This window comes from Aquarana catesbeiana, linkage group LG08, assembly GCF_042186555.1.
Source record: "Aquarana catesbeiana isolate 2022-GZ linkage group LG08, ASM4218655v1, whole genome shotgun sequence".
In the NCBI taxonomy this organism is placed as follows: domain Eukaryota; kingdom Metazoa; phylum Chordata; class Amphibia; order Anura; family Ranidae; genus Aquarana; species Aquarana catesbeiana.
In genome coordinates this window covers 144072136-144206366 of record NC_133331.1, presented here as the reverse complement: position 1 = coordinate 144206366, position 134231 = coordinate 144072136, and the positions used below count along the sequence as shown (strand labels likewise).

General features: G+C 42.8%; 1 protein-coding gene across 1 annotated transcript; it reads right to left on the bottom strand.

Annotated features, from left to right (window-relative positions):
* Positions 1 to 25619: 25619 nt before the first annotated feature.
* ALOX5 (arachidonate 5-lipoxygenase) lies at positions 25620 to 123437 on the bottom strand. The gene is made up of 14 exons (XM_073596518.1): positions 123203 to 123437; positions 106662 to 106860; positions 101357 to 101438; positions 96145 to 96267; positions 93648 to 93754; positions 91769 to 91941; positions 91506 to 91652; positions 88169 to 88372; positions 85212 to 85298; positions 73522 to 73700; positions 47640 to 47761; positions 43416 to 43516; positions 39761 to 39931; positions 25620 to 28226 (listed from the first exon to the last, which is right to left on the bottom strand). Exons 1-14 carry the CDS (start codon positions 123350 to 123352, stop codon positions 28047 to 28049), a joined length of 2025 nt encoding a protein of 674 aa, XP_073452619.1. The 5' UTR covers positions 123353 to 123437; the 3' UTR covers positions 25620 to 28046.
* Between the last annotated feature and the right edge of the window lie 10794 nt (positions 123438 to 134231).

Genomic DNA, 134231 nt, shown 5'->3' with positions numbered 1-134231 from the left:
ACATGTATTATAAATATGCCAGCATCCATCTCTTACCTGAGGCTGTGGTCGCAGACACTCACCTGTTGTGGTGACTAGTTCCACCACGTCTTCTTCCTCCTGCCCTTCTTGTGTTGGGGGTATTTCCCCTTCTTCCCGAGGTGGGGGGTCTCTGGTCTCCTTGGATGAGGGGTGTCCTCCGAGTCTTTTATCCCCTATGTGAAACAAAAAAGGTATACTTAGCACAAAGATATTTGATGGCAGAACTATAAATATGAAACATTGCTTGGAAGTGGGGTACAATTACTATTTGGGCAGAGTTCCAAGATGTATAATTTGTATTGTCCTTTGTCAAGCTTCAATACTTTACCTGTCTTGTACAAGCTTCACAGATGGAGACCCCCCTATAGTATACACTGGAGCACCTGTGTGGGCCCCCTAATAAAAAGGGTGTTCTTGTATCCCACACTAGTGCTCCAGCGTCCAGATGTGAAAACAGCTGCTGAGTGTCCTCTCCTTACACAGAATCTAGTTTGCATTTTATTCTAGTAACAAACACATCTACACAACCAAATTAGTTTCATACAAGTAGCCCCTAAAAAATGTGGTCAAATGCATATGGCAAAAACAATGGTGTTTTATAGTCCGAAAGAAAAATGTTTAAACCGAACGAATAATGTGCCCATGAACATGAAAGTTGCCATTTTAAACTGTACAACAGTTCAGAAAAGCACATGGAGCAGCACGAACGTAATAAACACAAAAAGAATAGGAACACTGGACAACTACTTACTTTTTTGCAGCACTCTCCGGATCTTTCTGTACTGCTCGTGTTCTCTTAATTTCAGGTCGGACCACCGCTTCCTGAGCTGATCTTTCAATCGTCGTACCCCGAAATTCCGGTGCAGACTCCTGACCACTTTCGCCATTATCTTGGCCTTTCTGATATTGGGGTTGGGGTAAGGTCCATACTTTCCATCATAGTCGGCCTTCTTCAGGATATTGACCATCCCCAACATCTCCCCAAAGGACATATTTGAGGCCTTAAATCTTCTCCTTCTTGATCCAGACGTTTCCGGCTCCGGGCTTTCCTCCCCCTCCTCCTCATTGCTATAGCTATTAGCACGCACCTGCTGTGTCTCCGCCATGTGCTCTTCCCCCACTGCGCCGAACAAAAAGGGGTGGGGAATAGACTAGAAAGAACGTCAGGGGCGGGCGGAGTTACACGCATGCGCAGTGTGTATAAAGAGTAACACACGTGCGTTGTATGTACGATCTGTGAGCGGAGGAAGGAGTATCAGAGGCGCCGATCGTGATAACGAAGGTAAGAGCCAAACTTGGGCCTATACTGCTTCTAGATTGAGGCCTATATTGTAACAAGATTGGGAGAGTTTGGCCTGACATTAGGGTTTGTCTTGTGTTGTGTCTTGCAGTGAAAATGGATATCTTGAAAGATAATGACTTTATGGCAATCTTCATTGATATGTTCAGGGAGCTGCCTTGTCTGTGGCAGACAAAACCACCCACATTATAAGAACCAAACAAAGAGGAAGGCAGCACTGTATCAATTGCTGGAATTTGTGAAGACGGTGAACCCCACGGCAGACATGACCTATTTGAAGATCCTAATTGGTGGCCTAAGGAGCACTTATCTAAGGGAGCACAACAAGGTCCAGGTTTCCCAGAGATCCGAAGCAGCAGATGACATCTATGTCCCCAGACTGTGGTACTATTACAGGCTGCATTTTCTGGCAGGTCAGACTGAATCCAGGTCATCACTCTCCAGTCTTCCTTCCACGCTTCCTTCCCCCCCCAGGTGAGGCTTCTGACGCCCAACCTGGGACTTCCAGCCAGCAACATGTGGAGGAGCCCAGCTTGAGCCAGGTATAGCATTCCTCTAAATATTTCTGGTTGTCCAATCAATGATGTTAACTAGATGTTAGTTTGGAGTACTAATTTATGATTGTGATTGATGATGCAAAAACTAAAACCATGTCCCTTTTTCATACACAAGGAAGTCTCAGCCAGAAGGTGGCCGGGCCAAGCATGCTGCCTGATATGCAGGTCCCTCCCCTACATCCGCAAAGACAGAGTGGCAGGAAGAAGAGGAGTACCCTGGAGGAGGCTGCCATAGGCCTCTTTTGGAAGGCTACAGAGGCCCTGAGAACCCCCCACACTGTGGAGGAGGACTTTGCTTGCATAACTGCCTGCAAAATGAGGCAGATGGAGGAGGGCCAACAACTCCTGTGTGAGTCCTTAATGTTGGAAGCTCTCAATAAGGGGTTGAGGGGCCAAATAACATCTGCTACCCACATTTGTGACCTCACACATGGTCCTCCTCCTCCTCCAGGTCCTACTAGTCCTCCTCCTCCTCCTACAGGTCCTACTAGTCCTCCTCCTCCTCCAGGTCCTACACCTCCTTCTGCCACATCTCCAACACCTGAGCCACAGCCAGGAAAGAAGCGTGGAAAGAAGACCAGAAAGTGATGACCCTGGGTCCAGTCTGGTCTGGCAAAAGATGCAGGCTCTTGTAGTACCCCAGCCTGGGGACACAGATGTCATCTGCTGCTTTCCGGATCTCTGGGACTTCTGGACCAGACTGCACTCCCTTAGATAAGGACTCCTCAGGCCACCAATTTTGATGTTAAAGAATTGATGTCTGCCCTGGGGGTCCAAGGCTTCGCTAATTTCAGCTGTTTCTCCAGTGTTGCCTCCCTCTTTGTTTGGTTCTGAGCCCTTAATAAAGGATTTTTTGTTTCAATTATACTCTCCTATGTGTTTTTTCCTTCAAAAAGGACAGTTTGTTTGTGAGGATTCAGGTACATTTCTAAAGTACAATGTGAAATTAACAAGAGACACCAATACCAAACAATCTCCTTGAGATTAAATAATATAAGATATCAATGGTGTTGTGGTAACTTGACACACAAAAAACACACAAAAATATTATGGAGTAAAACTAAAAATAAAATAGAACAAAGATCAGACTTGAAAAAAATCCAAACCTAAAAAAACAACCAAAAACAACCTTTAAAACAAAACAAAAAAAAAAAACAACCCAAAAATAATTTTATCAGATGTGACAAATCCAAATATATTGAGGGAGTCCCAATAGATAATAAAGAAAGAAGTTTGTGAGAAGTCTGTGTGAATATGAGCAGCAAAACTACTTAATTCTTCTCACATTATAAAGAAGAAGAGATTGTGCTGTATTAAACCATTTTTGACATTGCACCGTGACGAAAATGCTGTATCCATTGCGAACGCTAATTTTACCAGACCGAGCTGTTCCGTCTCGGAATTTCTTCTGAGCATGCGTGGCACTTTGTGCGTCGGAACTGGCCACACACGGTCGGAACTGACGTGATCGGATTTTGTTGTCGGAAAATTTTATAGCCTGCTCTCAAACTTTGTGTGTCGGAAAATCCGATGGAAAATGTCCGATGGAGCCCACACACGGTTGGAATGTCCGACAACACGCTCCGATCGGACATTTTCCATTGGAAAATCCGACCGTGTGTACGGGGCATATGTGTAAAATTAAAACATCTGGAGCCGGTCAACTCTGATACAACCTGCCTAGTTCTAAGAATAAGTCTGACAATAACATTCCACGCTTCCCATTACACAATACCTTAAACAATACCTTAAACTTATTGTGCTTTATCCTCAAGGTCTTAAAGTAAACTTGTTGAGCTGCTCTCTGGTTGGCCCAATGGATGAATAAGTGTCTGACAATCCACACTACTTTCTGTAAACCCGAAATCATTTAAATAAATTAGTTAGGGCGAATATATAATTGAAAGCTATCTGATTTCCATCTACCGATATTCTTGATCAAACCCTCAGTTAAACCTACTCTGGCTGCCTCTGTGGCTGCCCCTAAAAATGTGATGTAAGGTGCAAATCTCCCAAATCTAACAGCTTTTTGCACATTTTGAAAACACTGATGACATGGAATATGCTCAAAGGTGTGCCATCAAACTGTACAAAAAAATGCCCTTTAAAATCTGGTCTCACCTTGAAATAAGATTTAAAAAATGACAAAGGGGCATATGTTCAGATTCCTACACGCATTTAACGCAATCCACGTCCTTTTCCCCAACTGATCAGTTTTGGACTGTGTGATACAAGTCTTCCATCTTGAGACCACCTTGTTTGTGTTTAATGAGCGGAACCAATTCAGAGATCCTAAGGGCAGCAAAGAAAGCCAGAGAAAAGGCTGATTTGAATAATGCTGCTTCGAAGGCCAACCAACAGACCGATTCTGTAGCTTTACAAAGACCCCCAAAAAGAGATTGGCTCTCTAGCATCTATAACGATTTTAACCTTTCTATAACCCTTTAGCTTGCTTCACTGTGAAGAAACTGAATAAAGATGGAAGAAAAAAGAGATACCCAAGATAATTTAATAATTTGTGACCATGAATAGAGAGTCTAAAAATTAAAGGATCAAACCTTCAGAAACAAATTTACTTTCAACACCATATGCATTCAAAAATGAAATCCTTAACCACCAGGCTGACTGATATCGTGCCATGGTGGAGGGAGCAATAAAATTCTGCACATTGACCAAAACCTGAGCCTTCAAAAAAATTTGGGCAGGCTAACCCCCTCTAGATCCACGTTTGGCAACAGGAATGTGAAACGCTCCATCTGAAAACGAGATAATGTGTCCGCCAAGTCATTTGTTTTGCCGGGTATATACTTTGCCTTGATCCAAATGTTTAGACTCAAACATTTAAAAATTAAATACCTCAGCAAAACAATGACTGGCGGAGACTGTTAGACAGTTTATATTAATAAACAGAATACACTTGTTTGTAAAACTATCTCCCCAAATTTCAATTGTGACAACTATTGGGAATAGTTTGAAAAGAACAATGTTTCCTAAATAGCCTTTATAATTTCATGCAGGGTCCCAGTGCTCCGCACACCAATGTGTCCTGCAAATGGCCACGAAGCCCAGCGACCCAGCTGCATCAGTATGAAGGCAGAAATCCTTATCTGAAATAAAATATTGCTGCTAAACCGCCCTTCCATTGAAATACTCCAAGAATCTTAACCACACCATTAAGTTTTCCCTTATATCGCGTGAAATGCGTACATGTGCGGAAAGGGACTTAAGTCCAGAAATTGCCAATAAAGCCTACGTGAAAAATTCTTCCGATAGGCATTATCCTTGTGGCCAATGCCAACTGACCTATCACTGACTGTACCTCCTTAAGCATGACTTTCTTCTTTCTAATTTGACTAATAAGACAACCTTTAAGCTTATTTATTTTATCCATGGGTAACCTACAGTATCTCACAAAAGTAAGTACGCCCCTCACATTTTTGTAAATATTTTATTATATCTTTTCATGTGACAACACTGAAGAAATGACACTTTGCTTCAATGTAAAGTTTTGAATGTACAGCTTGTATAACAGTGTAAATTGGCTGTCCCCTCAAAATAACTCAACACACAGCCATTAATGTCTAAACCGCTGGCAACAAAAGTGAGTACGCCCCTAAGTGAAAATGTGCAAAGTGTGAATGGGGAGCAGGTGTGTTAAATTTGGTGTTATTGCTCTCACTCTCTCATACTGGTCACTGGAAGTTCAACATGGCACCTCATGGCAAAGAACTATCTGAGGATCTGAAAAAAAGAATTGTTGCTCTACATGAAGATGGCCTAGGCTATAAGAAGATTGCCAAGACCCTGAAACTGAGCTGTAGCACGGTGGCCAAGACCGTACAGCGGTTTAACAGGACAGGTTCCACTCAGAACAGGCTTCGCCATGGTCGACCAAAGAGGTTGAGTGCACGTCCTCAGCCTCAGATCCTGAGGTTGTCTTTGGGAAATAGACATATGAGTGCTGCCAGCATTGCTGCAGAGGTTGAAGGAGTGGGGGTACAGTCTGTCGGTGCTCAGACCATATGCCGCACGTTGCATCAAATTGGTCTGCATGACTGTTGTCCCAGAAGGAAGCCTCTTCTAAAGATGATGCACAAGAGAGCTCGCAAACAGTTTGCTGAAGACAAGTAGACTTTAAGGTAAAAAAATACCTGGCAGTGACCGGCCCCTCAGCCCCCCCGCTTTACTTACCTGAGCCCTGGAATTTCACCCGGCGGAGACACGCTCTTCCTCTGCCCAGGGTTCTTGGCTCTTGTTTGGATAGATTGATAGTCAATCAAATCCAATGACGCGGGCGCTGGGGGGTAGGACCAAGTCTGGCATTCGTGTCTATGGACGTCGAATGCTGGACTCGGGAGCGCACCCGCAAGGAAACCCCCCCGGGAGAGAGCTTCTCCTAGGGGGTTATACGATGTGGGGAGGAGCCGTGAGAGCTGACGAGGGACCCCAGAAGACGGTGTTCGGGGCCACTCTGTGCAAAACGAACTCTTCAGTGCAGGTAAGTATGATATGTTTGTTATTTAAAAAAAATAAAATTCGAACCTTTACAATTACTTTAAAGATGAAACCTAATGAATTAAAAGACTTAGAATTAATTGGTAGCAGCCTGAATGCAGCTTTTATGTCATCTTTAGCTAGTAAAGCTCCAGGACCCAAACCTTTTAAAATAACCAACACATGTTCAAAAGATGCGTATGTCATGGATGATAACTCCTCCTGGATCTGGTCATTTAGGGAGCCACCTGATGGATAGGAGAAATGATGAATAAGCCGGTATGTATTCGGATCTTTTTTAGGAACAATTCCCAATAGGGAAATCCTAAAAACTTGGACCATTGGCGAAGCCTTACTGGAGACTTCGCATTTAGGAAGGAAATCCCTACCTGCTTGCTGGTTTGCAGCTGACAGCTTTATAAAGCATTTTGAGATAGGGTGTGTTCCTGCGCAAAAGGCACCTGTATTTGCATGTGTTTGGCCAGTTACATTGTGTGTCATTAAAGTTAAAACACACCCCTTTCCTATATCCTGATGTGTGTGTTGATTGACTTGAGGGTGCCACTTGTCTGGCATATTGTTGTTGCTGGGGAAGAAAAAGATTCAGCAATAGGCCGATGTTTTTTGTTCCCCAGTGCAAGGAAGGGTGGATCACCATCTTCTGACGAAATGATTCGTCGTATGCAAACCAAGCTGCTCCCCCAAAATTTTTGTACGCTTCCAACACTATGTCAAAGTGTTGAAACAGACCCGGATTCTTCTCCGGCTGTTTTTCACATATTACACTTGCAAATATGCAGAAGGCCTGTAACCAATTGTTTAAAGATTTGGTCACAGGCCTTCTTCTATCTTCCTCTGACTTATCATCCTTTCCGCTAGACTTATGAATTAATTCCTTGGCTGAGGGAAGCAAAGACAGTAAATCTAAAAATTCACCTCACCAAATCTTTTCCTTAATTCCAGTGAAAAGATGAAAACCTAGAGGAGATAAGATACACAGTAAAGATTCCTTCCTACATGTTACATGTTTCTGAAATGTTTTGGTGTTTTGACCAGTTTACATCTGCTCCTGAAGATGGCTGTGAAGTTACCACAGTGAAATCTTGACTGTTAGCGTATCCAGCACTAGATGGCACCCCCACACTGTGGCCACAGTATCTTCAATAGCAAATGTAACAGATAGAGTTCTATTACTAACAGGAACTGAAACATTCGCAACAGGATATAATAGCTGGGAATCTAAACTATCCCTGGCTCAGGGACGTGCGGTGAGGTCAATGGCTGGTGAAGCACTGGCTAGTATCAGAGCCAGATACACATAGGTTACATACACTGCGATCATTAGAGCGAGTGTAATAATTCTAGCAACAGACCTCCTCTGTAACTCTGTAAACATACAATCTGTAAAAAAAGTAAAGCCTCGCATATGGAGATTTTTAAGTACTGAAGTTTAGTGCCATTCCATGAGTGTGCGCAATTTTAAAGCATGACATGTTATGTATCTATTTACTTGGCGTAACATCATCTTTCACATCATACAAAAAAAAAATAAAAATCAGGTTATCTTTAGTGTTTTTTTTTTTAATATTCATGAAACAGTTTTTTCAAATGCGTTTGAAAAATTGCTGCGCAAATACCATGTAATATAAAAAGTTGCAACGGCCACCATTTTATTCCCTAGGGTGTCTGCTAAAACAATATATATATAAATTGTTTGGGGGTTCTGAGTCATTTTCTAGCAATAAAATGATGATTATTACATGTAGGAGAGAAGTGTCAGATTTGGCCTGGGTGGCAAGGGGTTAATTATCATAAGTAATATACAAATGATTATTATATATTGTTTTTAAGGTAATTTACTATATTTTCAAAAACTGTACTCAAGCAGGTGGCTTAACGGACAAATTACTGTTGTTTGAAGTTATAGCTTCAAACCAGTAATTTCCCAGTAAATAGATAAATAATAAATTATTATCTTATAATATATAGCATAATAATATATGATTTAGCTTGATTATAACAGTACCTTTTCAACAGCTACAGATTCTCACTCTCCCTCTTAACTGTGTGAGAAAAAATTGGGATTGTGGGTGAATCTTTTACCCATAAACCCATGTTTTTTTTCTTGTAGTTAAGAGGGCTGGGCTGGAAGGGAGCATTTGTCTTTTAGACACATGCCCCTTCTATGACACTGCAGTGAGAGGCATGCCTCCACTGCAGCATTTTTATTGGACAGATGGGGCCAATGGTACTTTACCTTTGGTCCAAGACTCCAAGCTGTCCATTGAGCTCAGTGCCTCTGACAAGAAGTGAGGAGAGGCACTGTAAGCTCAACCTCTCAGTCTGCTGCAAACAGAGTGTGCCAGCTTGTATTTAAGCTGGCTGCTCTGTATGCAGCTTCTGACAGGCTACGCAAGGAGCCCCGTATCTCTGGAACCATAAGACGTAGGAGCCTCTGCCTCACCTGCCTCCCCTGACTGCACGTCCCTGCCCTGGCTGTATGTAATTCTCTAACAGTCCTAAATAGAACAGAGGAAAATAATTCAATTAATTGTGGAGAAAAAGCACCAGCACTAAAGTCTGAAGGACCATAAATGAGCACTTTGTTTAGAAAGTTTTGAGATCCCTAGTTTACGCTACCTTGGTAGTCAGGCCATGCGTTTTTCTTCTCGGACTGCAAAGGCTTAGGTTTTCATAGGGTGGTGGAGCGGGGGCACTGACTCAATACCAGCCCAGCAACACTCATAACTTTATTGATCTTGAAATTATTATTTTTTTCTCAGCAGGGAGCTCTACTCTGTCACTAACATAACCCCTTTATCTTTTTCCTCCTGTCCCCATCATGACAGCCTATGCCCTATGTAATATAAGGGACTCTGAAGTTTCAGTAAGACAGCCAAGGAACTAACATGCTAAACCTCAGCAATGACAGGTGCAAATTAATTAAATTAATTAAATTAGAAGTCTCTATAACTTCTACCTTTTGAATACTTCTGACCCCCTCCCCATTACACTATACTATTAAGCTCAAATTGCACTTTAAACTTCCCCTTTTATCCAATCAGGGTTTTCTACATTCTAATGGTTAAAAGAAAAAAAAAATTCAAGTAGGGTAGAGAAGAAATTAATCAGAGGCTGAAGTTTACATGGGGGATAACGAAGAACTACACTCTTCCACTTTCTGTGAGCCAATGGCATAAAGGATATGCCCCCTGGGAGAGCATCATTAAGCTGCCCTGGGCTCATAGGAGAATAAGGCTACTTTCACACTGGGGCGGGGTGGGGGGTTAGAGGTAAAGCGCCGCTAATTTTAGAGGCACTTTACTGCTGTAATAGCAACAGTTTTTGGGCCGCTAGTGGGGCACTTTTAACCCCCGCTAACGGCTGAATAAAGGGTTAATAGTGCCCTCAAAGCGCTGCTGCCGAAGTGCTTTGCAGGCACTTCGGCTACGGTGCCCATTGATTCCAATTGCAGGGGCAGGGGAGGAGCGGTGTGTACACCACTCCCGCACCGCCCGAAATATGCTGCTTTCAGGACTTTTCCTAACGTCCTGCAAGCGCACCGCCCCAGTGTGAAAGCACTCGAGCTCTCACACTGGGGCTGCAGGGGAGGCGTTTTTCAGGCTCTTTACATGTGCTATTTTTAGCCCAAAAGTGCCTGAAAAAACGCCCCACTGTGAAAGGAGTCTAATACAGAAAAATGTGCCCCTTCAGTGAGCTCCTTTCTCTGTATCATTGAGAAGTGAAAACCGTAAAAATTAAATCACCGGCGCCAAAAACCAATTGAACCATAAAATTTATATAGAAGCAGCTGCCGTTTAAAAATGAATGAATGAAAGAATGTGCACACTGTCTACTGTGCAAACAGCGTTTGCCATAATCCCATTAGGTGGAAATAAATAATATATGCTAGAATACAAATATAACCCGTGTGCAAAAATAAATAATGACAAAAAGTGCATGAATTGAAGGGAATATGTGCTAAACCGTGACAAACTAATAATTGAATATATGGGTGAAAGAATAAATAAATAAATAATATTGAATAGAATTGAAAATGTGTGTAAGAAAGTCCAAATATTGGAAAAAAGTCCCAAAGCAAAATTCTGGATGGTCCAGATGAAACTTCATATATGGATCATACAAATTAATAATGTATAGATGTCCACTCACCAGATGGTATGGATCCAGGCTTGTGGGGTCTTCCCGACCTCCTGGGGTCTTTGAGCGAGTCCTCCAAGGCCCTCCTCCTCAGGATGAGATGTGGTTCCAGACAGGATATCACCAGCTGATGACGTCACGATAGATGACGGAACGTGTAAGCCTGGAATGCGTGCAGCGCTACGTTACGTTTGGGTGGAACGCACGCTAACTCTGTCGTGGGTCTTGTGTCTTCCATCCCCTCCGTCTGTGTAATGCGGTTGTATAGAAGGATACATTGTTTTTAATTTTTGGTTTTACTCGTATTGATTTTGTAGCCACTAAGGATTTTAAATAAATTACCAACGGTATCACACTACGAGGAGTCTGTCCTCTCTTATATATTTTTTCCTGCACCACTGGTGATATCCTGTCTGGAACCACGTCTCATCCTGGGGAGGAGGGCATTGGAGGGTTCGCCCAAAGACCCCAGGAGGTCAGGAAGACCCCACAAGCCTTTATGATCCTTCTTGCCATAGGGTAGGAGGATCCATACCATCTGGTGAGTGGACATCTATACTTTATTCATTTGTATGATCCATATAAGAAGTTTCATCTGGACCATCCAGGATTTCACTCTGGGACTTTTTCCTGATATTTGGACTTTCTTACACACATTTTTCAATTGTATTATTTATTTATTTATTTATTTATTCTTTCACCCATGTATTCAATTATTAGTTTGTCATGGTTTACCACATATTTCCTTCAATTCATGCACTTTTAGTCATTATTTATCATTGAGAAGTGCCCACCACTGCCCCAGGAGAAAGAGGACCCCAGGATGTCATATGTGACTGCTGCAAAGACGGCTTAAAAAAAAATGTAAAAAAAAAAGAAAATGTCTTTTAAAAACAGAAAAATTGAGTTACTTACACTGCATTACATGCTGAACATTTATTCCATATTCTTTTAACTTTGTGTCAATTGATCCATTAAATATTTATTATAACATTTCCCTCTGGGTGATCTGTGTACATTGCATGGATTTTAATGAGCTTTATAGCAGATTCCTACTTTTTGTTATTCTGAAGAAATAGCTTTTTGTTTGTTTGTGTCCATGTGCAGAGTGAATGCGAAAGGGAGTCAGTTTATAGTTATCATCAGCTGCAGCCCTTGAAGTTCTAATGAGGAAAGTGGCAGTCTCTGCGTCCCTTTAGACGTGATTGACTATGGGAGTATCTCCCCAAAAAGGACATTATCTTAGTGCAGACTTCTGGGAAAATCAGTGAGCCAATCACACAAGCAGGAAATAAATTACATTTTCTGGGGGGTTGGTCTGTACACAATATGTGCACAGAACACCTCCAGGTCGCCATACTGCATTGCATTTTAGAGAAAATGACAGCGCGGTAGATTAAAAAGGAAAGGTCATAACCTTCAATTAAAATATGACTTGTGTAGCAATTGTATATGCTATATTATTTTTTTATTTGCTATTTTTTGCCCAGTGAGAAGGGAGAGAGCCGCTGCTGCTCTTGTGCACATCGTTGGAACGAAAAGCGGGCTCAGGTAAGTATAAGGGGGCTGGGGGGATCCTCTGCACAGAAGGTTTTTTTACCTTAATGCATAGAATTTATTAAGGTAAAAAAAACTTCAGCCTTTACAATCACTTTAAAGTCCTGTTAAAGACAGACTCCAGACAAAAACACAAACAGACTTTACTATAGCCTTATATCAGTGCCTACAAATAACTGTCTTTATTCATTATCGTTAACCAGTGTGCAATATACAAAATAAATTATAACATCAAGAATTGTGTGTGCGTGATCTGTCCCTGATTGGGTACCCTGGGCCTAAGCCCCGCCTACAAGTGCAATGCAGTTCTGTTATATATAATACCTCTAATGTGAGGGGTTAAAGAGAACCGATACATGACGTAAAGCTTAACCTCCGGAAGATTTACCCCCCCCCCTTCATGGCCAGGCAATTTCTTGTAATACGGCTCTGAGTTACTTTAATTGACAATTGCGCGTTCTTGCAACTCTGCACCCACATTAAATGTATTTCTTTTTTCCCACAAATAGAACTTTCTCCTGGTGGTATTTGATCACCACTGCGTTTTTTATTTTCTGCGCTACAAACGAAGACTGACATATCCAATAAATACATTTAAAAAATCAAACTGCTTAATAAATTTAGGCCAATATGTATTGAGCTAGATATTTTTGGTAAAAAAAATCCCAATAAGTGTATATTGATTAGTTTTCGCAAAAGTTATATTGTCTACAAACTATGGGATATTTTTATTTTTTTATATATATATATATATATATATATTTTTTTTTACTAGTAACGGCAGTGATCAGTGACTTATTGAGAGGCTGTGATATTATGGCAGACAATGGACACTGATACTTTTGACACTTTTTGGGGACCAGTGACAATACAGTGATCAGTGCTAAAAAAATATGCACTGTCACTGTACTGATGACACTGGCTGGGAAGGGGTAACATCAGGGGCGATCAAGGGTTAAATGTGTGCCTAGCCAGTGTTTGTGCACTGTGTGGGGGTAGGGGAAGGCATGGATCCCCCCTGTGGCATGGATTCCCTTTGCAGGAACACAGCTAAAAACAGTATACTATTTTTTACGCAAGTAGTTTAGCAATCTTTGTAAGGAGAAATACAGCCTCTTTTCAGTCGACACTCGGCTAGTCTGCTGTCGGCTGATGTCCTCAGCCCTTCCAGCCACGGGAATGGTCAGGATCCACCCAGATGCCTGGACCTGCACCTGGCTCAGCCTCTCAATGATCCCCTGAGAGCCAGCCCCTCCCGCCCCTCCACAGCTCAGCACCCTATTGAGCACTTGAGGAGCAGAGCAGAGAGCCGGTGACTGACAGTCACTGTCTCTCTGCTCACAGAGGAGGAGAACTGAGCAATCAGCGGTGTTAGATCACTCAGTTCTCACTTCAGAGCTGGCAGGGGACAGATGCAGCATCAGATCAATGCTGCATCCACCTACGTGAATAGAAATGTTTTTTTTTTAAGTTTATACTTCTCTTTTAAATTCCTACCTACTTTTGTGTTATAGATCTTATGTACAGTATACCCCTTTCTTGCTGACTCTCAGCATTATGCAAAATGAGACATTCTGCTGGGTGGATTAGGTCAGTGGAATAAACCAACCACATCTTCCTTTTCCTCAATGAGGGCTCATTTGCTTGGTATAGGCTTGGGCAGAGAAATATTTTCTGATGACTGATGCTACAATACTTTTTCTTTTTAACAGATAGGTCTTGAAGGAAACCTGTACTAAGAGCAATATAGAAGCTGTCACTACTGCCTTCCTTTGGAAGCTGCTATTTTTCTGGCTAGATTTGGCTTTAGTACTTGAGTCGTTGGAAAAAGCATGATAGGTACGTTAGTTCAGAGTGAAATCAGAATGCCTGATCTGCATACTTTTGATAGTTTTGATAGTGACTCAGAAAGTACTGAAGCCATTAGATCACCCTGACAGCCACACTGTTAGCATTTTTATTCCAATGGCAGCCTCTATAACATCTCAGTACCGATTTCCTTTAAGTGCAAAGATAAGCACTTTTTAAAGCTACCACTTCTGTCAAAACGAGAAGTGACTTAATTCGGCACAAAAAAGCTTCAGAAAAAAGTTCATACATATACCCAATGATTTTTTTACATGCCTATTGTATTTATGTTTTGCCCACCAGTTACAGTTGTATCTATTCAGAAGTTAGGATTACTTGTGCAACAACCATCATCACCACCAGATGGCAGCAAAACCATATCTTAATGCATTTAGCAGGCTACTATCAAAGGCAGCCTGAGTATTTTCTTTATCTTTGGATTTCCAGCCCAACACAAATTTATATGATTTATAATTCTAAATAATATTTTTTTTACATTGTTTGTATTCTCAGAATGTATCTAATGCAACTTATATAAAATATAAATATTTTAAAGACTTTTGTAGTATCTATCTTAACAGATTAGTAGGTCTAAAATGCATGGCATCAAGGAACATGTAATAGTCATATCAAAAAATAAAAGCTATGATATTTGGCATTGTGTTGTGAGATTATAATCCAAACAACAATGATTTTCCCTGATAACTCCATGTCAGCACAGCTGGTATGACCACCCCACCCCCTCCCCTTCCAGGACCTAACTCATAAATTTAAGCTCACCTGCAGCCTCAGTGTTTATCTTTTTTTATCCTATGTGAAGGATCTAGGCGTGCTTCTCTACCTGGCTGGTCTAAAGGTATGACTACTGTAGCCAGCTTTTGCCCATTGGAGTATAGGACATCCTTCTATATTTTTTGTGCTCTCCAGTTTTTCAGCCAAAAAGGAAAAAAAAGAAGAATGCTTTTATGGTGTCTATTATTACCTTGGGTGGTTTGTGTGCATTGCAGAATATATTAATTCTTCTGAACAAAAGCTTTTCCTCATGTCCTGCTCCCTGGCAGGGTAAGGTAGGTTGGACTTGATGGACTTGTGTCTTTTTTCAACCTCACCTACTATGTAACTATGTAAGGTTTGATTCATTAACCATCCCTGAAATCTTAGGGCTGTGGAGGAAAGCTGCAGTATTAGCCTCCCTCTAGCAGTAGTTAACCCTTTAGGGATTGTTACTAAGCAAGCTATTTTCTACTGCATTGAATTATGTTTTTGAGCTTCTTTGTTAAGTGGCAGGCAAAACCTTGTGAAAGGTTTCTCTATTCTGGCAATGAGCAGTCTCATAGCTTTCCCAAGCAAAATAGCCCTTTTCAGGCTCGTCAAAAAGGAAGATGGAAGATGCGGATGAACATGACTGTATGACTCTTGCTTTGTTCAAGCAACCAGAGATAAGAATGATGACACCTATCAGGTTGTCACTTTCATTAAACAGGTGGCCAATACACTCTAAAGGACCTCACCCTGTGAAGGGGTTACATATTCTAGTAACGAGCAGCCTCGTAGTATTCCCAGGCAAAACAGCTTCTTCAGACTGTCCAAAGGGGAAGATGCAGATAAACATGACTGTATGAATCTTGCTTAGTTCAAGCAACCAAAGATAAAGATGGCGACACCTAACCGGTTGTTACATGAGGCTAATACACTCTAAAGGAGTGTTTCCACTCACCCTGTGAAAGAGTTATCTATTCTATCAGTGAGCAGTCTTCTAGCCTTCCAGGCAAACAATCCTCTTTAGACTCTTCTAAAAAGAAGATACAGATAAGCATGACTATAAGCTCTGGTAGTTCAAGCAGCCAGGGATAAAGCTGACAATACCTAGCAGGCTGTCATATTCATTGAACACGCCAATCAATCCTCTCAGACTCTTCTGAACAAGAAGATGAGGATGACCTTTGTCCAGGTTTTTGATTCCTCCTTTTGTAAGGTCGGTGAAATGCCTTTAATTAGAAGCAAGGCTGTGGAAGTATTTCAAATGCCTCCAGAGGATGCTAGACAATTCCTTTTATGGTGAATGAATCAAGTACTTGTTCTACAAGATTGGAGCATGTTGTCACAGCAGGCTGTAAAAATGATGCCCTTTTGAACAGAAAGTGTCCAGTGTTTGGAATCGCCCCTTTGGTCGGTGTGTTCCTTATGGGATTAGCCAGATACATGACCATTAGAATATGCTGTGGTCTTTAAGGATGTACTCAGCCATTGTATTGTTGCATGTGAAGCCTAAATTAATAGCAGTCAGTTTGGCCTCAAGATGAATGTCTGTTGAGTTAAAGGAGACAGAAGTTCAAGAGGCAGTTTCCACGCTCACTCCAGGGAGGTTAGCTTCTGCATTTCTGGCTGGGAGTCCAGGAAAAACTTGTAAGCCAGCACATATTCCAGGAAGTCAGTGAAGAGCTCCATGTCAGGATGCTTTCTGGTATTTTGAGGATTGTGCAACCCATACATGTCTTATGGGCACTTGGTGGCTCCTCCTTGGACATAGCTTTGGTGATGGATGCGTGGTCCCTCAAGGCAAGCATTTCAGGCCATTTTTGGGAGATCTTTTATCCTCCACGTCTCATACTGGGCTACAGAAATCTCCTCACTCCAGCAGGTCAGGTGGGCTCAGTTGAACTCTTGCCCCCTGTCAAGTTGGGTTTCTGGAGCAGTGGTAGTTAGAGGACCTAGGTCAGAAGATAAGGATTACGCGCTGTAAAAAAATTAACCTAAACTTGTGGTTGGAGAATCGGAATCTTCTGCGATGTCATTCCAATCTGGAGACCTAGTGGCTGGTGATGCAGTCAGACACCAGCAAAGTAGTTGGGGAGCCCTATTTTAGGAGCAACAATCTCAGGGCCAATGGCCTTTTTCAAGGGTTAAAGATGGTGTCCAACATCCTGGAGTTGAGAGCGGCATTTCAGGCTCTCCTAGCTTCTGGAAACAAGGGGCACTCAGTCTCTCCCTTCTGAAAGAGGTTTCCTTCGATTCTAGAGTTGGTCCAAGTCAATCTTTTGCAACTATCTGTGGCCTATGTGCCTGGTCAGAAGAATCTTCAGGCAAACTATTTGTCCAGGACAATCCTGGACGATAATGGTCCAGACTGTTGCAAGTCTTTCAAGAACTAACAAAGCTTGGTAATTTCTTCCAGAGGTAGACCTGTTCACATCCCCAGTCAAAACCAAGTTGTTGAAGTTTTATTCCAGGGTCCAACATGTGTAGGTAATCAGGGTGGAGGTGCTGATTGCAAAATGGATCTCCAAAACAGCTTATGCCACCCTCTGATTCTCAGCTTCCTGCTGAGGCTGTGGCAAGAGAAGGTGATAGTTCTGGTGATGATCACAGACTGGCCGAAGGAGCCCTCTGCACCTCCTAATGAGTGTGAGGACCCACTCTACTCTGTCTGTAGATCAAATCTTCTCCAAAGTGTTATTCATCCAGCACCCAACAGGCTCAAGCTGATGACTTGGGTCTTGAGAGGCAGAAGCTAATAGATCTCAGGTGCTCTGTAAAGTTTGTGAATACTCTTATAAAAGCAAAGAGGGACAGCACTAGTAGAATATCAAAAAAATGTGAGGATCTTGCGAGCTACCTATTAAAAATAAAATTATAAAAAGTCAGCTGCTGGCACTAATCATGTCCCATATAGTCGTCTGATAGCATAAAAAATAAAGAATTTTGTGCTGCGCTATCTACCTAATATTCTGCTATAACAGCAGTAAAATTAAAGTGTCAAAATTAAAGGGATAGCCCTGAGGAAGATATGTCATTTCCCTTGTATTGACACGTGTAGGGGAGGGGACAAGATGATGCAGGAGGCAGCTGGTCTGTCTCATAGTGAACAAGCCTATGACCTCAACAAATTCCCAGTGTTTTAAGGCTTTGAATAGAGCGGTGCACTGACGCACCAGATCCATGTGAGTACCCTGGACTGGGGTTTTTTTTGTATAATAAATTGTGTAAAAAAACAATATCACACTATGGCGTTTTTTTCTACTGTTTATATATGAGGAGACAGTGTTATTGAGCAGTTCAGGATCCCACAGCTAACTTAGAATCCAGAGGTGATTCACATGCGTGATTGGATCAAACTTAAATGTGAGGTCACACACTCAGAGGTGAGCGGCTATTACCTAAGGTTGGGGAGCACCTGAGTGTGGACACTGCAACACGGTTTTTTGATTACTTCCATCAATGAACTCATAAATATATGTTTGAGCAGGACTTTTATGCTACATATGTTGAACTGATCCTGTGACATATGATCAGGTCATAAAATTTGTATGCACTACAACACTTTATTTTTAACTTCTGTGTGACTATATATTTTTTAGAATTAGGATTTATTATAAGTAACCTGCTGTTATTAATTATATGAGTTTGAGGTGTGAGATCTTGTAGGGTTGCATATGTCACAAGGATATGCCACTACTGTATCTTTAATGTATGCTTCACTTTAGTTATGTTATGAATTTGATTTTTCACAGCAGAGCATCATATTGCACTATTGACAAATTTTAATTTTACTGCTGTTATAGCAGAATATTAGGTAGATAGTGCGGCACAAAATTCTTTATTATTCTTTTTTTTGTATAGTAGAATATGACAGAGATTGACAGGATTACCTCTAATCCAGGTTTTACACTGGACTCTTCACAAGTCTGTCACGTTCCTAAGTTTCTGCAGGCGGGGCTTGATTTAGGTCTATGCGTAATTACGCCATAGGCCCACATTCACCGGCATACAGTGGGTTCCCAACACTTAATTATACTGTTCTTCAAGCTGCAGTTTGGTTGGAACCTCCCTAAGCAATGGTTGTTTCCGAAGTGGTATCTCCCATTGGTGTTGGACTTTTTTGCATCAGATGCCTTCAATCAAAGTGGCCCCCTGTGGTACCTCTCACTGAAAACTGCATTCCTGGTGGCAATTACATCAGCCAGAAGAGTGTTGGTATTAGTAGCCTTGGGGTTTAGAGTACCCTGTCTCATGTTCTTCCCGGACTGGGTGGTACTCATGCCGATACTCAAATTTGTGCCTAAAGTGGTCTTCAGAGTCCATATCACACAATAATTTGTCCTTCCTATGTCCCCCTTTTTTCATGAGTACCCAAGAAGTTCGCCCATCGGATGTGGGTCAAGCTTTAAAGTGGTACATCAAGGCGATTTCTGGCATCGGGAAGTCGGGAGCACCCATTTGTCATTGTAGGTGGAGCACATAATGATTTCTTGATTTCCAACAAGATTATTGTCTATTGGTTGGTGAAGCTTGTCTCCTTGGCATACAGGTTGAAAGTGTTGGCTGTGCCAGGAAAATTATAAAGGTGTTGACCTTGTGAGTAACAGCAGGCCGAGTGTTCCCAGAGACTGAACGGCAGCTACGTGGGCGTCAATATATACATTCATGGCTCATTACTGTATAGAAGAAGCCTTAATGACAGTTGAGTTTGGAAGAGGCACCCTGGCTTCTACTTTTAGCCAGAATTAAGGAGTGTGTAGCATTATCCCTTGCCTGTGTGGCTAGTTAGTTCCCAGCTGTGCTGACGTGGAGCCGTGAGGGAAAACGGAAAATTGAATGACAGATACTTATCGTAATATTCCTTTCCTAACAAGGTCCATGTCAGCACAACTCCAACCCAGCTTGGTAGAACTAGTTAAAGAACACTAAGACTGCAGGTGGGCTAAAATTTATGAGTTAGGTCCTTGAAGCATGGGGGGACGAGGCCCCTACCAGCTGTGCTGACATGGAGCTCGTCAGGAAAGGAAAAGTATGGTATCTGTCATTCAATTTTCCATTTTTTCACATTACCCCTAAAGTGAGCCCTTAGCTTAGCTCTCCTTAACATTTACCCTTAACCTTGATCTTTAAGGGAATCTTTGACCCTAATGCATAGAGCAGGCAGCTCCAATTACACATTTACATTCTATTATCCTTACAGCATCGTGGGCACTCCACAGTAACTCCAGTATGTCGCGGTTCCTGCAGCTGCCGTCCGCTCGCAATAAATGTACTGTGGGCAGGCGTCAACTGGTTAAACTTCACAAAAGCTTTCTTTATTTGTTATGAGGATACTTCCACATGGCTAAAGACAAATGTAAAATAGTTATGTACATTGCATAGTTGCATTTCAGTTGATACTATTTAAATGGTATATTTACATCAAGGTTGCTAAATCCAAGATCTAAGGGCATGATTGTGTTATTTTATTAAGATCAGCTAATATGTATAAGTAAAAACAAAGTGCAGAGCATAGAAATTATTAACCATTGGTCATGTTAAGGTCATCACACAACCTCTCTTTGAAAAACAAAGAATATATGTATATACTTGTATAATTTAATATGTGTTTTAGAATATCTAAAATGCATAATATCTTTTTTTTAATTGTGTTTATTAAAGGTGTTAAATAGAGATACAAAATGGAGCCTCTGGGCATTCCCTGGCTCAAGGTAAAGCAAACAACAACTAAAAACACAACAGTAGCTCAGACATACCTCTTGATAAACAAGGAACATAAAGCAGTCGCAGAATACACTTACATACAGTTGAAGCAGACATAAAACAGACATGGCATTAATGTCTACTCAAATACGTGAGCACCAGGATCAAAGGAGCTCGAAATTAGTAGGTACAAGTAAAGTGCAAGGCTAAACCATGAAGAGGGGAGGGAAGGGGGAGGTTGGTTGTGCAAATGAAAAAAAGGAGGGCAAACTCAGGGTGTTATGCTACCATCAGTGTCAGATCTAGCTACAGTAGTGAAGGGAGACTTGAGCCAGAGATCCCACACCTTAACAAATAGATAAAGCAGGCAACTTGAGTCCAGAATTCCTGGATATGGGGGCAGGACCAAAACACATAAACAAAGTCAGCAGGCGCTCCATCGCAGGGTATGTTCCATGGAGACGTTGCGGTGTGAGGTAGGCCATATGCAGGATTGTAGCAGCCAATTGTACAAATGTGTAATCCCAAACATCCTCCTAATCATCACTGTCCAGATCTGGCACCTCTGTCCACCATTTCGATTGCAAAAGGTCAAGACCCACATGAACCAACAGCAATAAAGCTTTATAGATTACTGATAAAGGTTTCACAAAACCCTCATCATGCAACACAGATTCCAAATCATCCTGGAGCAGATAAAGTGTTCTGGTACCAAAGGCATGTCAGAGCTACAGTAACCAGAAGAATAAAGAGTTTGGAAGATCGTATTGCTTTATATGTATAATATTGTATAATCCTTCAAGTGTCTTCCATTCCAGTCGCCGTGCATCAAAACAGGTAATGTACTCCCATGAGTTCACTTCAGTAGTGCTCCACCACCGTGAGGGCAAAAATTCTCACTCACCAGCTCCAAATGGCCATGAAAGGCCTCTCTCGCTTTTTTAACAAAATGTGAACTTTATTCAAAATCAGTATTCACATGTCAGTTTACAGTACAGTGCAAATGAAAATTAGAGTATTGATATGGTTACAAAATGTTATTCCCAAAGAATTGTAATATCAATAGCCGACAAGTATGTAACATAATTGGAAAAAGTGAGTTAGTAGATCTTCACCAGGAGAACCCTCTCACCCGAACTAGTGAGTCCTGAATAATTGTGGTAGAAAAAAGGGTGGGGGGAGAACAGGATGAGATGGAGAGGAGAAGCATGGGGGAGGGGGGGGGGGAGGGGAGAGGAGAAGGGAGGGAAAGCATGTGCAAACGGTTCCTGGTTCGTGATCCGCTCTGCCAGGCTAGGAGTCTGCATCTGGGCTGGGTGGAGATATCTCCAGTGGCAGGGATCCCCAGGAGTCTATCCAGGAGGACCATATATTGTCGAACGTACTCGGACAGTTTCTATTGATATATGTTATTTTATATAGAGGCAATACAGTATTCAGGGTATTCCTCCAGGTGGTGATGGTGGGTGGTGCCTCAGATTTCCATCTCAAGAAAATCTCCCTACGGGCATAGTAGGTGGCATATGCTATGAACAGTTTCTTGTATTTTCCCACACTAGGATTCTTAGTTACATTCAACAACATAGTTTCCTGGCGCAGTGGGATAGAGGTTCCTGCTGCCTGATTAACATCTGCCAGGACCTGTTCCCAGAACCCCTGTAATAGGGGACATGACCATGTCATATGTATAAAGAAGGCCTCTGGGTCTCCACATCTAGGGCTGGCTGCGGACCTGTCCGGGTAAATAACAGCCAACCTCTGAGGTGTGTAATAGGCCTGGCGTAAGAACTGTAATTGTAAGAAGCGGTCTCTAGCTGAAATCATGATCGAGACATAGGCGGAGACACAGTTCTCCCAGTCCTCCTCCTCAAGGGATGGCAAATCCCTTTTCCATCTCGCATATACTTTAGTTAATTTAGTGGGTATGGAAGCTGATATGTGGAAATATATTGCTGACAGGGGGGCCGTTAGGACCTTGGTGGTCAGCAACTGCTCCACTGGGTCAGACTCGAGAGTAACACAACCAGGAAACTGGTGCTGGAAGGCATGCCTCACCTGCAGAAAATGGAAAAACATCCAATTTGGTAGGTTGTACTTCGTTTTAAGTTCTGAGAATGTACTCAACCTGCCCTCTGTCACCAGATGCTTTAAGCCCACTACACCCCTATTGGCTCACACCTGTGGGTCTGGCACGCTGCGGAAATGGGGGAGATTAGGATTGCCCCATAGGGGCGCATAGGCAAAGATAGTACCCAGGGAGCGATAAATTGCCCTGGCTCGATGCCAAACTGTAATAGTTGTGCGCATTAGGGTTGTTAGGTTGGGGTGGGCCTTAACTCCACGGAACACTAGGTTACTGAGTGCAGCATACAATAACAGGATCGCTGCCTCCAAGGTCACTGCCGTATTATCCCTCTCTCACTTTTATTATATACTCCAGAGATGTCTCCTTTCCTCACTCTCGCACAACTACTTGGCTAGTTGGATCTCACATCTACCAGCAGTTCTTCTACTCCATATGTAGTAAGTAAATGGCAGAGATATATATAATGTAATATAGTGTAGTATTTATTTAAAATGGTATAAACCAATCCAAAGTACTGCACTTACATTTTGGTGCTTTAGGTAAGCACCAACACAGACAGCCTTTCAATGGTATAAATCCCCGCTCAGCCGAGCCGGCGTGTGTTCCACTGACCAGAAATGATGTGATGTCACATCAATCTTAGCGACTGCGCAGCCTCAATGCATTTTGCAGGAAGCTTGCGGTCGCCATTTTCTTGAAGCTTTAAATATCCCCCTGGGTTAATTCTATTGGTTGTCTCCCCTAATGCTGATAAGTACATCCATGGTATATGTACTAGAACTAACGCTCGCTTAACAAATCCTTCATGGACAAAAAACTAGGTTGTGTATGTTGGAGGCGTCCTATCACATCCATATCAACAGGTATATATATGTAGTACAAAAATAGTGCAGCGCTAATTAAAGTTCATGAAGAAAAAAGTTCATACAGAAAAGCACACAGAATTCCATATAAAGTGACAATGTGCCTTGAGAAACAATGGACTCCGTGCCAGAAGTTTATAGCCTACACCTTAGACACTCTATGCCGCTCACCTCAACTCCCCATAAAGGGCAAATATCCTAGAGCGTAGTCACAGTAGTCTTCCTGGTGTGGATCATATGGAAATGCCAGGTAAGCTTATGCACGGAAATCTCATCAGATTGGTTTGAATGCAGATGATCACAAAAAAGGCACTTCCAGTAAGAGCCAGCATACGACTTCCTGTACATAAAAACACGTAGGAGATGGCCGCGGGTGATGTCACATAGCTCCTTTCCGTGCGCGTTACGTCCCAGGGGGGCGGGACTTCATCAGCGGATCCAGAGGCAAGTTGTACACCTGGATGTAGGAATTTAATCTCTGAGACAACGAGGGGTGTCCCGCCCCTCTGTTGAATATGTATGAGTATTTAAGGTGGGTGTACAACATGCCTCCTTAACCGCTGATGAAGCCCCGCCCCCTGGGACGCATAGGGAAAGGAGATACGTGACATCACCCACGACCTTCTCCTATGTGTTTTTATGTACGAGCGCTCGTATGCTGGCACTTACTGGAAATGCCTTTTTTGTGATCATCTGCATTCAAACCAATCTGATGGGATTTCTGTGTATGAGCTTACCTGGCATTTCCATATGATGCACACTAGGAAGACTACTGTGACTACGCTCTTGGATATTTGCCCTTTATGGGAAAGCCTATGTGACCATAGGGGTCCTGGTGTTGAGGTGAGCGGCATAGAGTGTCTAAGGTGTAGGCTATACACTTCTGGCATGTAGTCCATTGTTTCTCAAGGCACATTATTGTCACCACATGTGGAAGGAACGGAGTGTGAAGGGACAGAGCAGATATCTACCTTATAGTGGGGAGGGAGGACAGATGGATAGCCTTCTTTGGAATTTTTTTTTTTTGTTTTTTTTTTTAATTTTATTTATTTATTTATTTATTTATTTTGATTATAAAAAAAAAAAATACGCCACCTGAAGTGTATTAGAAACAGTACACCGTCTCTCCGCTCTGCCCCTCCAGCGCTCACTGGCGTGGCTGTGGAGGGGGCGGGAGTGGCTGGCTCATTCTACCAGCAGCTTGCTGCGAGGCTCAACCAGCTTCCAGTCAAGGCTTCTGGGTGGATCCCGACTATAAAGTAGGGATTGATCTGGTGCCTGGACCGGCTGTGTGCAGTGAGCTGACAGGGGACTTTAGCCTGCTGTAAGCTGAAAACGGGTCACAGGAGTGCAGATCTAAGTGAACCTCTGTGATCCATAGGAGAAGTAATTATCCTATAAGGACTGATTTTGAACACTTGTTTAAAGCATTTGTTACCTTAACACTTCATATTCCTGATATGTGCCTGCTGTAGCGTGTACTTGTATGAGAAAATATCCTGTTCTCTTTGCATTGCTGCATTTGTGTGAAATCCCTGGTGTTCCTGCCAGTCCATCTGCTTCCCTATTAAAAACTGAACACACTAAGCAGGAGAGCACACTGTGTGGTCACTTCTCTAGCTATGCTGGGAACTCAGTGTACCCTCCTCCAATGATCAGATGTGTCCTGACACGCCCCCCACTGCACAGCCGTTTACTGGGAAGCTCAGTGTCCTGCCGCTTCTCCTCCCTCCATCTCTTATGCTGTTGAAAACAGAGGGAATGTGATCACTTCCATTTCTATTTTGAACTGAGTGGGTTGTTTTACAAGGTTATCATTTACAATCACTTTAAAGTGGAGTTCCAGCCGTTTCTGTGTTTATTAAAAGTCAGCAGCTACAAAAAGTATAGCTGCTGACTTTTAATAAACACACTCACCTGTCCCACGATCCAGGGATGCAGCTGCCCGAACCCTCGGTTCTCTTCCCCGCCTTTCCCCGGACCGGCATCATTAGTGTGGGCACTGTGACGTGTCCCAGAAGTTTCCAGAGAGGGAGGGTGAGAGGAGAACTTCCGCTCGAGTCACCTAGGCAGCACAAGCAGAAGTGGAAGCTGGGTACCTGTCAAAACTAGGTACCCCCCCCCCCCCCCCCAAAAAAAAATGATATGCCAAATATGGCATGTCAGGGGGTTAGGAGTCCTTAAAGCGGAAGTTCCACTTTAAGCATAGAGACACTTTTTGGTATATGGTGTAATCAAGCATGTACAGTATATTAAAAATAAGCACACTCTTTTTTATTGACAAAATTGTAATTTATTTATAAACATTTTGTGAGCACTTTATTATTTTATGAATCATGGAATAATTATTTCACTATGCAATACATTTTATTAGAAGAGCTACACTGTTATTTCTTGAATGTTTTTTATGCTGTGATTGCTGATTGCACAGGGGTGTTTAGCAGCTTCTAACACAGTAATATAAAGGTTTGGTTCATTTTGAGTAGCGCATGGGCGTTTATTTACATATAATACAGACAAAAAGAAGAAAGGGTAAGAAATTACTATGTCTGAAGACACACAATTATACAATAATGAATTGGCGTATTAAAGTACTGAAGCCTATATATTAGCAGGTCTACTGGTACAATTGGAGTTCTTCAGCGGTACAAAATGTATAAGTATTGTTGTTTCTGATCCCATCGCCAAAACCAGCTTGGTGAATCCATACTCTAGGGCAGTCTTTCTCAACCTTTTCAACACAGAGGAACCTTTGAAATAGTTCTCCAATCTCGGGGAACCCCTGCTAAAAATTAGAAATCTACAATTCATGATACATTAGTGTGATGGTCAGTGGAAACAATGGTCCTTACACTTGTGGTCATTGGGAAGAATTACCTCCTTAAAGATAGCTAAAAAGATCAATGGTATCTTGGGAACAGTGGGAACTTATCTGAGAAGCAGAAATTGCCCAATGCTGAAGGAACCCCTAGCAACCTCTGGAGGATCCCTAATTGAGAATCACTGCTCAAGGGCTATAGACTCAGGAGTGTACACATCATGAACCACCAGCTTGGTTTTCAACCCCAGATGCACCACTGTGCCACCTTGCCAATATAAGGGAAAATATCTGCAGTACACCACCCTGTTCATATGTGATTTTTTTTCATATGCATGTAGGCAGGCGAAGTATACTTTCTCCACTGCAGGTGGCACTCTTCCGCAGAAACACTGCAGTTGTAGAGGTAGTCAAGAGAAACATGATTCCTCTATGGTTTCCTGGGACACTGGGAAAGCTACCCCATTGGATGCTGCCACCACATGTGACTCTAGCAGCCATCTTGGGTCAGGCAGAGCTTTTTTAAGGCCCTGGCTCCCAGGTTTGACACGCATTTTGTGAGTGGGTAGACTAGGGACAGGTTCCTGATGAGAAGGGAAATCAGAGGGCTTGCAGCTCCTCTGGACATCTTCCTGCTTGGGCACAAGATGGCCAGTCCGCATGCTGCCTCTCTCAACAGACGCCCTCAGTTTGGCAGAATCCTGCTCTCTACATGCTGTTGGACCTGTGAGTGTTCTTGGCTGAGTGGCCTTCCCACTGGGTTATTTGTGAACTGTGTTTGCATTATTTCAATACAAGCTCTTTCATCGCACTGACACTGGGTGTGTTACGCTACACCACACCGACACTCAGGAAGCTTATTTAATTCTGTGACCCATTCCCTTTGCATAGGGTCATCATTGGGGAGTTGACATACCTTAGTACCACCATTCTGTCACTGCTAGTGTCATATGCAAGTCCAGGTTAGAGGAGTCAAATTTGCACAGGGTGCGCATGAGGGTAGAATTACTTTTTATCCTGCCAACAACACTATTGATTTTAGCAATTACATTGTTGTTGGTTGCTTTAATAATATATTATAATAGAACTGATATATTTCAAATGCGTGATAAATGCACTATGGGACACAAACACTAAGAAAGCTTAAACTGGTAATCCAGAAATTTGACAGAAACACTAATACATTATATTTACATTATACTTATGTATTGTGATCTTCTGTTTGCTTTCCAGCACCAACAATTCCAGGTATAATAAAACAGCAAAGCTTATTGTACACCTCTATTCCCAATACATTAATATTATTGTAGAAGTATTATTGTGAATATTTTGATTCCAACAGATTGTGATCTGATGCTTCAGGGCTGTTTGTTACTTCCAGTCCATTCTTGACATTAATGAGTAAGACAAGTCAAACAGGTTTATTCAAGACTATTATGAGCCTATACATTTACCCTTAAACTTAAAGGGGAACTCCAGGCACAGTACAAAGTCAGTAATACATTTGTGAAGTGAGAATATATTTACCAGTTTATTGTTTTTTTTTTTTGCTTGTTTTTTTTTGCCGATTGAAACTTAAAATAATGTTCCAGTAATGGTTCAGCCTCTAACAGGAAGTAGGGGCTGTGTAACACAGTACACTGTCTCTGCATGCTTAAGACAATGTAACAGTCGTGTATAACATTGCTTCATTTCCCCGCTCACTTCTTTGTTTAAAAGGTGATGATCTCAGCTGACACAAAGGGATTTTCAAAATTCTCCACAACACCCAACAACCAAAAAAAGAGAAGTCATGTTCATGGAGCCTGATATGATGTAACTTTACTGGTAATTGTTAACTGATTGGAGTTCTCCTTTAATGCGTAAAAGCGAAATTAATTTAAACAGCAACACTATTAGGGATCCTGTCTGGAGACAGATAATAATATGGCAATTTCTTGTTCTTGTTTCGGTCTTGAATGAAACTAGTGATGTCTTCAAGGTTCTTCCTGAATTTGGCCATTGCTTTTTTTACCGGTTTCTCAATAAAATGCTCATCAGGGTAGAATCCTAGAAATAACTGGAAACACAACATGCAATTAGATTTTCAGCCATAATAGGTTTGTCTACATAGTACTTTATTGGTATAATCCTCATCTGTACATCTGAGTATATGACATGTTCCAGAAAACTCCTGAGGCCTTAGCTTAGTGCAGCGTTTCTCAACCTTTTTTCAGTCAAGGCACCCTTTAAAATGATGGACAATCTCAAGGCACCCTCCAAAATTTTGGACAGTCTTGAGGCACTCCATTCTAAAATGTAAATATTGTTGAAAATAGTTTTACATAATGCAGCAACATCAATACACTTAGGATCCCCATCGTTAGAGGTGATTTATTCTTCCAAAGCAAATACTAGTACTGACTAGCAGGGGCAGACTGACAACTCATGGGGCCCACGGGCAATAGGAGATCATGGGGCCCCCAGGTTTCAAGATGACCACCACGTGGCAGCTATCTTTATGATGCAACATAAATGTGGCAGGCCGTGTGGAGGGTCACCAAGCCTGGATGAAGTATCAGGAGTCTAAATAGATCCCTGAAGTCTCATTTTTGGGACAAAGAAAGGGACTGAGGACACATCTCCAGTCCCTTTCTCTGTAGCCTTAGCTGCACTGCAGATGAATAAGCAGGAGATAGAGGCTCTTGCTCATTCATGAACTGAAGCATAGGAAACACAAATACCTGCAGCTGCTGCTGCCAGGAGAGGAAAGGAGGGGGCACTCTGGGGGTTATAACCTACAGATAGTGGGCAGTATACAGTGGTGGGGAGCAGTGGGCAGTATACAGGGGGTAGTTGGGCAGTATACAGGGGGGAGGGGGGAGGGGGGCAGTATACGAGGGGGGCAGTATACAGGGGGGAGCACTATACAGGGAGAGTGGGCAGTTTACAGGGGGGACAGTATACAGGGGGGGAGCAGGGCAGTATACAGGGGTGGGGAGCAGGGAGCAGTATACAGGGGGGGGCAGTATACAGGGTAGAGAGGGCAGTGTACAGTGGCGGGAGCAGTATACAGGGGGAGGGGACAGTATACAGTGATGGGGAGCAGTATACAGGGGAGGGAGCAGTATACCGGGGGAGCAGTATACAGGGGAGGGGGCACTGAGCAGTATACAGGGGGAGGGAGCAGTATACAGGGGGAGGGGTGCAGTATACATGAGGAGGTGGTCAGTGAGCAGTATACAGGAGGAGGGGGTCAGTGAGCAGTATACAGGAGGAGGGGGTCAGTGAGCAGTATACAGGGGAGCAGTATACAGGAGGAGGGGGCATTATACAAAAGGAGGGGGCAGTTTGCAGGAGGAGGGGAGGGAATACAGGAGGAGGGGAGCAGTATACAGGAGGGGGGAGCAGTATACAGGGGAGGGGAGCAGTATACAGGAGGAGAGGGGTAGTGAGCAGTATACAGGAGGGGTGAGCAGAATACAGGAGAGGGGAGCAGTATACAGGAGGGGGGCAGTATACAGGAGGAGGGGGGCAGTGAGCAGTATACAGGAGGAGGGGAGCAGTATACACGAGGGGGGGAGCAGTATACAGGAGAAGGGGGCAGTGAGCAGTATACAGGGGGAGGGGAGCAGTACACAGGAGGGGGAGAAGTATACAGAGGGAGGGATATATATAAAGTGTACTAACCACAGTAGGGAGCTGAAGCATTACAGCTAAAGGGAACAGCTGTAGCAGTCACTTACCACATGGATGGAGGGGAAGCCTTCCGTGGTCCCCATCTATGCTCCTCCTCCCAGTTATCTATCACTTTAAGCAGCTACCTGTGCATGTAAATGAAGATGGCCACACCGCCACCCCGCCCACCATCTTGGTCAGCTAGTGTAGAAGCTGCTGGCTGGGAGAGAGATCATTGGGTCTGCCGGCCACAAAGGCTGCACTGCACCCAGGGAGAAACCAGAGGTAGCCTGTAGCTCCCTGGTTGCATAGATAGACGTGCTCGCACGGGCCCCCTGCAATATGGCCGAGGCTGCCTGGGTAGGAGGGGTTAGCTAGGCAGCACATAGAGGAACCGAACCATCCATTTATCTCCTGCCACTGCTGAATGCCTGCAGGAGGAGAAGTGAGCATTCAGAGGTGGCAGGAGATAAATTGATGGTTCGATTTCTCTATGTGCTGCCTAGCTGTCCCTCCTACCCAGGCGGCCCCACGTGTCTGCTCAGGATGTTTGGCATCAGTCAGTTGCGGGCCCCCTACTGGCCCCGGGTCATCGGGCAGTGCCCGATATGCCTGAATGGTCAGTCCGCCCCTGCTGACTAGTATTCCAATGTTTCTCTTCTCCCTCATTTTTCTCCATCACTTAGCTAATGAGAACCCAAAGCTGATGGATAGAGGCAGGAGAGGGTGAAACAAGGATTATATGCAGGCAACTGACATCCTCCTTATCAACTGATGATGCCATTGGTTGTTAGGAGTTTGGCAGCTAGAAGGTTGTAATAGTGTACAATGAAAACCTGTGGCTTTGTGTAACTAAAAGGCAGGTTTCATCCACCCATCGGCTTAAAATTTATAACATTTATAAAATTATAAAATTTTGGGGAAATTTTTAGGCATTTTCCCAATGCACCCCTTAAGAAACCTCAAGGCACCTTGCCTTGAGGCTTGGGTCTTAAACGGAAGAAGGAGAACAAGAATTTATAGTGCAGCTAGTTAAAATCCAATAAAATGTATTAAGCTATTGCACTCACATGAGAGATGGGTAGGATCGCAGTATTCAGAGAAAAAGATAGCACTGCCAGAACTTCTGCCAGCATGCGCAATGATGTCACAGGCCGTAAACTCCACCCAATGCATTTCCTCTAAACAGTCATCATCAGGGACTGAGAACTGGTTTCCAAATCCCTGACGATGACTGTTCTTCTTAAAGTGACAGCACAGACATGTGGCATAGACACTTAAGAGCACCTGTCAGCTTGTACTATCTTTACAGTTTGTGATCATTTATATTGGAATTGAATTTTGCATGGACATTTTTGCACTTGCTGGACTTTATATTACAGTTTGTGCAGGGCCGTTTTTTCCACTGGGCACGCTGGGCAGTTGCCCGGGGGCCCCATCCAGGGCCGATCCTCAGTGCTGCAATCTGCTGCTTAAAGCGGAGTTCCACACAAAAATGGAACTTCCGCTTTTCGGAACCCTCCCCCCCTCCGGTGTCACATTTGGCACCTTTCAGGGGGGAGGGGGGTGCAGATACCTGTCTAAGACAGGTATTTGCACCCACTTCCGGCATAGACTCCCATGGGAGTCTACGCCACTTCCCGTCCCCACCGCGCTGTCTGCTGGGAACACACAGCTCCCAGGAGAGAGCGGGGACCACTTAGGACGCGCAGCGTGACTCGCGCATGCGCATGCGCAGCGGGGAACCGGGAAGTGAAGCCGCAATGCCACGTGGGGCCGCCTGGGTAGGAGGGACAGCTAGGCAGCACATAGAGAAATCGAACCGTCAATTTATCTCCTGCCACCTCTGAATGCTCACTTCTCCTCCTGCAGGCATTCAGCAGTGGCAGGAGATAAATGGATGGTTCGGTTCCTCTATGTGCTGCCTAGCCACCCCTCCTACCCAGGCAGCCTCGGCCATATTGCAGGGGGCCCGTGCGAGCACGTCTCTCTATGCAACCAGGGAGCTACAGGCTACCTCTGGTTTCTCCCTGGGTGCAGTGCAGCCTTTGTGGCCGGCAGACCCAATGATCTCTCTCCCAGCCAGCAGCTTCTACACAAGCTGACCAAGATGGTGGGCGGGGTGGCGGTGTGGCCATCTTCATTTACATGCACAGGTAGCTGCTTAAAGTGATAGATAACTGGGAGGAGGAGCATAGATGGGGACCACGGAAGGCTTCCCCTCCATCCATGTGGTAAGTGACTGCTACAGCTGTTCCCTTTAGCTGTAATGCTTCAGCTCCCTACTGTGGTTAGTACACTTTATATATATCCCTCCCTCTGTATACTTCTCTGTATACCCCTCCTGTGTACTGCTCCCCTCCCCCTGTATACTGCTCACTGCCCCCTTCTCCTGTATACTGCTCCCCCCCTCGTGTATACTGCTCCCCTCCTCCTGTATACTGCTCACTGCCCCCCTCCTCCTGTATACTGCCCCCCTCCTGTATACTGCTCCCCTCTCCTGTATTCTGCTCACTGTCCCCCTCCTCCTGTATACTGCTCACCCCTCCTGTATACTGCTCACTACCCCTCTCCTCCTGTATACTGCTCCCCTCCCCTGTATACTGCTCACTGCTCCCCCCTCCGGTATACTGCTCCCCTCCCCCTGTATACTGCTCCCCTCCTCCTGTATTCCCTCCCCTCCTCCTGCAAACTGCCCCCTCCTCCTGTATACTGGTCCCCTCCCCCTGTATAATGCCCCCTCCTCCTGTATACTGCTCCCCTGTATACTGCTCACTGACCCCCTCCTCCTGTATACTGCTCACTGACCCCCTCCTCCTGTATACTGCTCACTGACCACCTCCTCATGTATACTGCACCCCTCCCCCTGTATACTGCTCCCTCCCCCTGTATACTGCTCAGTGCCCCCTCCCCTGTATACTGCTCCCCCGGTATACTGCTCCCTCCCCTGTATACTGCTCCCCATCACTGTATACTGTCCCCTCCCCCTGTATACTGCTCCCTGCTCCCGCCACTGTACACTACCCTCTCTACCCTGTATACTGCCCCCCCTGTATACTGCTCCCTGCTCCCCACCCCTGTATACTGCCCTGCGCCCCTCCTGTATACTGTCCCCCCTGTAAACTGCCCACTCTCCCTGTATAGTGCTCCCCCCTGTATACTGCCCCCCTCCCCCCCGTATACTGCCCCCCTCCCCCCTGTATACTGCCCAACTCCCCCCTGTATACTGCCCATTGCTCCCCACCACTGTATACTGCCCACTATCTGTAGGTTATAACCCCCAGAGTACCGTAGGTTATAACCCCCAGAGAACCGAGCGGGTTCTCGACGTCCCCTGCCGACATCGCTGGACGCTGGAACAGGTAAGTGGCCATGTATTAAAAGTCAGCAGCTGCAGTATTTGTAGCTGCTGGCTTTTAATATTTTTTTTTTTTTGGCGGTGTGGGTGAACCCACGCTTTTAGTTGACTGACTGCACTGGTTGCTCACTTGCTAGAATCGCAGGCCGCCTGGCGTTTAGCTAGCAACCAGTGACTTCAGTCAGAGGCCGCGGCTGCCCCAGCATTCATAGCGCAGCGTGGCCGCCCCAGCTACTATGGAACAAGCTCCGCCTACCTCTGCCATGTTCTTCAGACAGCGTGGAGAGGGAGCGGAGCGGAAAGACGGCCCTTGATAGCTGGCGCTGCCTTGCTGCTGTGAGTGACACACTGTACTGCACCAGGCCGGCGGCCTCAAGTAAGTCTAACACTGTCTACTTAAGTAAGTTCAAGTTGTGCATCAAACACAGCCACTGTCTGTGCCCCTCAAAAGCTGCCACTGTGCCCATCAAACACAGCCACTGTGCCCATCAAAGCTGCCACTGTGTCCATCAATGCTGCCACTGTGCCCATCTAAGCTGCCACTGTGCCCATCAAAGCTGCCACTGTGCCCATCAAAGCTGTCACTGTGCCCAAACACAGCCACTGTGCCCATTAAACGCAGCCACTGTGCCCATCAAACGCAGCCACTGTGCCCATCAAACGCAGCCACTGTGCCCATCAAACGCAGCCACTGTGCCCATCAAAGCTGCCACTGTGCCCATCAAAAGCAGCCACTGTGCCCATCAAAAGCAGCCACTGTGCCCATCAAAGCTGCCACTGTGCCCATCAAACGCTGCCACTGTGCCTATCAAACGCTGCCACTGTGCCTATCAAACGCTGCCACTGTGCCTATCAAACGCTGCCACTGTGCCCATGAAATGCTGCCACTGTGCCCATCAAACGCAGCCACTGTGCCCATCAAACTCGTGTTATATTGTCCAAACGTTGTGTTAATGTTTAAACACTGATTTTGTTGGAAGTACCAATAAATATAGCTTTATTGATAATTAGCATTTTATTCTCGTGCATGATTGTGTAGACAGGGCCCCAGTGCATTGTATTGCCCGGGGGCCTATAATGCTCTTAAGATGGCCCTGAGTTTGTGTGTTCTACTGTTATATTACTGCACATTATTTACACCAATTTTGTGTTTTCATGACAGTGTACCTATTTTTTACACTGATTTTGTTTTTCATGATATTCCTAAAGTGACAGTGTGCCTATTTTTAAGAAATCAGTCCATTAGCTCAGAATTCTTATATTGAGGTTTATTTACTCAAAAAAATACAACATGTTTACTTTGTAAAATATATGATCATTTTGCAAAGCAAATGCTCACTTAGCTGAGTGAATAAGGTGAAACTCTGTTGCCTTTAATCATCCAATGTTCAAGTAAAAATTTTTTTTTATTTTCTAATTTTCTTTTCATATGATTGGATATTTAAAGAGAAACACAGCTTCCTCCTTTTTACTAAGCTAAGAGAACACACACTTCTCACACACAGTGAAGAGCCTCTTCCTAAATTAACCCCAGTATCAGAGATCTGACATCTGAGATAAAATCTCTCAATTCTGATAATATCTTACAACTACGACATCTCAAAACTCTGACCTTATATTTATGTCATAAGATTTTCCTTTTACTTGTCTAGCTTCTTCTGTAGCATTTGAGTGCATCTTTGTTTTATCTGCAATGTTATCAATTCAGCACAATAATGTTACCCAATGATGCAATATTTACTCCAACACTAAAAAGCTCAGTGTCACCTAACCAACCTATTACTGGCCATCTTTTTTAAAAATGAAAGGCAAAGTCTGACTAGCTGGTATTATTATTACAGCTAATTTAGACAGGAGCCCAGCATGTCTTTGGAGTGTGGGAGGAAACCCACTCAGGCACAGGGAGAACATGCAAACCCTGTGCAAGTAGTGTCATGGTTGGGAATTGAACAGACAACCCTAGTGTTACCAGGTGGAAGCACTAACCACTTAGCCACCATGCTGTGTTGTACAATTCCAGGTGTCTCCAGATTTTTTGGTCCATGTTGAGGAACATAGTATTAGCACAGACTAAAGTGCCAAGGGAAAGCAGAACTGGAAATTCAAAACAGAATGGTGCAACTTTAACGTTCAGATGTGCAAGAAATCCAAAAACCAGGAGATGGCCAGGCACTTGCTGGGCTAGATGTGAACCATTCAACATATTATTGCTAACATTTCAAAAAAGTCCAGCCAGAAAGTCATAGTGTCATAAAACCTATAAAAACATTTTTCTTTTAGCATCAGCCAGGTGAAATCAGGAGGTGGGAAGCATGGAGCCAACAACTGTAGATCTTTAGACCAGGACAAAACAATCCAGCCAGATTTTGTGAACTGTGATCAATAACATTTTGGATATTTCACTGCTAGCCCAGCAGGTGTCTGGCTTTGTCTTTTTGTTTGGCACGTTAAGAAGGCATGCTGCGTTTGTTAGCATTGCCAAAATAAACACTAAACATTTTAGGGTTATATAACATTGATATCTATCATATTATGTACTGAAAGCTCTGAGCCAAAGACACCCGGAGGTCTGCCTAAGAACTGTTTTGTAGAGTATCATTGCAAGGCTATTATATAATAGAAGATCTACAAGCCACAGTGTAGACATGCTATCACTTTCCATTAATCCAAGTAGATTTGTGGCATATTTAAACTTTTCTTCTCTTGCCTTTGGGGAAACTAATTACTAAAGATCAGCAAACTGATCCACACAGATTAATGACTGGATAAAGCTGTTTTTTTTTAATGACATGAATCCACCTATATTGGCTAATCTACTGGACTCTTACTAATATTTCTTCATTTTTATTAACTTAAAGTGGCTCTAAAGCCTAAACATTTTTTTTACCATAATGCATTTCTTGCATTAAGATAAAAAATGTTTAGGAATTAATTTTGCCCCTCTCCATCCAGGGGGCACTGGATAAGGAGCAGCCAGCAGCGCAGATGGGGCAGTGTTTGCCAACCTACCAGATTGAAATTTACTGACATGCCACCCACAATTTACCGGCACAACAGAGTTTTTACTGGCATTTCCAAACGTTATTTTACAGTTTTAAGTGAAAATTTCAGTATTTGGGCTACAAAAAAGTATTATATGCATTTAGCAATGTGATTTAAGGTAGCTATTCAGACAAAAAGCATATTTCTTACTTATTATATTATAATATTATATTGATTAATTAATAAGTGGCTCAGGGACAGAAAATTAGAATGGGCAGCACACACATGATATTGACTCTCATAGTGACACTGACAGCAGTGTGCAGCAGCACAGATCACCGACACAACGTGTCCCCTCTTGAGTCACAGTGAGTCTCTCTCCATGCCAGGTGGCCCCTTCAGTCCCCTCCAGTCCAAACATCACTGACAGTCCCTCTCCCGGCTTGCCTTGCTCCCGTCCCGCAGACCCGCACACAAGGCTCTGGCCGCTTGGCTCCCTTACACCATCACACAAAACGCTCAGGCACAGCCTCCGTGAGACCAGCCCCCCACTGGTACTGCCAGAACACACTATAGCAGACACTTTGATGGTCTCAGCCGGCTCAGGACCCGAGCTGCGCATACCCAGTTCCGAGCCAAGCGTCACAGTCATATTCTTTACTGGCAAACTTTTCTTCTTACTGGCATTTACTGGCAGGAGAAAAGTGCCCGATTTTTACTGGCTGCCAGTAAAAATACTGACGGTTGGCAACACTGCAATGGGGGACCTGATAAAAGAAGGTTTGGGTCCGCTCTGTGCACAGAGCAGGTAATTACAATATAGAGTTATATATTTTTTTCTATATGAATGGCCATTTACCCTATGGGAAGTTCTTTTTGCATGTTTGTTCATGTTAAAATATTTTCTTAGATTATCGCTCTTCCTTTGTTCTCTTCCTCAGGATTTATGTTTATTCCTAAATTATTATTAAATAAATGTATTTTTAACACTGATAAATTCCCATATTGGCAAGTGATATTTCTTTCCAGTTTCCAATATGGCGCTTTTAGGTCCACTTGGGTTTCAGATCGAGGCGTGGTTCTGTCTGTTCAGTATATAGTGCGATATGTCAGTGCGTCGCCCGTGCCCCAGGACAGCGTCAGAGTGTGACGAAACATGCATTGGGAGAAGTGGCGTGCTGACGTCATCGCGCTGTGTTGCCGGCCTGCTTTTTTTATCTTTGCAATTTTACTTATTACTACGTGTAAGTGCAATCTTTTATCTTTAATAAATGCTTTTAATGCGATTTACACTATGGTGAGTTCCTCTTCATTTTGGGTTACCCTCTGGTCCACAATCGAGACCACTGAATGACCGAGTTCCCGTGGCCGTTTGCTGTGTGTTCCTGTTACATCAAGCATTTGAGAGCTGTCATTGCCATTCCTTTGGAACAAGGCCCTGGCGGGGTTAATAGCTTGCCTCTGGTAAGCACACAATCTATGTGGTGGAGGAGCACGAGTTTGTGGTGTTGTCACAAGTTATATGAAGATTACATATGTTTACGATTATGGACTAATCTATAACCTCTTGTGGTGTTGGGAGCAATTTCAACATATATGCACACTATTTATATGCACACTATTTGCACTTTTTGTGTGTTTTCTCATTTTGTGGTTAATATTTTTCAGCGCAGCTCCATTTCTATCTTTATCTGTTATTATATGTGTATCCCATATTGAGCTGCTGCTGTTTTTGTTTTTATTTGTATTGCTTACTTATCGCGGTAATTATTTCTATTTTTTACAGTATAGAGATGTTTATTTTTTTTTTTAAAAAAACAAACTTTATAATCACTTTAAGTGACCCTCCCTCCAAAGATACCAGTCTGGCACACTTCGCATATAGACTGGCATCCTAATAGCAAAATGGAAGACTTGCATGGGGTCTGCTGCTTTATTGCAAGCATTTATATAGCACAGCAAATTTACGCAGTGCTTTACACACTATATAGTGGAAGGAGCTTACAATCTAAGTCCTGAATATCACATACTAAGGCCAATTAACCTACTAGCAGATCTTTGAAGTGTGGGAGGAAACAGGAGTACCTAAAGGAAACACACATAAGCACAGGGAGAACATGCAAGCTCCATGAAGATAGTGTTCTGGCCAGGGTTCAAACCAGGGGCCCCTGTGTTGCAAGGAAGCAGTGCAAACCACAAAACCAAACCAAAGCTACTGTGCAGCTACTTTACTGACAAATGCCCATATAATCCCTACTAAAGGTCAAGATTTGAGTTCCACTACCATTATGTGATCAATGCCTGGACATTGGGTCACATGGCTGTCCTGAAATCCTACAGCAACACATTTTAAAGCCAGAAAAGAAATCTTTATAACTTTTTTATTAAACATCGTAACACTGTAAAAATGAGAGTAAAAAAAAAAAAAAAACAGAATAGCAGAGCATATCAAGTAAACCAGTGGTGAAACAGATCTTAAAGGAAACCTGTACTTGGAGACATACAGAAGCAACCAGTGGCAGCCCATCCATAGAGGGTGCATGGGCGCCGCCCCCCCCATGTTTCCAGCCCCTAATCTACATGCAGGGCACCAGACGCATGGATTTTAATAGGGTTTTTTTTTAAGCACGTGATTAGAGCCTGAGGCTCTAATTGGCTTCAAAAAAGGGTGGGCTCGGGTGAGTCCACCCACTTGTGTGACAATAACGAATGAATATTCCCAATTGTCTCTGTGATTCTCCTCCCAGCCAATCAGGAAGCAGACCCGATTAGCCATGGAGTCTCAGTATCCACTTCCTGTTTGGCCGGGAGGAGAAGCCCCGGTCACTTCTTGTTCCCCCTGGAGGAGAAGCCCTGGCTCTTCCCTGGCTTTTCCCTCGCTGCATCTCGGCTCCCGGCTCAGTTCCCATCTGCCTTCTCATGGTAAGGCCTCCTATAGCAGCCTCCCGACTATCTCCCACGGGGGGGTTTGGGGGGGATCGCTCCCTCCTGACTGTCTCCCACTTGGGATCATGGCCTCCCGACTGTCTCCTGTGGGGGGGGGGGTGTATTGTGGTCTCCCAACTGTCTTCCGCAGGGGCGGAGGGGGGTTCGAGGTGGTGATGGATTGCGGAATCCTAAACGTCTCCTGTGGGGGGTGGTGGTGATGGTGGTGGCGCTGGGGGGGATGCAGGGGGGATGTTCGTTTGCTGCGCACCAAAAATATTGTGCACCAGCCGCCACTGGAAGCAACCAAGCAATACTAGTAGTTTGTTTTTTACTGACAATGAAATTTTCTGATACACTGACCCAGAACAACCATATAGATCAGGGAAGTCAAAATGAAGTCAGACCTGGTAATCTTCATTCTTGTTTCAGGTCAGCGAGTCAGAAAATACTGAAGCCACGGGACCAGACTGCAAGGCATGCAAAGTATTTTCAGCAGGGTAGCTCAGCAGTATGGCTTCCATAATTCCTTAGTACAGCTTGCCTTGTTTCTATTGTCTACAATTCTAACCATTAAAGCTGCCTGACTTTCCGTAAGTGGGTAAATAGAAAGGCACTATACGTGCATCTTCTTGTGTACATTTTTTAAAGGTAGATAAAAATGTTCTCACCTCATTATCCTGGAACTGACTCAGTGCCCATACAGCTCCAAGATGCCAGCATGACCGTCCTCTGTCTGGTAAGCTTTCAATAATATACTCTATTGTAACCTCTCCTTTTTGAGTAGGTGGGGGGCAGCGCATTGTGGGAGGAGAATTTGGAATCCAAGAGCACCAGTCATACTGCAGAAAGCAAAGTGGTAAATACTGATGATCTAAAACAACATCCTATTTTATGTCACATTTCAGGCATTAGTTCACCACTAACCTTTTGGGTTGCTATTTGTACATTTTATTAACTTCTACCATTGCTCACATTAAGAGGGTTTACTCTGTTCACCTACTCTAGCCTGATGACTCATTTTCTTTTGAATAGACAGCTATCCATTGGAAATAAGGATTAGTTACAAGATATGGAGATTTGATAGTCACCCACTAGAGACCTGTGCACTACATAATATCTATCCTAGTTAGTGATACGCAAATCTGCATGGGTTGGATTTGCCAAGGGTCAGGGGAATCTTGTTCAAAGTTCGGTGATCTTGAGGTGAATCCAGAGGTGAATCCAACTGAAGTCTATAGGGGAAACTATTCTTGTTGTTAAATTTTCGCTAATTTTAGGACTAATAGGCAGACTACTGTAAAAAAAAAAAAAAAAAAAAAGAGAGAGACATAGAAAGAAAAAAGCTGGGAGAGCGTTGTTTCATACAGCTTTGAGGGCAGTAATGAAAGTACACAGCTTCTTTTAAAAAAGTTTGAATTATACTAGTCAGCAGGTTGGTTGAAAAAAATTAAATAAATAAATAAATAATCACAGACAGTATTCAATTTTCACTAGTTAGCAGCAAAGGTCAGAACTCCTCTTTGTTCTTCACAATCCCCCTCTCCCCCTTCATAAGATTCTCTATAGCTGCATCCCCTGCAACATCTGCAGCCTCTGGTGAGAAAGAGGGACATGAGGCCATGCTGAGTAAGTTCACCAGAAGTCTCCTATCTCCACCCCACCTTTTCCTGAAGCATCCTTCATAAGCCAAATGTATTTTCTGCAGATGGATCAGAAGAAAAAATGGTCTTTAAATCACTTCAATATCCAGTGTCTGAATACCAGCTTGGCAATACTGCTGGCTTTGTAGCTGCTTCCATTCCAGTTCATGAAGTCAGCCTTCTTACATAAATGTATCGCATGTGCTACATCACAGTGGCAAGATATGCAGCTACCATTAGTTGTCCAAAAGGATATTCCTGTCCTATACCAGCATGTGTAAGAGAATGTGTCTGTGTCGTTGCACCATGCTGTCAGCGGCAAAGTCTTCATGACCATGGATACGTTATTCAGCAAGCATGGGCAGGGATGATACATATCCTTCATGGCACACTGGTTCAAATTGCTAACAGCTGGGAAGGATTGCAGGATGGGGCAAGCACTGAAGCTGGTGGTGCCACCCTGTCTCTTGTATGTTGGGGATAGCACAGTCACCAATACCCCCTACTCCTCACTGGCCTCATCCCAGACTCCTTAGAACCACCAGTTCCATCAAGTGCCCCAGTGCCTATGCAGCAGTCCAGGTGAAACGCTGCCATGCCGTTTTGCAGCTTCTATGGCTGGGTGATTTGAGCCACACTAGGCCAGAGATTCTGTCAGCTCTCCAAGACAAGGCCAGCAGGTGGCTAATCACACACCCCACACTGTTATCCTCAGCAACACTGAGAACTCTGGGTTTTTTGCTGCAGGCAATTTCTAAAAAATATGATATCTTATGCTGAAATAACTGCAAAGGAACTCCAGGATTTGGGGTGTAAATGAGAGAAACCCTTATTGGATCCTTGATAAAAGGGAAAAATTGCAGATTTACCATGCCACCATCTCAGAGGGAGCTCAAAAAGAGCCACTTGCTGCAAAAGAACCTCTTGGATACCTTTCCTGATGGTTGCAGGATCCCCTCTTATGACAAATGTGCCTCCAATCCTTGAATTTCTGAAAGGAGGAGCAACAAGCACAGTGGCTGCCTCAGTGCCATCTGCCACCTTCACTGGGGTGCAACCATTGCCAAGTCCTGCCACCTTTCCTGGTCTGCCACCAATAATAGTCCTTTCCACCTCTCCTGGCCTAATGCAGTAATCACTATTAAGGTGATACATATAATACGTTTCCACAGCTTTACCTCAGCTGCAAAATCGGTATTGTTTCCTGCAGGGTAAATCATGCATTGCACCTCAACGTATGCTCCCTATTCCTGTAAAGGTGTTACACATAAGGTTTCCTCAGCAAAACATAAGCTGTAAAATTTGTAAAGTTTACTGCAGGGTAAATCCAGCATTGCACCTCACATTTTGGGGCCTATTTCAGTGTTCTGGCACTGTAAAGGTGCACACATATATTTATACTGCTTAACATCAGCTTCAACATTTCTAATGTTTGCTTCAGGGTAAATTCCCTATTCCATATTCCCATCGCACACGTCAATCTGTCTTGTCTTTCCCTCTTACATTTACAAAGTTGCTTCAATACTGTCCAGCCACTTTGCAATTGTTCTGGTTATTATCTCTCTATTTATTTAGACATCTCAAGATGTGTGGTACTGTGAAAAAAAACAGCTCACAAACTGTAATGTGAAACTGTTTGCAAACTATCAGTTTTGTATGAGTTGAGAGATTTAGCTTTATTTCGTTTAAGAGTAAACTTTCTTATAACTTTTTGATCTGTGGTTGCTACTTCCACTGGTCAATTTAGGCCTATTACTGCTGAATAATAATAAGAAAAATAAGTGTTACACAAACAATAGTTGGAACAAGGCATATGTATTCCCCATTCTTTTCTGCTTCATCCAGTGGCTATAATGCAGTTTTTTACTATTGCACATAATTAAAGTATAACTAAAGTCAAAACTTGTGTTTTACTTTTGGATAGAGTGGAGAGGTTTTAGAATATTTGTCAGTTTTTATTGATGTCTGTGTCCCTGTTAGGGAGATCCTCTCTATTTGTCCTGTTTACCATTATCACTGAAAGTGAAAGTAAAGGAAAATCACAAATTTTGGTTTGTCCCCAGAAAAGTAATGGATGGGAAATCTTCCAATGGGGGCACTAGTTCTGGTGACCTGGGGGTCCCCAAAATGATTTTCAGGTATTTCCTCTCACTTCCTGTTTGGCTATAGCACAGAAAATGAAGGTAAATCTCCGCAATGGGACATGAAAAAAAAATTGAACAGAGGTTATAACCCTCCCTTAGTCTATTCAAAATGGATAAAAAGTTGTGCCTGTAGTTCTACTTTAAGAAACAGTGAGTGTTTTGTTGATGAAATAGTGTAAAGTAGTGGTCATCAAGTCCTCAGGGCCCACCAAGCCAGGTTTGCAAGAGAACCGAAATACGTCACAGGTGATATCATTTGCTGCTCAGTGATTGCAGTATTCTAGTCTGCATCTCCCAAAGGTAATGCATAAAACCTGGCCTGTTAGTGGGTCCTGAGGACAGGGTTGATGACCACTGGTGTAAAGAACATTTATTTTTGCCCATGTGGCCCATCATTATTAATCTATTAGTTCAGCATTCTCTGGCATTTTTTACTGAAATATAAATGCAAAGAATTTTACATACAAATGTGTGGCAAACACAGATCTAAATATGGGTGTAACATGTAACAAAAAAGTTATCCTTTTATTACCACGTACCTGGCCAAAATTAACTGCAGCATGCTGTCCAGATGCAATGAAGATGACAAGTGTAAGATACTCAACCATCTGTTCTTTAGTCTTGAGCATTTTTGGAAAACCTACAAACATAATAAACAATTCTATTTATGCATACATAAACATATTTTATTGGAACAATATATTGCAAATTTCTAATGGTATTTTAAGTTTAAACATGCCATAAAGATCTTAATGATCTAAGATTTTAAATAAAATCTATCCTTGTAAAATTGCATCAATAATTTTTCCATACTGTCAAAACAATATCATATAGGGCACGCCATAAAAATATCAAGCAAGATAAAACTTACAGGCTGATTTATTAAGGAAGCTGATAATCTTCTTCGCTCATTAAATTAGTTCAATATTCTTTCCAGATATCCAATCATGTGAAAAGACAATATATCTACAGTTGTGCTCAAAAGTTTGCATACCCTGGCAGAAATTGTGAAATTTTGGCATCAATATTGAAAATATGACTGATCATGCCAAAAAACTGTCTTTTATTTAAGGATAGTGACTTTATGAAGTCATTTATTATCACATAGTTTTTTGGATCCATTTTCAATCATAATGATAACAGAAATCACCTAAATGGCCCTGATAAAAAGTTTACATACCCTGGAATGTTTGGCCTTGGTACAGACACAGAAGGTGGCACACACAGGTTAAAATTGTAATTCAAGGTTAATTTCTTACATTTGAAATCTTTCTTGATTTACCTGACCTTGGCTTGGTATCAAGAGATCCACAAATGTCCCACTTCTTATTAAATGATTGAACAGTACTGACTGGCATGTTCAAGGCTTTGGATATCTTTGTATAGCCTTTTCCATCTTTGTAAAGTTTCATTACCTTGTTATGCAGGTCAGCTGTTTTAAACTGTTCTGCTCCCCATGTCTTAGTATCTAGCCTGCTTAGTGTATCCATGTGAGAGCTAACAAATTCATTGACTATTTATACGGAGAGACTAATTGCGATTTAAAAAGCCACAAATGTGGGAAATTAACCTTTAATAGCCATTTTAACCTGTGTGTGCCACCTTCTGTATCTGTACCAAGGCCAAACATTCCAGGGTATGTAAACTTTTCATCAGGGCCATTTGGGTGATTTCTGTTATCATCATGATTTTAAAATGAGCCAAAAAACTATGTGATAATAAATGGCTTCATGTGATCACTATCCTTGAATAAAAGACAGTTTTTTGGCATGATTAGTTATATTTTCAATATAAATGGCAAAATTTCACAATTTCTGCCAGGGTATGCAAACTTTTGAGCACAACTGTATATAATCTGCACATATTGATTTCAAGTGAACGGAAATTAAATTTTGTAATCCACACAATAAATTAGGAACTTTTTTCATTTTGGATGCTATAGGGCAGTGATGGCGGACCTTGACACCCCAGATGTTCTGAAACTACATTTCCCATAATGCTCATGCACCCAGCGGTGTAGTTGAGCATCAATGAAAATGTAGTTCCAAAAGATCTGGGGTGCCAAAGTTCACCATTACTGCTACAGGGAATGGTTAAAATTATTCTTTTTTTGGCATCTGTATTCCATTTTGGAGATTTCCCAGCACTTCTTGTTGACACATCAGGAAGTAAAGGCAATCTCTCCAAAGTAAGGTACAGTAAATCCCCACCTGTCACAGGAACAAGTGCTCCCAATGAAAAAATGTCAATCTACTATTGTTTGATTTTCTCTCACTTTCAGGGCCCATTCAAACCTTTGCATTGAGGTAGTGTTACTTAACCGCTTGCCGACTGCCTCACGCAGATATACTGTGGCAGAAGGGTTCGTACAGGCAAAATCACGTACCTGTACGTTGCCCTTTAAGAGGCAGCTGGCGGTGCGCCCGCGGCAAGCTTCGTGAGTCGGGTCACGGGTCCCGCGGACTCGATCGCCGCGGGGATACCCGTGATCGCCTCGCGGGGAGGAAGAACGGGGAGATGCTGATGTAAACAGCATCTCCCCTTTCTGCCTAGTGACAGTGTCACTCCCTGTCATCGGAGCAGAGATCAGTGACATCACACACAGCCCATCCCCTTGACAGTTATAAAACACTCCCTAGTACTGATTTAACCCCTCCCCACCCCCTAGTGGTTAACCCCTTCGCTGCCAGTGTCATTTACGCAGGAATCAGTGCATTTTTATAGCACTGATTGCTGTATAAATGACAATGGTCCCAAAAATGTGTCAAAAATGTCCGGTGTGTCCGCCATAATGTCGCAGTCATGATAAAAATCGCTGATCGCCGCCATTTAAAGAAAAAAAAATTATTAATAAAAATGCCATAGAACTATCCCCTATTTTGTAAACGCTATAACTTTTGCGCAAACCGATCAATAATCGCTTATTGCAATTTTTTTACCAAAAATATGTAGAAGAATACGTATCGGCCTAAACTGAGGAAAAAAAATCGTTTTTTTATATATTTTTGGGGGATATTTATTATAGCAAAAAGTAAAAAATAATGCATTTTTTTCAAAATTGTCGCTCTATTTTTGTTTATAGCGCAAAAAATAAAAACTGCAGAGGCGATCAAATACCACCAAATGAAAGCTCTATTTGTGGGAAAAAAAGGACGTCAATTTTGTTTGGGAGTCACGTCGCACGGCTGCGCAATTGTCAGTTAAAGCGACGCAGTGCCGAATCGCAAAAAGTGCTCTGGTCAGGAAGGGGGTAAATTCTTCCAGTGCTAAAGTGGTTAAGATGCAGTGCAGTGCCATCCATTGTCAATGGCACTACAACGAAAAGTTCAGTAGCTGACAATGCACCATGTGCATATTATGCATTGTGCTGCTCTACAGTGCCACGAATTGACAAATATTCTTCATGTTTATTAATTGGTCAGTTGGGGTAAGTGGCATCTCTATTCAGATACTGCATAATAATGCATGTGCGTTAATGCATCATAATAGATCATATACAGTAGATGATAATGGGCCCTTAGTCTCAGTGGTCACCAGAACAAATAGTGAGATTTGTCTTTAGATAAACTCTGAAAAGTGTTTGTCTGGGCAAAATATATAAAGGTATGTAGTACATCTATGCAATACATACTAATTTCCCCCTGTTTTGTCTCTTCAAAAGCACTGCAAGTACAAAAGAATGCCTCATGATCCAGCTAGCAATCCCGTGTACTCCTAACTTCCTGTAGTGAGCTGAAAACATTGCTTGTTCTGCACTGAAATCCATGCAGTGTTATCAATTCCCCTCTGATGGACCAGAGAACACTTCCATCTTGAAGTCCAATTTAAGGCAAATGCCGTGTACACACGAGCGAATTTCTCATCGGAAAAAGATATGACGGCTTTTCCGACGGGATTCCGCTCAGGTTTGCCTTGCATACACATGGTCACGCAAAAGTTAACTGAAATTACGGCCGCCAAGAACGCGGTGACGTATAACACTATGACGAGCTGAGAAAATGAAGTTTAATGCTTCCGAGCATGCGTCGAATTGTTCTGAGCATGCGCAGGGATTTTGCGCATCAGAATTGCCACAGACGATCACATTTTCGGATAGGAACTTTTCCTGACCGAAAAATTGACAACATGCTCTCAATCTTTTGCTGGCTGGAATTCGGCCAGCAAAAGTCCAATGGAGCATACACACGGTCGCATTTTCCGACGAAAATCTCTCATCGGTCTTTTGCGGGCCGAAATTCCGATCGTGTGTACGTGGCATTAATTTTTTAAAAAAGTCCTCCAGCAGGGCTGAAAAAACAAAAAGCAGCTTTGGCTGCAACACCCATCTTCTCTCCAGCACTGTTCCACACAGGAATTCCTTTCGGCCAGTAGGTGTCCTTGGTCATTCAACCCAGAAGACAGACAACATCTTGTGAGTACAGGGGATCATGGATTTGCCCCTTAAGGGGACATGACCACAACAACTCTGCAATGAATGAGTAATGATGCATAAAGCAATGCTGACATCATAAAATCAGCACAATTGATATAGGACTGTCCCCACTGGGGACATCCAGAAATGGTAAGTAAAAAAAAGAAAAAAGCAAATAATGCTTAAGGGATTGATTGAGGGAAGAGGGGGTGAAGGGCTGGGGGAAGCCCAAAGTTATGTAGATGAGGAGAGGGGGGGGGGGGGGGGTTCTTAAACTAAACCTTGACATAGTATATGACCTTTCAAGCATAGTTATATCAGATGCACACAAGCTCTTATAGTGGAAATTTACCAGAAGCCTCATTGTCCCGCAGTCCATAAACGTAAACATCCTTCACAAATGCTTGTAGTTCACTGTCTTCACATACAGTCTTATCGCTGTCATAGTAAATATCCACCACATCTTTTGCAAAGCTGTATGAAAATAGCAAGTCAAGTTTTCTTATTAAATTACATATTTTTCAACTCATAACCCTAGTAGAAAATATAGTTTTAATATACATTGTATGTATACAGTTAAGTTTTATATGTACTAATTCTGATGTCTTCTTCCCAAGAACAAAACAGTAAGCTGTATAATAGATTGCGGCAATGATGTAAAATAGGCAGAATCCACTTTTTTCCAGTTAATTTGTGCGTGTACATATTCCCAGGGGTTAGACACAAGTTACTACAGTAGAACTAAACTCAGTCAATTAACAACAACAATTTTTAATCCTCATGCTGCTAGCATTAGTAACCATAGAAAGTAAATTATCTTTACTTGTTTTAAAATTGTTTTTTTTTACATTTGTTCAGTTGCTTTCTGGTTTCTGGCCTAGACTAAAAGGATGTCATACATCCCAGGAGTCATAATACACATTGTTTTTTTCTTTCATCCGGAGGAGGGAAGGAGGGTCTTTCTAAGCTAAGCACACCCTCTTACCTGCATGCCTGAGCTAAGGGCAGACAGTTTTCAGGAAGTAAATTTTACATGAATCATCTGCCCTTACTCAAGATGGCTGTGGCTAGACAACAAAATAAGGCATGGAGAGATGGATGGATGGGTGAGTTTGCTTTGACCATTAAAAAGGTAAATAAAAAAAAATAAATAAACATGTCATACTTACCTGCTCTGTGCAATGGTATTGCACAGAGCGACCCTGGTTCTCCTTTTTTGGGTTCCCTGCCAGAGCTCCTGGCTCCTCCCTCATTCTGAGCCCCCACCCCCCCATAGCAAGCCACTAGCTAAGGAGGCAATTTTGCAGGATTGCTATTTGTGCGTCTATTGACACACAGAGTGAGTCTTGCCCCCACTGCCCGCTCTATTCTCACAGGCTGTGGTTGACAGCAGCAGGAGCCAATAGCTCCCACTGCCACCTCCATGGTCAGTGAGGAGAGAGAGCGGAGAGAGCCAGGCTCAGGCATGTATGGGGAGGGAGGGGCTGGGGGAAAGGGGGAGGTGCTGCACACAGAGGGATTTTTACCCTAACGTAAAGAATGCATCAACAAAAAAAACCTTCTACCTTTAGAAACACTTAAATAGCATTTTTCATTTGTGGTGCTCAGATACAGTTTAGTTTTGCTTTAATACCTGCAGAACAGGAAACCCTGGAAATTAATCCAGTTTTTGGCTGTTTCAGAATTAGCTACAGTAATGTGCAAAAGTTTTAGGCAGGTGTAAAGAAATGCTGAAAAGTAAGAATGCTTTCAAAAATATATATTTTAAGTGTTTATTTTTACTGATTTTACAAAAAGCAAAGTGAGGAACCAGGAAAAAAAAAATTAAATCCAATCAATATTTGGTGTGACTGCCCTTTGGCTTCAAACCAGCATCATTTCTTACACTTGCACACTTTGTACACTTGCACAAAGTCAGGGATTTTGTAATATTAGTCAGGCGTATGATTAAAGTGATTATAAAGTCTAATTTTTTTGCAATAAAAATAGCAAACATGTTATACTTGCCTGCACTGTTGCTGTGGATTTGCACAGAGCAGCCTGGATCTTCCTCTTCTCGGGTGCCTCTCCTGCGCTCCTGGCCCCTCCCTCCAGTTGAGTGCCCCCACAGCAAGCAGCTTGCTATGAGGGCACCCAAGCCGAGTTACAGCTCCGTGTGTCCATTCAGATATGGAGCTGCAGTTCAGCTTTGCCCCCTCTCTCTCCTGATTGACTAGCTGTCTTTGATTGACAGCAACGGGATCCAATGGCATCACTGTTTCTTAGCCAATCAGGAGGGAGAGTTCCAGATGGTCAAGACACTCATGGACATTGCTGGACAAAGCTGGGGCTCTGGTAAGTATTGGGGGCGGGGGGGGGGGGTTGGCTGAGGGGGTCTGCTACACACAGAAGGCTTTTGTTTTGCATAGAATGCATTATGATAAAAAAAACCTTCTGCCTTTACAACCCCTTTAACCAAGTAGGTGCAGATGATCATCAACTTCATATGTAGGCTAAAACTCAGTCATTAACTAAATGAAAAATATTCACTAGGTGGAAAACAGCTGGGAGAATCAAGGATGGAGAAGGATCTAGGGGTGCTAATAGATGACAGATTGAGCAACAGCATGCAGTGCCAAGCTGCAGCTACCAAAGCAGGCAGAATATTAGCATGCATAAAAAAGGGATATACTCCAGGGATAAAGCTATAATTCTGCCACTTTATAAAACTCTGGTTAGGCCTCATCTGGAGTTTTCTGTCCAGTTCTGGTCACCAGTCCTCCGAAGGCATGTGCTGGAGCTGGAGAGAGTTCAAAGAAGGGCAACAAAACTAATAAGGGGACAGGAGGACCTCAATTATGAGTAATGGCTGCAAACACAATTTATTCTCGCTGGAGATGAGACACTTGAGAGGGGACATGATAGCGATCTACAAATATCTCAATGGGGTCCCAGCATAGGAAATAAACTATTCAGTCCTAGGGAGTGTAAAAGGACAAGGGGGCACACGAGACTGGAGGAGAAGTGGTTTAACCTTAAACTGCGTAGGGGGTTCTTCACTGTTAGGGCAATAAGGATGTGGAACTCCCAACTGTCGGTGGCTGAAGGGAGTATGGATATTTTTTAAAGACTCTTATGCCACGTACACACGATCGTAATTTCGGCCCGCAAAAGAGCGATGAGAGTTTTTCGTCAGAAAATGCGACCGTGTGTATGCTCCATTGGACTTTTGCTGGCCGAATTCCAGCCAGCAAAAGATTGAGAGCATGTAATTATCTCGGCTCGTCGTAGTGTTGTACGTCACCGTGTTCTTGACGGTCGTAAGTTCAGCAAACTTTTGTGTGACCGTGTGTATGCAAGGGAAACTTGAGCGGAATCCCGTCGGAAAAGCCATCATATCTTTTTCCGACGAGAAGTCCGATCGTGTGTACATGGTATTAGATGTACATCTTAAAGGACACGACATACAGGAATATGGGAAATAATTATAGACACTGATACACATGCACCTACACAGATTGAATTGGATGGACTATTGTCTTTTTCCGGCCTTACCGACTATGTAAAAACAGACAGCTGTGTAGGAGGCTTAAAACTGGGTGAGGAACAGTCAAATTCTGCTACTAATGCGAGGTTGTGGAGGACAGTTTCATCACAGGTCATACACCATGGCAAGACTGAGCACAGCAACAAGACACACGGTAGTTATACTTCATTAGCAAGGTCTCTCCCAGGTAAAGTTTTCAAAGCAGACTGGGGTTTCAAGATGTGCTGTTTAAGCTCTTTGAAGAAACACAAAGAAACGGGCAAAGTTGAGGACCGCAGACACAGTGGTTGGCCATGGAAACTTAAAGGAGAAGTATGGCCAAAGCTATTTTGGCTATACTTCTTCTGTAGGTCACAGGAGTGCAATTTGTTCTGCCCTCCTTTGACCCATTTCCAGCTGACAGCGGGATAAAGCCTGCTGTCATCTGATATCACTCAGTCGGTCCAGACTTGGGAAAGATCACAACTTTACTGTCTGTCCCCTGCACACTTCTGCCGTTCACTTCTGTCCCCTGCACAGCCTTGCGTTCCAGTAAGCACCGGAGGGGCGGAGCAGAGAGCCAGCGACTGACAGTCACTGGTTCTCTGCTCACACAAGGCTGAGAACTGAGTGATCAGTGGTCTTTGATTGCTAAGTTTTAAAAGCGGTGGAGAACAGATGCACCATCGGATCAGACCTAGGTCAGTGTATTTTTTTTTTCTTCTCTTTTAATGCAGAAGATGAAAGACACATCGTGCCTACTTCTCTTTGACATCAGAAGTAGTCCAGCAGTGCCATCAGCATAGAACTGGCAGAAACCAGTGAAACCCAGGTATACCCATCTATTGTCTGGAGAAGTCTTGCCAAAAGCGGTCTTCCTGAAAGAATTGTGGACAAAAAAAAAGCCATACCTCCGACATGGAAACAAGGCTAAGCAACTCAACTATGCATGTAAACATAATATAGAAAAAAGGAGAACCCAAGGCAAACGCTGCGCTAGAAAATGTGTGAAATTGATATAAAATGTACAATATACAGCTGCGAGCACTTTAAAGTCTAATACAAAAAAACTACAAACAGGTATGGTATACAGAACAAATGCAGCGCTGATAAACTTAGTGATCAATTAAACATGTGATGTAAAAACTAAAACAAAATTTCATTGAAGAAAACCAAAGTGAAAAAAGAAAACTAAAACAAGGTCCCATTAGGATTAAAGTCCATATATTGAACAATGAACACCCATCCAAATAATGCCCCGTACACATGATCAGATTTTCTTACAACAAATGTTGGATGTGAGCTTGTTGGCAGAAAGTCCAACCGTGTGTATGCTCCATCGAACATTTGTTGTCGGATTTTCCGCCAACAAATGTTGGCTAGCAGATTCTCAAATTTTCTATCAACAAATTTTTGTTGTCTGACTTTCTGAATGTGTGTACGCAAGTCTGTCGGACAAGAGTCCACACATGCTTGTTATCAAGTACGAGCCGGAATCGCTCGGTCTTGTAAAGCTAGCATTCGTAATGGAGACATCACGTACGTCTTGTACGTCACTACGTACGTAATTGTTGGCCAACATTAGTGTGACCGTGTGTATGACAAGTTGGAGCCAACATCCTTCGAACAAAAATTCACGTTTTGTTGTCGGAAAGTTCGATCGTGTGTACAGGGCATAAGAGTGATTAGTTTGCAGTGAAAAAATCCGTGAAGAAATCCTTCATATAAGTGCTTCCAGCTCCACACCCAGGTGAAAAAGTAATCTGCTTACCAGAACACCGTGATCACTAATCAGTGATCTCACCAAACATAGGGAATGATTAGGTCTCCCCAAGACCATTAAAAGGTTGCCTGGAACTGTAGCTGGTGCCGATGGTACTCAAAAAAACATAAAGAGAAAGGCTCCCATAGCGTGATACTTAGCAAGGTCGTAGTCTATTACTGGCATACTCCAAGGCTTCACAGTCTTCTGATCTTCCAGTGTTCCGAAGGACTACTGGGTGCAGCAATCCCTTCTTAGTATCACGTCTGTTGTGACCAAGAGCAGGAATGGGACGGCCCATTCCTGCTCTTGGTCACAACAGACATGCGATATTAAGTAGTATCATTTGCAACGTGCGGCGTCTATCTGGTGATGTCGTGCCCATGCAGCTGGTCTCCACACTCGCGGGCAACATGGGAGTTATCTTGGAGCCTTATGGCCGGAGACTAAGTTCTCCGGTTGGTGGCACCACTCCTTCCATCCTGCCATGCGGCGTGACGTTGGTGGGTGTTCCTGTGGTGACGCATATAGGGGCGTCTCCCTGGGCTGGTTTGGCACTTGAGGCTTTCTGCACACTGGATCACATGCAGTTTTTTGCGGCTCTCCTTCTCACTCCTTGATTTGCTTACTTCATCCACCACAAGTAATCGTGCACTCCTCATTCCTGCCCCAGGGGACTTTCACCTTCATTCCCAGATGCCAATTACGGGCTATCACTCTTTTCTTAATTCACATTCACTCAGGTTCTCTAGGTCCAATTCCTCTGGTCTTCAACCCTGCACCATTTTTCCTTTCACCAGCATGGGCCCCTTGCCCACCCCTTCACTTCACGCATCTTCCTAGGTTCACCTTCCACTTTCACTTCCTCCACGGGAGTGCCTCTTGTTTTCCATGCCTGCCCTGGTTGCTGCCCCTGTGGGTCTTCTCCGCCGAATTGTCCACCACAACTCCCAGTTGGGGGTGCCCTCGGTTGGCCAGCAGCACCCGGCCAAGCATATCACCAATATATGTACCCGAGTAAGTAAGCATGTACCTGGTGTGGGGTTCTCCTTACCCTACCCCTGTTCATGTTTTCCACGAATCTAATTTTTATTACCCATATATCATTTTAGATTCATCACGTGCTTTGCTCCTGACGAGTGGTTCCAAAGCCACGAAATGCGTAGAGCTACTACACTGCTGTGCTTCTACCAATATCTACTCATATATTCAAGCTACTATGCACTACTTATATATACAGGTCCAGTGAGGCCATAGGTCCTGCAGGCATTCATTTGGAAATGCTTTTTATGAATTTTCTTGGTGAACCTTGGAATATTATTGTGGTTTTACCTTGAGATACAAATGTTTTTACCTTGCTCATTGTTATTACTTTATCATTGATACTATTACTATTTGTATGTAGTATTGTAATAATCAATAAAATTCCTACATGTTCACCATTTACTCTTTTGCTACCACGTGCTTCATGTAAAGTCCCGTCCCCTTGCTCTCCTCCTTTTGAATTCAGTAGGGATGAAAACACATGACATTACCAGGCCATGGTTTCACTTAAAGTCCTCAGGGATGGAAATACAGGGCCTTACCAGGCCTTGGCTTCATCCCAAATAAAACTCTCCCCATTTATTTTAGTAATACTATATTTTGCCACCTAACATCTCAAAGCTTGCCTTTAAAAACCCTTCTTCTACATTCCTATGTTCAAGAATAGCATTTTCCTGGTGCCTCCATTGCAGCATACATATGACAGTGGCCCCGCCTACTTCCATCCACAGTACTAGTGCATAGCTTTAAAGTGTTGGCACCCACACAACAGCACATTTCCTTTTTTGTCCTCATGGACCTCACAGCCAGTGTGAAGAGAAGAAACCCTTACCTGCCATTAGGGCTGGGAGATTTTCTTAAAAAAAAAAAATCTTCGATTCTCTTAAAAAAAACTCGATTCACGATTCGAATCGAGTTTTTTTTTTTTTCACCGCGCCGGTCCCGAGGCGCTGCGGGCATGAGTTTTTAGGCGAGGCCGTGGCTTCGGCCTAGTCCGCGGCGTCCGGCCGTAGCCGCGGACTAGGCCGAAGCCGCGGCCTCGCCTAAAAACTCATGCCCGCAGCGCCTCGGGACCGGCGCGGTGAAAAAAAAAAAAATCTAAAAAAATCGATTTGCTTAAATTTTGAATCGATTTGACCTCTCAACTCGATTCAAGATTTAAATCGATTTTTTTCCCAGCCCTACCTGCCATCTTTGGTGGTTTTCCGCACAGGTTCAGCCTCCCCGTAGCGCATTCCCTGTCCTTGGAATGCAAAATGCATTGATAAGCCCCTTCTGTGGATCTTTTGGGGTGAAAATTGGGTGCTAATTAGCCCCACATACAGCAGTGCAGCCAAGGCCATGATCCTCAGAAGAGCTGTCTGTGTCTGGAGCCTACTTCTCAGAAGTGAGTGGATCCATGGAAATGCTGGTGCGGATGGGGAGGGTATTGCGGACAGTACTCAATTTCTTTTCTACCAAGCGGACATTCACTTTTATCTGAAGCCAGCTTCTGGTATAGGAATTATTGGGGTGGCTCTTTGAGCTGCAGGAAGTTCACAGCCTTGCTGATGTCATGGCATCAAGAGCCTGTGGGCATTTGTTTGCCTATCCCATAGTGAGATTGCTTTGTCCGGCTTAGGTGAAGTACTCCAATACATTCAAATCAATGATGGCACACTTGCAAACAGTCATTAGCTATCCATAGTAGCTATACCTAGCTCCTTACAATGGTAGAAGGCTCCAGCGCACAATCACCATGCGGTTCCTAAAGTTAATTCCAATGTCCCCCTTTTTTGGCTGGGCTGCAACCACGGAAAGTAATTGCTATATGTTCCTTCAGCAAAATCTGAACATTGTGGGCACCTAATGCAGAGATGTCAGCCAACATGACAGGCAGGAGAGCCAATCCAGTTCTATTATGGCACATTCTTTCATCACTACTGATGGGCTTAGTAGTCCTCACTACACCTGTCTTTGGCAGGAAGTCAATAGCTTACTCACTTTCTTATGATAGGATTTGCTGAAGCTTCCCACCCTGGTAACTAGTTGGTTTATCACATGTATGCTGCCAAAGAGGCACCAGGAAAACAGAAAATTGTATCATACTTACTGTAATTTTCTGTTCCTGATGCCTATTCATGGCAGCATACTGAGTCCACCCAGTTTGTTCCTAGCGATGTGCAGGGAATGGGCTGTTGTGTGGGTGTTAACTTTGTATAGCCATTTACTTGTCTTGTGGGCAGAAGTAGGCAGAGCTACTATCCTATGTATGCTGCCATGGAAAAGCACTAGGAAAAGAAAATTACGATAAGTAGGATACAATTTTCTGTTTTTGTGCACTGAATGGTGTCAGTCCTGGCCACTGTCTTCTGCTAAACTAAACAATTTAAACGTGTGGAGGGGCAAAGTAATGAGCAGCTGAGTTACCTCCCATTAACACGCAACGCAGAATCCAAGCCCTGAGATTATTAACTCGTTGTTAAGACAGGCAGTGTTCAAATCTAGTTCACAAGTTCACAACAAATAAAAAAGAACATATAAGAAATATAAAGTAAATATTATCCCAATCTGGCTGCAAAAGTGGAAATACAAACTGTTGTAAGCCAAAGTGTTATGGCTAGCAGGTCTTGACATTGCATTAAGAAATCCTGACCCCCTGACATGCCACATTTGGCATGTCATTTTTGGGGGGGGGGGGGGGGCTGAGCGGGTAACTACCCAGGTACCCAGCTCCCACTTCTGCTCTGGGCCGCCTCTCCCCTCCCTCCCAGCAATCTTCTCGGACACGTCACAGATCCAGAAGATTGCCCAGCCACTCAGGACATGCAGTACGCACCCGGCTGTGAAGCCGCAAACTGTCACAGCTGGGTGCCCACAGTAGTGATGTCGGCGCTGCGGAGAGGCGAGGGAGAGGAGCGAGGGTTCAGGCGGCCGCATCGGTGGACCATGGCAAAGGTAAGTGTGTGTTTATTAAAAGTCAGCAGCTGCACTTTTTGTAGCTGCTGACTTTTAACTGTAGCAAGGTCTCCAGCCTCCTTCAGTCTAATGAGAACCTCCAGGGCTAGAGATATCTGACATCCTTCTGTATGTGGTAGGTTGTGAGGCATAGTGGGTGCAAGGTGAAAGTTATTGGGCGTTAGACACTTTTTGAATGCAAAAGAGATGTTTATTTCTCTTACAAACTGGTATGGGGGGTAGAGGGTTAGGGCCAGGACACCCTTGAGTAGTTGCAAGTAGTTGCAGACTCCAAGATTTCAATAGTAGGACAGCCATGCAGGAAAAGGCCCCAGCAAGGCGCCACATCTGCACATGCAGGAACGCTGTCCCCTATGGCAACAGTCTTAAACAGTTTCAAACACAAACGTAACAGTTCTTTCAGCTTCACTACAATATCTCCTTTTAGTTCTTCAGCCCACTGACCTCCTTCACTAGGCCCACTGATACACTGCCACTGAATCCCTTGAGCTCCTCCAATCTTCACGGTGGTTTCTTCCTCAAGCGTCACCCCCACCTCTCTGCTGGGCCTCTAACCTGGAACTCCCGATACTTCTCTACTGCTTTCGGTGAGCATACTGCTTTGGTACTTACAGTGCCAATCCTGACCTTCCTGGGGCCCTAAGCAAAATTCTGCTAAGGGGCCCTCTACCTGACCCGTGATGCTGTGAGCTATGTAAACCATTTGCCATTGCCACACAGTCACACCTGACACTTCAGTGCTCCCAGTACAATCCTCCCTCCTTTAAACAAAACAGTCAAAGAATAAGTACAACAATATAGAACAGAATGAGGTTCAAACAAACAATATTTATTGAATAGAGGCAGACAGTGGGCGGAGGTCCTCCTGGATCAGTCTGTTCCGCTGACCAGATAGGGGGGTCAGGGTGGCTATGTGCGTCTGTGCGCAGGGGGGTGTGTGTTGCTTGATGAGTTCGCTGGCGGGGGGGTTGCTGAATGAGCCCGCTGGCGGGGCTGTTGCTAGATGAGGGGGGGCTGCTGGATGAGTCCGCTGGCAGGGGGTTGCTGGCTGAGTCCGGTGGTGGGGGGATTGCTGTCTGAGTCCGCTGGCTGGGGGGGTTGCTGGCTGAGTCCGCTGGCGGGGGGGTTGCTGGATGATTTAGCTGGCGGGAGGGTTGCTGGCTGAATCCGCTAGATGGGGGTGTGCTGGATGAGTCCGCTGCCGGGGGGGGTGGTGGCTGAATCCGCTAGCGGGGGGGTTGCTGGATGAGTCCGCTGGCGGGGGGTGCTGGCAGAGTCTGCTGGCAGGGGGGGGTTGCTGGCTGAATCCGCTGGTCGGAGGGGTTGGTTGATTGCCCTTGAGCCGCCACTGCCAAACTTTAAAATTGTTGCTATGCATAATTTCTTAAATTTACTACTGAAGGGGATACAGTAAATAAGTTTTATCACAACAGAGGTCATCACACCTTACTTCAGGCTGGGGAGGGCTGTGTGTTTCAGTGAAGAGCCAGGTCCTTGCACCTCTTGGGGGGGGGTGATGATTTCTATTCTGTCTCTTCTCTTCTCTTCTCTTCTCGCTGCTCGTACCCTCCCCTGACGTGCCACGTGACCTGCCTCTGAGACTCCTGGGAGGTGGGAGTTGTAGTTTGCTGCACTGATAAGGTCCTTACCTTTAGTGCGGCCGGAGCCAGCTTGCTAATTGGCGGCCGCCGCGGCCGACATCTAGCGAAAAAAAAAATTTAACAGACAGCCAGTCCCGCGGCCGACATCTAGCAAAAAGATAAAATAAATAACTGACAGGTTTTAAAGATAATGTAGGCGGCCTGGGGGGAAATTTCCACCCTGCCCCCCGGCCCAGCCCGCCCCTGCAGGGGGGATGCTGGGTCTTGGGCCCCCCCCCACAACGGTGGGGCCCTACACAGCTTGCGTAGTGAGCGTATAGGGTGGATTGGCTCTGGGTACTTGCCTCAGTTACTCACTGTGGTCTGTGGTAATAAGGTGGTTGGTCCCTTAGTGGCGACAGCTTCCCCTCTACCTCCTACCACGACAGGTTCTCTGGCTGGCAGAACCGTCACTTCTGGTTGGACTGCAAGCCGCAATCCCAACCCTGTGCTGCTCTCTCTTGCTTCTGGATAGGCCCTCAGACAGCCTAGCAGCCAGATGCCCCCGGGATAGGCCAAATCTCTGGCCTAGCAGCCTGGGGCAACATGACACACGTCCACCCAGACAGCCGTCCACGTGGCACAGAAAATAGATCACCTGACTCCACCCAAATAAATAGGTGTTCCCAGCAGACCAAGGGATTCAAGAAAACCCCTACCCATAGGCTGAGGTACCCCCATATACCCATAAGCTGACCTTGAGTTGCCCTTCTCATATCTAGTACCACCAAGTACCCGGCCACCTAGTGGTAGAAGAAGAAAAGTGCAACAAGGCCAAGCTTAGGAAGAAATCAATAGATCTCTAACAATTGACCAGGATAACTATTCCTGGCAAGTAAATTTGTGAGGAGCTCCCTGCCTAAATTCCAGGTTGCTACATAACAAACACAAAAACGGAAGGAACTCCTCTTTAACAACTTGTAATCTTCTAAAACCCAGTTGTTACAATAGCTACATGATGCAAAAAGCTGTGGAAAATAACAGCATCTGCTGTGAATGTGTTACAAATAAGGTTGCGTGCACTTGCTTCAGGGCAGTAGAGATTAGATGTAATAGAAACAGGAAGAACTGCAATAGCATTGCTAAAATGCAGAAGTTCAAATAAATTAACAGTGATCAGCTGAAAACCTTTTAATCCTACATACCTACTGTACATACTCATACTAAATTTAATAGTGTTAGCAAACATTGGTTAACCTGCCAATAACTCTATGAGTTTAATTTCAATGAAGCCTCCAGCTTGCGTATAGCCACTAAGTCATAGCTGGCATAGTGGCCCCATGATCAGGAGCCACTTTGACTGAAGGAGATGGAGGAGCTCAGCTTTGAGTAAAAATTAGAGGAACTGATTTTATTCTCTCTTGAGAAGGAGATTAAGGGGGGATATGATCAACATGTATAAATACATAAGTGGTCCATATAGTGAACTTGGTGTTGAGTTATTCACTTTAAGGTCATCACAGAGCACAAGGGGGCACTTTTTACGTCTGGCAGAAAAGAGATTTAATCTCCAATTATGGAAAGGTTTCTTCACAGTAAGAGCTGTGAAAATGTGGAATAGACTGCCTCAAGAGCTGGTTCTGGTCAGCTCAGTAGATTGCTTTAGGCCTGGATTATTTCCTAAATGTACAGAATATAACTGGATACTGACATTTATAGATAAAGTTGATCCAGGGAATATCGGATTGCCTCTCAGGATAGGAAGGAATTTTTTCCCCTGCTGGAGCAAATTGGATCATGCTTTGCTGGAGTTTTTTGCCTTCCTCTGGATCAACTGTGGGTATAGGATTGTGTATATGGGATTGTATGATTTTTCTCTTTTTTTTTTTCTTTTCCATTTCATTGGTTGAACTAGATGGACTTGTGTATTTTTTCAACCAGACTAACCATGTAACTATGTAATAACAGGTGCGATTGAGAGCTGGCAGTGGCTTTCAAAGTGGAGGCCTTTATAAATGTATCTCCAGCATGGGTATCATGCTGCCAGATGGTTATTTTCAGATTGTGGTGGTAAGGTTTTAAAGGAGCCCTTCTATTATATTATTATTATAGTATTTAATGTTAGGAAAACTATAAAATGTAGTTATAAATAAATTACAATAAAAATGGTGTGGATGGACACATAGTGCACCAAATCCCAAATAAATATGATTACAAAAATGAAAAAGAGCAGAATATGGGACTTTAAAGATGTTACACATTTTTGTGGAAAAAGAATCAACAAATAATGTAAAAAACTATGTCATCATACAAAAGTTACATTAAAATGCGCTCAATAGTATTATTAAGTATCATACTATAGAATAGTATACTATCATTAGTGAGTGCATTTTAATATTTTTGTATCATAAATAGTTTGTTTTTTAAATATTTTGTGGATTCTTCTTCCACAAAAATGTGTAGCACCTTTAGGCTGCATTCACCTGAGCGTCACATTTTTTTTAGAGTTTTTTGGGCATTTTTTCAGGTGATTGTATGGGCGTTTTTGTACGGTGTTTTTAAAGCATTTTTGAGTTTTGGAGTTTTTTTTATTAGCCAATAGAAAAAAATATCATCTATTTCATCATTTGTTGCTATGTTTTTTAGCTTTTCATCCACATTTTTTTTTTTGCACTTTAAGCAGAGTTTCACCCATATTTTACACACCTCACAATCCAGCACTAATGTGTACCCTTAAAACGAATTGGCATTTGGAAAAAAAAATTTGGGGATCACTTACTTTATTACAGCTTTTTTATCTTTTCACTTCCTCCTTAGGGGCCCCACACGTAATTTCCGGCTTTGCAATGTCTCCTGGGAGATGTGTGTCATCAATCCCAGGAGACAGTAGGTTTCCATAGCAAAAGGGCGGTGCCGCTCTAACACCGCTGTTGCTATGGAAAATGGCCTACAAGCTCTTATGCTGCTCGCACTGCACTGTGCATTCGCGAGATCGGCAGGTGCATGCTGGGTAGCCAGCATGCACAGAATCCAGGAAGTAATACACTGCGTTTTCACATGCCCACTCAGGAGATGGCCACGGCACACTGGGACCAGTGGCGTACCAAGTGGGGGGCAGGCTGCCCCGGGTGTCACCCACTGGGGGGTGTCAGGGGACACATTTGTGTGTTCCTATGCTTTGGGCTCCTGCGCCGTTTTTTGTGTTTTTCAGGCCTTCCGCCTGGTTGGCTGGTGGAACTGTCTGTCTCCCTCGATGTGGGGGTGGGCGGGGTATATGACTTTTTTTTCCTAGGCCGGTGTTCTGCCATATAGTGTCCTCCTATCGGATAGTGTCCGCTCTGTACTGCGCAGGCGCAGCGCTTGCGCAGTACGGAGCAGAAGGAGATGCCGAAAATGTCCGAAGTTGATCAGCTGACCATCAGCTGTACACGGCGCTTCGGCAGTTCTTAGCGATGGCAGTGTAAGAGGGCCCCTCGCGGGCTCGCTTCGCTCGCCACGCTTCGGGCACGGCCTCGCTGCGCTCGGCAACTATATATTCTCACTCTATGTCCACTTGGATAGTAGGGAATGATCCTAGACATAGGGTGAGAATAAAAGCGCAGGCGTCGTGTACAGCTGATGATCAGCTGTTAAACTTCGGAGACTTTCGGCGTCTCGTTTGTCCTCCGTACTGCGCCTGCGCAGTACAGGGAGGACACTATATGATAGGGGACTGTATTTGACAAGACACCGGCTTGTGCGCGATTGGCAGGTGGCGGAGTGGGAGGCGCTGTGCCTCTGTGGTGCGCTGATTGGCCTATGGGATATGATGCCCATGACGCGTGTGCATTGCTTTGTTTACAGCGCGAAGTTTGGTTTTCTCCATCTGGGGCATCCAGCAGGGTAAGGAAAACACTTTCTCTCCTGTACCGCAGGGGAGAGAGAGACAGTGAGCAGCGCTGAGTAGGGAGCTGCTGAAGCTAACTTAAGTAAATCAGCAGGTGATTGCCCTCTGTTCAGCGCTGCTCACTGTCTCTCCATCTTCATGTTTAATGTAGGAAGGGACAGAGCTGGGGGGTGTCTGTGTAAATCTAAAGGGGTCCAGGGGTGCAGAGTGCTGCTGTGTAATGTAAAAGTGGTCCAGAGGTGTGGTGCTGTGTAATATAAAAGGGGTGCAGAGTGCTGTGTAATGTAAAAAGGGGTCCAGAGGTGCAGAGTGCTGTGTAATGTAAAGGGGTCCAGGGCTGCAGAGTGCTGTATAATGTAAAAAGGGGTCCAGAGGTGCAGTGCTGTGTAATGTAAAAGGGGTCCAGAGGTGCGGTGCTGTGTAATGTAAAAGGGGTCCAGAGGTATGGTGCTGTGTAATGTAAAAGGTGTCCAGGGCAGAGGTGCGGTGCTGTGTAATGTAAAGGGGTCCAGGGGTGCGGTGCTGTGTAATGTAAAAAGGGGTCCAGAGGTGCAGAGTGCTGTGTAATGTAAAGGGGTCCAGGGCTGCAGAGTGCTGTATAATGTAAAAAGGGGTCCAGAGGTGCAGTGCTGTGTAATGTAAAAGGGGTCCAGAGGTGCGGTGCTGTGTAATGTAAAAGGAGTCCAGAGCTGCAGGGTGCTGTCTAATGTAAAGGGGTCCAGAGGTGCGGTTCTGTGTAATGTAAAAGGGGTCCAGAGGTGCGGTTCTGTGTAATGTAAAAGGGGTCCAGATGTGCGGTGCTGTGTAATGTAAAAGGGGTCCAGAGGTGCAGGGTGCTGTCTAATGTAAAGGGGTCTAGGGGTACAGAGTGCTGTGTAATGTAAAAAGGGGTCCAGAGCAGAGGTGTGGTGCTGTGTAATGTAAAGGGGTCCAGGGGTGCGACGCTGTGTAATATAAAGGAGTCCAGGGGTGCGGTGCTGTGTAATGTAAAAGGAGTCCAGAGATGTGGTGCTGTGTAACGTAAAGGAGTCCAGGGGTGCGGTGCTGTGTAGTGTAAAAGGTGTCCAGAGCAGAGGTGTGGTGCTGTGTAATGTAAAGGGGTCCAGGGGTGCGATGCTGTGTAATGTAAAGGAGTCCAGGGGTGCAGTGCTGTGTAATGTAAAAGTGGTCCAGAGGTGCGGTGCTGTGTAATGTAAAGGAGTCCAGGGGTGCGGTGCTGTGCAATGTAAAAGGGGTCCAGAGGTGTGGTGCTGTGTAATGTAAAGGAGTCCAGGGGTACTGTGCTGTGTAATGTAAAAGGGGTCCAGAGGTGCGGTGCTGTGTAATCTAAAGGAGTCCAGAGGTGCAGTTGTGGAGAGGGGGTACACAGTAGTGACAAAGAGATATTGGGGGATGCAAAGGTATGCAGGGGGCACAGTGGAGTGTTTTTGTATTTTAACGTGGGGGGGGTGCTAGATATAGGATCCGCCCCTGGTGCCAAATGCTCTAGGTATGCCCCTGGCTGGGACTTCCTAAGGTAAGAAAACAACGCTACACATATACAAAACGGGCCTTAGTTTACACAATACCTTTAGTAGACTACACTAAGCATGAGTATTATAGGGTTATTGTTATCTAAAAAGTAAAATTTCGTCTGGAACACCGCTTTAATTGGTGAACATTATTATTAGCGCGGCAAAAAATTACGTTTTTATATTTGATTGTACGGTGTATCTGACTGTATCTTTGCCAGTGGCTCTCTTTGTATTTACCAGCACATTTTCTACTACAAATTCATTAGTAGAGATAAGCCTGTCTGTTTTTCAGGCGGACCCGATCTGACCCTCCATTCTCCTCTATGGAGCGGCGGGTGTAAACAGACTAGTGTCCGTTTACACCCGCTTACATCCAATCTGAACCACTAAAAGCAGACGGATAGGGATCTGCCCATTACCCTCCGTCTGCCCAGATCAAATCGGATGGCAAATGGGTGTACATGGACAGGCGGTCTGTTTATATCCTACCGCTCACAGAGAAGAACAGGCTGTGTCTACCCTTAATAAGCGGACCAGTCATCTTCCTGCTCAGCAGGGTTCAGCAGACAGATCCTCGGTTGAGCAAGCAGATTCTTGGCAGAGCCTGCTCCGTGTTGAAAGATCCTAATACTACCACAACTAATAGTCAGCAACCTAACATTCATGAATCACCTCCTCTCGGCTTCTTGAGGTCTGGTATGAATTTAAAGGGGGGCCCCACATCGTGCCCCACCTGGAAAGGCCACATGTGGCCTTGTATGGTTCATGATGTGAGGGTCAAATACTCATCTCCCCCCTTTTCTGGCTTGCCAGGCTGCATGCTCAGATAAGGATTTGGTTTGAATTTTTAGGGGGGAGCCAATGCTTTATTTGTTTTTTGCATGAATTATTAGGGGGAATCGCACATAGATTTTTTTTTGTAGGTGTCCCCATTGACATGTATATCAGACCCTCATCTAGGATAAGGGTCTGATATAGGTGAAGGAAGACATCAGCCGTTTGCTTGCAAACAGAAGTAATGTGGCTGAAGCTGCCATTTGCTAGAAATTTAAACTGCCTTTTTTCTTTGTATAGGACAGTTTTGTTGCAGCAGGTAGTATGTATCCTACAGATGTGCCACTTCACAGGCAGGTTAATTCCCTAGGCATGTTGGAATGATTTATTTCCAAATGTACCATGCTATAAAGGGTAGAATATCTAAAGTCATGTAGTGTTCTGCAAGCATTTTACCTTAGAAGCATGCTTACAAACAACACAAATAAATTAGAAATAGCATTTTCCCTAAGTTCCCAAAATAAATGATGATTATTATACAATGTGTTAGGCATACCAGTACAAGAAAATAGTGAATACTTCCAAGTACATATTTTTTAAAGAAATCTATGGGGGTTATTTACTAAAGGAAAATCCTTGCAGTGCAAAGTGGATTTGCCTTTCGTAAATAACCCCCTATATGTATATTTCACCAGCCATTCCAAACCCTTCTCTGCTCATAATAAGAGCTTGATAGCCACAATACACAAGAAATAGTTTGCTACCCAAGATCAGTTGGGACTAGCAAGACATCTCAGTCTGTCTCCAGCTGTTTCCTAGGCTAGCTATAGATATAAGATATTATTCTTAAACTTTCAGTTTAAATAAGTAAAATAATAATCATATAAAATAAATACATTCCAGGCGGCTCAAAACTAAATGTGTGCAAAGTCCAATAGTTAATTTTTGTTCATTTTCATTAGAAAGTAGCTGCAGCCTGAATAGAAAAGCCTATCCCCTGCCAGCAGGAACCCTTGCTCTCTGTGTGACAGTAGCAGTCCCTCTGTAGAAGTTCAATTCACACACTTCTAAAGCCTGGTACACACTAGTAGGGCTGAATGAAAAAAAACTGACAGCCGCTGTCCTAACCATGCAATGTTAGTACAGTGATCTCCCCTGCTGTGCTATTGTGGGATGCCCACTCCCACCCACCGCCAGAACACTCCGTTCAGCGTTCGATCAGGATCCAATTAGCAGACCTTTTTCGCTCATGCCCCATCGACAGCCGGCTGCAGTACACACGGGATGAATGTCAGCCGGTTTCTATTGAAATGGCTGATGCCGCCCAACATTCGGCCTGCTTGTACTAGGCTTAAGTTTAACCTACATCTCACTAATCGGCAGGAGGTAGAATCTGTGCTAATTGCAGAGCAATAGATCTGACTGATGGAATGGATATTATTGGATTAATGGATATTATTTGAGTGGATTGTTTAGCATTTTTTGGATAATCTGCATTGTTGGTAAATTAAGTTGTGCTAATAGAACACATCCGAAACAGAGTCTGATGGTAGAGGTCAACTTGTAATTTGTGTTTTGCTTTCATTACACATTTGTTTCAAGTAAAAGCATTTTTAAAGCTATAGATTCTAGCAGTAGGGATGAGCTTCGCGTTCGAGTCGAACCCATGTTTGACTGGAACATCGTCTGTTCGACTGTTCGCCGAATTGCGAATGATATGGGCCGTTCGCGCCAAATTCGTGTGGCGCGTCACGGCCCATAATTCACTGTGGCATCGCAGTGCATTGCTGGCTGATGATTGGCCAAGCATGCACTATGACCCGCATGCTTGGCCAATCACAGCGCCGTCAGTAGAGAGAGCTGTAATTGGCCAGAGCCAGGGTGGCTTTGGCCAATTATGGCTCAGAGGGTTTAGAACACGCCCCACACTATATAAGGCCGCCTGCACGGCGGCCCTTTGTAGTGTGTTCCAGTGTGCTTAGAGAGAGAGAGAGAGACAGTGTCATTTCATTTGAGTTAGCTAGATTAGGCAGGACAGTCAGTGAGTTAGCTGCACTTACAGTGTATTGTGAATATATATGCATTCCAGGTGTTGTGTGTATATATATATATATATATATATATATATATATATATATATATATATATATATACACACTGTATTCAGTTTAGCTAGATCCGTTCCTGTTATCTTCCTACTGACAGGCAGGCTTGTCTTGTTACAGTATTTACAGCTACCTGAAGAAAATTGCTGGTGTTCTTTTATCCTATTAGTACCACAGTCAGGCAGCTAGACTATTTAGAGTTAGTGTAGTGCGTCCTCCTCACAGTGTTCAGCTAAAGCTACAAGTTAGTGTAGTGTGACCTCTGCACAGTGTTCAGCTAAACCTACAAGTTAGGGTAGTGTGTTCTCCTCACAGTGTTCAGCTAAAGCTACAAGTTGGTGTAGTGCGTCCTCCTCACAGTGTTCAGCTAAAACTACAAGTTAGTGTAGTGCGACCTCTGCACAGTGTTCAGCTAAAGCTACAAGTTAGTGTAGTGCGTCCTCTGAACAGTGTTCAGCTAAAATTACAAGTTAGTGTAGTGCGACCTCTGCACAGTGTTCAGCTAAAGCTACAAGTTAGTGTAGTGCGTCCTCTGAACAGTGTTCAGCTAAAACTACAAGTTAGTGTAGTGCGTCCTCTGAACAGTGTTCAGCTAAAGCTACAAGTTAGTGTAGTGTGACCTCTGCACAGTGTTCAGCTAAACCTACAAGTTAGGGTAGTGTGTTCTCCTCACAGTGTTCAGCTAAAGCTACAAGTTGGTGTAGTGCGTCCTCCTCACAGTGTTCAGCTAAAACTACAAGTTAGTGTAGTGCGACCTCTGCACAGTGTTCAGCTAAAGCTACAAGTTAGTGTAGTGCGTCCTCTGAACAGTGTTCAGCTAAAATTACAAGTTAGTGTAGTGCGACCTCTGCACAGTGTTCAGCTAAAGCTACAAGTTAGTGTAGTGCGTCCTCTGAACAGTGTTCAGCTAAAACTACAAGTTAGTGTAGTGTGAGCTCTGCACGGTGTTCAGCTAAAGCTACAAGTTAGTGTAGTGCGTCCTCTGAACAGTGTTCAGCTAAAGCTACAAGTTAGTGTAGTGCGTCCTCTGAACAGTGTTCAGCTAAAGCTACAAGTTAGTTTAGTGTGACCTCTGAACAGTGTTCAGCTAAAGCTACAAGTTAGTGTAGTGCTTCCTCTGAACAGTGTTCAGCTAAAGCTACAAGTTAGTGTAGTGCGTCCTCTGAACAGTGTTCAGCTAAAGCTACAAGTTAGTGTAGTGCGTCCTCCTCACAGTGTTCAGCTAAAGCTACAAGTTAGTTTAGTGTGACCTCTGCCCAGTGTTCAGCTAAAGCTACAAGTTGGTGTAGTGCGTCCTCCTCACAGTGTTCAGCTAAAACTACAAGTTAGTGTAGTGCGACCTCTGCACAGTTTTCAGCTAAAGCTACAAGTTAGTGTAGTGCGTCCTCTGAACAGTGTTCAGCTAAAATTACAAGTTAGTGTAGTGCGAGCTCTGCACGGTGTTCAGCTAAAGCTACAAGTTAGTGTAGTGCGTCCTCTGAACAGTGTTCAGCTAAAGCTACAAGTTAGTGTAGTGCGTCCTCTGAACAGTGTTCAGCTAAAGCTACAAGTTAGTTTATTGTGACCTCTGAACAGTGTTCAGCTAAAGCTACAAGTTAGTGTAGTGCTTCCTCTGAACAGTGTTCAGCTAAAGCTACAAGTTAGTGTAGTGCGTCCTTCTCACAGTGTTCAGCTAAAGCTACAAGTTAGTTTAGTGCGACCTCTGCACAGTGTTCAGCTAAAGCTACAAGTTAGTGTAGTGCGTCCTCCTCACAGTGTTCAGCTAAAACTACAAGTTAGTGTAGTGCGAGCTCTGCACAGTGTTCAGCTAAAGCTACCTGTAGAAGGTTGGTGGTGTTTTCCTGATCCTATCACTACTGCAGGCAGCTAAATAAGCTAAAAGTTAGTTTTTTGCGAGCTTTCCACAGTGTTCACCTAAAGCTACCTGTAGAAGGTTGGTGGTGTTTTCCTGATCCTATCACTACCGCAGGCAGCTAAATAAGGTACAAGTTAGTTTTTTGCGAGCTCTGCACAGTGTTCAGCTAAAACTACAAGTTAGTGTAGTGCGAGCTCTGCACAGTGTTCAGCTAAAGCTACCTGTAGAAGGTTGGTGGTGTTCTCATACTACAGGCAGGCAGTTGATTTTGCTAGCTGCAGTATCAGTATATATATATATATATCTATCCAAGCTTAGTGTAGCTACAGGCCATTAGTATGTCTGGAAGGCCAACAAGGAGAGGCAGAGAGTCACAAGCCAATAAAAGAGGGCAAGCAGGCTCTGTGTCTAGAGGCAACAGTGCTGGTCGTGGAGACGGTGCATCCTCATCAGCACGTGGCCGTGGGACACACTTGGCCTTTTTTTCGGCAGCTGGCCATGTTGAGCCGCAACATGCGGAAGACTTGGTCGAGTGGATGACCAAGCCGTCCTCATCCTCCTCATCCTCATCCTCTCTCACCCATGCTCAGGGTACTTTGTCTGGCAAAGAAGCTGCCAACGCAGCCTTTTCCCTCGGCTCAATGGCATCAGTGACTGCTTCCCTAGCCCCACCATGTCCTCCTGAGGAGTCCCTCAAACTGTTTGACCACAGTGTTGGGTACATACTCCAGCAGGATGCCCAGCATTTAGAAGGCTCTGATGATGATACTGAGCTAGATGAAAGCAGTAACGTGAGCACGGACAGAGGGGGTGCCCAAGAAGGACAGTAATCTGGCAGTCATGCTCCCCCTGCTGCAGCATATTGCCAGGCTTGCTCCAGTAATGAGGAGGGAGGGGATGATGAGGTCACTGACTCAACATGGGTGCCTGATAGGAGAGAGGAGGAGGAGGCACATCACCAAGGAGGCAGGACGCCCTCCAGGGGCCAGCCTAAGGGCAGCACACTGACTGTATCACACCCCAAAGCTCCGCATGTGCAGGGCGCTGCTGTCTCTGCGCATTATTCCAAAAGTTCTTTGGTGTGGGCCTTTTTTGAGACGAGTGCATCAGATCGCACCGCTGCTATTTGCAACATATGTCTCAAGCGTATCTCGCGTGGCCAAAACATCTCCCGCTTGGGCACCACATGCTTGACCAGACATATGTTGACCTGCCATGCAGTTCATTGGCAAGTGTATCTAAAAGACCCACACCAAAGAACAAAGAGGACCTCTCCTTGCTCCTCATCAGCTGAGATCTCCAACCCCACTATACCTTCAGTCTTCTCTGAGACCTGCACTGAGAGGAATGAAGGTGTAGAATTAGGTGTGTCACAGCCAAGTACTTGTGGGCAATCTGCTTTCAGTACACCAACGTCAGATTGTACCAGGCAAATTTCCCTGCCCCAGCTGCTGCACCGCCGAAAAAAGTTCACTCCCAGCCATCCACATGCCCAGCGGTTGAATGCTAGCTTGGCAAAATTGCTAGCACTTCAACTGCTGCCTTTTCAGTTGGTAGACTCTGCCCCCCTCCGTGAGTTTGTGGAATGTGCGGTTCCTCCGTGGCAGGTACCCAAATGCCACTTTTTCTCACGGAAGGCGATTCCGGCTCTCTACCAGCATGTGGAAGGCAATGTGCATGCCTCGCTGGACAGGGCGGTCAGCGGTAAGGTGCATATTACAGCTGACTCATGGTCCAGCAGGCATGGACAGGGACGTTACCTAAGTTTCACCGTGCATTGGGTGACTCTGCTGGCAGCTGGGAAGGATGTAAGACAAGGTGCAGTAGTGCTGGAGGTTGTTCCGCCACCACACCTCCAAAATGCCAAAATGATTGTGACACACCTCTCTCCTCCACCCCCTCCTCTTCTTCTTCCTCCATGGCCTCTTCCTGTGCTTTGTCCCGCAGTGCTTCATAGCCGTTCAAGGAGCTACGCAAGTATGCAGGCCAAAAGATGCCATGCGGTGCTTGACCTGGTGTGCTTGGGGGACAGGAGCCACACTGGGGCAGAGGTTCTGTCAGCTCTGCAGGGGCAGGTTCAGAGGTGGTTGATGCCATGCCAACTTAAGGCAGGAATGGTGGTTTGCGTCAATGGCACCAACCTCCTCTCTGCCCTCCGACAGGGACAAATGACCCATGTGCCCTGTTTTGCTCACGTCCTTAACTTGGTGGTGCAGCGGTTCTTGGGCAGGTACCCGGGCTTACAGGATGTCCTGAGACAGGTCAGGAAAGTCTGTGTGCATTTCCGCCGGTCATATAATGCCAGTGCTCAGCTAGCAGACCTCCAAAAGGAGTTTAACCTGCCCAAGAACCGACTAATCTGTGACATGCCCACCAGGTGGAACGCAACGTTGGCCATGCTGCAGCGGCTGCACACGCAGCAGAGGGCCACCTGTGCGACTATGGCACAAGGACAGGGTCAGGGGAGCTTGTTTTTTTTTCCCACGCCAGTGGGCCATGATCAGGGATGCATGCACTGTCCTGTCACCATTTGAGGAGGCCACGGGGATGGTGAGCAGTGACAGCGCATGCATCAGTGACACTGTCCCCCTTGTCCACCTGTTGGAGCACATGCTGCATGGAATAATGGACAGGGCACTTGAGCCAGAACAGAGGCAGGAAGAGGAGGACTTCCTTAGCTCTCAAGGCACCCTTTATCCAGACAGTATTCCTGCGTGCCCGCCGATCACACAGGAAGAAGACGATGAGGAGGAGGATTGTGTCAGTATGGAGGTGGAGCCTGGCACTCAGCATCAGTCTTTAAGGGATCAGTCCCAAGAAACACATGGACTTGTATGTGGTTGGAAGAGGTGGCTGCGGACCATGTCGTCCTTAGTGACCCAGAGGACTCCGGACCGAATGCCTCAGCAAACCTACGCTGCATGGCCTCCCTGATCCTGCAAAACCTGCGTAAGGATCCTCGTATTCGTGGTATCAAGGAGAAGGACCAATACTGGCTGGCAACCCACCATGATCCACGTTACAAGGGTAAGGTTGCAAACCTTATCTTGCCATCGCAGAGGGAGCAGAGGATAAAACATCTTCGGGAGGCCTTGCAGAAAGGTCTGTGCAACGTGTTCCCAGAGACTGGGAGGTAACAAACTCCTGTTTCTGGACAACGTGTTGCTGAGGCTTCGGTCAGTCAAAGAAGGAGCGGTGGAGAAGGTGGCCGTCTGACCGATGTGTTCAGACAATTTTTAGGTCCGCAGCCCCAAGGTATGATCGGTTCCAGCAACCATCGCCAGCGTCCGTTTTACATGGTGCAGGAATACCTAGGGGCAAGATCTGACTTGGACACCTTTCCCACAGAAAATCCTCTGGGTTACTGGGTCTTGAGGATGGATCACTGGCCAGAGCTTGCACAGTATGCAATTGAGCTACTGGCCTGTCCTGCATCCAGCGTTCTTTCAGAACGCACATTCAGTGCTGCTGGAGGCTTTGTAACCGATCACAGGGTGCATCTGTCCACCGACTCGGTCGATCAACTGACCTTCATAAAAATGAATCAGTCTTGGATCACCATCAGCTACCAAGCACCTGATGCTGATGTAACCGAATAATTTTTTTTGAAATCTCAGATCCCTTCAAAGATTGCCTATGCTGATGCTGAGTGACTAACCTGAGTAATTATCCTCTTCCTCCTCAATGATCATGCTGATAGCTTGTAAGAACATTTTTGGTTCTGGGCGCCACCACCAGTGACTAAGGCCCAATTTTTCAGCCCCTGTTTAACAGAGGCGTGTAATTACAATTTTTGATGCAATACTTTGCAGCAGGGCTCCTTTCTGCGTTCCAACTAGAGTATCTGTGAGGGGTTGCAGTGTTGTGGCACCAGCACCAGTGCCTAAGGCCTAATTTTTCAGCCCCTGTTCAACAGGGGCATGTAATTACAATTCTTGATCTAATATTTCACAGCAGGGCCCGTTTCTGCGCCCATCAAGAGCGAGTGAGGACTTACAGTGTTGTGGCACTAGCACCACCACCACCACCACCAAAGGCCCAATTTTTCTGCCCCTGTTCAACAGGGGCATGTAATTACAATTCTTGATCTAATATTTCACAGCAGGGCCCTGTGAGGGCTTACAGTGTTGTGGCCACAACAACACCTAAGGCCCACATTTCTGCTGAGTATATAGGGCAGGCCCCTACTTTCAAACATCCAACTTACAAATGACTCCTACTTGCAAACGGAAGGAGACAACAGGAAGTGAGATGAAATCTACCCCTAGGAAGGGAAATTCTCTCCTGAAAGAGTTAATATGGGAAAAACATTTCTCCTTTCCACTGATACTTTATCACCAATCCTTGTTTCACAAAAAAAAACAAATTTTCAAAAAACATTTGTCATTGGGACAAAAAGTGAGGTGAAATCTTCTGAAGAGAAGCACAGACAGCAAAACAAATGTCACAGGGGTGATAACCCTTCCCTATGTTTTCCAAAAAGCTTAAAATAGATTTTTTGGCTGGAGCTAAACATGTTAAAAATGTACCAGTTCAAAATTACAAACAGATTCTACTTAACAACAAACCTACAGTCCCTGTCTTGTTTGCACCGCCTGTATACTGCTGTTCAGAGTACAGAGCCTGTATACTGCTGTTTCCTTTTTTAATTTGGGTGCGGGGTTCCCCTTAATAACCATGCAAGACCCAAAGGGCCTGGTAATGGACTGGGGGGTACCCATGCAGTTTGTCTCACTGATTTTCATCCATATTGCCAGGACCCGACATTACATTAAAGCCGCAAGCAGTTTTAAATGACTTTTTTTCCTTTAAAAATGACATTTTGTGCAGGGACTGTTCTAAGCACGGGACACACGCGCCACTTTACAGGCATACTATAGACACCCCCCAGGTACGATATTTAAAGGAATATTTCACTTTTTTTTTTTTTTTACTTTAAGCATCATTAAAATCACTGCTCCCGAAAAAAACGTCCGTTTTTAAAAGTTTTTTTTGCATTGATACATGTCCCCTGGGGCAGGACCCGGGTCCCTAAACCCTTTTTAGGACAATACCATGCAAATTAGCCTTTAAAATGAGCACTTTTGATTCTGAACGTTTGAGTCCCATAGACGTCAATGGGGTTCTAACGTTCATGCAAATTTTCGGTCCGTTCGCAGGTTCTGGTGCGAACCGAGCTGGGGGGCTCATCCCTATCTAGCAGTTAAAAAAGAACCTGCTAAAAAGTGATAGGAGGTTTAAGTTTTCTTACTTTGATGTGGCCTCCCAGACCTTCATTCCATCATCTCTGTAGAAATAATATGGGATTTCTTCCCTGTTTTCCATTCCTCTCATCTTTATTGCATGTGGAAAACAAAGAGAATCATACGTGAATTCCTCCATGGCTCGCAGTAACAGCTCGACATGTCCACCACCTCCTGTAGCATTGGCCTGTGATAAAGGGAAATATAAGAAGGCAAGGGGCCATTGTGAGAAGCCATGGAATTCAAAGAAAGAGCAATTTTTCTCCAACCTGTCAGCATGGACCCTAAAAGGAGGTTCTTTGTATCTTTCTGATTGTATTTTGACTATTTACCTCATGATTTGTAATGCCTAAATTCCAACATTTTCTTTTTTTTTTTTTTTTTTTAGTTTTGAATAATTATATTTATTCCCTTTTCTAGGACAGGGAAATTTCCCTAATAGAACAATACAAAGTGGTCCCCAGGCACTTTTAAGCTAACATGTAAAAAACCCTAATCAATCTCTTTCAACTACTTAAAAACATAGGTTTTTGTTACATACGTTTGCAAATACATGTGGAAGCCATGCTGCCACATCAAGGTACCTCTAATGAGTGTGGTCCCTAACTCTAGCCTATCTGAGTTTCCCAACTGTGGGATGTGGAGCATATAGCAATGAACAGAGAGTAGGCTCCTCTGGAGGCATTCCTTTCCTCTTTAAAGATATACCAACACACCAGAGGCCCAGTCATCACCTTCTGAAGTCATCACCTGAAGATTTCCAGGATGTGTCTGCTTTAAGTGGTAGTAAAGTCTTGTTCATTATTTTAAAAAATGGTCTCCCATGCAGGTTTAGATCATAATGAACTAGTATGCACTGCATACTAGTCCATTATGACAGACTTACCTGCAGACAGAGCCCTGCAGTGCTGCGCTGTCAAGACACTTGCTGGCCTCCAGTGGCTACCATCTTCGCCCAGTCTTTCTTCCAGGTTGCCTATCTTTAGCTGCTTGAATGGCCAGGCCACAGGTGACGTCACTCCCACACATGCGCATGGGAGTCACATAGCCGCGGTACAGAGAATGGCCACAAATGTGGTCTGAGCCGTCCATGTTCGGCTCAGATCACATTACCTGCTGACAGGCAGGGGGGACATTTATGATGGAGGAGACCTCAGTATGAAATGACCTTCTGATCTTGGTCTGAGTAAACATTAGATCACTTACCAATACATATTGTGTATGAAACGTGCTGCGCTAAAAGATTGAAATTAACTTATAAATGTGTCAAATTTCATGTGTCACCAAACAAATAAACTCTAATAAGGTGCAAATTGACCAAAAATACAAACAATGTGTAAAAATAGCAATCAATACACACGCAAAGTACAATAAAAAAAAAAAAATCAATGTGATCAATATGCACGGCCGATCACTAAACAACAATAAACATAAATAAAGAACATCACATTCAGATAAATTCATATTCACTCATGTCAATCAAGTGTGTAATGGGTGGCATGGATTTTAACCCCATGGCGCCGGCTGCCGCCAGACCTTTAGTGGTTTACTGTCAGGGATACCCTGTGACAGGACAGACACTCAGGCGTGCGCCCATGCGCATACATGTTCCTATGGGAGCGCGCTGTACCAGGCAGTGGTGCGTGAGCGCGCGCAGAGTCACGAGGCGGGTGCGCGTGTGCGAGAGCACGCAGCAGGCGTGCATGCGTGTGCGCTAACTCAGCTTTGCGCCAGTTCCCCTTTAAAAAGCCAGCAGCTGCTCTGGTACAGTGCTGTCTGATCTGCAGTCTAAACCTGAGTCTGATCCTGAACCTGCTGTGTTACCTGACCTTGCTTCGTTGACTACTGCTGCCTTCTCCTCCCCTGACCCGGCCTGCTTGACCTTGCTACTTCTGAAGCTATTGATCTCCTGTTGCCGAACCTCTGCCTGCCTGCCGACTATTCTTCCCCAGCATTCCATCCCCAAACTAATGGGCAAACTGAGAGGACTAATCAAATTCTCGAACAGTACATCCGGTGTTTCACATCCTTTGCTCAGGACGATTGGGTATCCTTACTGCCACTAGCAGAATTTGCTTACAACAATGCCAATCACTCAGCTACAGGTCAATCCCCTTTCTTTTCTAATTATGGTTTCCATTTATCATTTTTACCTGATTTCATTCCAGAGTCTACAGTTCCAGCAGTACAGAATACCATGGATTTCCTCAACCACAATAATAAGATCTTGCAGGAAGCAATGGCCAAAGCACAAGCTGACAACAAGAAGGCTTTTGATAGGTAAAGGAGAGGAGAACTAAACCTACAGCCGGGCGATCAGGTATGGGTTTCCACAACCAATCTTAAGTTGAAATGTCCATCGAAAAAGTTGGCACTCAAATTTACTGGTCCCTTTCCGGTGAAGAGGAGGTTGAATGAAGTATCATATGAACTGTCCCTACTTGACTCATTTAAGATACACCCTATATTTCATGTCTCGCTACTGAAGCCTGCAGTACCTGATCCTTTCCCCGACAGAGGACCTAAACCACCGGAACCTGTTTTGATTGATGGAAATGAAGAATATGAAATGGAGGCTATCTTGGATTGCAGGAGAAGGCAGAATCAGGTACAATTCCTGGTTAAATGGAAGGGTTACGGCCTGGAGGACAATTCCTGGGAGCCCGCATGCAATATCCATGCAAGAAGGTTAGTTTGTACCTTTTTTCTTGCTCACCATGATAACGAGAACCTGTTGGGCACCCGGAGGTTGCCCCTTGGGGGGGCAATGTCAGGGATACCCTGTGGCAGGACAGACAAAGAGGCATGCACGCATGCGCACACATGCTCTTATGGGAGCGCGCTGTACCAGGCAGCGCCGCGTGAGCGTGCGCAGAGTCACGAGGCGGGTGCGCATATGCGAGAGCACGCGACAGGCGCGCGTGCGTGTGCGCTAACTCGGCTTGGCGCCAGTTCCCCTTTAAAAAGCCAGCAGCTGCTCTGGTACAGTGCTGTCTGATCTGCAGTCTAAACCTGAGTCTGATCCTGAACCTGCTGTGTTACCTGACCTTGCTTCATTGACTACTGCTGCCTTCTCCTCTCCTGACCCGGCCTGCTTGACCTTGCTACTTCTGAAACTATTGATCTCCTGTTGCCGAACCTCTGCCTGCCGACTATCCTTTGCCTGCTGATTGTACTACCTGTTGCCCGTTCTGACCCAGGGGTCGCTGACCCACACCTACTCCACTGCTTCCTACTGCTTCCGCTACCAGTCCATCCGGTGAATCACCTCTACCCCCTGCATCAGCTTCCACGGATCATACAGGCACTCCTACCTCACTGCGCTCCTGTACCACTGTTGCAACCCCAGTGGTCCCTGATCCAGGGCTGTAAGAGAGGTCTCCTTCTACAGTTGGGCTGTGATACCAGGTACGTGACAGTATCAGACAGCCATGACTGAGCCTACAGAAGGAGTCTCGCAGATGGAGGAGGTGGGCCGCCACCTTGCAACCCTCACACAAGCTATACAGTCCCTACATGAAGGGTAATTCAGATTGAACGGCGGCTCCGTGAGCGCCAATCAGAGAGATGCACCCAGCAGACCCACTTTGCATGGATGACACCAAAGGCTCCTGTTCAGCCCCTTGCCGGCTCAAGCTCCATCAAACCCGCACCTGCTGCTCCAAGGCCCATGCAACTCGGAGTGATACGCCACACGCTATCTCCAGAGGAGCGATCACGCCGCCAGCAGAAGAATTTTTGCCTGTATTGTGGAGAGGCTGGCCATTATGTTCATGGGTGTCCTGCAAAGATGAGGAAGCTTCCTCCTACTAACCTCACAATGCTACCTGCCCAGTCAGCCCATCTTATCCTTCCTCTGTTAGTCCAGCTTCCAGAAAAGACTATTCCCGTTAACGCTATTGTGGACTCCGGAGCATGCAATTGCTTCATTAACTTAAACTTTGCCGCCCAGCAACATATTCTCTTGCGGCCAAAGACGCATGGACTGTCTGCCTTTTTAGCTGACAGATCACGCATCAGTTCTGGACCCGTAACTCAGGAGACACCTCCTTTACCGTTACTTCTTCCTATCAACATAAGGAACTTTTGAGCCTTGACGCTATCAATTCCCCCATGTTTCCTGTCATCCTCGGTTTACCTTGGCTCCAGGCCCATAACCCTCAGATTAACTGGTTGTCTGGGGAGATCAAGTTTTCATCACCGTATTATCTGAAGCATTGTCTACCAGGATCTATGAGTACGTCGGCAAACCTATTCTGTATGGACTTTGATCAAAATGTTCTTCAATCTGTACCCAAACCCTACCACCAGTACCTTGACGTCTTCAGCAAACAAGGAGCTAATACATTGCTGTGCCACCGCCCATGTGACTGTCCAATTGATCTCTTGCCTGGAGCTGCGATTCCATTTGGTCGTGTGTTCCCATTATCAGAGCGAGAACAAGAGGCATTGAAAGAGTATGTTGATGAGAACCTCAAGAAGGGGTTTATCCGCCCTTGGACCTCCCCAGCAGGAGCAGGGATATCCCCTGCCTCTAATGACTGACTTGTTCCAGAAACTGAGATCTGCAACCATTTTTACTAAACTGGACTTGAGAGGTACCTATAACCTGATACGTATCCGAAAAGGGGATGAGTGGAAGACGGCTTTCCGCACCAGATTCGGGCACTTCGAGTATCGGAAAAAGTTGGCACTCAAATTTACTGGTCCCTTCCCGGTGAAGAGGAGGTTGAATGAAGTATCATATGAACTGTCCCTACTTGACTCATTTAAGATACACCCTATATTTCATGTCTCGCTACTGAAGCCTGCAGTACCTGATCCTTTCCCCGACAGAGGACCTAAACCACCGGAACCTGTTTTGATTGATGGAAATGAAGAATATGAAATGGAGGCTATCTTGGATTGCAGGAGAAGGCGGAATCAGGTACAATTCCTGGTTAAATTGAAGGGATACGGCCTGGAGGACAATTCCTGGGAGCCCGCATGCAATATCCATGCAAGAAGGTTAGTTCGTGCCTTTTTTCTTGCTCACCGTGATAAAGAGAACCTGTTGGGCACCCGGAGGTTGCCCCTTGGGGGGGCAATGTCAGGGATACCCTGTGGCAGGACAGACACTCAGGCGTGCGCGCATGCGCACACATGTTGCTATGGGAGCACGCTGTACCAGGCAGTGGTGCGTGAGCGCGCGCAGAGTCAGGAGGCGGGCGCTCGTGTGAGAGAGCTTGGCTTCCCTTTAAAAAGCCAGCAGCTGCTCTGGTACAGTGCTGTCTGATCTGCAGTATAAACCTGAGTCTGATCCTGAACCTGCTGTGTTACCTGACCTTGCTTCGTTGACTACTGCTGCCTTCTCCTCTCCTGACCCGGCCTGCTTGACCTTGCTACTTCTGAAACTATTGATCTCCTGTTGCCGAACCTCTGCCTGCCTGCCGACTATCCTTTGCCTGCTGATTGTACTACCTTTTGCCCATTCTGACCCGGCTTGTCTCACTCTGCTTAGTCCGTTCCTGATCCAGCTCCGCCTAGATCCAGGGGTCGCTGACCCACACCTACTCCACTGCTTCCTACTGCTTCCGCTACCAGTCCGTCCGGTGAATTACCTCTACCACCTGCATCAGCTTCCACAGATCATACAGGCACTCCTACCTCACTGCGCTCCTGTACCAGTGTTGCAACCCCAGTGGTCCCCGAGCCAGGGCTGTAAGACAGGTCTCCTTCTACAGTTGGGCTCTGATACCAGGTACTATGCCGGGAGGCAGGGCGGGCCTTATGGCCATGTGACACATAATCAAAAAAGCCGCTGGCTGCTGTGTTGGGAGTGCACAAGGCACACGCTCTAGGCACAGCACTCTCGGGGCTATTGCATGCAAATATGTGATCGCTCGGCCCCGAGAGGCCACATATTTGAGGCTGCTCGTTGCCAAGAGGTTAAAATCCCTGCCACATATTACACACTTGATTGATTAGAATTTGGGATGGGCACTGATATGATCTCAAATCGCACCTCTTCTTTTTCTCATATTCACTCATGATCCATGTGAACTTATCCGTGAACGATGGATGTAAAAAAGTACAAATGATGTTCACAATCAATCAATAAAACAATAAATATCAATAAGAATTGCGTTCACTTGTGAACCATGCAAACTTATCTGTGACCAGTGTTGGATTTAAAACTCCAAGGAGAAATATGAATCCAGAAAGGTACACATAGGACAGCAACCAGGAATGGTTGGCAACCTCCAATGGGTATACGCTTCCTTTAAAATGAGGCCCTTTTTACGAGGGATAATGAAACCTCTAAACAATCTGGGACCTGAGATGACTTCTACAGGTGTGTATCCGATAGATATACAAATATTTACAGCAGGCAATGAGACATTCCACTTCAAACCAAAGACCGACTCAAAACAGAAGAAAGCCTCATAGTATTAGCCATAAAACACATTTTATTAATTAAAAAGTATAAAAACAATTAAAACAATGCTACATATGTCACAAACAATATTACATTCATTATGTTTGCAACTACAAGTGAAAGCCACGCTGCCACATCAAGGCACCTCTAATGAGCGTGGTCCCCAACTAAACTATCTGAGTTTTCCAACTGTGGGACAGTATACAGAAATGCACAAACAGATAGCAGGCTTGCCTGGAGGCAGACCTTTCCTGCTTAAAGATAAACCAACACACCAGAAGCCCAGTCATCAGCTGAAGACTTTCGGGATATGTCTGCTTAAACCCAAGCACAGTCATCAAACTACTATAAGTCATTTACTAAACATCAGAATGACCTTCTGATCTTGGGCTGAGTAAATATTAGATTGCTTACTTACAACCCCTGGCAAAAAGTATGAAATCACCACTCTTGGAAAATGTTCATTCAATTGTTTAATTGTGTAGAAAAATAAATAATCACAGACATGCCTCAAAACTATTTTCATTTAACATTCCAACCTTCTTGCTTTAAGAAACACTTAAAAAAAGAAAAAAAGAAAGAAAACTGTAGTCAATTGCAACTGTTTTTGCAGATCAAGCAGAGGAAAAAAATATGGAATCACTCAAATCTAAGGAAAATATTAAGGAATCACCACGTACTTTGCAGTTCTAAAACAAATATCTGCATTACATTACATCCTGAAAAATGATGTCATCATCAACTAACGTCCTTTCAATTGATGGAATAAGAAAAGTGTCCAAAATCTCAATATAAACTTGTGCATTTATTGAAGATTTAATGACCGTCCTCTCCCCCGTACCTTTACCTGACATGCAACCCCATATCATCAATGATTGTGGAAATTTGTATGTTTTCTTCAGGCATTCATCTTCATACATTTTATTGGAACGCAACCAAACAAAAATTCCAGCATCATCACCCTGCCCAATGCAGATTTGTAATTCATCCCCGAATATCACTTTCATCCAGTCATCCACAGTCCATGATTGCTTTTCTTTATCCATCTGTAACAGTGTTTTTCCTCTGCTTGATCTGAAAAAACAGTTGCAATTGACTACAGTTTTCTTTCTTTTTTTCTTTTTTAAGTGTTTCTTAAAGCCAGAAGGTTGGAATGTTAAATGAAAATAGTTTTGAGGCATGTCTGTGATTATTTATTTTTCTACACAATTAAACAATTGAATGAACATTTTCCAAGAGTGGTGATTCCATACTTTTTGTACATATCCAGAGATGTTGTGAGATATAGTAAATATGCTAATGTTGTGGAAAGTAGGTTTCACAGGCTTTGTTACACATGAATTTAGAGAAGATGTCTCCTACTTCACAGAAGCTAAAGCTTTTTCTGAACAAAGAGCTAAATATACAGAATGTATAGTGATTCTATAGAAGATCTCGGGGAATAAAACTTGAAAGTTCAAGAAACTTGGGGAGACAGCTCAGAGCTCCCAAACAAAAATGTTAACAGGGATAAAAAAAATTTTAGACTTAAAGGGGAGCTCCAGCCCCCCCCCCCCCCAAAAAATGTACTGTAGCTGCTGACTTAATATTAGGGCACCTTACCAGGCATCCAGCGGTGTCCTCGCTCAAACCGATTTCCCAATCGGGTGCTGGCACCGCCATCCTGACTACAGTTTCCTACTGCGCATGTGTGAAGCACATCGCGCTTTGTAAATGGGAAGCAGTCTTCTGGGACCTGTGAATGGGACACAGTTTTCTGGGACCTGTGAAGTGTCCCAGAAGGCTGCAGGGGAAGGAGAAGTGGCTGAACTTCAGGCTCAGTTCACCGCAGCAAACTAAGTGGGAAGTGGGAGTGCGTATCTGTCAAAACAAGGTACCCGCCCCCCCCCCAAAAAAAGTGCCAAAAATGCTAATTTGGGGAGGAGGCAGACAAGCGGAGCTTCCCCTTTTGGGTGGAGCTCTGCTTTAATTACCATATTCAAATGTACCCAAGGCCTTTATAAAGATCTGGCAAATTATTACTTTTCTGAGAAGTACCGCCCTCTGCTGGACAAAGCATTTAAATAGCGAAATTCTAGCTAGGTCAGTGTTGTGGGTTGCTCTCTGCATGTGAAGAGGAACAGTGCTGCTGAGGATGTAATTGCCACTTAGCTACATTTAGCACCACTTGTGGGAGCCCATTCGGAGTTCCAAGGGATAAGGACTTTGCTGTTGAAATTGACTCATCGTCTAAAATACTTTCTCACCTATTTAAGTTATGACCACCTCATGGGGCAGAAGAGAGCACCAGGGACATATAAAAAGAGCACTAATGCCCTGTACACATGACAGGTTTTGCCATCGGAATAAATTCTGAAGGTTTTTCCGACGGAGTTCCGACGGAATTCCACTCAAGCTGTCTTGCATACACACGGTCACACCAAAGTCCGGCCGTCCAGAATAAGGTGACGTACAACATGTACAACAAGACTAGAAAAAGGAAGTTCAATAGCCAGTAGCCAATAACTTCCATCTCGTACTTGCTTCAGAGCATGTGTCGTTTTTGGTACGTCGGAACAGCATACAAACGAGCGGGTTTCATGATAGTAATTAGTTCCGTCGGAAAAATTTAGAACATGTTCTCTATCTAAGTACGTCAGAATTTTCAATGGACAAAGTACAATGGGGCATACACATGGTCGGAATATACGATGAAAAGCTCCCATCGGACTTTTTCTGATGGACATCCTGCTTGTGTGTACGCGGCATTAGAGGTTTTTGTACAGGAATGTGTATGGAAGGTGTTGCTGAGAACTTTTATCTGTTAAATTAACCACTTCGGTAAAGAACTTTGTTGTTCAGCCAATCTGCCTTGCCTGACTTCACTAAATAGGTTCATGCATGGCGTATCAATGAACGGGCTTGGAAGGAGGTGAAGAGAAGTCAGTGTGAACACATTACAAAGGTCTAACTTGCAGAGGAAGGAGAAGAGTCTGCTGTTGCTCGGGGCAACTGGAGTAATGTTGGGTGCTTAAGCAGCCAGCCAGTGGGAGTCATGGTAACATATCATTGGTGAAGGTTTGTGACAGGTGCCCCACATACAGGGACCAATATCGCAGCACAGGGTATCGCAGGTACCTATCCTGAGATGTCACTGGAGAGGAGAAGATAGTGAGAGGCCTCAGGAATGAAGAAGCTTGAGAATACGCGAAGAGATGATCTCTTGTGTCAGAGAGAAATCTCATAGTGTCAATGGGAGTGAAGTGACACGTCGGGCTGTGCTGGGGGAGTGGGGGACAGGCTCTGTGAGAGAGGTTACAAGAAGTGCAATATACACAAAGGGGAAGAGGCAAGAGGAACCCGCTCACTTCTAAATTAGAGTACACAGATTTCACATGACCGCAGCCTGTAATGTAGCCATTAGCGAGTGTTGTACTGTGACTGTACCAGGTTCCGGAGTGTTAACCAAACATTTGGAGTAGAGTGTGCTCGCTTCTAAGTCGGAACGCTGCCTTAAAGCGGAGTTCCACCCAAAAGTGGAACTTCCGCTAGTTGTACTCCCCCCTCCAGTGCCACATTTAGCACCTCTTGGGGGAAGGGGGAACAGTATACCAGTCTTTCATAGGCATCAGGTTTCCACTTCCGGGAGCCTCAGTTGTGGGTATTGAAGTCACTGCCTGGGCTCCCTCCTCCTTTCTCGGCCGCCGGTGTTCTATCGATATGTGCCCTCTGTTGAAAAGTGCCCGTGCATGCACAGGACAGAACGCACACCACAGGAAGCATTTTTCTACAGGAGAGGGAATTTCACAGACACAATTGAAAGCTATTCACAGAGCGGAGGGACACCATAGTTGTTACATTATGCCTCGTTGTTGCAGGGCGGCTTGTGGCTGTTGTTGAAGGGCGGGTTTTGTGTGTGTTGTAACCCACCCTTAGACACAGGCAACAGGCGCTGATCAAGACACTAAAGCCGCCGTGCAACACTGACAAGAGGCAACCTTGAGCAGACTCAAACCCCGCCCCACAACAGCGAGGCACAATATGAGAACTACAGTGTCCCTCCGCTCTGTGAATAGCTTTTAATTGTGTCCGTGACATTCTTTCTTGTTGAAAAATGCCTCCTCTGATGTGTGCATGCGCCATGGTCACGTCACTCCAGCTGATCGCCTAATCAGCTGGAGTGCAGCTCCATCCTGCGCATGCACGGGCACTTTTCGACGGAGGACACATATCGATAGAACACCGGGCATGTAGGAGAGAGGAGCGGAGCCTCGCACATGTGCAGTAGGGTTCCCGGCGTGAAGCCGTAAGGCTTCACTGCCAGGTTTCCTTGCTTGCAATGGAGGCGGCATGCACCCGACAGCTGATGAAAACATCAGTTGCGGTGCTGACATAGCTGGACTCCAGGACAGGTAAGTATCCGATTATTAAAAGTCTACAGCTGCAGTATGTGCAACTGCTGGCTTTTCATTTTTGCAGCGGTGGGCGGACCTCCGTTTTAACGATGATTTCACGTGTCAGCAGCCTCCGCCTGTAGATACAGGCATTAGTGTGCACTACGAGTGAGTCCCCCAATTGGGCATGTTAAGCTTCACCCATAGTCTACATAAGAACGAACAAAGATTTTGTATCAGTTTTGAGAGAGGTTGACTCTATAAACAGAGCACTGTTCCATAAACCTGTTTTCAAGAATCAGTAAAAATACAAAATCTCCATGTCTTACCTAGCACACAATCCACCCTTGGTGCAGTTGTGTTGCTTTCTTGGGTAGGGGCAGAGGAGTCATGTGAACACTAACCAGCCAATCATTGACTCTGTCGAAGCACACTTTCTGGCGGATGAAAGTGCTCATGTAACTCTGCCAGAGGCAGCTACAGCCAGTACCAACAGCTGGATAGAGCCTGGGTCATTTTTCTGCAGCCCATTGTGTAACACAGCAGAGATCTTGGAAAAGACTAACATCCATCTGAGAGTTTTTCATGATGTACCATGTAGGGAGACTCAACCCTGGTCCCTGCATGCAAGGGTGGCTCCAAAGGATGCTGCAAGAGAAAGGAGCCACCCATAAACAGCAAACCTGGGGTAGCAGTCATGGCACCAACTTAATCTGGAACACACTGGCAAGGATTAAAAGATGAAGAAGCTGCATACTCAGTAAGTGATTAAATCAGCTGCTGAAAGTGCTTAATAATTGAAGGTTAAATATCAATTTAAGGATTTTCTCTTGCAACTATAATAATAGAGGTTTTTTATTACTTTTGAGTGAACAAGCTTAGTGAATAAGATGAAAAAAAGCCTTACCTTGTCAAAGAGACCACATTCACAAATGAGTTGTTCCCGTGCCTTTGTGTTGATTGCTATAGTGAATCTCACGTGAGGTATCAGCAGCTGAAATATACAGGTGATACAGCATTAGAATTGTGTGCCAATTCTTAGCCTTTATACAAGCAAAGAGAGAATGGTGAAAAACAGGATATTATGCATTTGAAGTGTCTGTTACAGAATACTGTATACTTTTGTTATCTTTCAAAATGAGATATGGTATTTTATTATTTTTTATTATTTATTATTAGAAGTTTTAGTGCCATAAATCAAGAATGCAAGGTAATAATAATAATGCTAAATTTGGTAAAGTTTTACTCTTTAAACAATACCCAATCAGGCACAAGGTAAAATAAAATAAAACATTTTTGCTTGCACATGATTGGATGATGGAAATCAGTAGCGCTTTACCACATTTACTATACCCCTGGGGAAAATGAGTGCAACTGCACTCGCAGAGTGCACAGTCTACACCATTGCATAACATTATGCACCATTCTGTATTTCTGTATTCTTTACTTTAGAATGCCATTGGCTCCCGATGTTGTCAGTCACAGTGAGGATGTAGCCAGGGAAAGGGCCAAGCTGTGCTCTGCATATCTATGGCCCTGCACAAGTGCCCCCATAGCAAGCGAGGTGGGAGGAGCCAGAAGCTCCAACGGAGGACCTGTGAAGAGGAGGATCAATGCTGCTCTGTGCCAAACAATTGCAGAGAGCGGGTAGATACACAAAAAAGTGAAAATGCATTTACAATCACTTTAAGTCAGGATCAATAGACCCAGCAGCTTCACACTCAAGGCTGAGTGAGATTTGCACACCACTGCATGTAATGCAATTACGAAACATTATGAGTCTTTGTATTCCAGAATAAAAATCCAATTAAACTGAAGAGTTACATTTTCGCTCTGGGGTCTCTTTTACAAAATGTGTGATCTCCTAAAAGTATACTATCTGGAAGCTAATGTTTATTAGAAAACACTAGATTTCGCAACAGCCTGAGAATAAAATAAGAGCTCAGTATGTAAATCTCCCTTGCTGAACATGAATATATTCAACGTTGCCTGGAAACCACATTTGCAAAAAACACAAAGTACACATTTATATAACCACAGGTTCCTTGGAATAAAACCATTTTGCATTTGTCTTGCTGCCAGCTGATTGTGCCCCATATTATGATCGTACTTTGTTTCATGCATTTATCTAGTGAAAGTAGATCATTGGCTATTGTTCTAGCTGCTGTGTTTGTATTTTAACAGAATAAACCATTCTTTTGAATTTCTTCCAAAACTTGAAAACATGAAGATTGTGACTTTGTAGAAGAACCCCTGGACAGTAACAGAGGGTTACGAAGACAAATGACCTAGCCATAGACAGACAGCTAGCCAAGAATGAGGGGCACAAACAAAAAAAATGCCCATTGTACATAGCAACACAAAGTACCACTGCTTCTGTTGTGAATTACCCCACATGGTGAAGCAGAGCACCTAATACCTTCCAACAAGATGTAAATGCCCTGTAAGCAACATCTTGCGCTTCGAAAAGAAAAAGTGTGCTCTATTATATCTTAAGCATACCCCTAAATGGCCTTATCCTTGTCTGAACATCACATTGAGCCATAAGATTGGATCTTTAATGGCAAACATAAGTTCTAAACGGCATGGAAGAATGTACCGTAATCTCTTACTGGGATATACACCAATAAGCCATAACATTATGACCACTGAGAGGTAAAAAGAATAATATTGATTATCTTGTTCCACTGGCACCTGAAAGTGGATGCGATATATTAGGCAGCAAGTGAATATGCTGTCCCTGAATTTGATGTGTTGAAAGCAGAAAAAATGGGCAAGCTTAAGAATTTGAACAATTTTGACAAGGACCAAATTGTAATGGCTAGATACTGGGTCAGAGCAACTTCAAAACTGCAGTGGGATGTTCCTGGTCTTCAGTGGTCAGAACCTTCCAAAAGTGGTCCAAGGAAGGCAAATCTGCAAACCAGTGACAGGGTCATGGGCAGCCAAGGCTCACTGATACACGTGGTGAGCAAAGGCTGGTCCGTGTAGTCTGAACAAGTAGAAGAGCTACTATAGCTCAGATTGCTGAAAAAAAGAATGATGGTTCTGATAGAAAGGTGTCACAACATACATATATATTGCAGTTTGTTGTGTATGGGGTTATGTAACCGCTGACCAGTCAGAAGGTCCACGCTGACCTGTGTCCACAGCTTAAAGAGCCTACAATGGGCACATGAGCATCAGAACTGGCCCACAGATCAATGGAAGTAGGTGACCTGGTATGATGAATTTAAGAATGGTTTGAGGGGCACAACAAAGAGTTTGAGGTGTTGATCCACGGATGTCCCGCCTTGCAATTTACAGGGCTTAAAGGATCTGCTGCTGATTGCTTGCTGCTAGATACCACAACATACATTTAGAGGTCTAAAGTCCATTTCTCAACAGGTTTTGTTGGCTGGTCATAATGTTATGACTTAATCTTCAGGTGGTGATTTGCACCTATTCCAACCGTGAACCCACCATCGAAGTGGAGCAATGTAATGAATAGGCAAACGCGCCCCATCTGTGTTCTCCAAGCATTGCAAGTAAAGACCTGACAGCTGCACTATACTGCACTGCCCAAATACACTCATACATATTGAAAGTTTTGGTTGAGTAGTTTAGATTGAACCAGTCATTTAAAAGGACCTTGGTAGTGGACAAGCTTGTCCAATGACTCTTTTAGCTGTCCTGCTAATTCAGCCTTATCGGCAATCACTTTTTCTTCAAAATATCATAATAAAATTGTTATAAATGAAGCGTTGGCAGAAATTGGTTAAATCGCAGTGGTAAGAAATTGCAGCTTAGGTCTTACATATAGTGTATACATATACACACACACATTAAAAAAAGTATATGTAGGAGTAATTTGAACTGTGTTACCTTAAAAACAGGGTGAACAGCTGGTAGCTGCCGATACATTGCAATGGCAAAAACTTCTGTTAGGAGATGAGACCTCAGGAGATGGGACACTGTTTGATGGACATGAAAATCTGATGACCTGACCCATATCTTGGCTAACAGCCAATCATGCTCTGCATCTGATGGCAAAAAGATTGGATTTTCAGGTCCAGGCGTTTGGTTTAGCTGCAGAGCATAAAACACAATTGGAATGTTAATATATTCTGAAGAATGTACTGTAGATTACCTGAACATTACTTTGACTATGCTTCAGATTTGTTAATTAATAGGGCTAATACACTTATTTCAAATAAACGTTATTTTCCATAATTCTTGTATCTGTTCACACGGAATTAAAGTATTTTAGGATAATATAATAAAGGAGTGGTGAAATGATCCTTCCCAGGCTGATACCTATCCTCATGTCATCACACATTATTTTTCCTTTAGTCTGTTTGGTTCTGTTCCCAAGATTTCCATCTCTGCTATAAATGTACCCAATGGTGTATGGTTAATTTGATTACCTTAGTTGTCAATGGATTCATTTCAGTAACAGCAGACTTAAAGTGTATCTCTCAACATATTTTTATTTTATTTGAGAGTAGGGAAGTGTTACACCCTCTGTCAAGTTTATTTTTTTTTTTACTGATGTCTGTATCCTCATTAGGGACAACCCCCTATTTATACTGATGACCATTGTTATGTAAATTTTAGTTGTACCCAAAACAAAAGGTAAGGGTATATCTTCCAATGGTAACACCTGTTCCAGGAACAAATATCTATAGAGACTGGAATTCCTTCCTTCCTCACTTTGTGAGATTTGTGAGGTTTCTTCTATCCTCTATTCCTACGGGACAGAAAGTAAACTGATATGTTCCCAGTGGTACACAGATAGCAAAAAATAAACTGGCAGGGAGCTTAACCACTCCCTATTCTACACAAAACTAAAAAAGAAAATGTTTTGACTATACAAGCTCTCTAATTTGAAATATACCGATGTTAGCATTTGACCTTGCCTCAACAATGATCCACGACCAAATGTCTAGGCACTTAATCATATGAACAGTGTCAAAGTGAGATTGTAGCAACATTTTCTTTATGTATCCATCCAAGAAAAACAGTTAATATTGTTTTACATATACAGTGCCTTGAAAAAGTATTCATACCCCTTGAAATTGTCCACATTTTGTCATGTTACAACCAAAAATGTAAATGTATTTTATTAGGATTTTTTGTGATAGACCAACATAAAGTGCCACATAATTGTGAAGTGGAATGCCCCGTACACACGGTCGGACATTGATCGGACATTCCGACAACAAAATCCTAGGATTTTTTCCGACGGATGTTGGCTCAAACTTGCCTTGCATACACACGGTCACACAAAGTTGTCGGAAAATCCGATCATTCTGAAAGCGGTGACGTAAAACACGTACGTCGGGACTATAAACGGGGCAGTAGCCAATAACTTTCATCTCTTTATTTATTCTGAGCATGCGTGGCACTTTGTGCGTCGGATTTGAGTACACACGATCGGAAATTCCGACAACGGATTTTGTTGGAAAATTTTATAGCCTGCTCTCAAACTTTGTGTGTCGGAAAATCCGATGGAAAATGTGTGATGGAGCCTACACACGGTCGCAATTTCCCACAACAAGGTCCTATCACACATTTTCCGTCGGAAAATCCGACCGTGTGTACGGGGCATTAGGAAAATGATAAATGGTTTTCAACATTTTTTACAAATAAATGTCTGAAAGTGTGGCTGTGCATTTGTATTCGCCCCCTTTTCGCTCTGATACCTATAACTAAAATCTAGTGGAATCAATTTCCTTCAGAAGTCACCTAAATAATAGTAAATAGGGTCCACCTGTGTGTAATTTAATTTCAATATAAATACAGCTGTTCTGTGAAGCACTCAGAGGTTTGTTAGAGAACCGTAGTGAAAAAAACAGCATCCTGAAGGCCAAGGAACACACCAGACAGGTCAAGGATAAAGTTGCAGAGAAGTTTAAAGGGTTTAGGTTATAAAAAAATATCGCAAGCTTTGAACATCTCACGGAGCACTGTTCAATCCATTATCCTAAAATGGAAAGAGTATGGCACAACTGCAAACCTACCAAAACGTGGCCATCCATCCTAAACTGACAGGCTGGGCAACGAGAACATTTATCAGAGAAGCAACCAAGAGGCCCATGGTAACTCTGGAGGAGCTGCAGAGATCCACAGCTCAGGTAGGAGAATCTGTCCACAGGACAATAATTAGTTGTGAACTCCACAAATCTGGCCTTTATGGAAGAGTGTCAAGAAGAAAGCCATTGTTGAAAGAAAGCCATAAGAAGTCCCATATACATTTTGCGAGAAGCCATGTGGGGGACACAGCAAACACGCGAAAGAAGGTGCTCTTGTCAGATGAGACCAAAACGTAACTTTTTGGCCTAAAAGCAAAATGATGTGTGGTGGAAATCTAACACTGCACATCACCCTGAACACACCATCCGCACCGCGAAACAAGGTGGTGGCAGCATCATATTGCGGGGATGCTTTTTTTTAGAAGGGACAGAGAAGCTAGTCAGAGTTGATGGAATGATGGATGGAGCCAAATGCAGTGCAATCTTAGAAGAAAACCTGTTAGAGTCTGCAAAAGACTTGAGACCGGGGCGGACAACGACCCTAAACATACAGCGAGAGCTACAATGAAATGGTTTAGATCAAAGCATATTCATGTGTTAGAATGATCCGGTCAAAGTCCTAAATCCAATTTTAGAATCTGTGGCAAGACTTGAAAATTGCTGTTCACAGACGCTCTCCATCCAATCTGACAGAGCTTGAGCTATTTTGCAAATAAGAACGTGCACAAATTCCACTCTCTAGATGTGCAAAGCTGGTGGAGACATACCCAAAAAGACTTGCAGCTATAATTACAAAAAATGGTCCTTCTACAAATTATTGAATCAGGGGGGACGAATACAAATGCACGCCACACTTTTCAGATATTTATTTGTAAAAAAAGTTTGAAAACCACTTATCATTTTCCTTCCACTTCACAATTATGTGCCACTTTGTGTTGGTATCACATAAAATCCCAATAAAATTCATTTACATTCTTGGTTGTAACATGACAAAAAGTTGGAAAATTTTAAGGGGTATGAATACTTTTTCAAGGCACTGTATATTGGAGTATAGATAACGCCAATCATGGTACGCTATTCATAGTCAACCACATACTGAAACTTTCAGTTTTATGTACTGTAGTTATTTAACAATAATAATATCTTTGCCTACAAACATGTAAATCTCTTAAAATATATAGGAATACCTGAATAGCTATTGGCATAATCTTGTTCTCAAGATTTTTGTACAACAAACAGATGGGTGCAGCAATATATTGAATGGTGCAGGGATCGGTTTTGTTAGCAGAGATGCCATCAAGAAGTTTGTAATCAACTATGAAGATATTTCCAAGCTGAAATACATGTGGAAAAGAGTAAGGGTTCGATATGCTGATTTCACACCACCAAGACTCAGCCACCATAATGATGGAATAAATTAATGTATATTTTATATTTACAGGATACATACCTCAATTTCCTGTTCAAGTGTAAGTTTCCGTTCAAGACTTACTTCTACCATCTCATTTGTTACAGGAAAATTTTCTGGTATTTTTGTGCATTTTGTTATCATAACTGGATTGCAGCCGTTAAGAAACTGGTATCCAAACATGAAGTCTTCCCGCCAATGCTGCATGACATATTCTTCAAAATAATAGAAACAGAATTTACATTTATATCATATACTGTATATACAAATATTGACTTAAAGTGTATTAGCTATTGGACTTTGTAAAAGTATCCCTGACCTCTAGTATACTGTAAGATTTAAAAGACCCTCAAGATACTACTCTAGATATCAAATGCTAAATATCCCTTTCAAGGAAGGCTCAAAAACATATGAGGTGGGAGCTTATCGGCGTAAAACATAGCACAATAACTGAAATTAAAAACCTGATTTTAGTTCAAACCTCCTCATATACAATGCATTACAAAAATTGGTTCAACTCACTGTGTCAACTAGAAAAATTCTTTATTGGTTAAGTAATGAAAAAATTAAAAAATAACCTCTACCCTTGCCATCAACCTAACATGTCAATATCACCCAAGTTCATTTTCTTTATTTATTATGTTCAGAACTAAAATTGTTGTTTTCTTTTTAGGCAGGTAAATATCAAAGTAGCGTATAAAGGCCCCTACTACAGTACATCATCCAAAATATCACTATATATCCAGGAAATAAAGAATTGCAGACTGGACTTTACTGGTACAGATGCTAACTGGAACACAGGATCATTTTATCCTAAAAAACATCATTTACATGATTAACAATATCTCTCTATGCTAACAGATTCCCCTAAGTCACTGCATTTCTCAAAACGCTTCTTCTGAGGATCCAATGGGGAGATAATGATAATAACAATATGCGTCAATAAAACTGAGGTAGGGTAGAAGCAAGAGAAAAGGATGGGGTAATTCCATGGAGAGGACACTGGGACAGAGAGACAAATCCGAATCATATATGAAATTAAGATTGTACATTTAACAATATCTGTTGGCAACTATGGGGAGATATTGTTAATCATTGAAACTATGGTTTTTAGGATATAAATGTTCCAGATATTTGATAAGTAACATTAAAATGGTGTATCATTTGTATAATATGCCAGTGTCATCTCATGTGTACCAGTAAAGCCCTAATTACTTTTTTCTTGGATATACAGGTAAATATAAAATAATGCACAATCCAGTCTATTCTTAACTATCCTGCTGAAAAAGCCTGCTGCTTTAAATGCATTAGCTTAAGCCTAAGTTTACACAAAAGAGGTTGAGTAGGAGGACCGATTCATCCCCCTTCCCCACCATTTCTTCTTTTCATATGGGGTATTTAGAGATTCATTAGAAAGAAAGATTGAAAGCAAACAGCTTCTGCTGCTTCCATTTGTTTAGAAAACCTATAATGATCTGAAACTCCAGCTTCATGATTGCACCCTTTACTAAATGTTTATTACAAAGATTTTATATAAATAGCCCATACCACAAAAAAAAAAGTTGTAGTGTGTTGAAGGGTCAGGTGAATCGTTTACCTCATTGTAGGCCCAATGGGATGACCTCAAAATATATGTGGTGTTAAAATGCTGACACATAGGTGTGAATTCAGCTTTAAAGTCTGCAAAGTGGAAATCTTTATTTTGTCTCAAAGATAAATAGGTCAGTAAACAGAGTATTGCTGAATAAATTAACACAGATACTGAGCTGTACTAAAGTATCTGTCTTCACCTAAGTCTTCAAATTGTCCAGATCGGCCATTATTGGCACCGTATGCAACTGTTCATATATTATAGAAAAACTGAATCCCAAACGCAACACAGTAAAACCTTGAAAACCTTTGCCAATATCCTGGAGTGTACCTGATATTGTATTGCTAATTCTGACAAAGATCTTTTCAAAATCTGCAAAGTCGTTCCATGAAGACTGGAACATGTGCATGAAGCTGTTCACAAACAGGTTCTCCATCCTAAGAAATGAATACATACATTTTATATTAAACAAAACTATCAGAATGAAGGACTTATTTGTATATACGTTGTTACTATAGAATTATATTATGATCTGCTTTGAAACTGCTATTAGGAGACAGCAAAAGAAATCACAGATGTGGCCTACTTGGCATTCAGTACTACACTTAGTTACATGATAACTAGTAATACATTTAACCCAGATAATCTACTTTTGCTGAAATTGTTTCTAATTGTCTTTTTCTGCCTCCTTTCATGTTCGTTGTGAGCTCCTAAACCTCTTCTATTCCTCCTCACTTCTGCTTGTTTGGAAATGAGTAGTGCAACTGTAGAGGGTGATGCCTGAATCTGTTGCATAACTTGTTATCAAGGCCAGGATTACTGCAAGAGTGAATCTTGCAATAAATTGAAAGGATATGTAAAACCAATAGCAAACTCTCACGTAAGCCTTAACATGTTAATGTCGTTTCAAAAATAAATTTAAATATGCAGCTTTTATTAAAGTAATAACTGACAATCCTGAAACAAAGGTTTCTTATTAGGCACTCTATCCCTGTTTCTTAATTGCTCTCCTGCATTGTCACCCAGTTGCTGTCATGTTCATTGCTCTATGCATATACAAATACCATAGTCCACAGTTCCTATTTCATCTCGGGAGCGAGCTAGAGAGGGTGGCTATGTTCTTACATACAGCGGGACCATGAAGAACGAACATAGCCACCCACTAAGAGTATGTCAGATCACAGCAGCAAAAAAGGCATTTGGACATTTGAAAGAGTCTGAGGGCAGATTTCTGAGTTAAGAATGTTTTCTTTTTAAACTTTTACTGTCACTTTAAGCAAAATCTCAATACTGGGGTCATGGACTTGACACCAATATCTGCTCTATTAGTGTATACAAAACTAAGGCTCAGCTCACATCTATGCGGGTGGGTGGGGGAATCGCAGTGATTCCCACATCCGCAGCCACCCGCATAGAGGTAAATTGAGCCTAGAAAAGGCATATAGCAGCAAATGGTGACAATGTGGTTACTCTATAGGTTGCAAAAACAGTGCAATAACAATAATTATCGGAAGTACTTATTACTGCGCAACTGTAGAGGGTGATGCCTGAATCTGTTGCATAACTTGTTATCAAGGCCAGGATTACTGCAAGAGTGAATCTTGCAATAAATTGAAAGGATATGTAAAACCAATAGCAAACTCTCACGTAAGCCTTAACATGTTAATGTCGTTTCAAAAATAAATTTAAATATGCAGCTTTTATTAAAGTAATAACTGACAATCCTGAAACAAAGGTTTCTTATTAGGCACTCTATCCCTGTTTCTTAATTGCTCTCCTGCATTGTCACCCAGTTGCTGTCATGTTCATTGCTCTATGCATATACAAATACCATAGTCCACAGTTCCTATTTCATCTCGGGAGCGAGCTAGAGAGGGTGGCTATGTTCTTACATACAGCGGGACCATGAAGAACGAACATAGCCACCCACTAAGAGTATGTCAGATCACAGCAGCAAAAAAGGCATTTGGACATTTGAAAGAGTCTGAGGGCAGATTTCTGAGTTAAGAATGTTTTCTTTTTAAACTTTTACTGTCACTTTAAGCAAAATCTCAATACTGGGGTCATGGACTTGACACCAATATCTGCTCTATTAGTGTATACAAAACTAAGGCTCAGCTCACATCTATGCGGGTGGGTGGGGGAATCGCAGTGATTCCCACATCCGCAGCCACCCGCATAGAGGTAAATTGAGCCTAGAAAAGGCATATAGCAGCAAATGGTGACAATGTGGTTACTCTATAGGTTGCAAAAACAGTGCAATAACAATAATTATCGGAAGTACTTATTACTGCGCAACTGTAGAGGGTGATGCCTGAATCTGTTGCATAACTTGTTATCAAGGCCAGGATTACTGCAAGAGTGAATCTTGCAATAAATTGAAAGGATATGTAAAACCAATAGCAAACTCTCACGTAAGCCTTAACATGTTAATGTCGTTTCAAAAATAAATTTAAATATGCAGCTTTTATTAAAGTAATAACTGACAATCCTGAAACAAAGGTTTCTTATTAGGCACTCTATCCCTGTTTCTTAATTGCTCTCCTGCATTGTCACCCAGTTGCATGGCCTTTTAATAGAGAGACTAAAAGTGGCTTTTTCAACGCACATTACGCGGGTATGGTTTCTTATCTTAGGTTTCTTATCCAAAAGCACAGTATCTTCTGCAAGGACTGTGTCAAAGACATACTCTGCATTTCATTTTTATTTGCAAAAGAAAGATTTTATGCAAACAATATAATAATATACATGACCAGTTTATAAACTTGCAAACAGTGAAAAAAGCTTTTTGAGCCACATCCCTTTACAGTTATTATTTTCTACTCACGCTTTGGTGTAGTTCAAGATGAAATCAACGCCCTTTTCACTGTCAAATTGAATATCGGGGGGCAAGTCACTATGACAGTGAGCATCAATACTCAGTGGAAAACCAGGATGCCATTCCTTCCACCTAAATAAAAATAGGCATTGGCATCAGCTATGGTATATATGGTATATTTACTATTACCAGTACTAATTTTTGTCATTATGGTATATATTTTGCTATAAATAAAGCTATTGGTTTATTCTCACTGCAAATAATTGTATGCTTTGATACAGTGACTGTTAAAGTGGTTGTATACCCTTTTTTTGTATTTTTACCTACAGGTAAGCCCTATAATAAGGCTTACCTGTAGGTAAAATGAATATCTCCTAAACCGGTACGGTTTAGGAGATATTCACTTTTACGACAGCGGTGCATGCGCTGTGAATGTTCGGCTCCGGCCACTTACAGCGCCGGAGCCACAGTTCCGGAAGACGCGCTGAGGGGAAAAATGTTAGCTCCCTCGGCGGTGACCGGGATCAGCTGCCGACGCCTTGTTCTAAGGTAAGTATTTCATAATGAGCTAGTATGCGGTGCATTCTAGCTCATTATGCCTTTTGCCTTACAGGTTTAAAAAAAAAAAAAAATTTTTGTGCGGATATACAACCGCTTTAATGTGTATGTAAAGGCAAAAGACTACATTTTAGAGTTGTCATGAGAGCAAGGGGAAATCATCCAATTGGGGCAATGCTTCAGTGACAGCTGTCATAAGGGAATTATTAACACTTTAGGGAGAATTTCTCTCACTTAATATTGCGTATCCAAGTCTCTCCAACTTGATAAGTGTTTTAACCTTTCCCTACTCCATCACTAAAAAAGGAGGATGACTTGTCTCAATGGCTTCACCCTTTTGGTTTCACCTGAATATTATTACTGTAAAAATTAAAGCTGTTAAAACTTACACAAAAACAACACATTGAGGGGGTCAATTTAAAAACAGCAATATGGCCTTACCATAGCTGCATAAAAAAATTGCACATTTATGAATCACAGCTATGAGATGTCAGAATGTGTTTAGTGACCCGCTAACTTTCTCCAGTCACAGAGTTCCCTCTGTTGAATTACATAGAAAGGACTCCTTAGGGAACTGCAAGCTCCCCACCCTAGGCTGCTCCGCTGTCCTTTAAAAATGTCCCCTTGGTGTCGTTATGCTTCTAGCTTAAAAGATGATTGTCGACAAAGAAGCCCATGGCAATCTGAGAGTAAATGTGATTGTACACCATGTTACCGTTTTATCAACAGGACTATTATAGCTTCAAAGATATTTGTGATCTTTACATTACTTAATATTAAATGGATCTTGTGTCAGATATTTGGATGCTGAATCAAAGATGACACTGTTATGTAAATGATGGTGCCTTTAGATGTCTTGGCTGTGTTCATATATCTCTGTTACACATCAGTCGCCTACTGCAGTCCCTCACCTTGTGATTCACTACTACCCTGTTTCCCCCAAAATAAGACCTAGCATGATTGTCAGTGATGGCTGTAATATAAGCCCTACCCCCCAAATAAGCCCTACCCTGTTTCCCCGAAAATAAGCCCTACCCTGAAAATAAGACCTACAAGGACTTTAACTAGGGCTTATTTGGGGGGTAGGGCTTATATTGAAGCCATCACCGACAATCACGCTAGGTCTTATTTTCGGGGGAAACAGGGTATGTTATAATGTTAAAGAGTCACCGGGAGAAAAGACAAAAGGTAGCCATACACTGATCAAATTTGGCCAGTCAGGCAGGGACCAGACCAATTTTAATCAGTGTGTGGGCTTATCTGATTGATATAAATGGTTTCCCAAGGTTCTTGAGGGTCACCAAGGGACACTGGAAGCTTGGGCCACAAAGTGACAGAGGACAATCTGGTAACCAGAAGAGACATGGAATACTCATGGACACATGGATCTACAGATGTACATATGTAACACCAGATACAGACAATGCCAAGGACTTCGGGTTAACAGGACTCAGGATGTCTGTACATTCAACAGAGGTGAAAACCCTGAGAAGGGTTGAGGTGCAGGATCTTAGCCTCAGCCTGGTATTCACCAGAAAATTGCAAACAAACAAAAGTTTTCCCAGCACACTTACCAACCAGCCTGCAAAACAACTGAATTGGACTTTTCTAAGGGTTTACGTTAAAAACAGAGGGTTTTGTTTGCACACATTTGCAAATATATGCGTAAGCCACAGTGCCCACGCCAAGGGACCTCTGTCTATACTGTGGTTCTAACACTGAATTTCCAGAGCCTACATAGTAGGAGCACATATAAGAATGGATAGATTGGGTGCATCCCTGCACCCAATTTGTCCAACTGTACATAAAACTGGCAACCACTCCAATCTATAACTGGCCTTTGCAGCAAGGTGCACATGGAAGGGCAATTCACATCACAAACAAACAAAAGATTTCCCAGCACACTTACTGACCAGCCTGCAAAACAACTGAATTTGCCCTGTCTAACAAGCCTATTCACCAGATCACCCTGCTGCTGGTAGCCTAGGTTGCGGCCCTCTGACTCACTTGAACAGGCAGCTACTGATTAGGAAGCACAAGAACACAGGAGTGAGCACCTAAGTGAAGTGCTGGGATCCCAGAAAAACAGAAGTTCTGGATACTCAGGAACACAAGTTAAAGGCTCTGGGAGCCAGGGCCGTTTTAAATCTTGATTGAACCCTGGGCAAAAATTTTTTTGGGCCCCCCCATGCAATTTATCTCTCCACCTGCTCTGAGACATACAATAATTAGCAGCTAGACTCAAAATCAGTTTACTGTATCAGATCAGGCAATGATTGCGATTGGTTGCCAGAGGTTACAGCATATCATTGCTGCTCACTGACTGGTTGCTAGAGGTTACAGCACACATTACGGATCACTGATTAGTTGCTAAATTGGTTACAGCACATGATTTCTGCTTGTTGATTGGTTGCTAGAGATTACTGTACATTAACACTGCTCACTGATTGGTTGCTAGAGGTTACAGCACATCATCTCCTCACTGCCTGCACACTATGGACTGTGGAGGTGAGGGTGCCCATTAATAGACAGAAGACTTCTAGGGGTCCTAGGATGCCTGAGATCAGTGTCAGTGCTGGGGGGGAGGGGAGGGTGTGATCAATGTCAATGCTGATTTTTTTTTACCGACTACCAATATAAAGAGGAGTTTCAACACTGGCCACCAATGTAATAGGGGTTTACACTGACCACCAATGTAATAGGGGTTTACACTGACCACCAATGTAATAGGGGTTTACACTGACCATTAATGTAATATGGGTTTACACTGACCACTAATGTAATATGGGTTTACACTGACCACTAATGTAATAGGAGCATTCACAGTAACCACCAATGTAATAGGGGTTTACACTGACCACCAATGTAATGGGGATTTACACTGACCACTAATGTAATAGAAGCATTCACAGTAACAACCAATGTAAGGAGGGATTTACACTGACCACCAATGTAAGAGGGACCTTCACACTGGCCACTAGTGTGAATGAAAGGATTGTACACCAAGCCCCATTATAATGAGAAGATTTACACTGACCACCAATGTAACTGAAACATTTAGTCTGCGTTCACATTTGTGTGTCAGGAACGCATGCAAAATCGCTTTCCTGACACCACAGAAACATGCTGCTCTTTAGCAGATACACAGCAGTGCCATTAATTGTTAATGACACCCTCACCCAACTGCTAACATGTGCTGTGGAACTGTGTGATTTAGAAAAAGTGTTAGGGACTTTTTTCCGCATTTGTAACGCATATAGAAGCCCATGTAAATGAATGGGCTGCCCTACACGTGACCTCCATCTTTATCCACCCTGTCAGTACACCATTGAATCCTAAAACCCCTGCTAACCTCTGCACCCCAAACCTCCCCCCATTCTCTCTACACCCCTTTAACTATACCCGTCTCCTCTGCTCGTTTTTGCACCCACCTTCCTCACGTCTACACATCTCCTCCTTACTCACCTGTGCACCCCAAACTGCAATTCCTTCTCTGCTTAATGACCACAGTAGGCAGGACTTTCAAGTATGCCCATTTATTCAGTATTCAGTAACATTCAGTATAGGTGATGGTGGATATGACCTCATGGGGGCATGATATACCCCCGCTATTTACATATGAATGCCGCCGCTATTTACATATGAATGCCGGTTATTTACATGTAAACACAGGATCTGCAGGTGAGTCATCCCTACACAACAATAGGGCGGAGCTGGGCAGCATTAGTAGCAGCACTTCACACTGAGATATCAGGACACATCACAGGACTAAAACTTCAAAGGAAACAGGAATATAAACCAGGATAGTTGGCAAGTATGAGGCAGCTGCTTTGGGCCCCACAACAATGACAGGGCCAAGGGCAGCTGCTCCTTTTGCCCTGCCTTAAAGACGGTGCTGCTGGGAGCAATGGGATGCTGGAATCACAAGTACACACGAAAAGGTCCCTAGAAGTACTGGGATGCTAGGCTTGCAGAAACACAGGGAGCAAGCAAGGAACAAGGGTCAAATAATATTAAAAAAGTCAAAGAGGTGCACAGGATTCACAGAGCATGCTTGGAGCCAGGCACACTGGAGAGCTTGGAATACACAGGCATATTTGAAAACAAGAAAGTGTGAGACATTAGGAGTCACAGAGGTGCACAGGGACCACAAGAGGCACTGGAGATAGCAAGAGATACTAAGGCACTAGGGTGTACAGGAGCACAGGAGGCGATCTCAACACATGCATTAGGACTTTTAGGAAGCAGCCAGGCTCTGATTGGTGAAGGCGCCAGTGGCCACGAGCTGAAACAGAGACCCAGCACTGGACTGGAGAGCATTTGAGTGTGGTATTTTCTCAATCGTATCTTGGAGAAAGGCTGATAATGCTCATAAACATGGTGAGTGCCACTTGATATGGCCAACAATTATGGCTTTTGCTCTCTTGTTCAACTTGTTTATAGTAGCAGCCAAAATTTGTACTCATGGTTTAACAAGACAACATCCTTTATTGTGCAATTTTTCTCTGATTTCTCAATCTAAAACTGAACTAATTACAAGAAAATCATATCATAACTGTGCATTTTTGTATTCCTTCATCCATGGTATGAACTGACATTCCCTTTTAATTGTTTCAGCCTCACCTTTCTACTTTAATGGAAAAGTAAAATATTTAACAACTACCTGTACTGTTTCTGCCTGTCTTCCAATTCTTTCCTCCTGTGTTGTTTGTGGATCTGTGTTACATCATGTGTGACCAGTTTTGCTGTTGGGAAGAAATGGTATACATTTTAGTTGTTAGTTTTAGTGGACTGAAAAGAATTACAGGGGAAATATAGTATTTTCTATATGCACAAAAAATAATAATGCAAGGACGCCACCTATGCAAGTTGTGTTCCTTGTGTCACTGGGAGTCCACTAGACAGGGTATGTCCAATTAAACACAATAGACTATCTGCAGTCTCTAATGATGTAAAATACATATTACAAACTTCTAGTAGTACAATGCACTATTATAAGTTTTTCTTACTTAAACTTCTAGTAGTACAATGCACTATTATATGTTTTTCTTACTTAAACACATCATATTACTGAGAATCATTGGACATAAGGTTGTTTACTTGCTTAATATATACAATTGGATCAGTTGGTATCTTAATAATCTACAGATCTAATGGACTATTTTTAGATCGTAAAGAAAACCCAAATGATCAAGGTATGTGCATATATGAATATTCATATATTATTTAAATAGCTGATGCAGCTGAAATCAAATAAAACTGTTACATTGTGGTACTTGAAACAGCTACACCAGTTGGGTACTTTGTTCCTATAGGAAGGATTATATATCTTTACTTACCATGTTTTTAGTTCATTGTATACTCATTCATTGTATACTCATTCATTGTATACTCGTATGAAATATGTCTATGAAAAATTGATTGATTTTGAATTATTCAATTTGAAGAATTGAATGTTTTTTTTTGAGTTGAGTGTTTTTAGTGCAGTTAGCTATATTCATAGATTTTAGAATATTTACACTCTAAAATTTCTTTTTCTAGCTTTTTCGTGCTAGTTTAAAATTAGAAATTAAGATAGATTCAGTAGTAAAATAATTATAAATAGCATAGTAATAGGTCTAATGATCCTGACTGCAATCTGTTATGTATATCTTAAACATTTGCTGACATATTTTTGGTGCAGGAAGGTTTCCTCACCCACAGGAGAGGAAAGTATGCAGACAAGGGGTGCAAACAATGGTACCTGAAAGCATAACTTTCTGCTGTTTTATTCATAAATGGAGACAACTCCTTTCTGATGGCGTATAAATGCATTTCATTAGCGCAAACATCAGTTTAAAAACTAGAGTTAAGAATGCCAGGGGATACTGAGGTTTATGAAATTTTGTTTCTTGTGAATCTAAGCAGGAGAGCTGAAAAGAAGGGATGGGAGCCTGGTGGCAGTAATCCTCCATGATGCATCTGTTAGCCAATGGGCTGTCTAGACTGCTTAAGTTGAATTTGGGCTTCCTTCAAACTCATCTCTAGTCGAACTCACAACCTGTGCACTTTTTTTACTCCAGTGAGCTGAGGGCTGGGTCATTCTTGCCCTGCAGCTCAGGTAAGAAGCTGGTAGCAGGTTGGGTTTGGCTTAGAGATAAGTTCAGAAGTTGCCCACACTGTAACATTTTAGATTGTCCAACAAAATATCACAATTAATTTCAGAATTGTCAAAATGATATTACGATTTTTGTTAACGAGTGGAATGTCAAGTTAGTTATGATTAAGTGCCCATTGGCGTGAAACATGTCAACACTTGTTTTATTGTATGTCATGTTATTTGGAATTTTTAATTTTTTTAATAAACCTATGGATCTTAGCAACAACACTGTGTGGTCATCAATCTGCTAATTGTTCATGGCAGTGGTGGAATTATAGGGGTCGCCATGGCGACTGGGCCCTTTACTGCAGGGGACCCTTGAGGGCCCCCTGTGCTCTTCGATAGGAGGAACGGCAGGGACGGCTGAGACTGAGCTCCTCGTTTGTCAGCCGAACTGTAATTGGCACTGACTGTGCAGGGAGCTCATCAAAGTGAAAGCAGTATGTGCTGTGCTCTTTGTCTCCCCCTACAGTGCAGTACAGTGCAGTACCCGGCAGGAAGAGCTAAGGTAAAGGTCTGCCATTTTTTATAAGAATATCTATCTACTGTGTGTTTGCATTATGTATACGTGTGTGCATGTATGTATATGTCTGTGCATGTATGTGTATATATGCATGTGTGTGTGCATATGTATGTATGTAAGTGTGCATGTATGTGCATGTGTTTATCAGTGGCCTTGCGTCCATAAGGGCACACAAGCGCAGCCCCCTCTCTCCAGCCACCCCCTCTATGATGCATGCATCTATCCATGGCCACCGCTGCCACCCCCATATTTAGGTGTCCGGCCCCTTTTTGGGCACCTGAATTACAGCAGGGGGGTGTTTTTGAAGCACCTGATTAGAGCCATAGGCTCTAATAGGCTTCAAAATAGGTGAACTGCGAGTGCCATGCTTGGCGCTCACAGTCCACCCAGGTGTGTTAGAAAAGCAAATTAATATTCACTTTCCTAACTCTGAACCGCCTCTCCACCAATCAGGTGTGCGGGTCTGTTACCCGTCGCCTGATTGGCTGCATGCAATGCACACAGTTGCAGGGTGGTTGCAGTGCAGCCCCATTAATCTAGGGGTGTACTTCAAGGGTGCCCTGACTGGAAAAAGATTGAGAAACACCGACATAGAGGAACCGATCTCTCCATTTTCCTTCTGAATGCCTGTGGGAGGGAGAGGAGAAGCGGGGGGGATGGAGAAATCGGTTACTTTATATGCAGCCACCCACTTGTGACCAGGCCCTGGTGTGCCACCATCGGGCTCGGAGGAAAGAGCCCTGTCCGGGGGTCAGGGGGGCCCTCCATGGTTTCTTGCATCGGGGTCCTGAAGGTTCTAGTTACGCTACTGGTTCATAGTATGTCGCCTTTTCTTGTGTAAGTTTAATGGTTAGGGTTTGTTGCACCAGCAGGCTTTGGTGTAGTTCCATTTTTGCAGTCAAATTTGGGAAACCCTCTATATGTTGGTTATGTGTTCCTATTCACACAGTATACCTAAAATACTTACCTTTCTAGCTGTTGCTTTGGAACAGGACTTTGAGCAGACTGCAGCCTAATTTCAACAATTTGAAAGTACAATAAAGAGGGACAACTTGGGGACAAAGTGCATTAACATACAAAGCAGAACCTAAGCCGACAAAATATTTTAGTCGACGAAATTAACACTATTTTCACCGACTAAAATACGACTAAAACAATTCAGATGACTAAAAGCCGACTAAAATGGTATTTTAGTTAAATACTATGACTAAAACTAAATCGAAATTTGATGTCAAAATTATCACTGCACTACCACATAAGAATAAGTAGGGGGGCATCTACTAAGCTGCTGAAAGAAAAAAAAAAGATTAAGAAAAAGGATTTTCTTATTTTTTTCTTAATATTTAATGTTGGTAATATATTCAAGTAATACAGTATGTGCAATGCAATTACAGTCAATAGAGGTTTTTTTAATATATATATATATATATATATATATATATATATATATATATATATATATATATATATATATATATATATATATATATATATATATATATATTTTTTTTTTAAAGTTGCACTTCTGTTTGTCAAAAAAAAAAAAAAAAACAATATTTTTGTTTGTTTAAGAAACTTGGTTTTATATATAAAGATGTGATATATCACAACGGCTAAATCTGTGTCTGTAGTGCATGTTCATATCTTAATATCATAAATAATAACATGTTATTAGATTTTTGCTTCAGGAGTATATAGTGAGTTTGGCAATTCTAGAGAAATGCTTTATCAATGCATTACAAATGAACTAAACCCATTAAATCTTAATTGACTAAAATGCACTGGAGATTTTAGTCGACTAAAATACGACTAAAACTAAAACAATTAAAATGACTAAAATACAACAAAAAATGGCATTTAAGTAAAAAAACTATGACTAACACTAAATTGAAATTTGACGTCAAAATGCAGAGTTAATTATGGTAAACATTACCTCCCCAGCATCGTCCTTAGCATTAAGTAGGTGTTATCCCAATTTGGCTGCAGAAGTGAAAACACACTTCAATGTGTTTTGCATTGAAGTGTGTTTTCACTTCTGCAGCCAAATTGGGATAACACCTACTTAATGCTAAGGACTGCCTAGATTTTAGAAAGATACCTGCAGTCAGAGACGAACCTGCAGCCACTACCTGAACAGGACTAATTTTTATTCGATCAGCAAAATAACTAATTCTCCTGGTGAAAGTTGCTAATGTGGGCATTGAGGATTTAGGGAAGCTCAAATAATATAATTTCAGTGTTATTTTATCTTCTTGAAAGCAGTTGTTGGACATTGACATCCTAGAAACATTACTCTCTAGTAAATAACATTATTGAATTCTATTATTTAAAAAACCTAATCATATGCAGTTTTGGCGGCAGCTTGAAGGGGAAGTAAAAATTGCCCTTAGACTTCCCATGGGTCAAAATACCGAAGAGCTTCACTAATAAAGGCTATGGGACAACATATTTGTGGATCAGCAGTATCTTTGAAGGCAAGTGGTCTGTTAGGGATCCTGTTAGGGATCTTGTCCAGTTGCAACCCACAACAAATTGATAGGGTGACATTGAGGGTTTCCTGAGAATAGATAGTGACACAGTTGTAATAAAGTGCTCTTAAACCTACAGGGTAAAGTGTTTCAGATCTCAGCACTTACCATGTTTGCTGTGTACATTTTCTCTCAGACCTATGGTTGTTGTTCACCACTGCTATGAAACTGCCTCTTCCCAAACCCCTGTCTTGCAGCCTCCCTTGCGTGCATGCTCCTGGCATGTATACACTGGCACAGCTATCTCCTAAGCCTAGAGCAGCTACGCACCCCACTGTTCTCCCTCTTCCTCTGTCTTCTTTGTCCAGGCTCTCCTACCCTCACTTAGTCCTTAGGGTTTGGGGTCACCCTTACAGAAGTTTGGGAAAATGCCAGACAGCAGTCTGGGCTTAGGGGCAGGGGGGATCCAAAAAAGGTAGTGTGGCAAACAAATCTACTAAAAACATATAAGAGTCAAATAATGGAAAAAAGTTGGAGGGTTTAGTATTACTTATTAATTAATTATTAGGATGTGTTGAGAGCAACACTAGTGATCTCACCTATGAATCTAAGAAAATAACTAAAACGTGCACACTGTTTGAGGAAGAGATTTAGCTTCCTTTACAACTTTTCTATTCAAGTTCCATAAGCTGCATGTTTTCTGCTGGGCCTACTGTCTTAATAATTGTGGAGCAAATTATATTTTTTTAACTTTTATTAAAATTGGTTTGGCTTGGAGTTTCTGTTTTATATATTGTTCTATTAAAATTCTGAATGCTAAAGCCGAGCTAATACTAACCTGTCCCTTCACGAAGATCAATTTCTTTCTCATTGCTGATCCACCTGTAGCAAGGGAACTCCAAGTAGTCTCCCGCTGGAGTCTTTACTGTAATGTGACGACAGTACCAGTTATCTGTATACCAGTATTTATGTTTCTCGATTTTTATTAGATGAATATCTCCGAGATCTTCTGATACAGTGACATCATAGGAATCTACCTAAAGGTAACAACATGCACCAGGTTAATAGAAAACTTTCTTACATAAAGAAAAGACAGATAGATAGATAGATAGATAGATAGATAGATAGATAGATAGATAGATAGATAGATAGATAGATAGATAGATAGATAGATAGATAGATAGATAGATAGATAGATAGATAGATAGATAGATGGATAGATAGATAGAGCTATATGTGTCGAATGAGTAGGTAATATTGTTCACCACTTAACAACCCAAGGTGGCCCATATCATTAGTCTTGCTATCCTCTGCAGAGAGGCTGTTGAAATATATTTTTACCTTCAAATGTCTCTATGTTTCACCTACCTGGATATCATCCTTAACTTTTCGATTAATTGGGGAGAGGGGGAAAAAAGGATGAAGGAAGGGAAATTCGAAGTTGGATTTGTACATATAGTTTCACAGCTGCAATCTAGAGATTACTTGTGAGTTGTGACATGAGAGAAAGAGCAAGAAAAGTCTTAAAACAGCCTCTTTGTACCAGTACTGTTAGCTGGGTCAGCAAGTGGAATGGTGTGTAATTTTATAACTATATGAAAAATTTATATTGGTGTAGAGGGAATTACATATATAACATTTATTTGACCTTATTATTACAACTTTGTCTTATCAGTATAATGTTTTCATTAAGAAAAAGGAAGCACAAAAGTACAAGCAGTAGTATTTTCTGCCAAAGTACTGGACAGGAAGCCAGTTATATAATGCAAAACATTTATAATGCTAATTAATTTTTTTAAGTTGAACTTCAGCCTGTTGAAGGTACAGATGGAAATAAAATCTTCTGACAATGTTGCTAACCCTTTCCTTTGTTAGACTAGAAGAAACATTTTAGCTGGAATTCTACTTTAAAAACTAAGTAAATTCTTTTCTGACAGCTTTCTAAAACTAGCATATATTCGCCCATACATAATTACATTCACACAAAAAAGGGAGGGATTAAGGATGTCCAACTCCCCCTCTCTCTCACCCCAAAGCATCCTTGGTGCAGGAGCTACCGCTGAAAGCAGTAGCACACCCAAAGTACTTCACCTTGCACTCCTGCTGCCTGTCAGACCTCACAGACAAACAGTGCCAGTTCAGAGCAAACAGTTAAAGACGTTCAGGGGAGAGTTGTACAGGGCAGGAGACCTATAATGGGGAAATCTATATTGGACGGAGGGGGAGATCTGTACTGGGTGGAGATATGTATTATGGGAATATGTATTGGGGTAGGAGATTTGTATTGGGGGAAGGAATCTGTACTGGGGGAAGAAGATCTGCATTGGAGGGGAGATTTGCACTGGGGGGGGAGATCTGTACTGGGTGGAAGATCTGTATTGAGGGAAGGAATTTGTAGGGGGTGGAAGAGCTGTACTAGAGGGAGGAAATCTGTACTAGCAAGTGAGGCTATTTGTCCTGGGGAACATTTTGGCAGCTTGGGTAGGGAGGTGATTTTTTTATGTACTCTGTTGACTGACCTGTACATTACAATCCCTTGACTCCTGTGTTCTGTGCACTACACACTTTTGAACCCTGCACTCTGTGCATTACGCACTCCTGATCCCTGAGATCAGGATACTAGGCTATAAATAACCTACTCCCAACTCTTGCACTCCTAACGGGTAACTCCATGTTTGTGGGGGAAAAAATAGCAAATAATAAAAAACAATACAGCATATACAATTGCGACACAAGTCATATTGTAATTAAATGTTATTAAAAATGACATTTCCTTTTCAATCTGCAGCTCTGTAATTTTCTGTAAAATGCAATGCAATATGGCTGCCTGGAGGTGTTCTGTAAACAGATGGTGTACAGAACGCCCCACAGAAATGTAATTTCTTGCTTGTGTGATTGGCTTAGTGATTTTCCCAGAAGTCTGCACTAAGATACAAATCAGATTTGGAGCATCCCCTGCAACAAAAATGTAAATTTTGGTGCGATACTTTAAAAAGGTTAAATCACATCTGAAGGAATGCAGACCCTGCAACTTTCCTCATTAGAACCCTACAGATGCAGTAGCTGATTGATAATTATAAAACCACTCCCATACAAATTCAGTTAGCACATGAACACAGACAAACAGCTATTTCTTCAAAATAAAATTTAGTAATCTGCAAAAAAGTTTGTTGAAATTGTCCCTGCAATGTACATTGATCGTGTGAGTGGTATACCGCGCTAATAATAATAGTAACTGTGAGAACTCTTGTGAGAAAAAGCAGCGACACAAACATGCAATATAGTCATGTACAAAAATTATTAAACCAAAATAGTTGCGCTGATCAAATATACTGAAACAACCATAAAACTGAAACCTTAAAACGCTGTAAGTCACTAGAGTGTAAAAATATCTATATAATACATATAATTGCATACAAAGTGAAGGGTTATTATTGAAATAAAGTCTTTGAAAGATAGCGAATGAAGCAAGTTCTATAACGGTAGAAATCCAGAAGGATGAAAAAAATTCTCAGGGCTTTCACCACCACCAAGGGAAAGAGATGGAGCTCTCTGTGTGGCAATCACCTGAAGGAATGGAGACTCTTACTGGAAGGACTGGACCTCCTTTTGCAGCGGGGTCACACACGCCTGCAGATATAGCCCTCTGCGGGGTCTGAGATGAATCCTGGCTCTAGGGTGCGCGGGCAGGCTGGGGGCATCCTTCTCAATGTATGGCCACCGTCGTTCTCCCTTCCTCGAGGGCACAACCTTCCAAGTTAGCAGAAAGCATGCAGAGGAACAAAGGCTCCAATAGTGCGTTATCTTTTAAAAACTGGTTTATTGTATAAAATCTCTAGTTGGATGTACCAACATCATGAAAAACACTTGCCGGCAATAAAACTCGAAACACCTGCACTTCCGGGGTCACGTGGGGCATGATGATGTCAGCGCGTAGCTCTGCCCAACATGTTTAATCAAATGTGACGTCTTCCAGGGGCCGGAAGTGCGGGTGTTTGAGTTTTATTGCCGGCAATTGTTTTTCATGATGTTTGTACATCCAACTAGAGATTTTATACAATAAACCAGTTTTTTAAAGATAACGCGCTACTGGAGCCTTTGTTCCTCTACATGCTCTGTGCTAATTTGGAAGATTGTCCTCTTGAGAAAGGAAGATGGACGGTGGCCATACATTGAGAAGGATGCCCCCAGTCTGTCTGCGCACCCTAGAGTTAAGATTCATCTCAGACCCCGCAGAGGGCTATATCTACAGGCGTGTGTGACCTTGCTGCAACAGGAGGTCCACTCCTTCCGGTAAGAGTCTCCATTCCTTCAGGTGATTGCCACACGGAGAGCTCCATCTCTTTCCCTTGGTGGTGGTGAAAGCCCTGAGAATTTTTTTCATCCTTCTGGATTTCTACCGTTATACAACTTACGTCATTCGCTATCTTTCAGAGACTTTATTTCATGAATAACTATTCACTTTATATGAAATTATATGAATTATGTAGTTATTTTTACACTTTTTTATGGTTGTTTCACTATATTTGATCAGCGGGACTATTTTGGTTTATTAATGTACATTGGTCACCCAGATGGGGAACGATTTTCTCCAAAAGTGGCATTACCCTTTATTGCTATATTGTACAACTGTTGCTGCTTGCTCAGTATTCGATTACCATGTTAAATAAGTTCTTCTGTGTACAGAAAAACAAATGTAATGAAAGAGGTTATTTTTTTTTTTACAAATAATTGTACTGAGGTTTATATGTGTCTGTTAGGCTCTCACTTTTTACAAGCTACAAGGATTGTGCCATATGTTACAATCTACACAGTTTTTTAATTCTGGCAACATTTAGCCCGTGTGCTTACTAGAGGTATTGTTATGCATATTGCTTCATTTTTGTGCACAGGAAAATTTATGTGCACGAGAAAAGACATTGTTTACAGAAGAACCCGATCACCCAAAGTCATTAAGTTGTGAAATAGTGTCTTGCATACTGTAATTTGGTGGTGCTGACCTGCAATTTGCTATTCATATAATTTAAAATGAAATCCTTACAGTATGTGCTTCAGCTCATGTTTACTTATGAATTCCTAGACAATGGATTATCTTATTTTGTAACATAAACCACTGAACCCAGATGGAAAGAAGTCAATACAAACTGTTTTTAAAGGAAGCCTAAGCAGGAAGTGAAATCATCCTTAAAACAGTATATCTGCCTTGTATTAATGAAAAGTGAACAACCTTTTACTTCTAGTTTTTTGTCTATTTTGCTTAGCTGCAACATATTATACTTCTTGTATTTGTATTTTGAGGAACAAAGAATAGTAAAGAGGATGTTTAGTAAACAGTATGAATGGTCAGCTTTTACTTTTGTAAAGTAAATTTTTTTAAAAATAGAAAACATAAATGTAACATCTAGTATAGCGTGGTGTAGTGGCGACCTGGTCCATTTGTCAGAACAGTTGACCAGCGGTGTTGCAAAACCATGGTGACCTTCACTGAGGCTTCATGTGAACCAGTGGCAAGAACATTCAAGTATGGACATAATATACTGTATACCTTTGTAGCTGTAGGTACCGTGGAGACATTATTCCTCAAAATTTACCGAAGAAGATTTCTTACAGAAGACATTGGGAGTTATTTACGAAAGTGCAAAGTGGATTTGCCTTTCGTAAATAACCCCCATTGCATTACTGAAGTTGTCATTGTTCTCTTGGCAGATCAGTGTATTGTCAATGGAAGCTGCTATCCTGATTACATGGCAGTTTGTTAGAGTGACTAAACAATGGGGGTTATTTACTAAAGGTAAGTCCACTTTGCACTACAAGTGCACAGCAAGTGCACTTGGAAGTGCAGTCGCTGTAAATCTGAGCGGTAGATCAGAAATGAGGGAAAGCTCTGCTGATTTTATCATTCAATCATGTGCAAGCTAAAATGCTGTTTTTTATTTTCCTTGCATGTCCCCCTCGGATTTACAGCGACTGCACTTCCAAGTGCAAAGTGGATTTGCCTTTAGTAAATAACCCCCAATGCACCTATGTAACATTATTTACTAAATTATATTTTTTCAGCTGTTACAGTACTAGTCACCAGAAATCACAAGCCTGGCACACTATATTTTCAGGTTACATGGCAAATGAATTTTGATGGAAGTCTGAAATAATTCTCATGTAGAACTAACAACAAATCTATTTAAAGTGGGACTTTAGTCAGAAAAAAAGTGTTACTAAACCCACAACAGTAAAATCAGTCTGTATATGCAGTAAAGCATGCTTGTTATACTCACTGTGGAACCTAAGGGGTTAATCCTCTGCATTGTGTAAAAAGGGTGTTTGATCCTGTCTCCTCTGATCCTCCCTTTCTTCCACTGTCCCCTAACCATCTCCTAATAAGACAGAGCCTTTGGAGTCACTCTGAACATGCTCAGTTTCGGTGTATATTGCTTGAGAGTGTTTTTTTCTTCTGGGAGAGTGCATGTGATCGCACAGGACCAATCAGCACTGTCCAGACAAAGGGTCAGGCGTACTGTAGCCTCATAGGACAGTAAGGGTAGAGTGAAAACTCCTCCTACAAACTTTAACCAGACACTGATAGAAGTCACAAGACTGCTATATACTGCTGATGAGAAAAGGCATTTAGTAGTTTATATTTACTAAAATAATTGCATTCCCATGTTCTGTGGGAGACCAGATATAGTGAATGCAGGGTCCTGGGTTTAGCAACACTTTAAGTCCTGCTAGATCACTTTAGGCTAGCCCCTTTTGCAGGTATAGCTATATAAAACATTTAAAATAAGTGCCTATACTGTGTAAAATCCAGTAATACACTGTCTCACCCTGCTCCACACATGCTCAGTTGCTCTCTATTTTTCAGCACTGTGCCAAAAATGTAAAGGCTAATTTGCTGGCAGCCTCAAGATTACCTGCTGCTCAGGGGCTCTGGGCTTCAGCAAAAGGGCAGCCTCCAGCAAAAAGAAACATGAACAATGCTGGAGGCAATTTACAGCACACACTAATTTTGATATCATAATTAATAATGTGGAATGTATTGCTAAAGAACATTTTTTTTATGGGTAAAGTTCCACTTTAAATGGAATCTAAAAGCTAAATGTCTGTCATTGTCTATGCCAGCCATTCACATTGTATGCTATTATTATCTTTTTTTTTAATCGAATGTAACTTTTTAAGGTTAGTAATCTATAAAGAAAACCTTTTCTGAGAGAAATATGGGGGCTGGAATTGCTGACTTCTTAATCTGCAAATGCTAATTGCCTGGATTTTATGCTGGCTCTCTTATTTCTCTGTTTTATGACTTTGCTCTTACGTTCCTGATGTGCATACTTGTCCTGTGCCCTTGTCCTGACTCAAAGTCAGTGTCAGAAGGTCAACATAATGGTCACGCCTTTAGAATGTACAGGGAATCAGCGATGGTTTTCTTTAACAACGTGGCCCATTCATGACTTCTGCTAATTCAACAACTCACTTTAACAAGACTGTCACTTCTTCTAATGTGTCAATAAGATCTTCAGCTCTGCCACATGGCTGGGAAAATGTACAGTTCTCATCAGAAATTCTTAAAAAAATTGAAGTAGGAACAGTATTCTTCCGAGTGCATTTCATCAATTTATCTGATGGGCTGTCAACTTCCTTTAATTAGAAAACACAGTGGTTTTCTGCCATCAGGGTTTCAAATAAATATATAAAATGTTTCAGTATTCATTGCACAAGTATATATAGCTGGTGTTATGATTCTAAAATGCAGATACTATGCAAAGTAGGAAGATATACCCACTGTATTAGATGAAATAATATAAGGTAATGAATTGTTGTCATACAAATTAATTGGATCCTATCTAAATTGTCCCTAGTATATATGAATGTGAGATAGGGACCTTAGATTGTAAGCTCCTTGAGGGTAGGGACTGATGTGAATGTACAATGTATATGTAAAGCGCTGCGTAAATTGACGGCGCTATATAAGTACCTGAAATAAATAAATAAATATTGCAAAGCCTAGCCCTATAAAACCACCTTGCCTTTTGATCTTTGCCTAATGTCTTGAAGGAGAAGTATAGCCAAAGCTATTCTGTCTATACTTCTCCTGTAGGTTACAGGAGTGCAGTTCGATTTGCACTCCTGTGACCCATTTTACTTTTCTTTTTATTAACAAATAAACACAAAATGATTGTGTGCTGTCAAAAAAAATCTATCAATTTGATCAAGATAATTGCTGTGTTTAAAAGGAGTAATATAAAAATTCGAATGATTCTTTTTCAGAAAATAATTGTGGCATTTGGAAAAATTTGACAAGCGAACATTGACAGATAGCAAAGTGTACAGCAAAATCTAAATTTGGCTAAGGGAAGTGAACTATCATGATAAAGCTGGATGATTTTGCAACTAGATTAGTCTGCTGCATTAGATGTTGTTAATGCAGGATATGCTTGTGTAATATCATGTAAGAGATATAACCTCTTTGACCACATGGTATTACTATATAAGTGCATAAAAAGAGGAAAGAGGGTGTGGGGTTTGACTTCTCTTTTTTGCACACGTATAAAAAAGTATCCATTTTAATATGCTGTAAATACTGTATTTAACCACTTAAGGACCAGCCTCGTTTTGGAATTTAGGTGTTTACATGTTTAAAACAGGCTTTTTTGCTAGAAAATTACTTAGAACCCCCTAAACATTATATATTGTTTTTTTTCTAACACCCTGGGGAATAAAATGGCGGTCATTGCAATACTTTTTTTCACACCGTATTTGCGCAGCGGTCTTACAAGCGCGCTTTTGTAGGAAAAAATTCACTTTTTTGAATAAAAAAATAAGACAACAGTAAAGTTAGCCCAATTTTTTATATTGTGATAGATAATGTTACCCTAAGTAAATTGATACCCAACATGTCATGCTTCAAAATTGCACCCGCTTGTGGAATGGCGACAAACTTTTACCCTCAAAAATCTCCATAAGAGACGGTTAAAAAATTCTACAGGTTGCACGTTTTGCTCGTCAGGACGGGGGTTTTAAAAAATTTTTTTTCTTATTTATTTTACATGATTTTATCTATTTTTACACTGTTTAAAAAAAAAATTGTGTCACTTTTATTCCTATTACAAGGAATGTAAACATCCCTTGTAATAGAAAAAAGCATGACAGGACCTCTTAAATATGAGATCTGGGGTCAGAAAGACCTCAGCTCTCATATTTACACTAAAATGCAATTAAAAAAAAAGTCATTTAAAAGAATGACATTGAAAAAAATATGCCTTTAAGACCTATGGGCGGAAGTGACGGTTTGACGTTGCTTCCGCCCTGCAGTGTCATGGAGACGAGTGGGCGCCATCCTCCCCTCACTCTTCTCAAGGCACAACAAGGGGACAGACGCGATCGCCTCCACCGCTACCGATGGCTCCGGTAAGTGGCGGAGGGCACCTGATCGCAGCGGGAGGGGGGCCCCTCTCCCGCCACCGATAAAAGTGATCTTGCGGTGAATTCGCCGCAGAGACCACTTTTATCTGAAAGCCGACCGCCGCATGAAAACGGAGATACCGGGGTTATGGCAGCTATGGCTATGGCTCGGCTGCGCGAATCGCCGTCATGTTATGTCGCTTCCAGATTTGGCCGATAGGGGCACGTGCGCGCCCTCTGCTCGCCCACGGAGCCGATGCAAGCACCCGGCGGTCACTATCACCACCAGGCCCCCGCAATCGTTCGGGGCACACAGAGAACCGGGATCTGTGTGTGTAAACACAGTTTCCAGTTCTCTGAGGGGAGAACAGTCAGTTCGTCTGTTACAGAGTATGAACAGCGATTAAATTAAATACCACCAAAAGCAAGCTCTATTTGTGGGAAAAAAAATGACATCAATTTTGTTTCGGTGCAATGTCGTACTACCACGCAATTGTAAGTTAAAGCGACGCAGTGCTGAATCACAAAAAAGCTCTGGTCAGGGAAGTGCTCTGGTCAGGGAGGGGGTAAAATCTTCCGGGGCTGAAGTGGTTAATGTTATTTTTTCATATGAGCCTCACTTGGGCTTTAAAGTACTAAGTAAAATGTTGAAGGTAGGTGAAATTAGAGTCCATAGGCATTCGCCTATTAAACTTTTTATTTCTAATTAGAAATAAAATCGGTAATTCATATTTGCATAAGAGTTAATAGTAGTGATAAGGGAATTGGTGGGCTTGAACTGTGAGTTGTAGAAAATTGGGCTGATCTGCATAAGTTGCTTGTTTGCCATGAAGCATGGATTTTCGCTGCTTGGGGAACAAATCCACTCAGTGGGGTTGATTAACTAAAGGAATAGAGCACTTGGTAACCTAAATTTTTATTTAGCTTAGTGAATGAGGCGAAGCTGTGCTGATTTCAATTACCCAATCATGTATGGGCAAAAATCCTGTTTTTTGTTTAGTTTTCTTGCCTGTGATTCGGTGTTCTTTGCTAAGTGAATTCTTAGGTTCACCACCTTCATTAACCTACTGTACGTCTAACATTTAGTATGCACAGTGAACATGCTTTTTTCCCTTAGTAAATAAACCCTGCTGTGAAGAGGGGTTCAACAAAGTCCCCAGCGAAAACCAGTAGGAGTTTGCCAATGGAGGCATGACGCACAGCCCTATGAAGTTCCTTGTGACATCATGATGAAGTTTTCCTCATTTGGACTTTCCTAAGTAATTTATGTTGTTGGGTTCTGTAGGAGCGAAGTGGAGACATGTATGATTTTGCATCTAAGCACTGGAAGTTATAGGTTTTTGGAACCTAAAAGGTTTCTTTTATTGGACACTTTTGTGTGCAGAAACCTAGAAGTAGCAGGAATGGAATGGAAATGTTTTTTAGTGTTAGCCTATTCCTGCATGCTTACAGCCATAGAGGTGAAGTACAATAAAGGCACCTCTAGTTCTGTCTTATCAGGGGGAAATGAAAACATTCAGACAAGTCTTTGCAGCCTGTCTAGCAATTCCTTCTCCTGACAAGTCTCAGCTATTAATATCCACTGCTTCCTGATACACATTAGATTAGATTTGGAGACTGTCATATATGTCTGTACCTGTATAGTTGAGATGGTGTGTTCAATTAAAAAAAAAAAAAAAACACATTTTAGGGTGATTTTTTTCAAGTGGAAGTGAACCAACTGTATCTTGCCCATGTATAAAGAAAAAAGGAAAATGCTGACATGAAAGAATATCTTAACCAAGAAAATATTTGATCAGCCCTTTGCTTCTTATATATTTACCTAGGTGGATGCAGCATCCGTTCAATACTGCATCTGTCCCTCGGCGCCTCTACACTGAAAACCGAATGATTGAACACCACCGATCACTTGGTTCTGACAGCTCCCCGAGCAGAAAACTGCTGACTGTCATTCACAGCTCTCCACTCTGCCTCCTCCTCACTCACTGGAGCACTGAGCTGTGGAGGGGCGGCTGGCTCAGACTCTCAGCTGCTCGCTGGGAGGCTGAGTGGGGTGTCAGTCCAGGCACCTGGCGGGTCCAAACTACCATTGTCAGGATGACCCAGTGCCTGGACTGGATTTCTGTGACATCAGCAGAGAGCGGATTTCAACCCGCTCTCTGCTGAAAATGGGTCACAGGAATGCAAAACGAATTGTGTAGCTAAACGAGCTTTGGATATACTTCTCCTTTAACAGCACATTGATTTCAGTGTTCTGCAATTGGAGTGACTGGTGACTAGCAGTTAAATCTCTATTTACTAGTGATGAGCTAATCTGTCTGTGTTCAGTTAGCAGAAATGTTTGGGCAGTCTCAATGTAAAATCAGTAAATTGCGATTTTTGATGCAAATCCCATTGACGTCAATGACAGGCAAATCTCGAAAATAAGTTCTGTACATTTTCAAGGCTAATAGTCAATGGAATGACAAACAAAAGGGCATGGGGAGCTTGTCACTGACAGGAGGGGCATGTACCAATGCAACAAAAATGTTTAATAAATGTTGCTCAGCAGCAAGAGGGACGTCCATTTTCTGCAACTCTGAAGTTGACAAAGAAAAAACATAATTTCTTCGGATTGCATGCTTCAGAGATGCCTTTAGGCTACAATGTATATGTGGGGTTAAAGGACATTATGATTCTCTGGGACAGCGTCAACAACAACTTTTCCTGTTATTTCATAATTTTTATATGTTTTTTTACATAATAAATATTTTTAATGGTACATTATTCCTTGAATTAAAAAAAAAGGAACACCCTGATCTGATTACCTGTAACTTGATAACTGCAACATTTTTTTAAAATCTAGCAGCAATATGCCACTGTATTGTATACAATGTTTAATACAATGTCCAGGCAGAGTGCCCAAAAATAGCTAAAAAACGACACGCCCACATCTAGAGATGAATCTATAGTTATGAAAAAAAATATTACAGATGCATATTTCAGAGTCAAAAGTCAGACATATAGCACAGTTGTGGGAAAGTATCCAAGTGGCTTGACTGGGTACCTAGACCAAGCAGGTTTTAAAAACCTGAAACAAAAATTACACTGCATTATGTTAGAGGCAAGAGGCCGAAATATTGCAGAGATGCGCTGCACATCATGTAAACCTTTTTAGTAGGTTGCATGTGAAGAGGAAAATATGAGGCACTTTTGATCCAGAAATAAAAATTACAGTGGATACTGTCAGAGACAAAAGCAGCAATATTACAGTGTCATGCTGAATATTATGTAAGCCTTTCTAGTAGTCCGCATTTGAACAGGGAGAAATGAGGCATTTATTTATCCTGACATAATAATTACAATGAAAAAAAGCTAAATATTGTACTGACTTACTACACATTAATAAAAAAATTTGTCTACAATTTGAACAGGAGGGAAAACAGCCGGATTAAAATCAGACCATTGACTCATGCATTTGTTAACAAAAAACAAGTCAGCAAAATATTTACCAGACTCCATGCACAGTCTTTAAGCAAAAACCCTCCCACAGTTTATTGTAGAAAGACCAGACACGTTTTGAGGTAAAAATGACAATTAGGGCCAGTTCACTCCGGGATTGCATCCCCATGCAGTGTGTTTTGACAACCCATTCATTTGAATAGGCTGCAAGATGTACTGGACAACGCAAAAGAGTAGTGCTTGAACTACTTTGAAAAACACACTGTACCAAACCGTATGGTACTGCGGTCCCATGTTATTTGGTTCCCGCACACGCACTGCATTTGTCATCTGCATTTGGGGTACCTGTTGGGGAGGGGTTAGGGCCAAGGTGACAGGATGGTCATCATGTCCTGTTTTCTCATTAACTCATGGGGCGCCAAGTCTGGGTTACATGAAAGGACTACCCCAGGGAAGGTTCTTCCAGGCTATGCTAGGCACCTGTATCAGGGTAACTCTACTGTGCACATGAGCTACCTCTACTCTTGTGCTGTTTCCATCAATGCCCTGGGACAAGGCTGAGGCTGCCAAAGGGGAATACTTGACCTTAAGGCAGGCCTCTACTCTTAGAGATGAACGTACACCATGAACACTTGCACCACAACTGTTCTCCAGTTAACTCTCAGGTCCCCGTGACAATGTACACCTTCTCTGTAACTTGCATTTAGAAGGGACATGCTGAGCTTTGTCCACATCCACCTGTCCAGCGTATTCCACTCCCGGTAGCAGAAGGGGCCCCGCCATGCGCCTAGCGCAATCTCTGTGAGTGCACTTCACTTAACTTTTCAGCTTCTGTACCTCTGTACAGGATGGGAACCTCTGCAGCGCAGATCTGCTCCCAATGCTATGGGAGACAGACTGCTGGCAGAAGGGGTGCCAACAGCATCTCCCTCGCTGCTAGAGGCCATTTTCCTGCAACAGGTACACGCTTTCAACAGGCTACTTCATAACCTTCTGTTATCCTAGGTAACGCTTGTGTCTTCACATTGCACTAATCTTGCACTGGTGTCTTTATACCCCCTACACAGTGACCTGAACCATGGGATGGTGCCAGTTACTTACATTACACCCCTTTTAGTAACTTCAGACCAGGAGAGGACAAGGGTTCAAAACTTTACATGAAAAAGTACAAATATCTTTTAAATTACAGGATCAGTGGGGCACACCCAGAGGAAAACCCGCCAAACACAAAGAACCGTTTCCAGCCCGCTTACTGCGTAAATATTAGGTTTGGCACCATGACATTGCCAGAACAGCATAATACACCACAAACATTTAGATGCACCACAGACATGCCCCTGCACTCTGACATTGCTAGAGCAGCACAAAAAATTAAAACATTCAGAAATTATTCTGCATTATAAAAAATCTGAAATTTGACAGCTGCAGAGAAACTGCTGAAACATCAGCTGCTAATTCTGGCAGCTCTGCAGCAGTTGTTGGAGATGGTAATGGTGGCAGGTTTTTAGGAACGTGTAGCGATCCTGCTTCTTGGTAGATGCTGTCTCATTACAGCATCCTGGATTTGGCTGTGATGCATTCTGTCTGCCTGTCCACCTGCAAGGTAATTGATGTAGACAGTCTCTGAGTGGAGACCAAACTTGATTTAAGCCAGCCAAGCCCGCAGTCTCATACTTGTGATAGCATTTTTAACATGTACTCCAAGCACCCTGCTTGTCTGCCCCGCCTGCTAGTTGGGATTCCCTTGTTGACAACAATTGGATATTGAACACACTCAGGACTCAGCCTGGACTGTCATTGACCACTCTGCCTGTCTGCCAATCACAAGTACCTGTTTGCTCTGCTCAGTTTGCACCTGCCTGGCGTGGTAGCCAGGCACTATAACATTGTGTATAAGACCTGGGGGAAACCGAGTACTGGTAGGCCCACTTATCTTTTGGGAAAGGGGGCTGCTATAGGTGAAAAACAAAAAAGCCAGCTATAAAGCCTGATCACCTGTCCTAAGGATAAGCGTGACACAGGCCAGCAATTGTGGCAGGAGATGGTAATGAAGGCAGGAGACCATAATGGTGGCAGGCCAGCATCCGTGGTAGGATTTATCTTTTTATCTTTTATGTGTATAAAGATTGATTAGTATATAAAGATTACAGAGAGAACAACAATATTTAGAGTGCATACTACATACAACTATTTTCAAATAGGGTATAAAGGATCAATCTCTACAAGCACAATATAATAAAGGCTATACATCTTATAGAAATTCAAAGCTTATTAGCTAGTATGATTAAGGAGAACATAGCAATAAATAAGTTATAGTGCTTGTTTATCTATTTCTGTGGAATAATACTTCCTGATTTGACTCAATCACAAGAAACTGTATGTCTTGTATGTGTAGATTGATTTAGGCCTCATTCACATTTGTGTATGGTGCCAACTACCATTTCCTGCAGGAGAGTCAGTCTGCATTCAGAGCCAATCACCCTCAGGTAATAGCTGCATGTTGGATTACATGTGAATAGCCCAAATGGCTGCGGGTGGTATGAGCTCCCATTGCTTTGAGAGGGGATTCCCACCTGCAGCTATTTACAGAAAACTCTGATGAGTTTTCCATGGGAAATCGTAGTCGGCCACATATGCAAGTCTGGAGGACTATATATGCCTAATAATGATATCTTTTTATGTGCTGATTTTTGGGCTTAAGTTCCTCTTGATGTAATTTATATGCATTTCAGCAACTGACGCTTAAACCATTAAAATAATACATAAGTACCCAGGATGAGTGTATCTATAAAGGTTGATAAACTTAGAGTGTAATATCCTTTATTTTTAGTGTAGAAATTCAATAATAGACAATAGAAGAAAAAACTTAGATTGCGTGGACATGAAAGACAATTATAACTAGACATGGTAGTAGAAGAACACAGACCAATGAGAGGTTACAAATGTGATCCATATCGATGGACTTTGCAAAGATAGATGCACAAAGCTAAGTGAATACTCAGCAAATATTAGGCTCTGTCCAGCATGCTAAAAGTTATTTTTACCTCTGAAAACTTTGTTCAGTGACTGGAATCGATTGATGTACTCAGGGGCTTACTGCAATAGTACCTTAGGTTACAGAAGCTGCAAATGGGCCTTAAATTGACAGGTATTACAGCAGATAATATTTCTTGAAAGATCCCACTAGAGAGATTACCAGATGTTACCAAAGGGATTTATTGCATATATGTAAATGTGATGGGGTTCGCAGCATTTATTGCATTAATTTTGCACCCGATTCATAAAAATGTGGACCAAGGGCATGCCACTTGCTCTTATGCATGATTGCTGGTGATTTGTGCTTGATTGCAGTTCTTTAATATCCTGGCAGACTTAGTTATTATGGAGAAAATGATATCATTAAATTATCATTGTACCTCCAAACAGAAATTACCACTACAGATAAATACTTGGTGTCCTAGATAAAGCTGACTATAGACGCAATGTTCATCCAATATGACCAATTTAGTTCAATCTAATATCAGATGACAACCTTCTCTCTATATAAGCAGTAAACTTTAACCCGTTGGTCATTCTTGGAGTGAAGTATTTTAATTGCAAACTTTTTTTTCCTCAGCCCGGTGATAAGCCAGATTTGGAGAAAACTGCCAACAGAAGTGTTTTTGGGCAGCCAGAATGATCAGATTGTGCCTACATGACCAACCATCCTCACCACCCTAAAACCAAAGGCTCAGCATATTCCAGTGTACATTCACCTGGTGATACAGTTTAGATATTGAGAAAAAGAGAATAATTTTGGATAGTTAAGTTATATTGGAATCATTAGTCATCCATAGATACATGAACTATCTGTCCAACATGATGCTGATGATGCTGATTATTATTATATTATTACTACTGTAGCAAAACAAAAAGTATAATAAAACAAATATTTTATTAACAACAAGATTACAACAGACAGGTCATATAAAGAAAAGAGTTAAAAGCATACAATACATATTGACAAAAAATTGACAGCGAATAGATGCACAGGGGCTCACTAGCATCTATTCGGTGTCAATTTTATGTCAATATGTATTGTATGGTTTTAACTCTTTTCTATATCTGACCTGTCTGTTGTAATCTTGTTGTTAATAAAATATTTGTTTTATTATACTTTTGTCCATTGCCTGAAAAGTCCGAACAAGGGCCTCTGACCCTTTTTCCTCTCCTCTTCTGAGTTAATTTGCCAAATGTACCAGATTTGCATTGTAGCAACTGTTACATGGAAGGGAATAATATATGAATAGAAAATGCTACAACATATTAAAAACAAAGGAAGATAATAAATAACTTAAAATAAAATCAGCTACAAACTAAATACACATTCTGTTAGTTTATATTTCCCTTAATATTTTATGTAAAAACAAGACTGATTGCTGAAGGGAATGGGTTGCAATAAACATATATGAAATATCTAAATCATATGTAATGCTATATGCCATTTAAACATTTTTTTTAGCTGCACAGAAGATAAGTTATTAAAATCATTTATAATCTTACCGCCCCTCTTTCAAAATCATTGTAGAAAGGTTTGTCCAATAAGTTCTTCTCACTGCAGCCTTTTGATCCAACAAGAGTGATATAAATGTAATCATCTGTGCCAGCAAACCATTGGCTGCCTGTGGTTACAGTGACTGTGTAAGAAGGCATCCTGCCAGTGTCACACTGCGAACTGAACGTAGCTCCTGGCCTGGCACACACTGGCTTGTTTTATGTGTACACTTGCTTTTAACTGTAACTTCAGTTACTTCAGTGCCCTCCCCTAATTGCAATTACACAGGTTCTGACTTCACATCCTGATGATTTGCCAGTTCCTCTTAAAGTATTGGGAAAGATACATTTGCATAGTATTACAAGTCTTTGAACAGTAATGGAAATGTTAGTTATTCAGTACATTAGTAGACAGCTATTGTAAATGATGTTACATATGCCGGATTAAAATTTTTTTTTGCTTTCACTATTTTAACAAAAAGAAACATTTCCGAATGTATGCATATTCACAAGACATACCCACATTAATCAGAATGAGTCAACAATGAAGATCTGATGTAATCTGTATTAAGGTTCTTTTAACCATTTCAGCTCTGGAAGGTTTACCCCCCCTTCATGACCAGGCCATTTTGCAATACGGCACTGCGTTACTTTAACCAACAACTGTGCGGTCGTGTGATGCTGTGCCCAAATGAAATGTATGTAATTTTTTCCCCCACGTATATAGCTTTCTTTTGGTGGTACTTGATTGGTTTTTACTTTTTGTGCTATAAACAAAAAAAGACCAACAATTTTGAAAAAAAAAAAAAACAAAACAATATTTTTTACTTTCTGCTATAAAACATATCCAATAAAAAAATGTAAAAAATCTAATCTCTTCACAAATTTAGGCCAATATGTATTCCGCTATATATTTTTGATCAAAAAAAAAAAATCCCAATAAGCGTATTATTACTACAACCCCTGGCAAAAATTATGGAATCACCAGTCCCTGAGGATGTTCCTTCCGTTGTGTATTGTTGTAGGAAAAAAGCAGATCACAGACATGGCCAAAAACTAAAGGCATTTCAAATGGCAACTTTCTGGCTTTAAGAAACACTTATAGGGCGTACACACGGTCGGACAACAACAAAATCCTAGGATTTTTTCCGACGGATGTTGGCTCAAACTTTTTTTGTCTACACACGGTCGCACAAAGTTGTTGGAATTTCCGATCGCCAACCACGTGGTCACGTACACCACGTACGACGAGACTAGAAAAGGCCGGTTCAGAACCAAGCGCGGCAACCTTTGGGCTCCTTTTGCTAATCTCGTGTTAGTAAAAGTTTGGTGAGAGACGATTCGCGCTTTTTCAGACTCGTGGCTTTCAGATCGTTTTCTGCCATTCAGTTTGTGCTTGTGGGTTTGTATCTGCTCTTCATTGCGTGCAAGCAAGTTCTGCGTGACTTTAGGTAGTCATTGTATTCTTGTTCGTTCGTTACTGGTTTTCAGGTCGCTCTTCACAGGCCTTGCTGTTCTTCAGTGCGTTCTGTTACTTCGTTCTGAGCAGCCGACCGTTTTCTAGCCATGTTTCATATGCGTACTCCTCGTAGAGTTCGTGCTGTGCGGGGGCTTGGTGTTGGGGTCCTGACCTTGACACAAGTCCAGTCCATGAACAGGGTGGGGAGGAGTTCATGGACCAAGAATTGGTTGCTTCAGCGTGACCAGTTCTCTCATATGCCTTTGCTCCGTGAGATCCGTGAGAATAATCCTGATGATTTCAGGAACTTTCTCAGGATGACGGACCCCGTGTTTCACCGTTTGTTGGCTTCACTGACCCCCTATATCAGCAGGCAGGATACCTGCATGAGGCAAGCCATCACTCCGGAGCAGAGGTTGGTCGCTACCCTGCGGTATTTGGCGACAGGGAGAAGCCTGCAGGACTTGAAGTTCTCGACAGGCATCTCCCCCCAGGCTCTGGGGATCATAATCCCAGAGACCTGTTCTGCCATCATCCAGGTCCTGCAGAAGGAGTATATGAAGGTAAGATTTTTATCCTTTAATATCACATTTTATTGTATTGAATGTTTGCTAATATCTTGTATTTCTTTCCTCATTCCCTAATTACCATGATTGTAATATGCTGTGAATGTCCCCTTTGTCCTCATGCATGCTGGATTTTTATGTAATTATTATTTTAGGTCCTTCATACATATTTGCCCTTCAATAACCTCCCCAGCATGGTGTCTCCTGGCCTATATTCACCTCATGTAGTCACTTAGCAATGTATTTTATCAGCTCTATAGTAGTGCTTTACCCCAAACACCCCCTAAAATGTTTGGAAATGTTATTTTTGATTTAAATTCGGGCAGAGTGCCAGAGGCTTTTTTTTGTTGGTGTCCCCAAATAATTTTTGTAACCCTCCCTCCCCCAACTGCTAAGTCAGCTGATCCCAATTCTCTATGTATCCTCAATCATCTATCTGCTGACTTTGCCAAACCCATACACACTATACCCACCTCTTTACTGGTCAGATTTGTGGATGAATTGCCCAAAGCATGTAGTGCAAGGGCCTGCCTGTATACTTTCCAATGGTACTGTTTCAAGTTTTTGTATTCTATTATTATCTTGATAGGTAATAGCAGAATGTCCAAATGTCCTCAAATGTGTACAATGTGTATTTATATCTTTGTATTATGACACCTCTTACCTGTCCAGTGGTGTGCCAATAGCATAACTAAGGAGGGGCTGTTCCAAGTATACCCATTATTTAGGCATTCAGCTCTAAATGAAGTGAAGAGGGTTACCTGTCCAAGATTCCCCCCCCTATCATGTTAGAAATGGCCCATGAGAGGGGGAGGGGGAATATGATAGGTGTACCTTATACTTTGGCCTTGTTAAATTCCCCTTACTAAATGCTATCTGGAGGTTGCCACATAATGTTTGTGCCTAATCATGTTTCTGTGAAAAAATAGTAATGTTTATTGTTTTTTCCTCAACAGTTTCCTTCCACAGGAATGGCAGACTGTGGCCTCCCACTTTGCCCAGCGGTGGGACTTTCCTAACTGCGGAGGGGCAATTGATGGGAAACACGTCCACATCGTCCCACCACCCAACTCGGGGTCGTGCTATTATAATTACAAGGGGTTCAATAGTATAGTGATGTTGGCGGTGGTGTCGGCTAATTACGACTTCCTGTATGTGGACGTGGGGAAGAATGGCCGGATGTCCGATGGTGGAGTCATCGCCCAGACGGAGTTTTACAGGCATCTCCAGAATGGCAGCTTGGACTTGCCAGCTCCAGAGGACAATGTTGAAGGACTCCCATTTGTGTTCGTTGCTGATGAAGCGTTTGCGCTGGGGGACCACCTGATGAGGCCATTCCCAATGAGGACCCTCACCCCAGAACAGAGGGTTTTTAATTACCGGCTGGCCAGAGCCCGAAGAGTGGTGGAGAACACATTTGGAATCCTGGCCAGCCAGTTCCGACTATTTCTGACACCCATCCATATGGCGAAGTATAAACTGAACCATATTATACTGGCATGCTGTGTTCTCCATAACTTTTTAAGGAAACATTCGGCCAACTATGCTGGCTCAGTTGGGCCTGAGGCCGGAATCCTACATCAAACCACACTGACGGCGCTTGAAAGTGGCCGTCCTGGCTTGCCCTCCCTGAGTGCCCGTGATGTCCGGTTACGCTACCTGGAGTTCTTTGCGGGTAGGGGGGCTATCAATATGCCAGACAATCTGTGAAGCCTTTTTATAATAAAAAAAAAAGAAATTCTTTGTGGACATTTACTGCTTGTGTTTGTTTTAGCTGACCCTGACAGAAATGTGTTGAGTCCAGAAAATGTCGTGATTGTGTAACCTTAAACAAAGCACTGTTGGCTGTTATTTCCTAAATGCAAAAACACATTTCACTACAAGTGCACTTGCAACTGCACTGAAACTGCACTTGTAGTGCAAAGAGGATTTGCCCTTAGGAAATAACACCCATTTTTGCAGAAAACAGCAATTACATCACCCCAAAAGTGTTGTATTGTAGTGTTGAGACAATAATCCACACATTCTTGAGTAAGCAACTTTTTTATACCTGCACAATCACATGTGCATTTACCAAAGGTTTTTAAAGCAAACCAACATGTTTGTTGTATAACAATTTTTGCAGTAGCATTATCAAAAATCGAAATGTCCATTTCAGATAAAACAGGCCTGTGTAAAACCAACAAGAAAGCCAAAAAACTTGAACTTACAAAGTTCACATTAGGTAAAACCTGAAGGCTATATCAGACATCAGTATTTAGGAACTGGGTTTGATATAGCGTTCAGATGGGGGGAAATCACCCCTGGAAAAGCCAAATTTGGAAGATGCACACCAATTTACGAATGTCAACATGTGCTATCTGTCATTAGGGGGGATCAAGGGACGTGTTTTGGGGGAGCAAGCCCTTCCTCAACGCTACTTTATAATTGAGGGAGGGGTTGCACCCCCAAAACACGTCCATTGATCTCCCGTGATGGCAGATAGCACATGTTGGCACACTGTGTGCATCCTCCAAATTTGGCTTTTCAAAACATTGCAAAAAAATTTAAAAGATTGGACCACATTAAAACAAGTGATTTTGTGGGGTTTTAAATTCGCCCCAAAACATCAATGATGTTATTATTTTTTTTATTAACATCATTGATTTTTTGCTGTATGTTTTGCAGTTCGACATTACACCCCATGATCTCCCCGATCAGGATCTGGGCACTTTCTGATGTGAAACGTTCTGGATCCACAACATCACGATCACCTAAAAAGAGAGAAAGAAAACAAAAACCGGTCTCAAAAATCTGCCACCATCCATCTCTTTTACCTGAGCCTGTGGTCGCAGACACTCACCTGTTGTGGTGCCAATCTCCACCACATCTTCTTCTTCCTCCTGCACTTCTTGTGTTGGTGTTAGTTCCCCTTCTTCCAGAGGTGGGGGGTCTGTGGTCTCCTCGTATGAGGGGTGTCCTCCGAGTCTTTTCTCCCCTATGTAAAACAAAAATGGTATAATTAGCACACAGATATTTGATGGCAGAACTAGAAATAGGAAACATTGCTTGGAAGTGGGGTACAATTGTCTATTTTAGCTGAGTTCCAAGATGTATTTTTTTTATTGGCCTTTGTCAAGCTGCAATACTTTACCTGTTTAGTACAAGCTTCACAGATGGAGACCCCCCTATAGTATACACTGGAGCACCTGTGTGGCCCCCTAATAAAAAAGGTGTTCTTGTGTCCCACACTAGTGCTCCAGTGTCCAGATGTGAAAACAGCTGCTCAGTGTCCTCTCCTTACACAAAATCTAGTTTGCATTTCATTCTAGTAACAAACCCATCTACACAAACAACTATTTGGCATCCAAGTAGGCCCAAAAAAAATGTGGGAAAATGCATATGGCCTAAACAATGGTGTTTTAGAGGCCGAAAGAAAAATGTTTGATACGAACGAATAATGGGCCCATGAACATTAAAGTTGCCCTTTTAAACTGTACAATTAAGAAAAGCATATGGAGCAGCACGAACACAATAAAGACAGAAAGAATAGGAACACAGCACAACTACTTACTTTTTTGCAGCACTCTCCGAATCTTTCGGTACTGCTCTGGCTCTCTTAACTTCAGGTCCGACCACCGCTTCCTGAGCTGATCTTTCGATCGTCGTACCCCGAAATTATTGTGAAGGCTTTTGACCACTTTCGCCATGATCTTTGCCTTTCTGATGTTGGGGTTGGGGTAAGGCCCATACTTTCCGTCATAGTCGGACTTCTTCATGATGTTGACCATCTCCAACATCTCCCCAAAGGACATATTTGTGGCCTTAAAACGTCTCCTTCTGGATCGGGACGTGTCCGGATCCAGGCTTTCCTCCTCCTCCTCCTCGTTCCTGCAATTAGCACGCACCTGCTGTGACTCCGCCATGTGCTCTTCCCCCACTGCGCCGAATGAAAAGGGGCAGGGAACAGACTAGAAAGAATGTCAGGGGTGGGCGGAGTGTGTATAAAGCGTAACACGCGTGCGTATTACATACGATCTGTGAGCGGGGGAAGGAGCATTGGACGCGACGATCGTAAGAACGAAGGTAAGAGACAAACTTGTGCCTATACTGCTTCTACATTGAAGCCTATATTGTAACAAGATTAGGAGAGTTTTGTCTGACATTAGGCTTTGTCTTGTGTTGTGTCTTGCAGTGAACATGGATATCTTAGTGAAAGACAATGACTTCATGTCAGTATTCATAGATATCTTAAGGGAGCTGCCATGTCTGTGGGAGATTAAACACCCCCATTACAAGAACCAAGCAAAGAGGAAGGCAGCACTGGAGCAATTGTGTGAAATTGTGAAGCAGGTGATCCCCGCGGCAGACATCACCTATTTAAAGATCTTAATTGGTGGCCTGAGGAGCACATATCTAAGGGAGCACAAGAAAGTCCAGGATTCACAGAGATCCGGAGCAGCAGATGACATCTATGTCCCCAGGATGTTGTACTACGACAGGCTGCATTTTCTGGCAGGCCAGACTGAACCCAGGCCATCCCTCTCCAGTCTTCCTTCCACGCTTCCTTCCCCCCCAGCTGAGGCTTCTGACGCCCAACTTGGGCCTTCCAGGCAACATATGGAGGAGCCCAGATTGAGCCAGGTATAGCATTCCTCTAAATATTTCTGCTTGTCCAATCAATGATGTTACCTAGATGTTAGTTTGGAGTACTAATTTAGGATTGTGATTGATGAAGCAAAATATTACAACCATGTCCCTTTTTCATACACAGGGAAGTCTCAGCCAGGAGGTGGCTGGGCCGAGCCGGCTGCCTGATCTGCAGGTCCCTCCACCCCCCCTGAAAAGAGAAAGTGGCAGTAGGAGGAGTGCCCTAGAGGAGACTACTGGAGGACTCTTTTGGAGGGCTACAGAGGTCCTGGGAGCACGACAGACCGTGGAGGAGGACATTGCTGCCGTCATTGCATATAAAATGCAGAGGATGGAGGAGGGCCAACAAGTCTTGTGTGAGGCGCTCATATTGGAGGCTCTTAACAAAGGTATGAGGTGCCAAATGACAGCTCAGATACACCTTTGCGATGGTCCTCCCCCTCCTCCTGCAGGTCCTCCTCCTCCTTCTCCTACAGGTCCTCCCAGTCCTCCTCCAGGTCCTACTCCTCCTCCTGCCACATCTCCAACTGCACAGCCACAGCCCGGAATGAAGCGTGAAAGGAAGACCAGAAAGTGAGGACCCTGGATCCAGTCTGGTCAGCCAAAAAATGCAGCCTCTTGTGGTACCACAGCCTGGGGACACACATGTCATCTGCTGCTATCCGGATCTCTGCGAATTCTGGACCAGACTGCCCTCCCTTACATATGGACTCCTCAGGCCACCAATTTTGATGTTCAAGAATTGATGTCTACCCTGGGGGTCCCAGGCTTCGCTAATTTCTCCTGTTGATCCAGTGTTGCCTTCCTCTTTGTTTGGTTCTGAGCCCTTAATAAAGGATTTTTGTTTTGAATTATACTCTCCTATGTGTTTTACTTCAAAAAGGACAGTTGGTTTGTGAGGATTCAGGTACATTTCAAATATACAATGTGAAATGAACAAGGGACACCAACACCAAACAATCTCCTTGAGATTAAATAATAAAAGATATCAATGGTGTTGGGGTAACTTGACACACAAAACACACACAAAAATATTCTTGAGTAAAAATAAAAATAACATTGAACAAAGATCAGGCTTTGAAAAAATTCAAACATTAAAAAAATAAAAGGCTTAAAATCCCCAAAAAAATTAAATAAAAAAAAAAATTCTGTCAGATGTGACAACTAATAACAATATATTGAGGGAATACCAATAAAAAAACAAAAATAAAACTTTGTGAGAAGTGTGTGTGAATATGAGCAGCAAAACTACTTAATTCTTGTCACATTATAAAGAAGAAGAGAGTGCGCTGTATTAAACCATTTTTAACATTGCAGCGTGACGAAAGTGCTGTATCCATTGCGAACGCTAAGTTTACCAGAACGAGCTGTTCCGTCTTGGAATTTCTTCTGAGCATGCGTGGCACTTTGTGCGTCGGAACAGGCCACACACGGTCGGAATTGACGCGATTGGATTTGTTGTCGGAAAATTTTATCTCCTGCTCTCCAACTTTGTGTGTCGGAAAATCCGATGGAAAATGTCCGATGGAGCCCACACACGGTCGGAATTTCCAACAACACGCTCCGATCGGACATTTTCCATCGGAAAATCCGACCGTGTGTACAGGGCATTAAAGAAATCAAGAAAAATAATTGTGGTGGCCAGTAACAGTTAGATTTATAGAACAAGCACAGGGAATAAATTATGGAATCACTCAATTCTGAGGAAAAAGTTATGGAATCACCCTGTAAATTTTCATTACAAACACTAACACCTGCATCAGATTAAATCTGCTTGTTAGTATGTAGGTAAAGAGGGTAAATCATCACGCAGTGTTGCACAAGATGTTGGTTGTTCATAGTCGGCTGTGTCTAAAACATGGACCAAATACAAACAACATGGGAAGGTGGTTAAAGGCAAGCATACTGGTAGACCAAGGAAGACATCAAAGCGTCAAGACAGAAAACTTAAAGCAATATGCCTTAAAAACAGAAAATGTACAACAAAACAAAGGAGGAACAATTGGGAGGAAACTGGAGTCAACATCTGTGACCGAACTATAAGAAACCGCCTAAAGGAAATGGGATTTACATACAGAAAAGCTAAAAGAAAGCCATCTCTAACACCTAAACACAAAAAAACAAGGTTACAATGGGCTAAGGAAAGGCAATCGTGGACTGTGGATGATTGGATGAAAGTCATATTCAGTGATGAATCTCGAATCTGCATTGAGCAAGGTGATGATGCTGGAACTTTTGTTTGGTGCCGTTCCAATGAGATTTATGCAGACGACTGTCTGAAGAAAACATGCAAATTTCCACAGTCAATTATGATATGGGGCTGCATGTCAGGTAAAGGCACTGAGGAGATGGCTGTCATTAAATCTTCAATAACACAGGTTTACATTGACATTTTGGACACTTTTCTTATCCCATCTATTGAAAGGATGTTTGGGGATGATGAAATCATTTATCAAGATGATAATGCATCTTGCCATAGAGCAAAAACTGTGAAAAAATTCCTTGAAGACACGTAAGGTCAATGTCATGGCCTGCAAACAGTCCGGATCTCAATCCAATTGAAAATCTGTGGTGGAAGTTAAAGAAAATGGTCCATGACAAGGCTCCAACCTGCAAAGATGATTTGGCAACAGCAATCGGAGAAGGCTGGAGCCAGATTGATGAAGAGTACTGTTTATCACTCATCAAGTTAATGCCTCAGAGACTGCAAGCAGTTATAAAAGCCAGAGGTGCTGCAACAAAGTACTAGTGATGTGTTGGAGTGTTATTTTGTTTGTTTGTTTTTCATGATTGAGTGATTCCATAATTTATTCCCTGTGCTTGTTCTATAAATCTAACTGTTACTGGCCACCACAATTATTTTTCTTTATTTCTTTTAGTGTTTCTTAAAGCCAGAAAGTTGCCATTTGAAATGCCTTTAGTTTTTGGCCATGTCTGTGATCTGCTTTTTTTCTACAACAATAAACAACTGAAGGAACATCCTCGGGGACTGGTGATTCCATAATTTTTGCCAGGGGTTGTATTATTATACAGGATTTATATAGTGCCAACAGTTTATGCAGCGCTTTACAACTTGAGGGTATATTGAATGGTTTGAGCAAAAAGCATCTACAAACTATGGGGTATCTTTATGCCCTGTACACACGACCGGTTTTCCCGTCGGAATTCTGAAGGTTTTTTCCGACAGAGTTCCGACGGAATTCCACTCAAGCTGTCTTTCATACACACGGTCACACCAAATTCCGACTGTCCAGAACACGGTGACGTACAACACGTACGGCGGGACTAGAAAACGGAAGTTCAATAGCCAGTAACCAATAACTTCCGTCTTGTACTTGCTTAGGAGCATGCATTGTTTTTGGTACATCGGAACAGCATACAGACGAGCGGTTTTCCCGATAGGAATTGGTTCCGTCGGAAAAATTTAGAACATGTTCTCTTTCTAGTTCCGTCAGAATTTTTTACCTAAAAAGTCCGATGGGGCATACATACGATCAGAATATACAACGAAAAGCTCCCGTCTGACTTTTTCTGTCGGACATTCCGCTCGTGCGTAGACGGCATAATGGATTTTTTTTTAATGCTGGTAATGGTGCAATCAGCGACTTATAGGGGCACTGTGACATTGCAGTGGACAAATCGGACACTAAGTGACACTTTTTGGGGGGCCAATCACACCAATACAGTGATCAGTGCAAACAATATGCACTGTCACTGTACTAATGACACTGGCTGGGAAGGGGTTGACATAAGGGGCGATCAAAGGGTTAAATGTGTTCCTAAAATGTGCTTGGTTACCCCCCCCCATTTTGAGGGCATGTGGCCTAGTATGGTTAGGAGGGGGGTGCCTGTTTGTCCTCCCCCCCCCGCCCGAGTCTGAATTAATTACAAAACCATAAGGCATAAGAATTTTCCTATAGTGGTTACAACCCAAACATCCACTCACCTGTTAGGTGTTGTCACTATAACCAAAAGACAAATGTAATAGAAGGAACCCCTGTAATCAAGTCACCTGGGTAAAAAGTGGTTACTTTACTGAAATAATGAATGAAAAGTCATGGTTGGGTCTATACAAAAATGAAATAACTTTATTTAGATACTTACAAAATTGTTAGTGTATCAAAGAATTACAAAATTACAAAAAGACTAAACCCCAGCATTACCAGAAATCACACAATTAAAAAAAAAGCGCACAAAAACAACCTAGTAAAACGCATTGACGTCATCAATTTCACGTGACGCCATCTACACAATGCCCTGGTTATGGGAACCTGGGAGACTGAAAGATAGTTGTGCTGCGGTACACTTCCAGTCACTGGAATTGCACCACGGGAAGGCCAACAAGAAAGTGATCACATAGACAGCAGTGGTTCGGGGACTGTCT

Excerpts from the sequence above, each read along its gene's own strand:
- ALOX5 (XM_073596518.1), bottom strand. The coding sequence starts at position 123,352 with ATGCCTTCTTACACAGTCACTGTAACCACAGGCAGCCAATGGTTTGCT. Across the intron at positions 47,762-73,521 it reads GTCTGGGAGGCCACATCAAA|CTTTGCAAAAGATGTGGTGG; the intron begins GTAAGAAAACTT and ends ATTTTCATACAG. Across the intron at positions 39,932-43,415 it reads CTGCAGTTAATTTTGGCCAG|TATGACTGGTGCTCTTGGAT; the intron begins GTACGTGGTAAT and ends TGCTTTCTGCAG.